The 121,896-nt window shown below is 45.3% G+C and overlaps 1 protein-coding gene across 1 annotated transcript; it reads left to right on the top strand.

Annotated features, from left to right (window-relative positions):
• The first annotated feature begins 62,159 nt into the window (after positions 1 to 62,159).
• Positions 62,160 to 107,833, top strand: LOC138677168 (intercellular adhesion molecule 1-like). Its single transcript, XM_069767081.1, has 8 exons — positions 62,160 to 62,423; positions 85,323 to 85,586; positions 86,338 to 86,649; positions 87,134 to 87,421; positions 89,603 to 89,875; positions 90,949 to 91,182; positions 91,963 to 92,229; positions 104,335 to 107,833. Exons 1-8 carry the CDS (start codon positions 62,369 to 62,371, stop codon positions 104,523 to 104,525), a joined length of 1,884 nt encoding a protein of 627 aa, XP_069623182.1. The 5' UTR covers positions 62,160 to 62,368; the 3' UTR covers positions 104,526 to 107,833.
• The last annotated feature ends 14,063 nt before the right edge of the window (positions 107,834 to 121,896 follow it).

A 121,896-nucleotide genomic window follows, 5' to 3' on the forward strand; every position in this document is an offset into this window, starting at 1 on the left:
GTGAAGAAGGAGCAGGAGAAGAAAAAGGCGAGGGAGAAGAAGAAGGTGAAGGAAAAGAAGAAGGTGAAGGAGAAGAAGAAGGTGAAGGAGAAGGAGCAGGAGAAGAAGGTGAAGGAGAAGAAGAAGGAGCAGGAGAAGAAGAAGGAGCAGGAGAAGAAGAAGGAGCAGGAGAAGAAGAAGGAGCAGGAGAAGAAGAAGGAGCAGGAGAAGAAGAAGGAGCAGGAGAAGAAGAAGGTAAAGGAGAGGAAGAAGGAGCAGGAGAAGAAGAAGGAGCAGGAGAAGAAGAAGGTAAAGGAGCAAGAGAAGACGAAGGAGCAGGAGAAGAAGAAGGAGCAGGAGAAGAAGAAGGAGCAGGAGAAGAAGAAGATGAAGGAGGAGAAGAAGTTGAAGGAGAAGAAGGAGCAGGAGAAAAAGAAGATGAAGGAGAAGAAGATGAAGGAGAAGAAGAAGAAGGACGTCCACCCATTTCTTCTGATACATGTTGGCACCAATGACACGGCAAGGAAGGACCTACCGACAATCTGCAAGGACTTTGAAGAGTTGGGGAAGAAAGTAAAGGAACTGGATGCACAGGTAGTTTTTTCTTCTATCCTTCCAGTAGACGGGCATGGCACCAGGAGATGGAACAGGATCCTTGACGCAAACAACTGGCTAAGACGATGGTGCAGACAACAAGGATTTGGATTCCTGGACCACGGTGTGAATTACTGGTATGATGGACTCCTCGCCAGAGACGGACTACACCTCAACAAACCTGGGAAACACACATTCGCCAGAAGACTCGCTACACTCATCAGGAGGGCGTTAAACTAGAAGAAGAGGGGACGGGAAGAAAAACATTAGACTCGAACAAAGACGACCCAGGAAAACATACTCAGAAGGGAGGTAAGAACATTTCTAAAACAATCCACAGTGAGGAGATTGGAACAAAACAAAATCCTCTAAACTGCATGCTCGCAAACGCCAGAAGCCTGACAAACAAGATGGAAGAACTAGAAGCAGAAATCTCTACAGGTAACTTTGACATAGTGGGAATAACCGAGACATGGTTAGATGAAAGCTATGACTGGGCAGTTAACTTACAGGGTTACAGTCTGTTTAGAAAGGATCGTAAAAATCGGAGAGGAGGAGGGGTTTGTCTCTATGTAAAGTCTTGTCTAAAGTCCACTTTAAGGGAGGATATTAGCGAAGGGAATGAGGATGTCGAGTCCATATGGGTTGAAATTCATGGAGGGAAAAATGGTAACAAAATTCTCATTGGGGTCTGTTACAAACCCCCAAATATAACAGAAAGCATGGAAAGTCTACTTCTAAAGCAGATAGATGAAGCTGCAACCCATAATGAGGTCCTGGTTATGGGGGACTTTAACTACCCGGATATTAACTGGGAAACAGAAACCTGTGAAACCCATAAAGGCAACAGGTTTCTGCTAATAACCAAGAAAAATTATCTTTCACAATTGGTGCAGAATCCAACCAGAGGAGCAGCACTTTTAGACCTAATACTATCTAATAGACCTGACAGAATAACAAATCTGCAGGTGATCGGGCATCTAGGAAATAGCGACCACAATATTGTGCGGTTTCACCTGTCTTTCACTAGGGGGACTTGTCAGGGAGTCACAAAAACATTGAACTTTAGGAAGGCAAAGTTTGAACAGCTTAGAGATGCCCTTAATCTGGTAGACTGGGACAATATCCTCAGAAATGAGAATACAGATAATAAATGGGAAATGTTTAAGAACATCCTAAATAGGCAGTGTAAGCGGTTTATACCTTGTGGGAATAAAAGGACTAGAAATAGGAAAAACCCAATGTGGCTAAACAAAGAAGTAAGACAGGCAATTAACAGTAAAAAGAAAGCATTTGCACTACTAAAGCAGGATGGCACCATTGAAGCTCTAAAAAACTATAGGGAGAAAAATACTTTATCTAAAAAACTAATTAAAGCTGCCAAAAAGGAAACAGAGAAGCACATTGCTAAGGAGAGTAAAACTAATCCCAAACTGTTCTTCAACTATATCAATAGTAAAAGAATAAAAACTGAAAATGTAGGCCCCTTAAAAAATAGTGAGGAAAGAATGGTTGTAGATGACGAGGAAAAAGCTAACATATTAAACACCTTCTTCTCCACGGTATTCACGGTGGAAAATGAAATGCTAGGTGAAATCCCAAGAAACAATGAAAACCCTATATTAAGGGTCACCAATCTAACCCAAGAAGAGGTGCGAAACCGGCTAAATAAGATTAAAATAGAAAAATCTCCGGGTCCGGATGGCATACACCCACGAGTACTAAGAGAACTAAGTAATGTAATAGATAAACCATTATTTCTTATTTTTAGTGACTCTATAGCGACAGGGTCTGTTCCGCAGGACTGGCGCATAGCAAATGTGGTGCCAATATTCAAAAAGGGCTCTAAAAGTGAACCTGGAAATTATAGGCCAGTAAGTCTAACCTCTATTGTTGGTAAAATATTTGAAGGGTTTCTGAGGGATGTTATTCTGGATTATCTCAATGAGAATAACTGTTTAACTCCATATCAGCATGGGTTTATGAGAAATCGCTCCTGTCAAACCAATCTAATCAGTTTTTATGAAGAGGTAAGCTATAGACTGGACCACGGTGAGTCATTGGACGTGGTATATCTCGATTTTTCCAAAGCGTTTGATACCGTGCCGCACAAGAGGTTGGTACACAAAATGAGAATGCTTGGTCTGGGGGAAAATGTGTGTAAATGGGTTAGTAACTGGCTTAGTGATAGAAAGCAGAGGGTGGTTATAAATGGTATAGTCTCTAACTGGGTCGCTGTGACCAGTGGGGTACCGCAGGGGTCAGTATTGGGACCTGTTCTCTTCAACATATTCATTAATGATCTGGTAGAAGGTTTACACAGTAAAATATCGATATTTGCAGATGATACAAAACTATGTAAAGCAGTTAATACAAGAGAAGATAGTATTCTGCTACAGATGGATCTGGATAAGTTGGAAACTTGGGCTGAAAGGTGGCAGATGAGGTTTAACAATGATAAATGTAAGCTTATACACATGGGAAGAGGGAATCAATATCACCATTACACACTGAACGGGAAACCACTGGGTAAATCTGACAGGGAGAAGGACTTGGGGATCCTAGTTAATGATAAACTTACCTGGAGCAGCCAGTGCCAGGCAGCAGCTGCCAAGGCAAACAGGATCATGGGGTGCATTAAAAGAGGTCTGGATACACATGATGAGAGCATTATACTGCCTCTGTACAAATCCCTAGTTAGACCGCACATGGAGTACTGTGTCCAGTTTTGGGCACCGGTGCTCAGGAAGGATATAATGGAACTAGAGAGAGTACAAAGGAGGGCAACAAAATTAATAAAGGGGATGGGAGAACTACAATACCCAGATAGATTAGCGAAATTAGGATTATTTAGTCTAGAAAAAAGACGACTGAGGGGCGATCTAATAACCATGTATAAGTATATAAGGGGACAATACAAATATCTCGCTGAGGATCTGTTTATACCAAGGAAGGTGACTGGCACAAGGGGGCATTCTTTGCGTCTGGAGGAGAGAAGGTTTTTCCACCAACATAGAAGAGGATTCTTTACTGTTAGGGCAGTGAGAATCTGGAATTGCTTGCCTGAGGAGGTGGTGATGGCGAACTCAGTCGAGGGGTTCAAGAGAGGCCTGGATGTCTTCCTGGAGCAGAACAATATTGTATCATACAATTATTAGGTTCTGTAGAAGGACGTAGATCTGGGTATTTATTATGATGGAATATAGGCTGAACTGGATGGACAAATGTCTTTTTTCGGCCTTACTAACTATGTTACTATGTTACTATGTTACTAAGATGATGGAGAAGCAAAAGAGCAAAAATAGAAAAGTGCCATGTTGGGAAGATGTTAAATGACTAGCAATTGGTAAACATTTACTGTTTGGTTCGTAAAGTTCTGGGTGTGGTACTGGTAACTTCTACACATAGACACAAAGCACCATTATTCTAAGCATACCTCCTTCAGGGCACTCTGCTCCTTTCCTTTAAGATGTCCATGTGACTTACAATGCCATTTCGGCTGACAACTATCTCTCCGTTCCCACGTAGACTTGAAGACTCGGCTCGGATAAGCGTTCATGAGTTCTCTATGGGGAGAGTGGAGTATTCCGCTGACAGCTTAATCAGAATGTGTGAATGGAAAAAAGGATCAGGTGTATAATTATATTTACACTGCCCGATCCTTAGCTCCCCCAACATTATCTGTGCGGGGGAGTTGGGAAGTTGGGAAGCCCCCACAAGGTTCAATCTAATGTGTATGACGGCCCATTACTTTGAATTTATCACATCTTGCCAACTTACCTGGACTGTCCAGGAGGCTCTCAGGGCAAAAGAGAGACCTCCTTGACTCCTGCGGTAATTGATGAATCTTCTAAAGCCTTCCAAACCCTGAAAAAAGGTTTCTGATGTCTTCAGCAACATCAAAATAGCCATTTAGGGGGTGAAGAGCAGTGGGGCTACAGGGGTACAGCAGTAGCCATCACACCAGAGACCCCCACTGTCAGATAGGAAAACACCAGCATTATGAATTATACCTGATAGGTGGGGATTCCGTTTACAGAATCCTCTGAGGACCAAGAAACTCCAAGCTACGTCTTTGGAATTTTTCCATTACAATACTATTATTATCGGAAGAATGCTCTCTTGATAACGGTCAGGGCTGGGCTGTGGGAATTTCTATGTACAGAGCTGTCTGCCTGCAGTCTATCACCGGGCAGCCGGTCATACTACAGCCGATGTCTACTAATAGAGGGGTAGGGAACAAGAGGGGAAATTCTCAGCAATAATCCAGATTGTGGTATGGTGTTATAGCTTAGGTGTGCCCTAATAGACATAATAATTACATTTAACATTTAATCCCCTAATGGGGTTCAAAAAATGTAAAAAAAAACAAAAAAATAATGAAGAGCAGTAATATAAAGATATTCAGCAAATTCTGAGCTCCCAAATCCAAATGCCCCCCTCCCTTCTGAGCCCCAGTGTGCCTAAACCACATTTAGCGTCCACATGATTGGCATTTCTGCAGCTATGAGAGCCCGCCTAATTTACAGGTGCGTGTCTCCAGAAACTTGAGCTGGGCACTACAACGTATTGGGCACTACAAGACACTGGTGACTACAACGTACTGGTCACTACAACACACTGGTGACTACAACGTACTGGTCACTACAACACACTGGTGACTACAACGTACTGGTCACTACAACACACTGGTGACTACAACGTATTGGGCACTACAACACACTGGTGACTACAACGTATTGGGCACTACAACACACTGGTGACTACAACGTACTGGTCACTACAACACACTGGTGACTACAACGTACTGGTCACTACAACACACTGGTGACTACAACGTATTGGGCACTACAACACACTGGTGACTACAACGTATTGGGCACTACAACACACTGGTGACTACAACGTACTGGTCACTACAACACACTGGTGACTACAACGTACTGGTCACTACAACACACTGGTGACTACAACGTATTGAGAAATACAACACACTGGTGACTACAACGTATTGGGCACTACAACAAAACTGGTGACTACAACGTATTGAGAAATACAACACACTGGTGACTACAACGTATTGGGCACTACAACACACTGGTGACTACAACGTATTGAGAAATACAACACACTGGTGACTACAACGTATTGGGCACTACAACACACTGGTGACTACAACGTATTGGGCACTACAACACACTGGTGACTACAACGTATTGAGAAATACAACACACTGGTGACTCTACAACGTATTGGCCACTACAACACACTGGTGACTACAACGTACTGGTCACTACAACACACTGGTGACTACAACGTATTGAGAAATACAACACACTGGTGACTACAACGTATTGAGAAATACAACACACTGGTGACTCTACAACGTATTGGCCACTACAACACACTGGTGACTACAACGTACTGGGCACTACAACACACTGGTGACTACAACGTATTGAGAAATACAACACACTGGTGACTCTACAACGTATTGGCCACTACAACACACTGGTGACTACAACGTACTGGTCACTACAACACACTGGTGACTACAACGTACTGGTCACTACAACACACTGGTGACTACAACGTACTGGTCACTACAACACACTGGTGACTACAACGTACTGGTCACTACAACACACTGGTGACTACAACGTATTGGGCACTACAACAAAACTGGTGACTACAACGTATTGAGAAATACAACACACTGGTGACTACAACGTATTGGGCACTACAACACACTGGTGACTACAACGTATTGAGAAATACAACACACTGGTGACTACAACGTATTGGGCACTACAACACACTGGTGACTACAACGTATTGGGCACTACAACACACTGGTGACTACAACGTATTGAGAAATACAACACACTGGTGACTCTACAACGTATTGGCCACTACAACACACTGGTGACTACAACGTACTGGTCACTACAACACACTGGTGACTACAACGTATTGAGAAATACAACACACTGGTGACTACAACGTATTGAGAAATACAACACACTGGTGACTCTACAACGTATTGGCCACTACAACACACTGGTGACTACAACGTACTGGGCACTACAACACACTGGTGACTACAACGTATTGAGAAATACAACACACTGGTGACTCTACAACGTATTGGCCACTACAACACACTGGTGACTACAACGTACTGGTCACTACAACACACTGGTGACTACAACGTACTGGTCACTACAACACACTGGTGACTACAACGTACTGGTCACTACAATGGCAGTTTGACATTTTCACTTAGCAACATCCACTGCTGCCTGTTTCTGGAAAACACCCAGGGAGTCAAAATCGTCGCTACATCTGTAGGTAAATTCCCAAAAGTGTAAAATTTTGAAAATGGGGTCACTTGAAGGGAGATTCTGCTCTTCTAAGGCCAGAGTCACACTACAGCGAGATACGGCCGAATCTCGCAGGTTAAAACCAAGCTCTGGCACCGGCACTCCGGAGCGGAGCGTGCGGCTCCATGTATTGTTGTGCGGCCGCACGCTCCGCTCTAGAGTGCCGGTGCCAGAGCTTGGTTTTAACCTGCGAGTCTTGGCCGTATCTCGCTGTGTGCGATCCCGGCCTGACACACAATGTCTTCCAATCAACCGATTATCTTAAATAGTAAATCTAGTCTTGCCATCAACATCTCGGCCTCTCAGACAGGCTCCGAAATGATATTCAACAGAGAAAACTTGAATACCTCATGAAACAAAGAGGGATTGCCACAACATACCTGCAGCACCGCTTTAAGTCTGACAGGAATGCTTTTATGCTACATGTTTGGTCTTCACGGCACTTCTAGAAAGTTACTCTTCACATTAAATAAAATTGTGTGGTAAAATTGACTGAAATTAATTCAGATGTCCTACCTGGTGAAAACTTCCCATCTTAAAATCCCTAGAAGCAAAACAAACAAAATCACAATTTCAGATATCCCATTTTGTACATATGTATATATGTATAAATGTATGTATATACTCCTTGTCCAAACATTGTCTCTCTCATTAAAATTCAAAGTCATCTTCCTCCATGTCGATAGCCCATGCAAACTTCTCTCTCTGAGTTTTGTTGTAGGATCTCTCTATATGGAGTCCACAAACTCTTCTAGGAAAATCTGCCCTCCAGGAGGCAAATGGCTTTCCATCCCTCCCGAGTCTCTCTGTATGGCTAGGCAGAACTGTAATGCCACACATGGGGTATTACCACATTCAGCAGAAATTGTGGGACAAATTTTGGTGCCATTTTTACCCACTTCTCTGTGTGAAAATGTAAAATCTGGGGCTAAAACTAAATTTTGGTGGTAATAATGTAATTGTTTTTTTTCACCGCCCAATAGTATAAAATTCTGTGAGGCACAGTAGGTGTCAAAATGATCATTGCATCCCTAGATTCAAGTTGGGGGTGCAGTTTGTAAAAAAGAGGGGGTTTTCTGCTGTTCTGACACCTCAGGGGCTCTGCCAATGTGACGTGGCACCCTCAAAATATTCCAGCAAAATCTCAACTCCAATATGGTGCTTCTTCCCTTCTTAGCTTTGCACTGTGCCTCAAAAGTAGTTTTCAATCACATATGGTGTATCGGTGTACTCAGGACTAATTGTACAACAAACTTTGGTGTCCATTTTCTCCTACTATCCTTGTGAAAGTGAAAAAAATTGAGGTTAAACCAACATTTTTGTGTGAATTTTATTCATTTTTTTCATTTTTACAGATCAACGGTTCAATGTGCTCACCAAAAGTCTGGATAACTTCCTTGAGGGGTCCAGTTTCCAAAATAGGGTGACTAGTGGGGGATTCCATTGTTTAGGCACATCAGGAGCTCTCCAAACGTGACATGACTACCACAGACCATTCTATCAAAGTCTGCATTCTGAGCCCTGCCATGCACCCAAACAGTAATTTTCCCCCACATATGGGGAATCAGCGTGCTCATGAGAAATTGAGCAACAAATCTTGGGGTCCATTTTTTCCTGTTACCCTTGTAAAAAAATGGGTCTAGAGTAAAATTTTTGTGAATGAAGTTAAATGTTCATTTTTTCCTTCAACATTGCAAACATTCCTGTGAAGCACATAAGGGATTAATACACTTTTTGAATGTCGTTTTGAGCACCATGAGGGGTGCAGTTTTTACAATAATAATAATAATTTTTATATCGCCAACACAGTTTTAACCCCTTAGTGACAGAGCCAATTTGGTACTTAATGACCAGGCCAATTTTTGCAATTCTGACCACTGTCACTTTATGAGGTTATAACTCTGGAACGCTTCAACGGATCCTGGTGATTCTGAGATTGTTTTTTCGTGACATATTGTACTTCATGTTAGTGGTAACATTTCTTCGATATTACTTGCGATTATTTATGAAAAAAACGGAAATATGGCGAAAATTTTTAAAATTTTGCAATTTTCAAACTTTGTATTTTTATGCCCTTAAATCAGAGAGATATGTCACAAAAAATAGTTAATAAATAACATTTCCCACATGTCTACTTTACATCAGCACAATTTTGGAAACAAAATTTTTTTTTGTTAGGGAGTTATAAGGGTTAAAAGTTGGCCAGCAATTTCTCATTTTTACAACACCATTTTTTTTTAGGGACCACATCACATTTGAAGTCATTTTGAGGGGTCTATATGATAGAAAATAATGAAGTGTGACACCATTCTAAAAACTACACCCCTCAAGGTTCTCAAAACCACATTCAAGAAGTTTATTAACCCTTTACATGCTTCACAGGAACTGAAACAATGTGGAAGGAAAAAATGAACATTTAACTTTTTTTTGCAAACATCTTAATTCAGAACCATTTTTTTTATTTTCACAAGTGTAAAAACAGAAATGTAACCATAAATTTTGTTATGCAATTTCTCCTGAATACGCCAATACCCCATATGTGGGGGTAAACCACTGTTTGGGCGCACCGCAGAACTTAGAAGTGAAGGAGCGCCGTTTGACTTTTTCAATGCAGAATTGGCTGGAATTGAGATCGGACGCCATGTCACGTTTAGAGAGCCCCTGATGTGCCTAAACAGTGGAAACTCCCCACAAGTGACACCATTTTGGAAACTAGACCCCTTAAGGAACTTATCTAGATGTGTGGTGAGCACTTTGAACCCCCAAGTGCTTCACAGAAGTTTATAACGTAGAGCCGTGAAAATAAAAAATCGCTTTTGTTTACACAAAAATGATCTTTTCGCCCACAAATTCTTATTTTCACAAGGGTAACAGGAGAAATTAGACCACAAAAGTTGTTGTGCGATTTCTCCTGAATACGTCGATACCCCATATGTGAGGGTAAACCACTGTTTGGGTGCACCGCAGAGCTTGGAAGTGAAGGAGCGCCGTTTTACTTTTTCAATGTTGAATTGGCTGGAATTGAGATTGGACGCCATGTCGCGTTTGGAGAGCCCCTGATGTGCCTAAACAGTGGAAACCCCCCACAAGTGACACCATTTTGGAAACTAGACCCCTTAAGGAACTTATCTAGATGTGTGGCGAGCACTTTGAACCCCCATGTGCTTCACAGAAGTTTATAACGTAGAGCCGTGAAAAAAAAATTGCATTTTTTCTACAAAAATGATCTTTTTTGCCCACAAATTTTTATTTTCACAAGGGTAACAGGAGAAATTAGACCACTAAAGTTGTTGTGCAATTTCTCCTGAGTACATCGATACCCAATATGTGGGGATAAACCATTGTTTGGGCGCACCGCAGAGCTTGGAAGAGAAAGAGTGCCGTTTTACTTTTTCAATGTAGAATTGGCTGGAATTGAGATCGGACGCCATGTCGCGTTTGGAGAGCCCCTGATGTGCCTAAACAGTAAAAATCCCCCACAAGTGACCCCATTTTGGAAACTAGACCCCCCATGGAACTTATCTAGATGTGTGGTGAGAACCTTGAATGCCCAAGTGCTTCACAGAAGTTTATAATGCAGAGCCGTGAAAATAAAAAATATTTTTTTTTCCACAAAAAAGATTTTTTAGCCCCCAAGTTTTTATTTTCACTAGGGTAACAAGAGAAATTGGACCCCAAAAGTTGTTGTCCAATTTGTCCTGAGTATGCTGGTACCCCATATGTGGGGGTAAACCACTGTTTGGGCGCACGGCAGAGCTCGGAAGGAAGGAGCGCCGTTTTGGAATGCAGACTTTGATAGAATGGTCTGCGGGTATTATGTTGCGTTTGCAGAGCCCCTGATGTACCTAACCAGTAGAAACCCTCCACAAGTGACCCCATTTTGGAAACTAGAACCCCCAAGGAACTTATCTAGATGTGTGGTGAGAACTTTGAATGCCCAAGTGCTTCACAGAAGTTTAGAATGCAGAGTCGTGAAAATAAAAAATATTTTTTTTTCCACAAAAAAGATATTGTAGCCCCCAAGTTTTTATTTTCACAAGGGTAACAGGAGAAATTGGACTGCAATAGTTGTTGTCCAATTTATCCCGAGTACGCTGATGCACCATATGTGGGGGTAAACCACTGTTTGGGCGCACGGCAGAGCTCGGAAGGGAAGGAGCGCCTTTTTGGAATGCAGACTTTGATAGAATGGTCTGTGGGCATTATGTTGCGATTGCAGAGCCCCTGATGTACCTAAACTGTAGTAACCCCCCACAAGTGACCCCATTTTGGAAACTAGACCCCCCAAGGAACTTATCTAGATGTGTGGTGAGAACTTTGAATGCCCAAGTGCTTCACAGAAGTTTAGAATGCAGAGTCATGAAAATAAAAAATATTTTTTTTTCCACAAAAAAGATATTGTAGCCCCCAAGTTTTTATTTTCACAAGGGTAACAGGAGAAATTGGACTGCAATAGTTGTTGTCCAATTTATCCCGAGTACGCTGATGCACCATATGTGGGGGTAAACCACTGTTTGGGCGCACGGCAGAGCTCGGAAGGGAAGGAGCGCCTTTTTGGAATGCAGACTTTGATAGAATGGTCTGTGGGCATTATGTTGCGATTGCAGAGCCCCTGATGTACCTAAACTGTAGTAACCCCCCACAAGTGACCCCATTTTGGAAACTAGACCCCCCAAGGAACTTATCTAGATGTGTGGTGAGAACTTTGAATGCCCAAGTGCTTCACAGAAGTTTAGAATGCAGAGTCGTGAAAATAAAAAATATTTTTTTTTTCACAAAAAAGATTTTGTAGCCCCCAAGTTTTTATTTTCACAAGGGTAACAAGAGAAATTGGACCCCAGAAGTTGTTGTCCAATTTATCCCGAGTACGCTGATGCCCCATATGTGGGGGTAAACCACTGTTTGGGCGCACGGCAGAGCTCGGAAGGGAAGGAGCGCCTTTTTGGAATGCAGACTTTGATAGAATGGTCTGTGGGCATTATGTTGCGATTGCAGAGCCCCTGATGTACCTAAACTGTAGTAACCCCCCACAAGTGACCCCATTTTGGAAACTAGACCCCCCAGGGAATTTATCTAGATGTGTGGTGAGAACTTTGAATGCCCAAGTGCTTCACAGAAGTTTAGAATGCAGAGTCGTGAAAATAAAAAATATTTTTTTTTTCACAAAAAAGATTTTGTAGCCCCAAGTTTTTATTTTCACAAGGGTAACAAGAGAAATTGGACCCCAGAAGTTGTTGTCCAATTTATCCCGAGTACGCTGATGCCCCATATGTGGGGGTAACCCACTGTTTGGGCGCACGGCAGAGCTCAGAAGGGAGGGAGCACCATTTGACTTATTGAGCGCAAAATTGGCTGTCGTGTTTGGAGACCCCCTGATGTACCTAAACAGTGGAAACCCCCCCAATTCTAGCTCCAACCCTAACCCCAACACACCCCTAACCCTAATCCCAATCTGATCCATAATCCTAATCACTAACCCTAACCATAATCACAACCCTTACCCCAAAACAACCCTAATGTCAACCCTAACCATAACCCTAATCAAAACCCTAAATCCAACACACCCCTAATCCTAATCTCAACCCTAACCTCAAACCTAACCCTAATCCCAATACACCCCTAATCACAACCCTAACCTTAACCCTAATCCCAAACCTAACCCTAATCCCAAGCGTAACCCTAATGCCAACCCTAACCCTAATACCAACCCTAATCCAAACCCTAACCCTAATCCCAGCTCTAACCCTAACTTTAGCCCCAACCCTAGCCCTAACTTTAGCCCCAACCCTAACCCTAGCCCTAAGGCTACTTTCACACTTGCGTCGTTTGGCATTCCGTCGCAATCTGTCGTTTTGGACAAGAAACGGATCCTGCAAATGTGCCCGCAGGATGCGTTTTTTGCCCATAGACTTGTATTGCCGATGGATCGTGACGGATGGCCACACGTTGCGTCCGTCGTGCACTGGATCAGTTGTGTTTTGGCGGAGCGTCGGCACAAAAAAACGTTCAATGAAACTTTTTTGTACGTCGCATCCGCCATTTCTGACCGCGCCTGCGTGGCCGTAACTCCGCCCCCTCCTCCCCAGGACATAGATTGGGCAGCGGATGCGTTGAAAAACTACAGCTGCTGCCCACGTTGTGCACAATTTTCACAACGTGCGTCGGTATGTCGGGCCGACGCATTGCGACGGCCCCGTACTGACGTAAGTGTGAAAGAAGCCTAACCCTAAATTTAGCCCCAACCCTAACCCTAAATTTAGCCCCAACCCTAACCCTAAATTTAGCCCTAACCCTAGCCCTAACCCTAGCCCTAACCCTACCCCTAACCCTAGCCCTACCCCTAACCCTAGCCCTACCCCTACCCCTAACCCTACCCCTAACCCTACCCCTAACCCTAACCTAACCCTACCCCTAATCCTACCCCTAACCCTACCCCTACCCCTAACCCTTCCCCTAACCCTACCCCTAACCCTACCCCTAACCCTAACCCTTCCCCTAACCCTACCCCTAACCCTACCCCTAACCCTACCCCTACCCCTAACCCTACCCCTAACTTTACCCCTAACCCTACCCCTTCCCCTAACCCTACCCCTTCCCCTAACCCTACCCCTAACCCTACCCCTAACCCTAATTTTAGCCCCAACTGCTGTTCTCCTGCCGGCCGGCAGATGGAGACAGATGGCGGGCGCACTGGGCATGCGTCCGCCATGTTCTTCTGCCGGCGGCCAGGAGGAGCAGCAAGAGGATCCAGGGACCTAGGTGAGTATGCTAGGGTCCCCGAATCCCCCTATTTCTCTGTCCTCTGATGTGCGATCACATCAGAGGACAGAGAATTACACTTTACTTTTTCTTTTTTTTTTTTTGCGGTCGCCGGTAAACAGTTAATTACCGGCGATCGCAAAACAGGGGTCGGTAATACCGACCCCGATCATGCTCTTTGGGGTCTCGGCTACCCCCGGCAGCCGAGACCCCAAAGTTTCTCCCGGTGCCGGCCGGCGGGCGCACTGCGCATGCGCCCGCCATTTTGAAGATGGCGGCGCCCACCGGGAGACACGAGGAGCATCGGGGGAGCTAGGTGAGTATTGGGGGGCCACCTGGGACCCCTTTTCTCTGTCCTCCGATGTGCGATCACATCGGAGGACAGAGAAATTAAAAAGAGATCGCTTTTTTTTTTTTTTTTTTTTTTTGCGATCGCCGGTAAACGGTTAATTACCGGCGATCGCAAATGCGGGGTGGGTTAAAAACCCCCCGAATCATGTTCTCTGGGGTCTCGGCTACCCTCAGCAGCCGAGACCCCGGAGAAAATCGGCCTCTGGGGGGCGCTATGGACTTTTTCCACAGCGCCGTTAATTAACGGCGCTGTGGTTTAAGTACCCTTAGCGGCCGCCGTTAAAAGGCGTATCGGCGGTCGCTAAGGGGTTAAGCTCATTTGTTCAGATTGGCCTACCGCCTCAACGCATCAACCTAACTATTCCTGTGTGGCCCATTAAAAAAAAAATAAACTTAAACCATAATCAGGTTCCTCGCATCATGTTCACTTTATGCAGTTATTAGCCCTCTGTGTCTGTACTCTTACATACTTAGGCAGTTAACTGGTTCATGCAGCTTAACATGAACACCCGAGCCTTACACTATGGCCGGTCCGAACAACGAAATCAATTGTTACCATCCACTAGAGTTGAGCGACCTTGACCTTTTTAGAGTCGAGCCGGGTTTCGCGAAACCCGACTATCTCAAAAGTCGGGTCGAGTGAAATCGGCCGATTATGACGTAAAGTCGGGATCGACCGAAACACGAAACCCAATGCAAGTCAATGGGGCAGCATAGTCGGCAGTGAGTGGGGGCCAGGAAAACACCTAGAGTGCCCATTTTAATGTCAAAACCATCCATTCTTCTTAATGAAGCTTGTCAAGCGTAATTTACCTTATAATAATTGGAAGGCATTTGAAATTGGGGGTCATTTGGCTAAAGTTGTGGTGGGTAGGGCTGGTTCAAGTAATTAGTGGGCCCAGGAAATCTGGACCACGTCACGGCAGTGGAGCAGGGAGAGGTAAGTATTTCAACTTTGCAAGTGCTGTGAACCTGAGCAAGCAGGGGGGACCCACTCGTTGGCATTGGCACTGGCACAGGGCCCCTCAAAGTACAGCGGTGTGTTTGCACGGCGGGGGCGCCTCCCACCGGCAGCAACACTTTTGCGTACTATGAGAGGCCCTGTGCCAGTGACGTCGTCAACTAGTATTCCTCCCCCCACCTGATGAAGGAACCTGCACTTTCATCTGCACCTTCCTCTTTGTCCCCGTGTAAGGTGGTATGGTATGCGGGAAGAGCAACCTGACTTTCAGCAGGGTCACAATGTTGTTGTGTAGCGTGCACGGGGAATGTTGCGTTATGGGTCAATGTACCAGCAGACTCATCTATCACTGGCTGGGCAATGGGCAGGATGAGGAGGAAACACAGATATAGGCCCAAATAATAAAGTGGGCTAAATGCAGTTCAAAATTGGTAACACAGGAATAACCAGGGGGCATTGCAGTGGAGGACAACTGGAATGAGAGGCTGACACAGAGAGTAGGCCCAAATCAGTAAGTAGTCGAAATGCAGTTCAAAATTGGCAACCGTAGTAAACAGGCGGCACAGCTTTGTTCAGTGGAGGAGAACAGCAAGGAGTGGCAGACACCGATAGTAGGCCCCAACCCAACTAGTAGGCCAAATGCAGTCTAACATTAACAACTACTTAACGAGCGCCTGAAAACGGAATTTCAGGACAGGAAACCAGGAGAACAGCAAGGAGCGGCAGACACTGTTAGTAGGCCCCAAACCAACTAGTACGCCAAATGCAGTTGTTCCATTTAACCACAATTTAACGAGAGCCTGAAGATAGAAGCTCAGGAAAGGCAACCTGGAGAACACCTTGGAGTGGAACACACCATCTCTCTCCACCCCATACCCATTTTGTAGGCCTAATGCCGTGTAGTTTTCTACAACTACTAAACGAGAGTCGGAAGACCGAAGCAATGGCAAGGCAACCTGGGGAACACCTTGGAGTGTAACACACCATCTCTCTCCACCCGATACCCATGTTGTAGGCCTAATGCAGTGTAGTTTTCTACAACTACTAAACGAGAGTCGGAAGATCGAAGCAATGGCGAGGAAACCTGGAGAACACCTTGGAGTGTAACACACCATCTCTCTCCACCCCATACCCATTTTGTAGGCCTAATGCTGTGTAGTTTTCTACAACTACTAAACGAGAGTCGGAAGACCGAAGCAATGGCAAGGCAACCTGGGGAATACCTTGGAGTGTAACACACGATCTCTCTCCACCCGATACCCATTTTGTAGGCCTAATGCAGTGTAGTTTTCTACAACTACTAAACGAGAGTCGGAAGACCGAAGCAATGGCAAGGCAACCTGGGGAACACCTTGGAGTGTAACACACCATCTCTCTCCACCCGATACCCATTTTGTAGGCCTAATGCAGTATAGTTTTCTACAACTACTAAACGAGAGTCGGAAGATCGAAGCAATGGCGAGGAAACCTGGAGAACACCTTGGAGTGTAACACACCATCTCTCTCCACCCCATACCCATTTTGTAGGCCTAATGCAGCCTACTTTCCGACAACTACTAAACGAGAGCATGAAGATCGAAGCTCAGGAAAGGCAACCTGGGGAACACCTTGGAGTGTAACACACCCGCTCTCTACACCACGGAAGGGCTGATTCTTAGGAAGGAAGGCTGTCGGAAAGAAGCAGTGCGCGTCCGAGGGTGATTATATTCTTATTAGGTATATACTCACCCTCGGACGCGCCCTGCTTCTTTATTTGTAATGAATGTTTATTTGCAATGTGGTTTTGACTTACTCTATTTTTTTGGTAAATAATGATTTTATTATTTTCATTGTTTTGCATCTTCTTGGCAATAATATAAAGAAGACGCGACAGGACAACACTCGGTGGATGCCATATCTGTGTTTCAAAATTGAAAAAAACTTTCAGTTAACTACTTGCAGGAGAAAGTTATTGTAGCTGGTGGCCATTTTTAGTACTGTACCAGATTTTTGTTGTATGTGTTTGTTTTTAATGTTAAAATGTCTGCATTTGATATCTCTCCAGTATTTTCTTTTTTATAAGCAAAATACTTATTTTTATATTTTCTGATGTTGGTTCAAGGGGTACACGGGCAGCAGTAGACAGGTCAGTGGAGGCCTAGTGGAAGGAGGGACCGCAGACAGGCTTCGAAGCCCTAACATAATAAATTGGCCTGGCTGTAGGCAATTTACAATTGGTTCCAGGGGAACACGGGCGGCAGTAGACAGGTCAGTGGAGGCCTAGTGGAAGGAGGGACCGCAGACAGGCTTCGAAGCCCTAACATAATAAATTGGGCTGGCTGTAGGCAATTTAAAATTGGTTCCAGGGGAACCCGGGCAGCAGTAGACAGGTCAGTGGAGGCCTAGTGGAAGGAGGGACCGCAGACAGGCTTCGAAGCCCTAACATAATAAATTGGCCTGGCTGTAGGCAATTTACAATTGGTTCCAGGGGAACAGGGGCGGCAGTAGACAGGTCAGTGGAGGCCTAGTGGAAGGAGGGACCGCAGACAGGCTTCGAAGCCCTAACATAATAAATTGGGCTGGCTGTAGGCAATTTAAAATTGGTTCCAGGGGAACCCGGGCAGCAGTAGACAGGTCAGTGGAGGCCTAGTGGAAGGAGGGACCGCAGACAGGCTTCGAAGCCCTAACATAATAAATTGGGCTGGCTGTAGGCAATTTAAAATTGGTTCCAGGGGAACACGGGCGGCAGTAGACAGGTCAGTAGAGGCCTAGTGGAAGGAGGGACCGCAGACAGGCTTCGAAGCCCTAACATAATAAATTGGGCTGGCTGTAGGCAATTTAAAATTGGTTCCAGGGGAACCCGGGCAGCAGTAGACAGGTCAGTGGAGGCCTAGTGGAAGGAGGGACCGCAGACAGGCTTCGAAGCCCTAACATAATAAATTGGGCTGGCTGTAGGCAATTTAAAATTGGTTCCAGGGGAACACGGGCGGCAGTAGACAGGTCAGTGGAGGCCTAGTGGAAGGAGGGACCGCAGACAGGCTTCGAAGCCCTAACATAATAAATTGGGCTGGCTGTAGGCAATTTAAAATTGGTTCCAGGGGAACCCGGGCAGCAGTAGACAGGTCAGTGGAGGCCTAGTGGAAGGAGGGACCGCAGACAGGCTTCGAAGCCCTAACATAATAAATTGGGCTGGCTGTAGGCAATTTAAAATTGGTTCCAGGGGAACCCGGGCAGCAGTAGACAGGTCAGTGGAGGCCTAGTGGAAGGAGGGACCGCAGACAGGCTTCGAAGCCCTAACATAATATATTGGGCTGGCTGTAGGCAATTTAAAATTGGTTCCAGGGGAACCCGGGCAGCAGTAGACAGGTCAGTGGAGGCCTAGTGGAAGGAGGGACCGCAGACAGGCTTCGAAGCCCTAACATAATAAATTGGGCTGGCTGTAGGCAATTTAAAATTGGTTCCAGGGGAACCCGGGCAGCAGTAGACAGGTCAGTGGAGGCCTAGTGGAAGGAGGGACCGCAGACAGGCTTCGAAGCCCTAACATAATAAATTGGCCTAGCTGTAGGCAATTTACAATTGGTTCCAGGGGAACACGGGCGGCAGTAGACAGGTCAGTGGAGGCCTAGTGGAAGGAGGGACCGCAGACAGGCTTCGAAGCCCTAACATAATAAATTGGCCTGGCTGTAGGCAATTTAAAATTGGTTCCAGGGGAACCCGGGCAGCAGTAGACAGGTCAGTGGAGGCCTAGTGGAAGGAGGGACCGCAGACAGGCTTCGAAGCCCTAACATAATAAATTGGGCTGGCTGTAGGCAATTTAAAATTGGTTTCAGGGGAACCCGGGCAGCAGTAGACAGGTCAGTGGAGGCCTAGTGGAAGGAGGGACCGCAGACAGGCTTCGAAGCCCTAACATAATATATTGGGCTGGCTGTAGGCAATTTAAAATTGGTTCCAGGGGAACCCGGGCAGCAGTAGACAGGTCAGTGGAGGCCTAGTGGAAGGAGGGACCGCAGACAGGCTTCGAAGCCCTAACATAATAAATTGGGCTGGCTGTAGGCAATTTAAAATTGGTTCCAGGGGAACCCGGGCAGCAGTAGACAGGTCAGTGGAGGCCTAGTGGAAGGAGGGACCGCAGACAGGCTTCGAAGCCCTAACATAATAAATTGGGCTGGCTGTAGGCAATTTAAAATTGGTTCCAGGGGAACCCGGGCAGCAGTAGACAGGTCAGTGGAGGCCTAGTGGAAGGAGGGACCGCAGACAGGCTTCGAAGCCCTAACATAATAAATTGGCCTGGCTGTAGGCAATTTACAATTGGTTCCAGGGGAACACGGGCGGCAGTAGACAGGTCAGTGGAGGCCTAGTGGAAGGAGGGACCGCAGACAGGCTTCGAAGCCCTAACATAATAAATTGGGCTGGCTGTAGGCAATTTAAAATTGGTTCCAGGGGAACCCGGGCAGCAGTAGACAGGTCAGTGGAGGCCTAGTGGAAGGAGGGACCGCAGACAGGCTTCGAAGCCCTAACATAATAAATTGGGCTGGCTGTAGGCAATTTAAAATTGGTTCCAGGGGAACCCGGGCAGCAGTAGACAGGTCAGTGGAGGCCTAGTGGAAGGAGGGACCGCAGACAGGCTTCGAAGCCCTAACATAATATATTGGGCTGGCTGTAGGCAATTTAAAATTGGTTCCAGGGGAACCCGGGCAGCAGTAGACAGGTCAGTGGAGGCCTAGTGGAAGGAGGGACCGCAGACAGGCTTCGAAGCCCTAACATAATAAATTGGGCTGGCTGTAGGCAATTTAAAATTGGTTCCAGGGGAACCCGGGCAGCAGTAGACAGGTCAGTGGAGGCCTAGTGGAAGGAGGGACCGCAGACAGGCTTCGAAGCCCTAACATAATAAATTGGCCTGGCTGTAGGCAATTTACAATTGGTTCCAGGGGAACACGGGCGGCAGTAGACAGGTCAGTGGAGGCCTAGTGGAAGGAGGGACCGCAGACAGGCTTCGAAGCCCTAACATAATAAATTGGGCTGGCTGTAGGCAATTTAAAATTGGTTCCAGGGGAACCCGGGCAGCAGTAGACAGGTCAGTGGAGGCCTAGTGGAAGGAGGGACCGCAGACAGGCTTCGAAGCCATAACATAATAAATTGGGCTGGCTGTAGGCAATTTAAAATTGGTTCCAGGGGAACCCGGGCAGCAGTAGACAGGTCAGTGGAGGCCTAGTGGAAGGAGGGACCGCAGACAGGCTTCGAAGCCCTAACATAATATATTGGGCTGGCTGTAGGCAATTTAAAATTGGTTCCAGGGGAACCCGGGCAGCAGTAGACAGGTCAGTGGAGGCCTAGTGGAAGGAGGGACCGCAGACAGGCTTCGAAGCCCTAACATAATAAATTGGGCTGGCTGTAGGCAATTTAAAATTGGTTCCAGGGGAACACGGGCGGCAGTAGACAGGTCAGTGGAGGCCTAGTGGAAGGAGGGACCGCAGACAGGCTTCGAAGCCCTAACATAATAAATTGGGCTGGCTGTAGGCAATTTAAAATTGGTTCCAGGGGAACCCGGGCAGCAGTAGACAGGTCAGTGGAGGCCTAGTGGAAGGAGGGACCGCAGACAGGCTTCGAAGCCCTAACATAATAAATTGGGCTGGCTGTAGGCAATTTAAAATTGGTTCCAGGGGAACCCGGGCAGCAGTAGACAGGTCAGTGGAGGCCTAGTGGAAGGAGGGACCGCAGACAGGCTTCGAAGCCCTAACATAATATATTGGGCTGGCTGTAGGCAATTTAAAATTGGTTCCAGGGGAACCCGGGCAGCAGTAGACAGGTCAGTGGAGGCCTAGTGGAAGGAGGGACCGCAGACAGGCTTCGAAGCCCTAACATAATAAATTGGGCTGGCTGTAGGCAATTTAAAATTGGTTCCAGGGGAACCCGGGCAGCAGTAGACAGGTCAGTGGAGGCCTAGTGGAAGGAGGGACCGCAGACAGGCTTCGAAGCCCTAACATAATAAATTGGCCTGGCTGTAGGCAATTTACAATTTGTTCCAGGGGAACACGGGCGGCAGTAGACAGGTCAGTGGAGGCCTAGTGGAAGGAGGGACCGCAGACAGGCTTCGAAGCCCTAACATAATAAATTGGGCTGGCTGTAGGCAATTTAAAATTGGTTCCAGGGGAACCCGGGCAGCAGTAGACAGGTCAGTGGAGGCCTAGTGGAAGGAGGGACCGCAGACAGGCTTCGAAGCCCTAACATAATAAATTGGGCTGGCTGTAGGCAATTTAAAATTGGTTCCAGGGGAACCCGGGCAGCAGTAGACAGGTCAGTGGAGGCCTAGTGGAAGGAGGGACCGCAGACAGGCTTCGAAGCCCTAACATAATATATTGGGCTGGCTGTAGGCAATTTAAAATTGGTTCCAGGGGAACCCGGGCAGCAGTAGACAGGTCAGTGGAGGCCTAGTGGAAGGAGGGACCGCAGACAGGCTTCGAAGCCCTAACATAATAAATTGGGCTGGCTGTAGGCAATTTAAAATTGGTTCCAGGGGAACCCGGGCAGCAGTAGACAGGTCAGTGGAGGCCTAGTGGAAGGAGGGACCGCAGACAGGCTTCGAAGCCCTAACATAATAAATTGGGCTGGCTGTAGGCAATTTAAAATTGGTTCCAGGGGAACCCGGGCAGCAGTAGACAGGTCAGTGGAGGCCTAGTGGAAGGAGGGACCGCAGACAGGCTTCGAAGCCCTAACATAATAAATTGGCCTGGCTGTAGGCAATTTACAATTGGTTCCAGGGGAACACGGGCGGCAGTAGACAGGTCAGTGGAGGCCTAGTGGAAGGAGGGACCGCAGACAGGCTTCGAAGCCCTAACATAATAAATTGGGCTGGCTGTAGGCAATTTAAAATTGGTTCCAGGGGAACCCGGGCAGCAGTAGACAGGTCAGTGGAGGCCTAGTGGAAGGAGGGACCGCAGACAGGCTTCGAAGCCCTAACATAATAAATTGGGCTGGCTGTAGGCAATTTAAAATTGGTTCCAGGGGAACCCGGGCAGCAGTAGACAGGTCAGTGGAGGCCTAGTGGAAGGAGGGACCGCAGACAGGCTTCGAAGCCCTAACATAATATATTGGGCTGGCTGTAGGCAATTTAAAATTGGTTCCAGGGGAACCCGGGCAGCAGTAGACAGGTCAGTGGAGGCCTAGTGGAAGGAGGGACCGCAGACAGGCTTCGAAGCCCTAACATAATAAATTGGGCTGGCTGTAGGCAATTTAAAATTGGTTCCAGGGGAACCCGGGCAGCAGTAGACAGGTCAGTGGAGGCCTAGTGGAAGGAGGGACCGCAGACAGGCTTCGAAGCCCTAACATAATAAATTGGCCTGGCTGTAGGCAATTTACAATTGGTTCCAGGGGAACACGGGCGGCAGTAGACAGGTCAGTGGAGGCCTAGTGGAAGGAGGGACCGCAGACAGGCTTCGAAGCCCTAACATAATAAATTGGGCTGGCTGTAGGCAATTTAAAATTGGTTCCAGGGGAACCCGGGCAGCAGTAGACAGGTCAGTGGAGGCCTAGTGGAAGGAGGGACCGCAGACAGGCTTCGAAGCCATAACATAATAAATTGGGCTGGCTGTAGGCAATTTAAAATTGGTTCCAGGGGAACCCGGGCAGCAGTAGACAGGTCAGTGGAGGCCTAGTGGAAGGAGGGACCGCAGACAGGCTTCGAAGCCCTAACATAATATATTGGGCTGGCTGTAGGCAATTTAAAATTGGTTCCAGGGGAACCCGGGCAGCAGTAGACAGGTCAGTGGAGGCCTAGTGGAAGGAGGGACCGCAGACAGGCTTCGAAGCCCTAACATAATAAATTGGGCTGGCTGTAGGCAATTTAAAATTGGTTCCAGGGGAACCCGGGCAGCAGTAGACAGGTCAGTGGAGGCCTAGTGGAAGGAGGGACCGCAGACAGGCTTCGAAGCCCTAACATAATAAATTGGCCTGGCTGTAGGCAATTTACAATTGGTTCCAGGGGAACACGGGCGGCAGTAGACAGGTCAGTGGAGGCCTAGTGGAAGGAGGGACCGCAGACAGGCTTCGAAGCCCTAACATAATAAATTGGGCTGGCTGTAGGCAATTTAAAATTGGTTCCAGGGGAACACGGGCAGCAGTAGACAGGTCAGTGGAGGCCTAGTGGAAGGAGTGACCGCAGACAGGCTTCGAAGGCCTAACATAAGAAAAATGTCAATACAATGGTATTGACAGTGCCAGGCATTGAAGGATGTCAGCGCATAGACTAAACATTGGTGGAGCTGTGAGAGAAAATTTTGCAAGTGGTAGAGCACTGTTTGACCTGGGGGGGGGGACTGTCTTGTGGCCGGCGGTACAGGCCCAGGGCCCCTCATATTACAACGGTGTGTCTGACGTTGGGTGCGCACCACCACCGCCAGACACTTTATTGTACTATGAGGGACCTAGTGGCAGTGCCGTCGACCAAAAGCGGGCACACCCACCTCTTCAGACAAACAGTACTCTCACGGGTGCTGGCGCCAAGTGGCGATACCACGGCCCCGTGTGGGGACTTTGGCCATTTAGGGAGGTGTTAACATGTCGGATGCTGGACAATCAGGTGCTGCAAATTACGAGATTGGAAAAGTCGTTCAGAATAGTCCACAGGCAAGACCTTTACATAGGAAAGCTAGGTGTCAGCCGGGCAAGGTGGGGCAAAAGATTTCGAAATCCAGTTGTGGTTCATTTTAATGAAGGTTAGATCATCTACATTTTGGGTAGCCAGACGAGTCCTTTTTTCTGTTAGTATTGAACCTGCAGCACTGAATACTCTTTCTGATAGGACACTAGCTGCCGGGCAAGCAAGCTCCTGCAATGCATATTCTGCCAATTCTGGCCAGGTGTCTAATTTTGATGCCCAGTAATCAAATGGGAATGACGGTTGAGGGAGAACGTCGATAAGGGATGAAAAATAGTTAGTAACCATACTGGACAAATGTTGTCTCCTGTCACTTTGAATTGATGCTGCAGTACCTGTCCTGTCTGCGGTCATAGCAAAATCACTCCACAACCTGGTCAGAAAACCCCTCTGGCCAACGACACTTCTGATTTCTGCCCCTCTAACACCTCTGGTCTGCTGGCCCCTGCAGCTCGTGTTAGAACGATCACGGGCGCTGTGTGCAGGGAATGCCAGAAGCAAATGGTCAACAAGAGTTGATTGTTTGGTTGCTAATATTAGTTCCAAGTTCTCATGTGGCATTATATTTTGCAATTTGCCTTTATAGCGAGGATCAAGGAGGCAGGCCAACCAGTAATCGTCATCGTTCATCATTTTTGTTATGCGTGTGTCCCTTTTGAGGATACGTAAGGCATAATCCGCCATGTGGGCCAAAGTTCCAGTTCTCAAATCTGTGGTTGTGCTTGGTTGAGGGGCAGTTTCAGGCAAATCCACGTCACTTGTGTCCCTCCAAAAACCAGAACCCGGCCTTGCCGCGCCAACAATTTCCACTGGCCCCGGAAAAGCTTCCTCATTAAAAATATAATCATCCCCATCATCCTCCTCGTCCTCCTCCTCCTCTTCGCCCGCTACCTCGTCCTGTACACTGCCCTGGCCAGACAATGGCTGACTGTCATCAAGGCTTTCCTCTTCCTCAGCTGCAGACGCCTGATCCTTTATGTGCGTCAAACTTTGCATCAGCAGATGCATTAGGGGGATGCTCATGCTTATTATGGCGTTGTCTGCACTAACCAGCCGTGTGCATTCCTCAAAACACTGAAGGACTTGACACATGTCTTGAATCTTCGACCACTGCACACCTGACAACTCCATGTCTGCCATCCTACTGCCTGCCCGTGTATGTGTATCCTCCCACAAAAACATAACAGCCCGCCTCTGTTCGCACAGTCTCTGAAGCATGTGCAGTGTTGAGTTCCACCTTGTTGCAACGTCTATGATTAGGCGATGCTGGGGAAGGTTCAAAGAACGCTGATAGGTCTGCATACGGCTGGAGTGTACGGGCGAACGGCGGATATGTGAGCAAAGTCCACGCACTTTGAGGAGCAGGTCGGATAACCCCGGATAACTTTTCAGGAAGCACTGCACCACCAGGTTTAAGGTGTGAGCCAGGCAAGGAATGTGTTTCAGTTGGGAAATGGAGATGGCAGCCATGAAATTCCTTCCGTTATCACTCACTACCTTGCCTGCCTCAAGATCTACAGTGCCCAGCCACGACTGCGTTTCTTTCTGCAAGAACTCGGACAGAACTTCAGCGGTGTGTCTGTTGTCGCCCAAACACTTCATAGCCAATACAGCCTGCTGACGTTTGCCAGTAGCTGCCCCATAATGGGAGACCTGGTGTGCAACAGTGGCAGCTGCCGATGGAGTGGTTGTGCGACTGCGGTCTGTGGACGAGGTCTCGCTTCTGCAGGAGGACGAGGAGGAGGAGGGGGTGCGAATGGCTACAGCCAACTGTTTCCTAGACCGTGGGCTAGGCAGAACTGTCCCAAACTTGCTGTCCCCTGTGGACCCTGCATCCACCACATTTACCCAGTGTGCCGTGATGGACACGTAACGTCCCTGGCCATGCCTACTGGTCCATGCATCTGTTGTCAGGTGCACCTTTGTGCTCACAGATTGCCTGAGTGCATGGACGATGCGCTCTTTAACATGCTGGTGGAGGGCTGGGATGGCTTTTCTGGAAAAAAAAGTGTCGACTGGGTAGCTCGTAGCGTGGTACAGCGTAGTCCATCAGGGCTTTGAAAGCTTCGCTTTCAACTAACCGGTAGGGCATCATCTCTAACGAGATTAGTCTAGCTATGTGGGCGTTCAAACCCTGTGTACGCGGATGCGAGGCTAAGTACTTCCTTTTTCTAACCATAGTCTCATGTAGGGTGAGCTGGACTGGAGAGCTGGAGATCGTGGAACTAGCGGGGGTGCCGGTGGACATGGCAGACTGAGAGACGGTGGGAGATGGTATTGTTGCCGCCGGTGCCCTAGATGCAGTGTTTCCTACTACAAAACTGGTGATTCCCTGACCCTGACTTCTTTGGCCTGGCAAAGAAACCTGCACAGATACTGCAGGTGGTGCAGAAAATGGTGGCCCTACACTGCCGGAAGGGATGTTGCGTTGATGAATAGCTTCATTGGCCGAGGGTGCTACAACCTTAAGGGACGTTTGGTAGTTAGTCCAAGCTTGCAAATGCATGGTGGTTAAATGTCTATGCATGCAACTTGTATTGAGACTTTTCAGATTCTGCCCTCTGCTTAAGGTAGTTGAACATTTTTGACAGATGACTTTGCGCTGATCAATTGGATGTTGTTTAAAAAAATGCCAGACTGCACTCTTTCTAGCATCGGATACCTTTTCAGGCATTGCAGACTGAGCTTTAACCGGATGGCCACGCTGTCCTCCAACAGGTTTTGACTTTGCCACGCGTTTTGGGCAAGATACGGGCCCGGCAGATGGAACCTGTTGCGATGTTGATGCCTGCTGCGGCCCCTCCTCCTCCGCTTCAGAACTGCTGCCGCCTGCACCCTGTTCCCCCAATGGCTGCCAATCGGGGTCAAGAACTGGGTCATCTATTACCTCTTCTTGTAGCTCGTGTGCAACTTCGTCTGTGTCACCTTGTCGGTCGGTGGTATAGCGTTCGTGATGGGGCAACATAGTCTCATCAGGGTCTGATTCTTGATCAGCACCCTGCGAGGGCAATGTTGTGGTCTGAGTCAAAGGACCAGCATAGTAGTCTGGCTGTGGCTGTGCATCAGTGCACTCCATGTCAGATTCAACTTGTAATGGGCATGGACTGTTAACTGCTTCACTTTCTAAGCCAGGGACGGTATGTGTGAAGAGCTCCATGGAGTAACCCGTTGTGTCGCCTGCTGCATTCTTCTCTGTTGTTGTTTTTGCTGAAGAGGACAAGGAAGCGACTTGTCCCTGACCGTGAACATCCACTAACGACGCGCTGCTTTTACTTTTACCAGTTTCACGAGAGGAGGCAAAAGAGCTAGAGGCTGAGTCAGCAAGATAAGCCAAAACTTGCTCTTGCTGCTCCGGCTTTAAAAGCGGTTTTCCTACTCCCAGAAAAGGGAGCGTTCGAGGCCTTGTGTAGCCAGACGACGAACCTGGCTCCACAGCTCCAGACTTAGGTGCAATATTTTTTTTCCCACGACCACCTGATGCTCCACCACTACCACTACCCTCATTACCAGCTGACAATGAACGCCCCCGGCCACGACCTCTTCCACCAGACTTCCTCATTGTTTTAAAAACGTTACCAAACTAACGGTATTTGTTGCTGTCACACAACTTACACGGTGAGCTATAACTTCAGTATGATTTAGCTACCCCTTTACAGGTGGGTGAGACCACAACGAAAATCAGGCACAATGTTACACACTCTGTTGTTGGTGGCAACAAATGAGAGAGATGCCACACACGCAGGACTGTCACTGAAGCGCAAATGTAAATATTAATCTCCCACTGATTTGTGTTTTTTTTTTAAAAAAGGAGACTTTAGAAAAAAAAAAAAAATGATTTTTTAAGGAAGAATTTATAAACCAAATAAAATGAAATGATTTTTTCAGGGAGAATTTAGAAAACAAATAAAACATAAAATAGCCTTTCTAGGGCCCAGTGAGTGAGAGAGGACGCACACAGGAGTCAGGAGTGGCACACAAGCCCAGAGGCCAATATTTATCTCCCACTGATTGATTAAGTGATTTTTTCAGGTAGATTTTGGAACCCAAATCAAGCAAAAAAATTAATAGGCTTTCTATGGCCCACAATTGGAGAGAGAGAGATGGCACACCCAGGAGTCAAGACTGGCACACAAGCAGAAAGGGCAATATTAATCTCCCACTGATTTGTTTTTGTTTTTGTTTTTTCAGGGAGACTTTAGAAAAAAAAATACAAAAAAAAAGATTTTTTTCAGGAATAATTTAGAAACCAAATAAAATAAAATGATTTTTTCAGGGAGAATTTAGAAAACAAATAAAACAAAAAATAGGCTTTCTAGGGCCCACTGAGTGAGAGAGGACGCACACAGGAGTCAGGAGTGGCACACAAGCCCAGAGGCCAATATTTATCTCCCACTGATTGATTTAGTGATTTTTTCAGGTAGATTTTGGAACCCAAATCAAGCAAAAAAATTAATAGGCTTTCTATGGCCCACAATTGGAGAGAGAGAGATGGCACACCCAGGAGTCAAGACTGGCACACAAGCAGAAAGGGCAATATTAATCTCCCACTGATTTGATTTTTTTTTTTTTTTTTTTTTCAGGGAGACTTTAGAAAAATAAATTAAAAAAAAAAGAATTTTTCAGGAAGAATTTAGAAACAAAATAAAATAAAATAATTGTTTCAGGGAGAATTTAGAAAACAAATTAAAAAAAAATAGGCTTTGTAGGGCCCACTGAGTGAGAGAGGATGCACACAGGAGTCAGGAGTGGCACACAAGCCCAGAGGCCAATATTTATCTCCCACTGATTGATTTAGTGATTTTTTTCAGGTAGATTTTGGAACCCAAATCAAGCAAAAAAATTAATAGGCTTTCTATGGCCCACAATTGGAGAGAGAGAGATGGCACACCCAGGAGTCAAGACTGGCACACAAGCAGAAAGGGCAATATTAATCTCCCACTGATTTGATTTTTTTTTTTTTTTCAGGGAGACTTTAGAAAAAAAAAAAAAATAAATGATTTTTTCAGGAATAATTTAGAAACCAAATAAAATAAAATGATTTTTTCAGGGAGAATTTAGAAAACAAATAAAACAAAAAATAGGCTTTGTAGGGCCCACTGAGTGAGAGAGGACGCACACAGGAGTCAGGAGTGGCACACAAGCCCAGAGGCCAATATTTATCTCCCACTGATTGATTTATTGATTTTTTCAGGTAGAATTTAGAACCCAAATCAACCAAAAAAATAAATAGGCTTTCTATGGCCCACTATTTGTGAGAGAGATGGCACGCTCAGGACTGGCACACAAGCCCAGAGGCCAATATTAATCTCCCACTTTTTTTTTTTTTTTTCAGGGAAAATTTATAAACCCAATAAAAAAAATAATAAATAGGCTTTCTATGGCCCACTATCTGAGAGAGAGAGATGGCACGCTTAGGACTGGCACACAAGCCCAAAGGCCAATATTAATCTCCCACTGATTGATTGATTTATTGATTTTTTTCAGGTAGAATTTAGAACCCAAATCAACCAAAAAAATAAATAGGCTTTCTATGGCCCACTATTTGTGAGAGAGATGGCACGCTCAGGACTGGCACACAAGCCCAGAGGCCAATATTAATCTCCCACTTTTTTTTTTTTTTTTCCAGGGAAAATTTATAAACCCAATAAAAAAAATAATAAATAGGCTTTCTATGGCCCACAATCTGAGAGAGAGAGATGGCACGCTTAGGACTGGCACACAAGCCCAAAGGCCAATATTAATCTCCCACTGATTGATTTATTGATTTTTTCAGGTAGATTTTGGAACCCAAATCAAGCAAAAAAATAAATAGGCTTTCTATGGCCCACTGAGAGATGGCACACACAGGAGTAAGGAGTGGCACACAAGCCCTGAGGCCAATATTTTTCTCCCACTGATTGATGTAGTGATTTTTTCAGGTAGATTTTAGAACCCAAATCAAGCAAAAAAATAAATAGGCTTTCTATGGCCCACTGAGTGAGAGATGACACAGACAGGGATGGCACTCTAGCAGAAATGTCAATCTTAATCTCCCACAAAAAAAAAAAAAAAAAAAGGAACTGTCCTTCAATTACTATCTCCCTGCAGTAATCTCAGCCAGGTATGGCAGGCAGCAATAAGGAGTGGACTGATGCACAAATTAAATAAAAAGTGTGGACAAACAAACAAGATAGCTGTGCAGAAAGGAAGGAACAAGAGGATTTGTGCTTTGAAAAAAGCAGTTGGTTTGCACAGCGGCGTACACACAGCAATGCAGCTATCAGGGAGCCTTCTAGGGCAGCCCAATGAGCTACAGCGCTGAGGAAAAAAAAATGTAGCTTCCACTGTCCCTGCACACCGAAGGTGGTGTTGGGCAGTGGAAATCGCTACAGCACAAGCGGTTTGGTGGTTAATGGACCCTGCCTAACGCTATCCCTGCTTCTGACGAAGCGGCAGCAACCTCTCCCTAAGCTCAGATCAGCAGCAGTAAGATGGCGGTCGGCGGGAACGCCCCTTTATAGCCCCTGTGACGCCGCGGACAGCAAGCCAATCACTGCAATGCCCTTCTCTAAGATGGTGGGGACCAGGACCTATGTCATCACGCTGCCCACACTCTGCGTTTACCTTCATTGGCTGAGAAATGGCGCTTTTCGCGTCATTGAAACGCGACTTTGGCGCGAAAGTCGCGTACCGCATGGCCGACCCCGCACAGGGGTCGGATCGGGTTTCATGAAACCCGACTTTGTCAAAAGTCGGCGACTTTTGAAAATGTTCGACCCGTTTCGCTCAACCCTACCATCCACCTCTCGTGTCTCCCCTTTTCCTCATAGTTTGTAAGCTTGCGAGCAGCAGGGCCCTCACTCCTCCTGGTATCTGTTTTGAACTGTGTTTATTGTTATGCTGTAATGTCTATTGTCTGTACAAATCCCTTCTATAATTTGTAAAGCGCTGCGGAATATGTTGGCGCTGTATAAATAAAATTATTATTATTAACATATTCCGCAGCATTTTACAATTAAGCGGGGACATGTACAGACAATAAATTCAGTACAAGGTAAGACAATTTAAACAGTGACATTAGGGGGAGGTCCCTGCTCGCAAGCTTACAATCTACAATGAAATGGGGGGACACAATAGGTGAAAAGTGCTCGTTATTTCAGGTCTGGCAATTATAATAAATAGGGATTTTCATATAAAGCTGCATGATCCGGTCATCATCCCGTGTGTTTAAGTGCAATAGTCAAGTATCAAGTCCAGTTATCGTGTGCATGGAGGGTGTGGAGACAGATGAGTAGTAGGGTGCAGATTCACATGCAGATAATATTTGGAAGGAGGGAACAGGACAAAGTTAGTTTACTGAGTAGTTGATGTGGTAGGCTTTTTTGAAGAGATGGGTTTTTAAAGCGCGCTTGAATAGGTCGGGGCTAGATATCAGTCTGATCGTCTGGGGAAGTGCATTCCAGAGAGCTGGCACAGCACGAGAGAAGTCTTGGAGACGGAGGTGCGAGGTTCGGATTACGGGGGATGTTAGTCTTAGGTCATTTGTAGAACGGAGGGCACGTGTAGGGCGACAGACGGAGATGAGAGAGGAGATATAAGGCAGTGCAGAACTGTGGAGAGCTTTGTGGGTGAGAGAGATGAGTTTATACTGGACCCTGTAGCGAATGAGTAGCCAGTGTAATGACTGGCACAAGATGGAGGCATCGGTGAAGCGGCTGGACAGAAATATGACCCTGGCTGCCGCATTTAAGATGGATTGGAGAGGAGAAAGTTTGGTAAGAGGGAGACCGATCAGAAGAGAGTTGCAGTAGTCCAGACGGGAATGAATAATAGCGACAGTAAGAGTCTTAGCAGTTTCAAAGGTGAGAAAAGGTCGGATTCTGGAGATGTTTTTAAGATGCAGGTGACAGGAGCGAGTGAGTGATCGGATTGACACAATGGTGTCAATTTAAGGTATTTTCTGTCATACAGGCCCATCAAAGTCGCCTCAAATGTGATGTGGTCCCATAAAAAATGGTTTTGTAAATTTTGTTGGAAAAAAAAGAAATCACTGATCAACTTCACCCTTCTAACATCCTAAAAAAAATCAATATACGGTATTCTGTATATATATATACAGTGGGGCAAAAAAGTATTTAGTCAGTCAGCAATAGTGCAAGTTCCACCACTTAAAAAGATGAGAGGCGTCTGTAATTTACATCATAGGTAGACCTCAACTATGGGAGACAAACTGAGAAAAAAAAATCCAGAAAATCACATTGTCTGTTTTTTTTAACATTTTATTTGCATATTATGGTGGAAAATAAGTATTTGGTCAGAAACAAACAATCAAGATTTCTGGCTCTCACAGACCTGTAACTTCTTCTTTAAGAGTCTCCTCTTTCCTCCACTCATTACCTGTAGTAATGGCACCTGTTTAAACTTGTTATCAGTATAAAAAGACACCTGTGCACACCCTCAAACAGTCTGACTCCAAACTCCACTATGGTGAAGACCAACGAGCTGTCAAAGGACACCAGAAACAAAATTGTAGCCCTGCACCAGGCTGGGAAGACTGAATCTGCAATAGCCAACCAGCTTGGAGTGAAGAAATCAACAGTGGGAGCAATAATTAGAAAATGGAAGACATACAAGACCACTGATAATCTCCCTCGATCTGGGGCTCCACGCAAAATCCCACCCCGTGGGGTCAGAATGATCACAAGAACGGTGAGCAAAAATCCCAGAACCACGCGGGGGGACCTAGTGAATGAACTGCAGAGAGCTGGGACCAATGTAACAAGGCCTACCATAAGTAACACACTACGCCACCATGGACTCAGATCCTGCAGTGCCAGACGTGTCCCACTGCTTAAGCCAGTACATGTCCGGGTCCGTCTGAAGTTTGCTAGAGAGCATTTGGATGATCCAGAGGAGTTTTGGGAGAATGTCCTATGGTGTGATGAAACCAAACTGGAACTGTTTGGTAGAAACACAACTTGTCATGTTTGGAGGAAAAAGAATACTGAGTTGCATCCATCAAACACCATACCTACTGTAAAGCATGGTGGTGGAAACATTATGCTTTGGGGCTGTTTCTCTGCAAAGGGGCCAGGAAGACTGATCCGGGTACATGAAAGAATGAATGGGGCCATGTATCGTGAGATTTTGAGTGCAAACCTCCTTCCATTAGCAAGGGCATTGAAGATGAAACGTGGCTGGGTCTTTCAACATGACAATGATCCAAAGCACACCGCCAGGGCAACGAAGGAGTGGCTTCATAAGAAGCATTTCAAGGTCCTGGAGTGGCCTAGCCAGTCTCCAGATCTCAACCCTATAGAAAACCTTTGGAGGGAGTTGAAAGTCCGTGTTGCCAAGCGAAAAGCCAAAAACATCACTGCTCTAGAGGAGATCTGCATGGAGGAATGGGCCAACATACCAACAGTGTGTGGCAACCTTGTGAAGACTTACAGAAAACGTTTGACCTCTGTCATTGCCAACAAAGGATATATAATAAAGTATTGAGATGAAATTTTGTTTCTGACCAAATACTTATTTTCCACCATAATATGCAAATAAAATGTTAAAAAAACAGACAATGTGATTTTCTGGATTTTTTTTTCTCAGTTTGTCTCCCATAGTTGAGGTCTACCTATGATGTAAATTACAGACGCCTCTCATCTTTTTAAGTGGTGGATCTTGCACTATTGCTGACTGACTAAATACTTTTTTGCCCCACTGTATATATATATATATATATATATATATATATATATATATATATATATATATATATATATATATAAATTGTTCTGATGTAAAGTAGTCATGTGGGAAATGTTTTTTTTACCTATTTTGTCTGACATAACTATCTGGTTTAAGAGCATAAAAAATTAAAAGTTTGAAAACTTGTGCATTTTCGCCAAATTTCCAATTTTTCAAACAAATTTTACCACTATTATGAAGTACAATATGTCATGAAAAAAACATTCTCAGAATCAGTCGGATCCGTTGAAGTGTTTCAGAGTTATGTCCACATAAAGTGACAGTGGTCAGAATTGTAAAATTTGGCCTGGTCATGAAGGTGAAAACAGGTTTGGTGACTGAAGGGGTTAATTTCTAAATGTGTAGACAGTTATCCGGCAGAGTTTAACATTTCTACAAGTGAGCACCCTACTGACTCAATAACAGCCCAAGACAGGAAGTGTTGTCATAGGGATTTTGTAACACCAGGATGGTGCATAAAAAATTCAAATTTATCTTTTTATAAAATAGACTTATTATGAGCTTATGTGTGTGCAGGGCTGCCACTAGGAAGTTCGGAGCCCCATACTGGCAAAATTTTCAGGCCCCCTTGAGACTCCGCCCCAGCTCCGCCTCCACCCTTTGAACCTTCCACAGTCCCACCACCCACTCTTTGAAAAACTCAACTTCTCCACCATGTCCCCTCACCAATCAGATATTAACAGTTCCCATCAAACATCAGATCCCATTCATGACCATCAGCTTTTGTTCTGGCCAAAAGAATTTTTAAGCTGCAACCATGACACGGTAGACCCTCTTGACCGGGTCCTATTCTAATCTAACCTATTAAATATAAATATGTTTTTATGTATTTTTCTTTAAGGGAATGAGTCACATACATTTTTTTTAAATGACCATTAATACCACATACAAGGGACAAATACCATCACACCATGACCAGACCACATATTGCCACCACATAGTGACTGAATACTACAATACTGATCATTAATTAAAAAAAACACAATACTAAGTGCCATTATACACAGGAACTCTGTGTTTACTGTCAGTGTACAGGTAATACAGTGATCACCAGTGACATTATACCCAGGAGCTCTGTATATAGTGTCAGTGTAGAGGTAATACAGTGATCACAAGTGACATTATATTGTGGGGGGCTGCCTATCCTTTGGGGGTCTAATCTGAGGCAAGATAGTTTTCCTATTTCCTTCTTTATGGATATTTAGTCCTCCGGCTGTGTCGAGGTGTCTAGGTTTTGTTAGGCACACCCCACGGCTACTTCTAGTTGCGGTGATAAGATCAGGGTTCGCGGTCAGTATAGTTACCACTTACTCCAGTGAAAGTTTTCATGCTGCTCCAAGGCCACCTAATCATAACACTTCACCCCCCCCCCCCCGATTTCATCATGAGCAGTCCCCCTCACCCCCCCAGTTCATTATGTGCACTCCCCCTCACTTCATCATGAGAAGTCCTCCGCACAACCCCATTTCAACATGTGCAGTATCCCTCACTTCATTATGTGCAGTCCCCCTCATCCCCCCACTTCATCATGTGTAGTCCCCCTCACGTCATGATGTGCAATCCCCCTCACCCCCCACTTCAACACGTGCAGTCTTCCTCCACCATTCATCATGTGCAGTCCCCCTCTCCTCACACTTCATCATGTGCAGTCCCCCTTACCTACCACTTCATTATTTGCAGTCACCCTTACCCCCGACTACATCATGTGCAGTCCCCTCACCCCCACTTCTTCATGTGCATTCCCCCTCACCCCCCACTTCATTATGTGCAGTCCCCTTCATTCCCCGATTTCATCATGAGCAGTCCCCCTCACCCCCCACTTCATCATGTGCAGTTCCCCTCACCCCCCCACTTCATCATGAGCAGTCCTCCTCACCTCCCCACTTCATCATGTGCAGTACCCCTCACTTCATTATGTGCAGCCCCCCTCAACCCCCACTTCATCATGTGTAGTCCCCCTCACGTCATCATGTGCAATCCCCTCACCCCCCACTTCAACACGTGCAGTGTTTCTCCACCCTTCATCATGTGCAGTCCCCCTCTCTTCACACTCCATCATGTGCAGTCCCCCTTACCCACCACTTCATTATTTGCAGTCCCCCTTACCCCCCACTACATCATGTGCAGTCCCCTCACCCCCACTTCTTCATGTGCAGTCCCCCTCACCCCCGCTTCATTATGTGCAGCTCCCCTCACATCATCATGTGCAATCCCCCTCACCTCTCCACTTCATTATATGTAGTCCCCCTTCCCCCTACTTCATCGTGTGCAGTCCCCCTTACCCCCACTTCATTATTTGCAGTGCCCCTTCCCTCTCCACTTCATCATGTGCAGTCCCCTTCCCAAACTTGATAATTTGCAGTTCCCCTTCCCCCACTTCATCATGTGCAGTCCCACTTACCCACCACTTCAACATGTGCAGTCCCCCTTACCCCCACTTCATCATATGAAGTCCCCCTTACCCCCCACTTCAACATGTGAAGTCCCCTTTACCTTCCACATCATCATGTGCAGTCCCCCTCTTCCTCCCCTCTCCCTTTTAAATAATTTTATAAAGAAAATAAAAACATATTTTATGCTTATGTCACAGAGGTTCCCCAGCAGGCACAGCTCTGCTTCCAGCATACGGTACATGTGGAAGAAGGAGCTGAGCGCAGCCATCAAGGTTAGATGGCCATGCACAGCTCAGATAAAGCTCCTCGGCCTCTGCGCCGACGTGAGCGCCACAGCACACAGCACTTTAGTGCAAAATGGGGGTCAGTGAGCAGAATCACAAGAGCGGGGCCCTAGGCCTGCAGGCCCCACTCTGTACTGCTGCTCGCTGGACCCCATACAGCAGTAAGGGCAGTAATGACCTGATTGCGCCCCTGTGTATGTGCTCTGTATACATGTGTGTATGTTATCTGTATATATATGCCTGTGTATAGGGGGTCAGCCCCTGCCAAGAACTGAATTACACTGTGACTTTGAGAGATGATGCTCTCTTCTGAATTGTGTGCACTTGAACTAGTCCTTTTTACACCTGAAGCTTGCTGTGTGTTGGTTTGGGCAAGAAACAGGAAGTGTCTGTTCAGGAAGAGAAGAGAAGAACTTGTATGCCTGTGTGCGACATACAGGACAATATGTGTGTCCTTACACTGAGAGACTGGAACATTAACTATTGGCTTCATGGGAGAAAGTGCCTGGTTACCGCAAACAATGATCACCAGGACTTCGTCAGAAGGAAGGCATAGCATCGCATAGCCAAAGTGGTTCTCCCCGAACACCTGTAACTTGAGAGAGAAAACAACTAGTGGTACCTGTAATCACTCCTCATTGAAAGTGAGAATGAGACTTTCGAGTACCTGGAAGAAGAGGGATCCATTAACATGAAGGGAGAACCCTACACATCAAACTCGGCTCCACTCCTCCTGGGCCAAGCAGCAACTTTCTCCTAAGCGCTACAGAACTATGAGTGTGACACCGGTGTACAACTGTGTAAGGGTATAGAGCAAGGTACTTTAGCTAGGGTGCTCCAGCAGCGCAGCCTGATTACTGGAAGCCAGTTAGGAAGTTAGAGGAGACTAGTTTGTATAAATTGTTTATAGTGTTTGGATTGCCATGGCTGGAGCACAGCTTGTGTGACACACTCCAGCTGTCTCTCCTTGTATCTATTATGATACAGTATGCTATTATTACAAGAACCGTTAGTCTTATTTTCCGGCATATAATCCTCTGTCTTTCAATAAAACCAGTGTTTTGTTTCTGCCTCCTCGTCTACTGTACAGTATTTGAGTCCTGCCCGGCAGTATCTTTCAGTCACCACTTCATGTGCTATATGGGTGTATACATACGTGTGTGTAACATACAATGTTTGTGTCATATACTTTGTGTATGTAGCATTCACATTTATAAATCCTGGCAATGCAGATCAGAGTTCATAGGTGTAAACACGTCGGTAGTCGCCCAACGAACTACCAAAATGCTGCTCATTCATCAGGTGATTGGATTGTTTATGGCAGAACAAAAATCATTGTTATCAGCAGCACATTGCCTGGTGTAAGCAGCAGATGTGCTGCTGATAACATGATACTGTATGGGGATAGATTGATTTACTTGCCTGATGCCTGTATTACTCTAAAGTTCTGGACTGGAGTAGTCACGCAAAGTGTGGGAAGACAAAGTGCAACACAAAAACATGAGGGGAGGTAAGCCCAGACACTAGGGAAAGGATGATTGGAGACCTCTAGGCAGATCTGATAACACCGTACCTGCCCTACTGTCCCTAAATTGGTCCCTCACCAATTGCCGAGCAGGAAACCTAAGCCCTGTATCTCCCTAGAGCTAGGCCCTTGGATAGGGAGGGGGAGAGAGGGGATAAGCACTGGTCAATCAACACTGTAAACTAAAGACAAAAAGGTTGTCAGACAAGGGGAATCAACTCAGCTTGAGCAGACTTAGGCCGGGTTCAAATTTGCTTTCGGGGGCTTTGCGGAGGGCTGTGTCCTCCATTAGGCCCCGCCTACTTCCGCATACTTCTGCATGCGTCCTTCGTACCTATCTTTAACATTGGGTACGCAGGACATGCGGATGCATGCGGATATGTCGTTTTGATGCACCCGCCGTCCGCACAAAACGCAACTTGCTGCGTTCCCGTGCGGTTGGCGGGCGCATCAAAACAATGCATCCGCATACATCCGCATGTCCTGCGTACCCAATGTTAAAGATAGGTACGCAGGACGCATGCAGAAGTATGCTGGAGTAGGCAGGGCTTAACGGAGGAAGTACACAGCCCTCTGCAAAGTCCTCGAATGCTAATGTGAACTTAGCCTTAGAGAGGTAAGACCAAACATCCTCAAACAGCTCCAGAGAGGAAGTTAGCCAACTGCGATAGCTCCAAGCCTTCCCAAGAGAAAAATGTGAATATCACTGGCAACACTCTGCAGCAGACTGGGAATTATAAACACCCAAGTCCAGGTGTGTCAACTAGAGTTGGAGGGAGGTTGCTGCTGGGTCCAAGAGACAGAAGGATTAAGGAGGGATCTGTATTGCCAAACGCAGAGACCTTCTGCAGCCAGATGGAGAGCGACAGTCTGTTGCATCTGGCACATCTGTGACAGGTGTCTGGTCTTGGGCTTGTGTTACTCTTGTGTTTTGGTCTGGGATCTATATTTGTTTAGGGTTCTGTTCTAGGACCTGTACTAACTCTTGGGTTCTGGTCTGGGGTTTGCATTTGTCTAGGGGGTCTGGTCTAGAGCCTTTGTTGCTCTAGGCTTTTGGTCTGTGATCTGTGTTTGTTTAGAGAGTATGGTCTATGACTTCTCGGACTCTAGTGTTTTGGTTTGGGGACTGTACTTCTTTAGATGGTCTGATTTGGGGCCATTGTTACTCTAGAGTTCTGGCTGGGGACTGCATTTGTCTAGGGGGTCTGGTCTTGGGCCTGTATTACCTCTGGTTCTGGTTTAGGGTCTATATTTGTTTAGGGGGTCTGGTCTGGTCTGGGGCCTGTATTACTCTAGGGTTCTGTCTGGGGTCTATTTTGGTTTTGACGATATCACCTGTGGCCAGTGTTACTCTAGCGTTCTAGTCTGGGGTCTATATTTCTTTAGGGGTCTGGTCTGGGGTCCTGAATAGAGATGGGTGAACCCGAACAGTAAAGTTCGGCATGCGTACTGAACACCTACTGTTTGGGTACGGACACTGGACATGGACTTCACCAGGAAGTCTGTGTTACTTTTCTATTTCGGCTGCCCGAATGCCGGGTGTTTGTCGCGCTGCCATGTGCATGACAGCATTGCAAACACTGCTTCTGATCGGCAGTGAAATCATCCCCAAACAAAATCATGCCAAACAACAGAGTGAGTGCTCTGCTATGATCGGAGGTATAAAGTTTACCTCCGGTCACAGGTGTCAGCTGATAGGACTATTGCTCCCATTATCCAACGCCTGCTGCTGCTAATAACAGTAAGAGCAGGAGCAACTGATGGAGTATTCATCACCCACCGCCTGCGCTGTAAATAAATAATTTTAAAAAATGACATGGGTCCCCCTGCATTTTTGATAACCAGCTAGGCAACCCTCAGCTGTCAGCTTCAGCAGGGCTGGTTATCAAGAATAGAGGGGTCCCAACACTGTATTTTTTAATTATTTTAATAATTTAAAAAAAACTGCATAGGGTCCCCCCCATTTTTGCCAACCAGCCTTGATAACGCAGACAGCTGGGGGCTAGTATTCTCAGGCTGGTAAGGGCCATGGATATTGACCCCCCAAGCCTAAAAATAGCAGCCTGCAGGCGCCCAGAAAAGGCCCACGGATTACTAATGGAGAGGCATTTATAAAACACCTATCCAAAGACATACTGATAGTTAATTTAGGTTGTGAGCCCCATCGGGGACAGTGATGATAATGTGTGCAAACTGTAAAGCGCTGCGGAATATGTTAGCGCTATATAAAAATAAAGATTATTATTATTATTATTACTAATCCTATAGTTGTATATTAAATAAAGAAACAGCCAGAATAAAGTGTTTTATTTGAAATAAAACAAAACACACTTTTACTTTTTTATTTAAAAATAACAAACACAGTTATACTCACCTAACGCCTAATTCCACTGAATCAATCGTGTCCTTTAAGAAAACAAAAATAAAAAACAACAATATCCTTCACCTATCCGTTATTCTGTCCCACGTCATAATCCATGTCTGGGGGATAAACAGTTCTCAACCTGGATGGTGCCAAGATGCGACCGTCCAGGCTGAGAATCACTGGTGACTGAGCTGCTACGAGCGCAGCATCATTGACCAGCAGTGACCTCATCAATGCCGCTGAGGCTTAGTTCCCAGCTGGGCTGAATTGACGTGACCTCGGTGAGATCCCGGATAGCACTGAGAGGCTTCTTTTTTTATGGAGAGGGGAAGTGGGGGAAATATTATGGAGAGAGGCAATGTGGGAGGAAATTATGGAGAGGGACAGTTTGGGGGAATATTATGGAGAGGGGCAGTGTGGGGGATATTTTGTGCAGGAAGCACAGTGAGGGGCAATTATTTATTCAGCGGCACAACATGGGAGATATTTTTATTTATGGGCATGTGACAGGGTCCCTGGTGCCGTACATGAGGGGAGATATGTGTCACAAAGGTTGCTTTCCTGAGTGATGTGAAAGCCATAAGTGTTTTCTCCAGAATGATATGTGCTGAGAGCAATCCAGTGCCTATATGGGCATGGCTTTTATGGTGGGTAGGCCAGAGAAGGGTGGGATGCCTATCCACCACATCTCCACCTCCAGGGTGTGACTGGAGGGAATTAAATGTCCAGCTAGTTTTTTTTCTATGTCAGTGTGTGTGGAGGAAAGGAAGCCTCCTGATTTCTAGCTCCTGCAGAGAGCTGTCATAAGTGTTGTCCCGGAGGAACTGGGCAGGACTGTATATGAACTTTTTACTTTCATTTGAGCCAGACAAGCTGTTTTTCTGTTACCAGTTTGGGTTTTTGGTTTATGATACAATAAACCACCCAGAGATGTTAATCACACGTGTGCCTGTGTCAGTGTGAGCAGTTTGCGGGATGCAGTAATGGACAGGAGGCAGAGCAATGGTTAACATATTTACTACCAGGTGTATTTAGAGATATAGGATATGCAGTTTGGGGGAAAATGCAAGATAATACAATAACAAAGGTGCTCAAGGTGTGACTTTTCCGATTCTGACGACCTTCGGCAAGCAATGTACACAGGATAGGGAATGGTGCCACTAACAGTTGGCGTGTATTGGGTCCAGTATAGTCCTGATGATGTAGATGAGCAGAGACCTGGGGTTAAAGATGAGTCTCCAGTGTCTTTTGTGGTCTCTTTGGACCGGGGTCTGGCAAAGGGAGCATAACACAGTTCACAGCTATGTGAGAGCCTAACGTGGCTCGACAGACATGCAGCGCGGGGGGGGGGCAGGGTACAGTTCACTGTAGCAACCCCAGTCTTTCTTAAAGGGAACCTGTCACCCCGTTTTTTCAGATTGAGATATAAATACGGTTAAATAGGGCCTGCGCTGTGCGTTACTATAGTGTATGTAGTGTACCCTGATTCCCCACCTATGCTGAGAAATACATTACCAAAGTCGCCGTTTTCGCCTGTCAATCAGGCTGGTCAGGTCGAGTGGGCGTGGTGACATCGCTCTTTTCTTCCCCAGCTTTCCGTTGATGGCGTAGTGGTGTGCGCATGTCCAAGTTCCGAATTCCCTGCGTGCACGTGAAGACACAGCGCGCGATCTGCGCTGTCATCCCTTTCATCGGTGGGGGTGGCCATCTTCCTGGGGCCGCGCGTGTGCAGATAGAGTGCTCTGCTGCACGGGGCTTCAGGAAAATGGCCGCGGGATGCCGCGCGTGCGCACAAGAGATCGCGGCGGCCATTTTCCCAAAGCCGAGTTTGCATCTCGGCTTTGGGAAAATGGCCGCCGCGATCTCTTCTGCGCACGCGCGGCATCCCGTGGCCATTTTCCTGAAGCCCCGTGCAGCAGAGCACTCTATCTGCACACGCGCGGCCCCAGGAAGATGGCCACCCCCACCGATGAAAGGGATGACAGCGCAGATCGCGCGCTGTGTCTTCACGTGCACGCAGGGAATTCGGAACTTGGACATGCGCACACCACTACGCCATCAACGGAAAGCTGGGGAAGAAAAGAGCGATGTCACCACGCCCACTCGACCTGACCAGCCTGATTGACAGGCGAAAACGGCGACTTTGGTAATGTATTTCTCAGCATAGGTGGGGAATCAGGGTACACTACATACACTATTGTAACGCACAGCGCAGGCCCTATTTAACAGTATTTATATCTCAATCTGAAAAAACGGGGTGACAGGTTCCCTTTAAGCAGTATGCGCACGGTACTCACGGGCCTGGAGCGTTTGGCACCTTGCTGTGTGGGAGCCAACGGGCACTCAGCACATCTCTGGTCACAGTCTCTGTGAGTACGTGCAGGAACGCTGTGGCGCGGGCTTAAACTGCTGCGGCGCCCGAGGGACGGAGCACTACCTTCTCCCTGCTGCGTACTGTCTCTTCCTGCCAAGTCTGACCGCTTCCGTGCGCGCTGTGGCTTTTTAAGCTTAGCCACGCCCCCTGCAGACAAGTGCAAAGGTTGGTCCGGTTTCTTAAGCTTTCCCCCAGACAACAGAGGAGACAGTTCCGGACCTGACTCAAGAGAGGTACCCCCGGTTCTTCTTCTTACATCTACCTATTTATCTATTCAAGCACCTGATCCTGAGCCAAGAGTAGCAGCACCAGGTACAGCAGAAGACTAATAAATTCCTAATACAACAAATTCAACAACAACAAAGGCAGATGAAAATCCTGTCTGGAGATATCTGCAGCAAAGAAACCGCCCCTCCCTCACATCAAGGTGATGACTTCTACATCCAGAAAGCAGTAAGACGAGTCATGCAAAGATCACCCCAGTGGATGATATAGAGGTGTTTTTGACTGTGTTCGAGCGGGTGGCGGAGCGTGAAAAGCTACCACTAGAGCAGTGGGCAGTGGTACTGGGCCCCTATTTGACTGGTGAGCCACAGAAATCTTATGATTTGACAATACAGGATGCCCAGGAATATGCAAAGTTGAAAATGGAGATCTTGGCACGCTCAGGGGTCACTATGTCTGACAGAGCCCAAAGGGTTCATCACTGGGCGTATTATGGTGATAAACCTCCCCGTTCACAAATGTTTGACTTTTGTGTTGCATTTGGTCCAGAAATGGCTGCAGCCAGAGTCCTCCACTCCAGGCCAGATGGTCAAGCGGGTGGTCATGGACCGGTTCATTGACTCCCTCCCCAGGCCGGTGCAGAACTGGGTTGCCCAGGGAGATCCCCGGAATGCGTATGTCTTGGTGGGCCTCGTCGAAAGGTACCAGGTGGTCAAGAGGTCTCTTAGAAAGTTGGGGGTGGTACATCTCCATTCTGGGGTACCCAGCGGGAGCCCAAATCCCAAAAGAGAGGTAACAGAGCCACTACTGGGGGGAGACTGAAGTCCCCAGGAGCCGCTGAGGGTCTACCAAAGGCTTCTGCTAAAGACCTGACCTGCTGGTGGTGTCACGGTCCTGGAAATATAGCGGCTCGTTGTCCTATGTCTTCCAAGCAGGTGGATTGTAGTCTAGGCAGGCGTTACTCGTATTATGCCTACCCAAACTGAAGTGTGGACTATCAGCCTGGAGAGGGGTAGCAGTTATGTCCTGTGACAATAAACAGAGTATTGGTGTCAGGACTCTTGGACTCCAGGAGTTTGGAGACTCTGATCTGGTCATGCTTCCCCACCAGTTGATCCCGGTTAAACATGTGTGCATCTGCTGTATCAACGGGGATGCCATAGACTACCCTGTTGCCAGAGCGTTGATTAAATTGAGCTGTGGTACGGAATTTCATGAGGTTGGGGTAGTCAGAGACTTGCTGCACCCCGTTATAATCGGGCGGGACTTCAGCCTGTTCTTGGACTTTGTGGGGAATGGCAGGGGTGCCCAGTGACTCAGGCAGGAGCCAGCACAACCCTGATGTGTCCCTGTCGGAGGTGGAAGAGTTCCTCTTGTGTGTCCTAGCTGATGATGAAGGCTAACCGGTGACCAGTGAGGCTGAGCTTCCTGAGCTGGGGCTGTCTGGGGAGAATTTTGGGACTACTCAAATGTGTGAAAAGGGGCCTTTGAAAATGTCTGTGATTGATAGGGTTACTCAAAAGCCGGGGCCTGACACCAGGCACCCACACTTTGCAGTCAATAGCGAACTATTATATCGAGTGACTACACTGAGGGGAGGTGAAATAGTGGAGCAGCTGTTGGTTCCAGGGCCATACCAGCAGATAGTGCTAGACATGGCCCATTTGCATGTTTTGGGAAGACATCTGGGGGTGGAGAAAACACAGGAGAGAATATTGCAGAGGTTCTATTTGCCTGGATGTTACTGGGAGATGCTGAATTATTGTAGGTCCTGCCCCACCTGCCAGATAACCACTCCCTCTTCTCACTTCCGAAGACCTCTAGTCCCATTACTGGTAATAGAGATTCTGTTTGAGTGAATTGCCATGGACCTAGTAGGTCCTTTAGTTAAGTCTGCAAGAGGGCACCAATATATTCTAGTGGCCATGGACTATGCGATCCGGTACCCTGAAGCAGTTCTCCTAAAGAACTCTTCGTCTAAAGGTACCGTTACACTAAACGATTTACCAACGATCACGACCAGCGATACGACCTGGCCGTGATCGTTGGTAAGTCGTTGTGTGGTCGCTGGACAGCTGTCACACAGACAGCTCTCTCCAGCGACCAACGATCAGGGGAAAGACTTCGGCATCATTGAAACTGTCTTCAACGATGCCGAAGTCCCCCTCCAGCACCCGGGTAACCAGGGTAAACATCGGGTTACAGGGCCACGCTTAGTAACCCGATAGTTACCCTGGTTACCATTGTAAAAGTAAAAAAAAAAAACAAACAGTACATACTCACATTCCATAGTAACATAGTAACATAGTAACATAGTTAGTAAGGCCGAAAAAAGACATTTGTCCATCCAGTTCAGCCTATATTCCATCATAATAAATCCCCAGATCTACGTCCTTCTACAGAACCTAATAATTGTATGATACAATATTGTTCTGCTCCAGGAAGACATCCAGGCCTCTCTTGAACCCCTCGACTGAGTTCACCATCACCACCTCCTCAGGCAAGCAATTCCAGATTCTCACTGCCCTAACAGTAAAGAATCCTCTTCTATGTTGGTGGAAAAACCTTCTCTCCTCCAGACGCAAAGAATGCCCCCTTGTGCCCGTCACCTTCCTTGGTATAAACAGATCCTCAGCGAGATATTTGTATTGTCCCCTTATATACTTATACACGGTTATTAGATCGCCCCTCAGTCGTCTTTTTTCTAGACTAAATAATCCTAATTTCGCTAATCTATCTGGGTATTGTAGTTCTCCCATCCCCTTTATTAATTTTGTTGCCCTCCTTTGTACTCTCTCTAGTTCCATTATATCCTTCCTGAGCACCGGTGCCCAAAACTGGACACAGTACTCCATGTGCGGTCTAACTAGGGATTTGTACAGAGGCAGTATAATGCTCTCATCATGTGTATCCAGACCTCTTTTAATGCACCCCATGATCCTGTTTGCCTTGGCAGCTGCTGCCTGGCACTGGCTGCTCCAGGTAAGTTTATCATTAACTAGGATCCCCAAGTCCTTCTCCCTGTCAGATTTACCCAGTGGTTTCCCGTTCAGTGTGTAATGGTGATATTGATTCCCTCTTCCCATGTGTATAACCTTACATTTATCATTGTTAAACCTCATCTGCCACCTTTCAGCCCAAGTTTCCAACTTATCCAGATCCATCTGTAGCAGAATACTATCTTCTCTTGTATTAACTGCTTTACATAGTTTTGTATCATCTGCAAATATCGATATTTTACTGTGTAAACCTACTACCAGATCATTAATGAATATGTTGAAGAGAACAGGTCCCAATACTGACCCCTGCGGTACCCCACTGGTCACAGCGACCCAGTTAGAGACTATACCATTTATAACCACCCTCTGCTTTCTATCACTAAGCCAGTTACTAACCCATTTACACACATTTTCCCCCAGACCAAGCATTCTCATTTTGTGTACCAACCTCTTGTGCGGCACGGTATCAAACGCTTTGGAAAAATCGAGATATACCACGTCCAATGACTCACCGTGGTCCAGCCTATAGCTTACCTCTTCATAAAAACTGATTAGATTGGTTTGACAGGAGCGATTTCTCATAAACCCATGCTGATATGGAGTTAAACAGTTATTCTCATTGAGATAATCCAGAATAACATCCCTCAGAAACCCTTCAAATATTTTACCAACAATAGAGGTTAGACTTACTGGCCTATAATTTCCAGGTTCACTTTTAGAGCCCTTTTTGAATATTGGCACCACATTTGCTATGCGCCAGTCCTGCGGAACAGACCCTGTCGCTATAGAGTCACTAAAAATAAGAAATAATGGTTTATCTATTACATTACTTAGTTCTCTTAGTACTCGTGGGTGTATGCCATCCGGACCCGGAGATTTATCTATTTTAATCTTATTTAGCCGGTTTCGCACCTCTTCTTGGGTTAGATTGGTGACCCTTAATATAGGGTTTTCATTGTTTCTTGGGATTTCACCTAGCATTTCATTTTCCACCGTGAATACCGTGGAGAAGAAGGTGTTTAATATGTTAGCTTTTTCCTCGTCATCTACAACCATTCTTTCCTCACTATTTTTTAAGGGGCCTACATTTTCAGTTTTTATTCTTTTACTATTGATATAGTTGAAGAACAGTTTGGGATTAGTTTTACTCTCCTTAGCAATGTGCTTCTCTGTTTCCTTTTTGGCAGCTTTAATTAGTTTTTGAGATAAAGTATTTTTCTCCCTATAGTTTTTTAGAGCTTCAATGGTGCCATCCTGCTTTAGTAGTGCAAATGCTTTCTTTTTACTGTTAATTGCCTGTCTTACTTCTTTGTTTAGCCACATTGGGTTTTTCCTATTTCTAGTCCTTTTATTCCCACAAGGTATAAACCGCTTACACTGCCTATTTAGGATGTTCTTAAACATTTCCCATTTATTATCTGTATTCTCATTTCTGAGGATATTGTCCCAGTCTACCAGATTAAGGGCATCTCTAAGCTGTTCAAACTTTGCCTTCCTAAAGTTCAATGTTTTTGTGACTCCCTGACAAGTCCCCCTAGTGAAAGACAGGTGAAACTGCACAATATTGTGGTCGCTATTTCCTAAATGCCCAACCACCTGCAGATTTGTTATTCTGTCAGGTCTATTAGATAGTATTAGGTCTAAAAGTGCTGCTCCTCTGGTTGGATTCTGCACCAATTGTGAAAGATAATTTTTCTTGGTTATTAGCAGAAACCTGTTGCCTTTATGGGTTTCACAGGTTTCTGTTTCCCAGTTAATATCCGGGTAGTTAAAGTCCCCCATAACCAGGACCTCATTATGGGTTGCAGCTTCATCTATCTGCTTTAGAAGTAGACTTTCCATGCTTTCTGTTATATTTGGGGGTTTGTAACAGACCCCAATGAGAATTTTGTTACCATTTTTCCCTCCATGAATTTCAACCCATATGGACTCGACATCCTCATTCCCTTCGCTAATATCCTCCCTTAAAGTGGACTTTAGACAAGACTTTACATAGAGACAAACCCCTCCTCCTCTCCGATTTTTACGATCCTTTCTAAACAGACTGTAACCCTGTAAGTTAACTGCCCAGTCATAGCTTTCATCTAACCATGTCTCGGTTATTCCCACTATGTCAAAGTTACCTGTAGATATTTCTGCTTCTAGTTCTTCCATCTTGTTTGTCAGGCTTCTGGCGTTTGCGAGCATGCAGTTTAGAGGATTTTGTTTTGTTCCAATCTCCTCACTGTGGATTGTTTTAGAAATGTTCTTACCTCCCTTCTGAGTATGTTTTCCTGGGTCGTCTTTGTTCGAGTCTAATGTTTTTCTTCCCGTCCCCTCTTCTTCTAGTTTAACGCCCTCCTGATGAGTGTAGCGAGTCTTCTGGCGAATGTGTGTTTCCCAGGTTTGTTGAGGTGTAGTCCGTCTCTGGCGAGGAGTCCATCGTACAAGTAATTCACACCGTGATCCAGGAATCCGAATCCTTGTTGTCTGCACCATCGTCTTAGCCAGTTGTTTGCATCAAGGATCCTGTTCCATCTCCTGGTGCCATGCCCATCTACTGGAAGGATAGAAGAAAAAACTACCTGCGCATCCAGTTCCTTTACTTTCTTCCCCAACTCTTCAAAGTCCTTGCAGATTGTCGGTAGGTCCTTCCTTGCCGTGTCATTGATGCCAACATGTATCAGAAGAAATGGGTGGACGTCCTTGGAGCTGAAGAGCTTTGGTATCCTATCGGTCACATCCTTGATCATCGCACCTGGAAGGCAGCATACTTCTCTTGCAGTTATGTCCGGTCTGCAGATGGCTGCTTCTGTGCCTCTCAGTAGTGAGTCTCCCACCACCACCACTCTTCGTTGCTTCTTGGCTGTACTTTTTGCTGTCACTTGTTGCTGTGTGCCCTTTTCTTTTTTGCTTGCTGGTATTGCTTCATTCTTAGGTGTGCCATCTTCATCCTCTACAAAGATTTGATATCGGTTCTTCAGTTGTGTGGTTGGTGATTTCTCCATGGTCTTCTTGCTTCTTTTGGTCACATGCTTCCACTCATCTGCTTTTGGAGGTTCTCTGACACTTTTTGCACCTTCTGTGACCAGTAGAGATGCTTCTGTTCTGTCTAGAAAGTCTTCATTCTCTTTGATGAGTTTCAAAGTTGCTATTCTTTCTTCCAGACCCCGCACCTTTTCTTCTAAAAGGGCCACTAGTCTACACTTCTGACAGGTGAAATTGGATTCTTCTTCTGGTCGATCTGTGAACATGTAGCACATGCTGCAGCTCACCATGTAGGTTGTCACATCTGCCATGTTGCTCCTAGATCCTGCTGACTTGCTGTGTGTTTTCCTTCTTGTGTAATCTACTCAGCCAAGCTCTCTTGCAATAATGTCCTACAGGCAAAAATTCGCGCGCCGTACGGCGCGCGGTTTGGTGATGCTTTCGAAGCAGCTGGTCCCGGCTGTACCCAACGATCTTCTAGCTTAGGGAGACTTCGCTTCTCCCAGAAGGCACCTGGAATATGCAAATTAGCCTCCTGAAGCTTGAATCCCTGGTTTGGTGATGCTTTCGAAGCAGCTGGTCCCGGCTGTACCCAACGATCTTCTAGCTTAGGGAGACTTCGCTTCTCCCAGAAGGCACCTGGAATATGCAAATTAGCCTCCTGAAGCTTGAATCCCTGGTTTGGTGATGCTTTCGAAGCAGCTGGTCCCGGCTGTACCCAACGATCTTCTAGCTTAGGGAGACTTCGCTTCTCCCAGAAGGCACCTGGAATATGCAAATTAGCCTCCTGAAGCTTGAATCCCTGGTTTGGTGATGCTTTCGAAGCAGCTGGTCCCGGCTGTACCCAACGATCTTCTAGCTTAGGGAGACTTCGCTTCTCCCAGAAGGCACCTGGAATATGCAAATTAGCCTCCTGAAGCTTGAATCCCTGGTTTTCCGATGTCTGTCACGCCCCCCTGGCGTCCACAGGGTTAAAACTGCTTTCCCTGCCCTAGGCTTTGTTTAATTATGCACCTGTGTTATGTTTGCTAATGACAGGTGTTATGAAGGCAATCCAGAAACACAGTGTGCTTAGCGATCAGAGCGCACACAGTGATCTGACAAATACCCAAAAATACAAGAACGAGCTCTGAGACGTGGAAACTCTGTAGACTGCACACCTGATCCTATCCTAAACACAACTAAAAGCGGCTGTGGATTGCGCCTAACAACTACCTAGGCAACTCGGCACAGCCTAAGAAACTAGCTAGCCTGAAGATAGAAAAATAGGCCTGACTTGCCCCAGAGAAATTCCCCAAAGGAAAAGGCAGCCCCCCACATATAATGACTGTGAGTAAGATGAAAAGACAAAACGTAGGGATGAAATAGATTCAGCAAAGTGGGGCCCGATATTCTAGGACAGAGCGAGGACAGTAAAGCGAACTTTGCAGTCTACAAAAAACCCTAAAGCAAAACCACGCAAAGGGGGCAAAAAAAAACCACCGTGCCGAACTAACGGCACGGCGGTACACCCTTTGCGTCTCAGAGCTTCCAGCAAAACAAAAGACAAGCTGGACAGAAAAAAAGCAACAAAAAAGCAAAAAGCACTTAGCTATACAGAGCAGCAGGTCACAGGAACAATCAGGAGAAGCTCAGATCAAACACTGAAACATTGACAAGGAGCAAGGATAGCAGCATCAGGCGGAGTTAAGTAATGAAGCAGTTAACGAGCTCACCAGAACACCTGAGGGAGGAAGCTCAGAAGCTGCAGTACCACTTGTGACCACAGGAGTGAATTCAGCCACAGAATTCACAACAGTACCCCCCCCTTGAGGAGGGGTCACCGAACCCTCACCAGAGCCCCCAGGCCGACCAGGATGAGCCGCATGAAAGGCACGAACAAGATCGGAAGCATGAACATCAGAGGCAAAAACCCAGGAATTATCTTCCTGAGCATAACCCTTCCATTTAACCAGATACTGGAGTTTCCGTCTAGAAACACGAGAATCCAAAATCTTCTCCACAATATACTCCAATTCCCCCTCCACCAAAACCGGGGCAGGAGGCTCAACAGATGGAACCATAGGTGCCACGTATCTCCGCAACAACGACCTATGGAATACATTATGTATGGAAAAGGAGTCTGGGAGGGTCAAACGAAAAGACACAGGATTGAGAACCTCAGAAATCCTATACGGACCAATAAAACGAGGTTTAAATTTAGGAGAGGAAACCTTCATAGGAATATGACGAGAAGATAACCAAACCAGATCCCCAACACGAAGTCGGGGACCCACACGGCGTCTGCGATTAGCCAAAAGTTGAGCTTTCTCCTGGGACAAGATCAAATTGTCCACTACCTGAGTCCAGATCTGCTGCAACCTATCCACCACAGAATCCACACCAGGACAGTCCGAAGACTCAACCTGTCCTGAAGAGAAACGAGGATGGAACCCAGAATTGCAAAAAAATGGAGAAACCAAGGTAGCCGAGCTGGCCCGATTATTAAGGGCGAACTCAGCCAACGGCAAAAAGGACACCCAATCATCCTGGTCTGCAGAAACAAAACATCTCAGATATGTTTCCAAGGTCTGATTGGTTCGTTCGGTCTGGCCATTAGTCTGAGGATGGAAAGCCGAGGAAAAGGATAGGTCAATGCCCATCCTACCACAAAAGGCTCGCCAAAACCTTGAAACAAACTGGGAACCTCTGTCAGAAACAATATTCTCAGGAATGCCATGCAACCAAACCACATGCTGAAAGAACAAAGGTACCAAATCAGAGGAGGAAGGCAATTTAGCCAAGGGCACCAGATGGACCATTTTAGAAAAGCGATCACAGACCACCCAAATGACTGACATCTTTTGAGAAACGGGAAGGTCAGAAATGAAATCCATCGAAATATGTGTCCAAGGCCTCTTTGGGACCGGCAAGGGCAAAAGCAACCCACTGGCACGAGAACAGCAGGGCTTAGCCCTAGCACAAATCCCACAGGACTGCACAAAAGTACGTACATCGCGTGACAGAGATGGCCACCAGAAGGATCTAGCCACTAACTCTCTGGTACCAAAGATTCCAGGATGACCAGCCAACACTGAACAATGAAGTTCAGAGATAAGTTTATTAGTCCACCTATCAGGGACGAACAGTTTCTCTGCTGGACAACGATCAGGTTTATTCGCCTGAAATTTTTGCAGCACCCGCCGCAAATCAGGGGAGATGGCAGACACAATGACTCCTTCCTTGAGGATACCCGCTGGCTCAGATAAACCCGGAGAGTCGGGCACAAAACTCCTAGACAGAGCATCCGCCTTCACATTTTTAGAGCCCAGAAGGTACGAAATCACAAAGTCGAAGCGGGCAAAAAATAACGACCAACGGGCCTGTCTAGGATTCAAGCGCTTGGCAGACTCGAGATAAGTCAAGTTCTTATGATCAGTCAATACCACCACGCGATGCTTAGCTCCTTCAAGCCAATGACGCCACTCCTCGAATGCCCACTTCATGGCCAGCAACTCTCGATTGCCCACATCATAATTACGCTCAGCGGGCGAAAACTTCCTGGAAAAGAAAGCACATGGTTTCATCACTGAGCAATCAGAACCTCTCTGTGACAAAACCGCCCCTGCTCCAATCTCAGAAGCATCAACCTCGACCTGGAACGGAAGAGAAACATCTGGCTGACACAACACAGGGGCAGAACAAAAACGACGCTTCAACTCCTGAAAAGCTTCCACAGCAGCAGAAGACCAATTAACCAAATCAGCACCCTTCTTGGTCAAATCGGTCAATGGTTTGGCAATGCTAGAAAAATTACAGATGAAGCGACGATAAAAATTAGCAAAGCCCAGGAACTTTTGCAGACTTTTCAGAGATGTCGGCTGAATCCAATCCTGGATGGCTTGGACCTTAACTGTATCCATCTCGATAGTAGAAGGGGTAAAGATGAACCCCAAAAATGAAACTTTCTGCACACCGAAGAGACACTTTGATCCCTTCACAAACAAAGAGTTAGCACGCAGGACCTGAAAAACCATTCTGACCTGCTTCACATGAGACTCCCAATCATCTGAGAAGATCAAAATGTCATCCAAGTAAACAATCAGGAATTTATCCAGATACTCACGGAAGATGTCATGCATAAAAGACTGAAACACAGATGGAGCATTGGCAAGTCCGAACGCATCACTAGATACTCAAAATGACCCTCGGGCGTATTGAATGCAGTTTTCCATTCATCTCCTTGCCTGATTCTCACCAGATTATACGCACCACGAAGATCTATCTTAGTGAACCAACTAGCCCCCTTAATCCGAGCAAACAAGTCAGATAACAATGGCAAGGGATACTGAAATTTAAAGGCCCCTTCACATTAAGCGACGCTGCAGCGATACCGACAACGATTCGGATCGCTGCAGCGTCGCTGTTTGGTCGCTGGAGAGCTGTCACACAGACCGCTCTCCAGCGACCAACGATGCCGGTAACCAGGGTAAACATCGGGTAACTAAGCGCAGGGCCGCGCTTAGTAACCCGATGTTTACCCTGGATACCATGCTAAAAGTAAAAAAAAACAAACACTAGATACTTACCTACAGCTGTCTGTCCTCCAGCGCTGCGCTCTGCTTCTCTGCTCTCCTCCTGTACTGTCTGTGAGCCGGAAAGCAGAGCGGTGACGTCACCGCTCTGCTTTCCGGCTCACAGCCAGTACAGGAGGAGTGCAGAGCACAGCGCTGGAGGACAGACAGCGGTAGGTAAGTATCTAGTGTTTGTTTTTTTTTACTTTTAGCATGGTAACCAGGGTAAACATCGGGTTACTAAGCGCGGCCCTGCGCTTAGTTACCCGATGTTTACCCTGGTTACCAGTGAAGACATCGCTGGATCGGTGTCACACACGCCGATCCAGCGATGTCCACGGGAGATCCAGCGACGAAATAAAGTTCTGGACTTTATTCAGCGACCAACGATCTCCCAGCAGGGGCCTGATCGTTGGTCGCTGTCACACATAACGATTTCATTAACGATATCGTTGCTACGTCACAAAAAGCATCGATATCGTTAACAATATCGTTATGTGTGAAGGTACCTTAACAGTGATCTTATTAAGAAGGCGGTAATCAATACACGGTCTCAGCGAACCATCCTTCTTGGCTACAAAGAAGAACCCTGCTCCCAGTGGTGATGACGATGGGCGAATATGTCCCTTCTCCAGGGATTCCTTCACATAACTGCGCATAGCGGCGTGTTCGGGCACGGATAAATTAAATAATCGACCTTTAGGGAATTTACTACCAGGAATCAAATTGATAGCACAATCACAATCCCTATGCGGAGGTAGAGCATCGGACTTGGGCTCTTCAAATACATCCTGATAATCAGACAAGAACTCTGGGACCTCAGAAGGGGTGGATGACGAAATCGACAAAAATGGAACATCACCATGTACCCCCTGACAACCCCAGCTGGATACCGACATGGAATTCCAATCCAATACTGGATTATGGGTTTGTAGCCATGGCAACCCCAACACGACCACATCATGCAGATTATGCAACACCAGAAAGCGAATAACTTCCTGATGTGCAGGAGCCATGCACATGGTCAGCTGGGCCCAGTATTGAGGTTTATTCTTGGCCAAAGGTGTAGCATCAATTCCTCTCAATGGAATAGGACACCGCAAAGGCTCCAAGAAAAACCCACAACGTTTAGCATAATCCAAATCCATCAGATTCAGGGCAGCGCCCGAATCCACAAACGCCATGACAGAAAACGACGACAAAGAGCATATCAAGGTAATGGACAGAAGGAATTTGGACTGTACAGTACCAATGACGGCAGACCTAGCGGACCGCTTAGTGCGCTTAGGACAATCAGAAATAGCATGAGTGGAATCACCACAGTAGAAACACAGACCATTCAGACGTCTGTATTCCTGCCGTTCAACTCTAGTCATAGTCCTATCGCACTGCATAGGCTCAGGTTTAACCTCAGGCAGTACCGCCAAATGGTGCACAGATTTACGCTCGCGCAAGCGTCGACCGATCTGAATGGCCAAAGACAAAGACTCATTCAAACCAGCAGGCATAGGAAATCCCACCATGACATCCTTAAGAGCCTCAGAGAGACCCTTTCTGAACAAAGCTGCCAGCGCAGATTCATTCCACTGAGTGAGTACTGACCATTTCCTAAATTTCTGACAATATACTTCTATATCATCCTGACCCTGGCACAAAGCCAGCAAATTTTTCTCAGCCTGATCCACTGAATTAGGCTCATCGTACAGCAATCCGAGCGCCAGGAAAAACGCATCGACACTACTCAATGCAGGGTCTCCTGGCGCAAGAGAAAATGCCCAGTCTTGAGGGTCGCCGCGCAAAAAAGAAATAATAATCAAAACCTGTTGAATAGGATTACCAGAAGAATGAGGTTTCAAGGCCAGAAATAGCTTACAATTATTTTTGAAACTTAGAAACTTAGTTCTATCTCCAAAAAACAAATCAGGAATAGGAATTCTTGGTTCTAACATAGATTTCTGATCAATAGTATCTTGAATTTTTTGTACATTTATAACGAGATTATCCATTGAAGAGCACAGACCCTGAATATCCATGTCCACACCTGTGTCCAGAATCACCCAAATGTCTAGGGAAAAAAAAAAAAAGTGAACACAGAGCAGAAAAAAAAAAATGATGTCAGAACTTTTTCTTTCCCTCTATTGAGAATCATTAGTTAGGCTCCTTGTACTGTTATGTTTGCTAATGACAGATGTTATGAAGGCAATCCAGAAACACAGTGTGCTTAGCGATCAGAGCGCACACAGTGATCTGACAAATACCCAAAAATACAAGAACGAGCTCTGAGACGTGGAAACTCTGTAGACTGCACACCTGATCCTATCCTAAACACAACTAAAAGCGGCTGTGGATTGCGCCTAACAACTACCTAGGCAACTCGGCACAGCCTAAGAAACTAGCTAGCCTGAAGATAGAAAAATAGGCCTGACTTGCCCCAGAGAAATTCCCCAAAGGAAAAGGCAGCCCCCCACATATAATGACTGTGAGTAAGATGAAAAGACAAAACGTAGGGATGAAATAGATTCAGCAAAGTGGGGCCCGATATTCTAGGACAGAGCGAGGACAGTAAAGCGAACTTTGCAGTCTACAAAAAACCCTAAAGCAAAACCACGCAAAGGGGGCAAAAAAAACCCACCGTGCCGAACTAACGGCACGGCGGTACACCCTTTGCGTCTCAGAGCTTCCAGCAAAACAAAAGACAAGCTGGACAGAAAAAAAGCAACAAAAAAAGCAAAAAGCACTTAGCTATACAGAGCAGCAGGTCACAGGAACAATCAGGAGAAGCTCAGATCCAACACTGAAACATTGACAAGGAGCAAGGATAGCAGCATCAGGCGGAGTTAAGTAATGAAGCAGTTAACGAGCTCACCAGAACACCTGAGGGAGGAAGCTCAGAAGCTGCAGTACCACTTGTGACCACAGGAGTGAATTCAGCCACAGAATTCACAACACAGCTCTGTCTCAACCTGTCTCACCCTTTATCTGTGGTGCTGGCTGAGCAGTGTGGAGGTTGGACCTGAAATGTCTATGCCTGGACATGGTCAACCTTTATCCTCGTTTGCCCCTCTGGCGCCATGGGAGTGATTCAGAAATGCTCCAGGTACAGCTTGCATTTAATGTGGTCTTGCTTTAAATTAATTTAGGAGGCCTTTATGGCACAGCGAATATAAAAAACGTAGAGTAGGACTGCCCCATTATGAGAATGCCGTGAAGTGGCGGGGTGGCTCAAAGAATTGATCAATTGTTTGCTAAATGTCTCATTTTGAAAATACAGTTAGAAATTAATATGTGCATTTGCACTTTATGTATTGCGTTTTAACCTTAGGCAGCGCTGGCTTCTCCCCTCTTTTGCTTTGGGATGAGTCCCATCATCCTCATGCCGAAGCCTGACGGTGAGTGGCGGTTTTGCAACGACTACTGCAGGCTGAATGAAGTCTCTAGTTTTGATGCTTACCCGATGCCTCATGTGGACGAACTCATTGAGAGACTTGGACCCGCGAGGTACATTACAATCCTGGAGCTGACGAAAGGCTATTGGCAGATCCCCATGTCTCTGAGTGCCAAGGAGAAGATGGCCTTCTTGACGCCTGATGGGTGTTTTCAATACACCAGGATGCCCATCGGTCTGCAGGGGCCCCAGCCACTTTCCAGAGGGCGATGGATCAGATCCTGGCTCCACATAAGAAGAATGCAGCAGCCTAACCTCTATGACATTGTGGTCTTTATCCCTGACTGGGCTAGTCGTTTGCTATAATCGCCGTTCCATTGATGGATCTTCTTAAAGGTACCAAGTCGACCATAGTTAAATGGACTGCTGACATAGAGATGGCGTTCCAGGAGCTGAAGCAGGCTCTGTGTAAATATCTGGTTCTGGTCGCACCAGACTTCAGCAAGGAGTTCATGATCCAGACAGATGCCTCAGAAGTCGGGTTGGGAGCCGTGCTGTCTCAGGAAATAAATAGGGAAGAGCATCCCATCCTGTATCTGAGCGGGAAGCTCTCCACATGAAAGAAAAAATTTAACAATTATGGAGAAAGAACGTCTAGCCATAAAATGGGCAATGGATACATTGAGGTATTATCTACTAGGCCAGAAGTTCAAATTCATGTCCAATCATGCCCCTCTGAGATGGTTAGGGGAGAAACAGGGTAATAATGCCAGGGTGACTAGATAGTTCTTAGGCATGTAGGATTTCAGGTTCCACATAGAATATAAGTCTGGGAAGCTACACGGGAACGTAGATACCCTCTCCCAAATTCCCAGTTTGGTGTCCGAAGGTGCCAAAGCCCCCGGCTTTTGGCAGAGGGTCACTGGTGCCATACATGAGGGAAGATATGTGTCACAAAGGTTGCTCTCCTGCGTGATGTGAAAGCCATATGTGTCCTCCAGCATGATACGTGCTGAGAACAATCCAGTTAAAATATGAGAATGGCTTTTATGGTGGGTAGGTCGGAGATGGGTGGGACTTCTACCCACCATATCTCCACCTCCAGGGTATGACTGGAGGGAGTTAAATGTCCAGCTAGTTTTTTTCTCTGTCAGTGTGTGTGGAGGAAAGGAAGCCTCCTGACTGCTAGCTCCTGTGAGAGCTCCTATAAATGTTGTCCTAGAGGAACTGGGCCAAACTGTATATGAACTGTTTACTTTCATTTGAGCCAGACAAGCTGTTTTTCTGTTACCAGTTTGGGTTTTTGATTTATGATGCAGTAAACCACCCAGAGACTTTAACCACATGTGTGCCTGTGTCTACCTCGAGGAGCAGCTAAATGAGCAGACCGTCCACAAGCCAGTATACTGATACTTTTATTTTTAAAGGTATCATATAGGCATGAGCTGTAGAAAGCGGGAAAAGAAGTCTGGGGAGACGAGCTCTAGGTGTGAAATCTCATCATGTCGCCTGTACTACACGGAGACAAAAGGGATAAGAACTACTTCAATCAGAGAAGATGTTACCTATAAGATACCTAGATGTAAATGTTTATTTGTGATACTGACTACGTCTCATCAGTACTGTGGTTCCTGTATGGTCCGCAGTCTGATGATGACTGGTAACAACAACTCCAAGCAGCTCCTTACCATTGTTAAGGACATACATGGAATTGTAGATTCATGCGATACAAGTGTTTATGGGGCTGACCTGACACTGCAATTGTTAAATGAAGGTATCATGACTCAGGACGGGGTGGTTCTGGCTCCGTCCTGGTCAGGTCAAGGTTAAGTCTGTCCGCCTCTCTTTGGTTCTGGGGCGGCTATTTAATGCTGGTAGTTCCTGGTCTCAGTGTCGGTGATATTTCCGTCTACTCTGTTAGAGGTTGCTGACCCAGGTTACTAATCCGTAATCGCTGTTCCTCTGCGTGTGCGAGTGTTGCTGTGTATGACCCGGTTTGTCCTTTGACTATTGTCTCTGTCTTTCTGCTCGGTACTGGTTCATCCCTCCTGGTTTTCAAACCCCTTGGTCTCTGTTTACTCGTCTGTCTTGCCTCTGGTTATTTCGCTCCTGTCTGGCTTCTGACCCTTGGCTTTGCTCTCTGACTACGTTATCTGTTTTGTCCTTTGTATTCTGTGCCCTCGGCCAGCTCCCCGTCCTCGCGTGGTGTGGCTCTGCCCCCTGTGATCACGTGACCGACTAAGCTCAGGTCCTATGCTCACTGCGCTCCTTGGTCTCCGCACACCCAGTGTTCTGGCGTGGGTCCCCTGTTAACGCCCCCCAGGCTTAAACCCAGTGACACTGTCCCCGTGTCATTACAGAAGGAAGTACCCCACTCCCAAGGTTTTCAGGGGTGCAGATATGGTCCCACCCCTTTGATTATTTTCAACAAAGAATCCAACACTCAACCTAAAAATTATGCAGTTTATTCAATCGGTGAACTGCGTACAAACGAGTTGTGAATGACATTTTGGTTTCCCCTATCTTCATCAGATATACAAAATATAGCCTAAAGATCCTGTGTCAATGTAGCATGAGATAAGGCAGCAGAGACTTACGGTATATGGGAACATTGTCCCTTAGAGAGAGATATGCGACTATCTTAGGCCGGTTTCACATTAGCGTTTTGAGGAGCTGCGGAGGGCTGCGGACTTCCTCCGTGAAGCCCTGCCCTCGGCCGCACCTCTGCCGCTAGCTCCGCCTACTTCTGCATGCGGCCTGCGTACGTATCTTTAACATTAGGTATGCAGGTCGTGTGGCTGTATGCGGATGCTTCCGCATGCGTCACTTTGACGATGCGGCGACCAGCGTAGGACGCAGCTGGTAGCAATTTCTTTTTTTCGCCGCATCTTCAAAACGACGCATGCGGAAGCATCCGCATACAGCCACAGGACCTACGTACCTAATGTTAAAGATAGGTACACAGGCCGCATGCAGGCCGCATGCAGACGTAGGCGGAGCTAGCGGCGGAGGTGCGGCCGAGGGCGGGGCTTCACGAAGGAAGTCCGCAGCCCTCCGCAGCTCCTCAAAACGCTAATGTGAAACTAGCCTTACATAATTTTTACTTTGACCGCGTAGCACTGCACTTGATCACTGTACTAAGCTTGGTACTGCATTCATGTACAGTGGTTCTGGCATGGCATTCGTGGACCAACAGTGGTTCTGGTGCTGCATTCATCTACTGACAGTGGTTTTGGCTCTGTATTCGTGTACCGAATACATGTACCGACAGTGGTTCTGGTGCTGCATTTGTGTACTGATGGCGGTTCTAGTGCTACATTCATGTACCAAGGCTGGTCCTGGCACTGTTTTGAAGTTCCGAGGATGGTTCTGGTGCTGGATTGATGTACCTACAGTAGTTCTGGAGCTGCATTTATGTACCGATAGTGGTTCTGACTCTGCATTCATGTACTGACAGGTTCTGGTATTGTATACATGTAGCAATCCATAACGTGCTTCATGTCTATATTAAAGCTGAAAAATCCTCAAAACTTAGAGCTTCTGCTCATTTTCTGCTCCAAAAACTCAGTATAACTTAAGGTATGTTTACATTGAGTTTTTGTTGCAGAAACTGAGCAGAAACTCTCCAAATCCTCCTCAAATGCGCAAAACTTGGTTCTGGTGATGTATTCATGTAAGTACCCCTTTACATTTTTTGCGCATTTGGGATTGGTTCATTATGACAATGTGGCCATTAAACTGAAAAATAAATGTTGTGCATACCTGACTTAGGGTCTCTGTTCTGCGGTCTATGTATATTTAGGGGCTCTGTTCTGGGGGTCTGTATATATTTAGGGGCTTTGTTCTGGGGTCTGTATATATTTAGGGGCTTTGTTCTGGGGTCTGTATATATTTAGGAACTCTATTCCAGAGCCTGCATATATTTAGGGGTTCTTCTGGGGTCTGTATATATTTAAGAGCTCTGTACTGGGGTCCATATATATTTAGGGTCTCTATATTTAGTGTCTCTGTTCAGGGGTATGTATATATTTAGGGTCTCTGATCAGGGGTGTGTAAATATTTAGGGTTACTGTTCTGAGGTCTGTACATATTTAGGGGCTCTTCTCTGGGATCTATATATATTTAGGGGCTATTCTGGGGTCTGTATATATATATATATATATATATATATATATATAGATGTGCTGTTCTGGAGTCTGTATATATTTAGGGACTCTATTCTGTAGTCTGCATATATTTATGGGTTCTTCTGGAGTAGATATATATTTAGGATCTCTGTTCTGGGGTCTGCATATATGTAGGGACTCTGTTCCGGGGTCTGTATATATTTAGGGGCTCTGTTCTCGGGTCTGTATATATTTAGGGGCTCTGCTCTGGGGTCTGTATATACTATTTTTAGATGGCCTGGTGGCTGCATTACTTTTGGGATTCTGATGTCTGCATTTATTTAGGAGGATCACTTCTGAAATCTGCTTTTATTCAGGTAGTCTGTAGCCTGGGGTCTATAATTACTTTTGGAGTTCCCCAGTATGTATTTTTTATATTCTGTTTTTTTTTCAGGTGTTTAGAGTTTGTATTCATTTTAGAGGGTTGAGGTCTGTACTTGTTTAGGGTCTGTACTTGTTTTAGTGTCTGTACTTGTTTAGGATCTGCACTTGTTTAGGGTCTGTACTTGTTTTAGTGTCTGTACTTGTTTAGGGTCTGTACTTGTTTAGAGTCTATACTTGTTTAGGATCTGTACTTGTTTAGGGTCTGTACTTGTTTTAGTGTCTGTACTTGTTTAGGGTCTGTACTTGTTTAGAGTCTATACTTGTTTAGGATCTGTACTTGTTTAGGATCTGTACTTGTTTAGGGTCTGTACTTGTTTAGAGTCTATACTTGTTTAGGATCTGTACTTGTTTAGGATCTGTACTTGTTTAGGGTCTGTACTTGTTTAGAGTCTATACTTGTTTAGGATCTGTACTTGTTTAGGGTCTGTACTTGTTTTAGTGTCTGTACTTGTTTAGGGTCTGTACTTGTTTAGAGTCTATACTTGTTTAGGATCTGTACTTGTTTAGGATCTGTACTTGTTTAGGATCTGTACTTGTTTAGGGTCTGTACTTGTTTAGGGTCTGTACTTGTTTAGGGTCTGTACTTGTTTAGGTTCTGTACTTGTTTAGGATCTGTACTTGTTTAGGGTCTGTATAAACCTTCGGGTCTGATTAGAAGCCTCATGTGCTGTAAGTTAGACAGGGGTAAAAGTGAAAAGAAACCACTGACATCAACCTCCATAACAATCAACGGACGACTCTCTTAGGCCCTATAGGACTGTATATTAATAATCTATGACGAGCTTGCATTATTTGGGGAATTCCAATTATTCTGACCTGGAAATCCCCCCACCTGCAATCACTTCTCTACCTCCCTTCGGTTAAAAAGCAAAACTGCATGTGTGCGAGACATACAAAGGAGAAGAAGGGTCTGAGAGACAGATTTAGGGAGAGAGATCGGGATATAAGATGAGAGATATTGGGATATAGGATGAGAGACATAGGACAGAGCTGGAGACATATAGGGCAGAGATACTAAGAGATCACAATAGGGTGCAGGAAGTTACTTCTTGTACAAAGTACCCTTGTGATTTCCTATAATTCTCTGCCCTCCCCCATACCACCCCCTGCAACTGAGCTCACTATTGGGGGCTGGCACTGGGACAGACTGCAGAGTCATACACTCATACAGAGAGAACTGGATTTAAGCCTGGAGTAGATAAGAGGGTCCCCCCTAACAGAGGAGATCACAAGAGGGGCATTCTGGGGACATTACATTTCTGTCTTCTTTTCGGCATCCTACACCAAAGTCCTCGCTGTCTCCATATTCACCATTTGGAGTTAACCCTCTGCAGCCCATCTCGCCATGAAGACTTGCCAGATTCTGTTTGCACTGGTTTCTGCTTTACTGATTTACCAAGGTAGGACCAAAAAAGAAAAAAAAAATTGGGCATGGTGGGGGGAGGTAGTAAACATGAGGTCTCTGATTGCCGCCTTTCATTCACACACAATGAATGCTCCCATTGATTTTTTTTTAACCAACCAAACTTGTCTTAGCCCAACTCACCTCATCGTGAGCGTAGACCGTGCTATCGTGATATGAGGGGTTCAAGAGAGGCCTGGATGTCTTCCTGGAGCAGAACAATATTGTATCATACAATTATTAGGTTCTGTAGAAGGACGTAGATCTGGGTATTTATTATGATGGAATATAGGCTGAACTGGATGGACAAATGTCTTTTTTCGGCCTTACTAACTATGTTACTATGTTACTATGTATGTTACTATGATTGGAGAGAGCATATTTCATTCCCAATCCTTCCCACTGATCTTTGTGTATCCACTGATGGATCAGACGGTAGTCTCCGAGATGAATTACAAGATCTCACTGATATATTTTAGATTATTCTTTTTGAGTTGATCACCGGAGAGTAATATAGATCCAGCATTAGAAGATCTAAGCAGATTTCATAAAGATTTATTAATGTCGGAGATGTAGATCCAAATCCTATAATGGTTTGATGACCAATCCAAGATCCATGGATGCCCCCTCAGTAAGTGTGTGGAGTGGCAAACAGTTATGAAGTCCCTAGGACAGTCTTTGGAAAGTTCAGCTTTTCTTCATGGGGACTGCAATTTTAAAAACAGGGGTCTTCCGTCCGGGAGATCCCCTTTTAAAGGTATTTCCACTTAACATTCATCTGTCTCATATTTACTCATCTCTCTTATATACTAGACAACTGTATAGAGGGACTATTGAGAAGAGTGTAGAATAAGGCATTTTGGTGACACTGTGAAAATTTGATTAGTTTTCATCTATATTGCAACCCGCCAACCTTTGGTGTTTGAAATTAATTTTGATCCTTATCCAGACCACCCTAACAAAATACAGACCCCAGACTAGAATATTGAAGGCTCCAAACCAGAACCCTCTCAATACAGCCCTACGACCAAATCGGGCATTATAGGGTCCTCAAATGACATCCACCTTGAAGGGGTTTCACCAAGATTTGAAACAATTCCCTATCCTTGGGGTAGGCGATAGCTTCCTGATTGCTGGGGTCCAACCCCCAGGGACATTCACTGATCCTGAGACCCGGTCAAAGCCCTGTCTGAATGGAGTGGAAGGTTGAGCATGTGAACCTTCTCTCAATTGTCCTTGGGAGATAGTCAAGTGTTATACAGTCCCATTCAGAATGAATGGACTGGTGATACAAAATCTCAACCTCTGATCCATTCCGACATTGGGCCTTCAGAGAACTATTCTCAGGATTGGTGGAAATCCCAGCAGTCGGACCCCAGCAATCAGGTACTTTTGACATATCCTATGGATAGGGGATAACTTCCAATCTTGGTACCCTTTAATGAAGACCATTTCAAACCTCTTAATACAGACCTCCGACCAAATCGGGCATTATAGAGACCTCAAATGACATCCACCTTGAAGGGTTTTCACCAAGATTGGAAACCATTCCCTATCCTTGGGGTAGGAGATAACTTCCTGATTGCTGGGGGTCCAACCCCCTGGGAAATTCACTGATCCTGAGACCCGGTCAAAGCCCTGTCGGACCCCAGCAATCAGGTACTTTTGACATATCCTATGGATAGGGGATAACTTCCAATCTTGGTACCCTAATGAAGACCATATCAAACCATAATGAAGATCGCTGACCAAAATCCCTTTAATGCAGATTACAAACCACCCCAATTAGGAGTCCAGACAAGATCCCCTATTTAAAAAGGCCAACCTTTTACAAATCACCAGAGCAAATAACTCTTACTATGGACCCCAAACCAGAATCCCCTTAAAGAGTCCTATACAATGACCCCCTAAATAGAGACCAGAAAAAAGAACTATCTTTGTACAGATTTCAAGAGTTTAACCTCCTTAAAAGAGAAGCAAAACGAAGATCCCCTTAATACATACCAGAAACAAGAAATCCATAATAGAGACTTCCAGACAGTAGACATAAGACATGTAGCACCCTAGTACAGACCAGAGGTCTGATCCCCCTTTATACAGTTTTCATACCAGACTCAGTTAATTTGTGTACAGACCTCAGCCCTGACCACCCAAATAATGTCCCTGTCTAGAGGTAGATTATAGTTGGTAGAGTCCTCATACCCAAACTCTGGATCCTGGGCCCTACCAAATCCTCAACCTGACCCACCTATTTTTAGAGGCGCTATTCATGGGGCACTGAGTTTTTTTGGACCATGGCCAGAATGTGAGGGCAGAGATCATTTACAAAAATGTCTGTGTCATCCTTACCATTCCGCTTCTACGTTCTACCTTTCGTGCTAGATTGCTATTATGGTCTATTAACCAGGGAGCGTCCGGAGGAAACAAGAATCCAGGAAGATGGAATAAACAGTATTTTTGTTTCTTTAAGAGATAAGTAGACAGAAGTTTCCACTAATATTTTAGGGTCTAGGGTCTGGTTTGCACCAAGCTGTTTCATTGCAGAAAAATAAAAAGGAGCTCATCAGGACAACAAAGCCAATGACCTTACTTTAGAAAAGGCCATTAATATGAGAACTGTAGGGGGTCTGCCTTCGCTGTCTCCTTTATTGTTCAGCAGGCAGTGCTTTCTGTGCAGGTTTAATTTTCGAGGATCAACCACCACTGATCAGATACTGATGGCCTGAAGTACCAGATGGCTCCTTTGTCCTTTGATCCTTATTGGGCCAATTTTGAGACCCAGGGATATTTATCCGCCTGAAAGATCTTTGTGTTATATATGGTGCCAACATACTGTTTTATCTACTATATAAAGCTGAATGTGTGTGTGTATGTGTGTATGTCCGGGATTGGCATCTGCACCGTCGCAGCTACAGCCACAAAATTTTGCACAGTCACACGTCTGGACCCTGAGAGCGTCATAGGCTATATTGTGAGGCGAAATTTTAACCCCGCGCGTTCCAATTCACCAAACAATTTTGCCCCTATCTACATAATGGGGAAAAAAGTAAAAGGAAAAGTGTTGGAGGCGTCGCAGCTACAGCAACAAAATTTTGCACAGTCACACGTCGGGACCCTGAGAGCGTCATAGGCTTCGTTGTGAGGTGAAATTTTAACCCCGCGCGTTCCAATTCACCAAACAATTTTGCCCCTATCTACATAATGGGGAAAAAGTGAAAGGAAAAGTGTTGGAAGCGTCGCAGCTACAGAAACAAAATTTTGCACAGTCACACGTCTGGACCCCGAGAGCGTCATAGGCTACGTTGTGAGGTGAAATTTTAACCCCGCGCTTTCCAATTCACCAAACAATTTTGCCCCTATCTACATAATGGGGAAAAAGTGAAAGGAAAAGTGTAGGAGGCAAATTGACAGCTGCCAGATGTGAACAAGGGGGACTTAAAGAATGAGAGCGATGGCGCCAAAGAGTATATACCGTACAGTTGCTAAGGTGGGGCCCCGACATGAGATACTCACCACACACGGGGATATGAACACACACAAAATGCGCCACACACTACCACGTGCTTGAACACATATTACCCTCAGCACACATTTCACCACAAATACACCAACCTCGCCACATAAAAGTCGAAACACAAAAGTCGCCACTCAAAACACGCGCAGAACTCGCCACATGCAAAAACTAGGCTCTTGCAAGACTCGCCACAAGTGCAAAATTCTCCTCATGAAAAACTCGCCACACGCAAAACTTGCACACGCGGAAAAATTGCCACATGCACAAAAGTTGCAACACATGCAAAAGTTGCCTCACACGAAACTTGCACATACTCAAAAGGCACCACACATAATACTCGCAACGCGCAAAACTCGCCATGCGCAAAACTTGCTGCACACAACTTGCTACACTAACCTGTCACATGTAACTCGACACACAAAAAGTTGCTACACGCATGTTGCCACACAAAACTCATCTCACAAAAGTTGCTACATGCATGTCGCCACACGCAACTCAACACACACAACTTGACAAACGAAACTTGCCCTAAAACACACACAAGTCTGGTATTATCCTTCAAAAATAAAAATCTGATTAATAAGCAGACAAACTACAACAATTGCACCATATAGGAAATACGGCAGCTGTCAGTCACATGACCTGTCTATTATGTGTATGTGTGAGCTAATATATACTGCCAGGGGGAGGGCTTCCTGTTGGCTGGGGATTTATCAGGCTGCCAATTTAGCTTACAAATACTGAGGTAAAAATACTGAGTAAATAACGTGTGAACGAGGTCTAATACAGGAGGAGATGACACACAGGTATATACTATATACAGGGGAGATGACACACAGATATATACTATATACAGGAGAGATGACACACAGGTATATACTATATAGAGGAGGAGATGACATATAGGTACATATATATACAGGAGGAGATGACATACAGGTATATACTATATACAGGAGGAGATGAAATACAGGTATATGCTATATATAGAAGATGACGTGCAGGTATATACTATATGCAGGAGGAGATGACACTCAGATATATACTGTATACAGGGGAGATGACACACAGGTATATACTATATACAGGAGGAGATGACATACAGGTATATGCTATATATAGAAGATGACATGCAGGTATATACTATATGCAGGAGGAGATGACACTCAGATATATACTATATACAGGGGAGATGACACACAGGTATATACTATATACAGGAGGAGATGACATACAGGTATATACTATATATAGAAGGAGATGACATTCAGGTATATACTATATATAGGGGAGATGACACACAGCAGGTATATATATTATATACAGGGGAGATGACATACAGGTATATACTATATACAGGAGATGACATACAGATGTATACTATATATAACGGAGATGACAAACATGTATATACTGAGGTGATGAGGTGAAAATGAGAGGTGTGAGGTGAAAATGAAAAGGTGTGAGTGCAAAATGAGAGAAGTGAGGAAAAATAGTGGAGTGATCAGAAAATGACAGATGTGAGGTTGAAATGACAAGTGTTAGGGGGGAATGAAAGGAGTGAGGAAGAAAATGAGAGGTGTGAGGGAGAAAATGAGAGATGTGAGGGGGAAAATGAAAGATGTGATTGGGAAAATGAGAGGCGTGATGGGAAAATAAGAGAAGTGAGGTGCTATAACTAACCACAGATATTTACTATGCCCAGGCAACGCCGGGCTCTTCAGCTAGTCTATATATATAACTAGCTGAAGAGCCCGGCGTTGCCTGGGCATAGTAAATATCTGTGGTTAGTTATAGCACGTCACTTCTCTTATTTTCCCATCACGCCTCTCATTTTCCCAATCACATCTTTAATTTTCCCCCTCACATCTCTCATTTTCTCCCTCACACCTCTCATTTTCTCCCTCACTCCTCTCATTCCCGCCTAACACTTGTCATTTCGACCTCACATCTGTCATTTTCCGATCACTACACTATTTTCCCTCACTCCTCTCATTTTGCACTCACACCTTTTCATTTTCACCTCACACCTCTCATTTTCACCTCAGTATATACATGTTTGTCATCTCCCTTATATATAGTATACACCTGTATGTCATCTCCTGTATATAGTATATACCTGTATGTCATCTCCTCCTATATAGTATATACCTATATGTCATCTCCTATATATAGTATATACCTGTATGTCATCTCCTCCTGTATATAGTATATACCTGTGTGTCATCTCCCCTGTGTATAGTATATATCTGTGTGTCATCTCCTCCTGTATATAGTATATACATGTATGTCATCTTCTATATATAGCATATACCTGTATGTTATCTCCTCCTGTATATAGTATATACCTGTAGGTAATCTGCTCCTGTATATAGTATATACCTGTGTGTCATCTCCTCCTGTATATAGTATATACCTGTATGTCATCTCCTCCTGTATATAGTATGTACCTGTATGTCATCTCCTCCTTTATATAGTATATACCTGTGTGTCATCTCTCCTGTATATAGTATATACCTGTGTGATCTCCTGTATTAGACCTCGTTAACACGTTATTTGCTCAGTATTTTTACCTCAGTATTTGTAAGATAAATTGGCAGCCTGATAAATCCCCAGCCAACAGGAAGCCCTCCCCCTGGCAGTATATATTAGCTCACACATACACATAATAGACAGGTCATGTGACTGACAGCTGCCGTATTTCCTATATGGTACATTTGTTGCTCTTGTAGTTTGTCTGCTTATTAATCAGATTTTTATTTTTGAAGGCTAATACCAGACTTGTGTGTGTTTTAGGGCGAGTTTCGTTTGTCAAGTTGCGTGTGTTGAGTTGTGTGTGGCGACATGCATGTAGCGACTTTTGTGAGATGAGTTTTGTGTGGCAACATGCGTGTAGCAACTTTTTGTGTGTCGAGTTGCATGTGACAGGTTAGTGTAGCAAGTTGTGTGCAGCAAGTTTTGCGCATGGCGAGTTTTTCGCGTGGTGAGTTTTATGTCTGGTGCCTTTTGAGTATGTGCAAGTTTTGTGTGAGGCAACTTTTGCATGCGTTGCAAATTTTGTGCATGTGGCAATTTTTCCGCATGTGCAAGTTTTGCGTGTGGCGAGTTTTCCATGAGGTGAGTTTTGCACTTGTGGCGAGTTTTGCGTGAGCCTATTTTTTGCATGTGGCGAGTTTTGCACGTGGTGAGTTTTGAGCGGCGACTTTTGTGTTTCGACTTTTATGTGGCGAGGTTGGTGTATGTGTGGTGAAATGTGTGCTGAGGGTGGTATATGTGTTCAAGCACGTGGTAGTGTGTGGCGCATTTTGTGTGTGTGTTCCCACCTTAGCAACTGTACGGTATATACTCTTTGGCGCCATCGCTCTCACTCTTTAAGTCCCTTGTTCACATCTGGCAGCTGTCAATTTGCCTCCAACACTTTTCTTTTCACTTTTCCCCATTATGTAGATAGGGGAAAAATAGTTTGGTGAATTCGAAAGCGTGGAGTTAAAATTTCACCTCACAACATAGCCTATGACGCTCTCAGGGTCCAGACGTGTGACTGTGCAAAATTTTGTGGCTGTAGCCGCGACGCCTCCAACACTTTTCCTTTCACTTTTTCCCCATTATGTAGATAGGGGCAAAATTGTTTGGTGAATTGGAAAGCGCGGGGTTAAAATTTCACCTCACAACGTAGCCTATGACGCTCTCAGGGTCCAGACGTGTGACTGTGCAAAATTTTGTTGCTGTAGCTGCGACGCCTCCAACACTTTTCCTTTCACTTTTTTCCCCATTATGTAGATAGGGGTAAAATTGTTTGGTGAATTGGAAAGCGCGGGGTTAAAATTTCGCCTCACAATATAGCCTATGACGCTCTCGGGGTCCAGACGTGTGACTGTGCAAAATTTTGTGGCTGTAGCTGCGACGGTGCAGATGCCAATCCCGGACATACACACACACACACACACATTCAGCTTTATATAGTAGATTTTCTAAGGGATACTTCCGTCTTTCTGTCTGTCCCGGAAATCCCGCGTCGCTGATTGGTCTCGGCAGCTGCCTGTCATTGCTGCTGCGACCAATCAGCCAAGGGGCACAGTCCGATTAGTCCCTCCCTACTCCTCTGCAGTCAGTGCCCGGCACCATAATAATCCTCCCCTCCAGTCATCGCTTACACAGGGTTAATGGCAGCGGTAACGGGCCGCTGTGTAACGCACTCCGTTACCGCTACTATTAATCCTGTGTGTCCCCAACTATTTACTATTGATGCAGCCTATGCAGCATCAATAGTAAAAATATGTCATGCTAAAAATAATTTTAAAAAACCTGCTATACTCACCATACGCTGCCTTTCCCGCTCCTCGGGACGCTCCGGTGACCGCTCCATGCAAGCGGCAGGTTCCGGTGGCAAGGATTGTATGCGACAAGGACCTGCCATGACGTCACGGTCATGTGACCGCGACGTCATCATAGGTTCTGCTCACACCAGCCCTGGGACCGGAAGCTGCCGATTGCAATGGAGCGGTCACCGGAGCGTCCCGAGGAGCGGGAAAGGCGCCGCATGGTGAGTATAGCAGGACTTCAACGGGCCTTCGGAAGGTCAGTATATGTTTATTTTTTATTTTAAGTCTCTATACTGCGTGGCTCTGTGCTGGGCAATATACTACGTGTCTGTGCTGTATACTCCGTTGCTGTGCAATATACTACGTGACTGGGCAATATACTACGTGGCTGGGCAATATACTACGTGTCTGTGCTGTATACTCCGTCGCTGTGCAATATACTACGTGACTGGGCAATATACTACGTGACTGGCTAATATACTACGTGACTGGCTAATATACTAGGTGGCTGGCCAATATATTAGGTGGCTGGCCAATATACTAGGTGGCTGGCCAATATACTACGTGGCTGGCCAATATACTACGTGACTGGGCAATATACTACGTGGCTGGGCAATATACTACGTGGCTGTGCAATATACTACGTGGCTGGCCAATATACTACGTGGCTGGGCAATATACTACGTGGCTGGGCAATATACTACGTGGCTGTGCAATATACTACGTGGCTGGCCAATATACTACGTGGCTGGCCAATATACTACGTGACTGGGCAATATACTACTGGGCAATATACTACGTGACTGGCCAATATACTAGGTGGCTGGCCAATATACTAGGTGGCTGGCCAATATACTACGTGGCTGGCCAATATACTACGTATATATATATATATACGGATATAATGGAACTAGAGAGAGTACAAAGGAGGGCAACAAAATTAATAAAGGGGATGGGAGAACTACAATACCCAGATAGATTAGCGAAATTAGGATTATTTAGTCTAGAAAAAAGACGACTGAGGGGCGATCTAATAACCATGTATAAGTATATAAGGGGACAATACAAATATCTCGCTGAGGATCTGTTTATACCAAGGAAGGTGACGGGCACAAGGGGGCATTCTTTGCGTCTGGAGGAGAGAAGGTTTTTCCACCAACATAGAAGAGGATTCTTTACTGTTAGGGCAGTGAGAATCTGGAATTGCTTGCCTGAGGAGGTGGTGATGGCGAACTCAGTCGAGGGGTTCAAGAGAGGCCTGGATGTCTTCCTGGAGCAGAACAATATTGTATCATACAATTAGGTTCTGTAGAAGGACGTAGATCTGGGGATTTATTATGATGGAACATAGGCTGAACTGGATGGACAAATGTCTTTTTTCGGCCTTACTAACTATGTTACTATGTTACTATGTTACTATGTTACGTGACTGGGCAATATACTACGTGGCTGTGCAATATACTACGTGACTGGGCAATATACTACGTGGCTGTGCAATATACTACGTTACTGGGCAATATACTACGTGGCTGGGCAATATACTACGTGGCTGTGCAATATACTACGTGGCTGTGCAATATACTACGTGGCTGGGCAATATACTATGTGGCTGGCCAATATACTACGTGGATGGGCAATATACTACGTGACTGGGCAATATACTACGTGACTGGGCAATATACTACGTGGCTGGGCAATATACTACGTGGCTGTGCAATATACTACGTGGCTGGGCAATATACTATGTGGCTGGCCAATATACTACGTGGATGGGCAATATACTACGTGGACATGCATATTCTAGAATACCCGATGCGTTAGAATAGGGCCACCATCTAGTATAACATATCCACGTATATTCCACCAGATCCCAATGGGACTTGTAGTCTGGGTTCTCCATCCAAGACATGTGCTAGGATCAGACTTGTAGAAAGCTGACTGGCTTACATATAGGGCGAAACATGGAGGCAAACAATGGACGGCCATTGCAACCACCATTGGGAATGGATATGAAATCTTCCCTATTTGCCTGGGATATGTGAGGAGGAGATGAGTTATGAATCACGCTCATATGATGGGTCCTGAGATGACCACTCTCGGATGATTGAAGTTCTCCTTAGTCCCAATGATTCACTGTAGTGGCATTGTAAGTATGTATTTCCAAATCTTGACAGAACATCAGGAAGTTTCCATAAAATATAATCATCATATGACCAGTCTACTGGTGAAGTGTGAATCACCTGTGCCTTTGGCAACACCAGTATTGCTCAACTCAGAACAAACCCTTGATGCCCCTTAAGTACCCCTTAAGTACTCACCAAAAATAATGTTACCTTTGTTCCACCCTCCACAGAGAAAAAATGTAAGCTTGCCTAATCCAAACAGTCCTCTTGTGCCTGGATTCAGAACGTGGGTACAGGTGGCACAATGCAGTGACGTTATGGCCTCCTGCTCTACCACAAGGTCCAACGCAACCACCATCATTTGGATGGCATTTTATTTCGAAGAGGAGCTCTCTTGGAGATCCAAAGCACCCGGTCAGAAATCAGGCACCTCTCTGAATACTGATCTCTAGAGCGGTTACAGCTACTTTTTTGGGAGGGATTTTAATTTTACAGATTTGAAAAAGGTTTTCTTTTGTGCCGATATAGCAGAAGGATTCCATTGGGTAGTCCATCATTTCTGTACTAGGTAGTCTTTCAAGTCATAAATTTGCTTCTGGTGGCAAACTTTTTGAAATTTTTCCTATAAAGGTCAATAAATAAGTCCAAAGAGGCTTGGAATGAAGGTGTTTTCAGAAGGTTCTGTATCTGTGTACAGACCGATGAAGATTCACCATGAATCGCTAGGGATTTTCAGGGACTTTGGCAAAGTATAGGAATGGTCACAAAATAAATAATCCTTACTTATGGATCCAATCTATTGCACTTTAGCAATCTCCGCAAAGTACAGTGATGACCATTCAAGCATTATTCATCAGCCAATCACTGTAGCATGTATGTGTGCATGTGTAGCAAGAGACTGTCGAAGCAAATGATTGACTTCATCGGTCAGTTGACGGAAAGTGATGAACATCCATCCATTAGTCACCTGATGGATTAAGTGATTGCTTTTCGGAACATCATCACTTACAGCCCTAAGACCAGTAGAGTCGAGGACTCAGAAGACCACTTTATTGGTTTATACTTAGAATAAACCAATAAAGTGGTCTTCTGAGTCCCCCAATCACCCTTGGACTTCTGTAGACTTCAATAACAAGTTTCTAAACAACGTGAGCACCAGCATCAGTCAACTCCTCATTCCCTCCACATCAAACATCAATGGCCAGTCCTAAATGGCTCATCAACATTAGAGTCCTGCAAAACCACTTGAACCCTCCTTTATAGCGGTCATAGACTTCAATGGGCCCATAAAGTGAAATATTTTGGAATATAGGGTTACGTGCAGGGTCGGATTAATGTAACGGCACATGGAACATGCTCTCCTTTCGGGTCCTTCCTCATGGTTGTTTCGTGAGGGGATCCAGATAAGAGTTAGCATGGTGGCTATACACATTTTTGTCTCCCTATTTGCAAGTGTAGGGGAGTCTCCTGCTGAGACATCCCTAGAACTCTGAAATACTTCATTGGAGATGGTTCTGCACATACAGGGCCACCTCTCTGAAATGTCACCAATATGCTCTACCTATTATCGGGTCGGTGTTGCGACTCAAAGTTAACTTCATCCTATTCTGACGTTGTAGAAGAAACCCCACTGTGGATATTGACCCGAGTTGTGGATTTGAAGCCCTCAGTATCAACAGTAGTATTTTTTACCACTCCGGATTTCCCAACGATTTTTACACTCTGGAAATTCCAAAGGAATTATGCTACATGGGAAATTTTTTTGAAAAGGGACCTGTCACCAAGTGAAAAGTGACAATTTTTTGCTCAACTTTTATTCTTGCTGCTCCCCTGAGTTTTTGGGTTTTTGTATTTTTCTGATCCATCATACGGTTCCATAGATATGGTTTTTTTTATTTAGTGCTAATTTTTAATGGTCTTTATCAAGGAGGCGTGGCTCACGGGATCCTCAGGGGGGCGTGTCTTGTGAGCCACGCCCCCTTTGTAAGGACCATAAAAGTAGCCACGCCCCTTTGTAAGGACCATAAAAAGTAGCACTTAATAAAAAAGCCCATATCTCTGTAACCGTTTGGTGGATTAAAAAAATACAAAAAGCCGAGGACTCAGGAGAGCAGCGGAAATAAAACAAGAGCAAAAACTGTTGGTTTTGATCTGGTGATGGGTCCTCTTTAAAGTTAAGGATGATACAGCTTTATTCTAGAACTGCATGTCTGTGTATTATCAGGTTACAGGAAACCACACATACACCTGGCTATGAAGTTCAAAGCTCAATGAGGTTAGAAAACCAAAAAAAGTGCTTTAGTAAGTCAGTGAAAAGTAGGTAGGAGTATTTAAAACAAGAAAATGATAAGGGTGCCCATACTTATGCACCTGTCAAATTTTGTTTGAATGCAGATTGCACATTTTCTGTTACTACAATAAACCTCATTTCAAGGCAGAAACATTACTGGCTTTTACTGTTATGTGTATTCCCATCTCCAAGATCCTATCTCAATACGTAGTAGGTTTAATAGTAATAATATCAGCAAATACCTCCAATTAGAAATGTAGGATAGTTCTTCTGATTCGCTGTGTCGCTTACCCCATGTGCAGGGCATTGCAGTAGCTTAGATATCCATGGTTACACCCACTAACAACTAACTAACTGTTACTATGTGAGTGGCCATAACCATGGATACGTAAGCTGCTGCAATGCCCTGCACATGAGTGTAAATGACATAGCTAATCAGAAGAACTATACAACGTATCTAATTAGAGGCATTTTCCGATATTATTATTATTACTATTACACCTACTACATATTGGGATAGGATCTTGGAGATTGAAATACCCCTTTAAATATTATTTCCCGCCAAAGGAATTTTTTGACTACAAATAATAATAAAAAAAAAATCACATCCACCACTATATTATCTCAGCTGAGCACTGTGTAATGCGAGACAAATGGCTTCCTCTCCCATGTAATCATCTCATCTTCCTCTCTGGGCCTGGGCTTTGGAAACAATGAGCAAGGGAAGAGCCGGATTGTCAGGATACTGATCATTACCCCAGTTTGTGGGGGGGCAGGGGACTGTATGGGCCACATGTACAGCACCGCACCTTGATCTATGGGGGTTGTATGTGGGGAGGAATGCCCCCTGAGAGCAATGCCTCCATAACATGGCATCGAACAAGTCAAATTCCAGCAAACTCTTACCAGTAGGTAAAGTAAGACCCCGTGCATTTCTATGGTCCCTGTAATACGGCTGTGTGCATGATGCCTCACCTGGTGGACATTCAGGTGAATCTGTACTCTTTCATTGTGGGGGGTCTTAGACAAAGGGATTCACCCCCTCTCTTTAAAGTCCACGTCCATTTCACTCACTGAAACAACCCCTTTAACTATGCGAGCGGAGGGTCCCTCGTGACGGGCGCCAGCATCCAAAGTCCTTCCTGCTTACAATTACATGGGATTTTCCATAGGATTTCACACTCCAGATAAAGATCCATGACTCTTTCATGGCACAACTTTACGGAGGGAAACTGCACAAATCTCCATAGTACGGACAACAAACAAACCCTATCTATAGTCCTACCGGCGTCTCGTGTTACGTCCACCGCCTCGCTACACCACCCGCCATCTACCATTTGTACATTATCAAAAAGAGAAGCTGAAAGGAATGGAGTAAAATGTGACTGCGGGATCTGACTACACACAGCTTTGTAGTCTGTCACCATGGCGACACATAGGGACCAATTCATCACAGCTTTTAGGCCAGAAAAGCATTGTAAAGCTTCGAAAAGCCGCAAATGTTAGCGTTTTCACAGCAATTGGAGCAGTCTGGATGGGGAACGCCCTCGCCCACATGAATTAATGACGGTGTGCAGCCATTTTGTGCTCCAGAAATGCTACTCCAGTCCTTGCGCATAAGGTGAGCATAAGTGTTATCAAACATACGGAATGAGAAGGGGTTGTCCAAGTAGTAGACAACCCCTTCAAAGCCGAAATCCCTGCTGTCGGCATCGCCGGTATATTACACCTGATACTCGACTGCAAGCTGTGGATCTGAGACGACTCTGATCCGGGAGGTTTTAACCCCATGGATCCCGGACTATATCTGTCTCCTAATCCCTCTCTCCAAGTGCACAAGATCTGCCACCTTTAGACACCCATCAGGGTCAAAATATTGTGGTCTATTATTTCTGTGATGACCATGTGGTCAAGTTCCTTAGCGCTACAAAAAATTAAAAAAATAAAAAAATAAAAAAAAAATAGTATAAATAATTGGGATTATTGTCAGTGTCGCCTTGAAATATAAAATTATCAGGGTACTTACTCATCCAACTTCTAATAAAATGTATTAAAAAAGTCACCTATACACCAATGAAAACATGACCTCCTCCTAAAAAAACAACTATCCGTCACGCAGCAAGGGGCGACTTATAGAATAAAGTGACGCGAAAGACTTAAAAATGGGTTTCTGTTCCGTAAAAGTAGTAAAATCTAAGAAAACGACATAATTTGGAATTGCCGTATTCAAACTCACCCACAGAATAAAGTTAATGTTTTCATTGATACCACCACTTAGTAAAAAAAAAAATTAAAAAATGATAATGTTATTATATCCCCAGGCCCCCGTCTGTTCAAAGTATTAAAATATATTCAATTCATTATATGTGACCACAAAATAGGTTCCGTTAGAAAAAAAACAAAAAAAACATACAAATAATAATAAAGGCCAAAAGGAAAAAAAAAAAAAAAAGAGGCCAAAAATTGGTTGTGGCAGTAAGGGGTTAATCCAGAGCGGTTGTAAATTTGCGCTTGGGGTCCTATTATTGGGGGTGAGATTTGGGATGCTGCGCTCCATGGGAGAGGGCATCCGGAGTATGTGCGGTATGACAGGCATCTCATGGGAGTTTCGATCAGGACTAAACACCAGTGAGGCCAGCTGCTCCGCCGGTCGGTCTACCATGGACCTCGCCGTTGGATCATTTTCAAGTTCCTGTTCGTAAATTTATTATAAAACTTGTTTTTCTAATCCCAGGAGCCCCCCAGATCCTGTTTATTAGGCAATCCATGCATGTGTCGAACAGGGGACTCAAACATATTTTTCGAGCACGCCGAAGACACTCGGTTAGCAACGGAGCATGCTGAGATAACACCTCACCCAGCACGTTCGCTCATCACGAATCCCCAGCGATCAGCTACTTATAACTTTGTGGATAGGTAATAATTCGCCCCTTTAAAGGGGTCAGAAAATGACTTATTGTTTACATCAGGGTTTTGCGTTCAATGAATTTTTTTTTTTTTTTTTAATTACTCGCCGTTTTTTTTTTTTTTACGATCCATAAAACAAAAATCTAGAATTATATTTCACACTGACCATTGGGGCTTTTTTACACTCTAATTTCCCGATGTTTCAGGAAATGCACATGTACATTAGCAGCAATAGTCTGGCTCAGATTCTTTGTTTTGTATTGAAGCCTTTAATGAGCGTGTGCAAATGTCATCCTGAAGGGAAGGAGAGCAGGAGAAGATGTGATATTGTCTGTTGTGATTGGTGGAACCTGTGTTATCAGCTGTGATTGCTGGATCCTGTGTTTTCAGCTGTGTATAAAGGTCAGGGGGCAGACATAGACAGAAAGGGGTCCTGTGCATGAACAGTATGTGAGACCTTAAGATCCAATAGTCCATCATGATGCACAACTGCACCTGTTTTGGAAGTGGCAGTGGTCCCCTTATCAATGACACGTTTTCCTCTGATGAAGGTGTTACCTGTCCTTGTACTCCTGCCTCTGCTGATAATGAGTCAGCTGAAAACTCGTCCTGAAAGAACAGGAAATGTGAATGTAAAATAGGTCATTTTCTGATGACACATTCCCTTTAAATCCCCCAATGAAGCGTATACGACGTCTGTGAGCCTCCTTGGTTACACTGCAGACCCCAGCGTCGTGTAACATCTGCGAGTTCTCCGTATAATCCTCTGTCCCAGATATCGTCGTTCTCAGACACCACCATTTCCTGGGACGCTGCCCTCAGCGGTGGCCCACTTATCACACTACGGGGTCTTCAGTTCAGATGCAGCCCCTTACTTACCTACAGTGGTCTTTATTTCTTTATTACAGTCGCTGACCCTAATGCGCCGTTTTTACGCAGCCCATGACTTTGCGGATAGCTGTTCCCCCTGCCCTCTCGCCCCCAAGATATCAGCCGAAGTGTCAGATTATTTCATAATGTCCAAGTTACTTATAAGGGGGCTTTTTTTTTTTGTTATAGGCGTGTATTTGGGTACAAAGCTCATTTTTGGAATTTAACTACATTACACAATTTTCACCGTTTGACATTTACCGGATCTTTATTTCCCTGCACATTATGCTCTGATGAGATCTGTGGTGATAAATCGGCTGAGATGCCTGTCAGAAAAGTACAGATAAAAGTTACAAACAGCCTGTCGGACCGTCATGGCGAGCTCACTGATGGAGCCTCAGTTGACTCATTCTCCAGCCAGCCATAGACAGCGCGGCATAGAAGCTATCCTGGCATGTGTTGGAAGATCCGAGAGGAGGAGATAAAGCCGTCGCTCTTTTCCTATTCCTGTACACACCGATATGTCAGTTACGCTCCTGTGATCATGCGCTCCACACCCTTTACCACCCGCGCAGAGGCATTGATTGACAGTGGTCCGGGACTAGTCCGGTGATTGCCGAGACAAATAAATTCTGCTTTTAAATCCATTTTGGGCTAATGCCAGCACCACTAAAGGGGTTGTCTGCAGCCTGGTGAATCCTCACATTGCGTACCGAGCGCAGTGTCAGGATTCTACCGGGTCGGAGCGGGCATCATGTGACCGCAAGATTGAGATATGCATATTCCTGGCCACATTCTGACTAGACGTTTGTGGCCTCGTTCAATACACTTTTATTGAACAAGGACGCGTAGGTCAAGTCAACTCCGGAGAATCCTGACAGCGCGCACAATGCTCACTGTGAGGATTCACAAGTCTGCAGTTACATTGGACAACCCTTTAAAGAGCACATTAGGAGGATGATAAAGCGCCTTTAATAACTTCTTGGGGGTAAATCCTGATGACAAATTCCATTTAACATTTTTTATTCTATATTTGAGCACGGACAAAAGTTTTTCACCAACATAAAATAGAGTTTTCTTTAAAGGGGTTTTCCAGGCGAGATGATTAAGGTCTGGCTCTCTTCCATTCCGAGAGGTTCTTTGGGGGGCGGCGCCGGCCAATCAAAACATGACTGTGGCGTAAAGTTCTGTGGTACACGCCCAGTTAGATGAAGCGAAATGATGCATCATTATTAACAGGGGGGATAACTTTGGAACTGAGGGGCACAGAAGACAAAGAAAAACCGTTCCAGAATCAGCGGTACCTGAAGAAGGGGTTCTGTTTAATTCTATGGAAGATCCTCTTAAAGCTACGTACACACAACGTCTTTTTCATGTGAATTCCGCTTGGAACCCGCTTGAAAATAATATTGCAAAAACGAACATAATGCACCGCAATGTCAGAACGGCGTTGCTGTGCGCACCTTTACTTCTTTTAACCGCTTCGGGGGTTTAGCATGTTCATTCTGCAGGCGGGTTCCGTCTCCACTATGGTGTAAAATAGTGAGAAAAGATGTCGGCAGCAAAGGAACCACCATAAATGACAACTAAGCCACTTCAGGATAAAGACCACCGACGATTTCTTGAAGTAATTTCGCCTAGAAAAATTTAGTGACTCCACTACCTGGATAACCCCTGAAATTAAGGTTTCCCTTTGCAAAGTAATGTATATATATACTCACCTCCCATAATGGCGCCGTTCCAGCAATATTGGCACCAGGTCTGCCAGGACTCATGGGCTCTGCAGTCAATCAGTCTGGAGTCTGGTCTTCACTTTTATTTGTGCTACTGTAATCGATGGAGATAGCTGTGCAAGAGGGTACAGAAACTGTTCCATGTCCCTACCCCCTTAGAGTATAATGTTTTCCTGCTGTGTATATATGTCATTCTGCTATGTGTTATGTGTGTAAGTAGAGATAGGGTGAGTGCAATACCCCGAATCAGACACTAGATGGGGCACATTAGTGTACATCAGTGGTCCCCAACCTTTCTGACCTTCAGAGCCACATTCAGCTCTGAAAGATGGTCGCGAGCCACATCCAGCTCCTGTCCCCCCTTCACAGTAGTGGTAACCAAAGCCCCCCATTACGGGTGTAATGATAACCAAAGCTTTTCAGTATACCAAGTTCCCACCACATTCAGCATTCTCCCATCACGCACTCCCAACACAGTCACATCCAGCTTCAAGCACCTCCTCTGACCGGTAGTACCATCCTGTATTCAGCATACCATACTTAAATTATCTCTAATTCCCCAAGACCAGTATATGTGCATCCAGATCTGCTCTTCTCTGCAGGGCTACTCACAAAGTTCACTATTTTGAGATGTTCTCTTCATACCAGTTTACTAAATTTGGAACTAATGGACCAAGCTGGCAGACAGCCGCGAGCCACAATTCATGGGACCGCGAGCCACATGTGGCTCCCGAGCTACAGGTTGGGGACCCCTGGTGTACATAGTGTGATGCACTGACCCCTGTTACAGGTAGGGGGCGCTGCATGGTCTCCCCAGAATACGCCTGGAGGCGTATTGAGGCCATAGGAATCCATGGCAATTGCAGGAATACCTGTGGTGATGAGACAAAGTCCGGCATTATTGTGAATGGCCGCTTTGTGTGTCGCAGAGGAAGATACTCTGCACTGTCAGCCTGAAGTAATGTTGTTATGGGACCTGTAGTCCTACAAGTAATTGTGTTGTTTTAGAGGGAGGCTAGCAGGGCTAGTTCTGAGAGCTGGGCAGGTCGAACTAGCCACACACACACACCACCCATCTATGGGAGTGGTTACAAGTATGTAATGTGACCAGGGTGTGGGTCGCATGGTACCTGTGCATGGCTCCTGTGTATGGTTCTTGGCTGGAAGGTTCTGTGAGAGGAGAGGCCTGGGTGTTGGGAGGTCTAGAGTGTGGCCTGGATCCTTGAAGAGCACCTGGTGAGGCCGAGGTCCTGGAAGGCCTCTTTGTTGGGAGGTCCTGGGAGTAAGACCGGATCCCTGAAGAGCACATGGGGAGGCCTTGAAACTGGGGGCCTGTGTGTTGGATGGTCCCTGGTGGGGATGGACATCCTGAATAGCACACAGAGAGGCCGTGTGTGCAGAGTCCGTGATGGCACTGCATTGGGGAAGCTACAGCCCGCCTGAGGATCTGGACTGACTGATGTGTGCCTGCCAGGCAAGTTGGTGATCCCAGTTCGGCAGTTTCCTTAGAGCAGAGAGGACTGACAGAAGGTCAACATATGGAGCAGGAGCTCCAGAAAGGTAAAACCCGGGAAGGGAGCTATCATAAGGGCAGAGACGTATCTGCCAGAGGAACAGACTGTTGGTGCTTGTTGTGTTCCATGGACATTGATGAACTGTTCGGCGTGTGGTCACCCATGGTAACTGGATGAAGTGAGAAGTCCAGCATGTTTAGTGTCTGTGAGTTGAAGCCGAATATGAAATGTATATAATGAACTGTGCATGTCCCGGTTTATGCTGCATAAAATAAACCGGATAGACTGTTTAAGTGGAAAAACCCTGCCTGTCTGAGTGTATCCCGTTGCCATGCGAGTGTGCCCCAAACACATACAGTAAGCGCTATTTCACAATAGTTATTTAGGAGGAGCTAGCCGTGGTTAAGAAGAGAAGGGTTCCTGTTGTGAGGCAGAAGGGGCCCAGGTGCCCGTGTAGGGTGGATAGCTCTGCAACGTTGAAGCAAAGCACCCAGCCATCCAGAGTCCGGATGGACAGAAGCTCCGCTGAAGCAGCCGTGTGACAGCAGTGTGGAGCAGAAGCGAGAGAAGAGGTCCTAAACAGTACGGGGCACATGTCGCTCATCATGTGGCAGATCATTGCATGGGCTGATGCCCTCAGATCTGGCGTGAAATGGACAAGGGAACTCCCAAGCATAGTGGGTCTGGACAGGGAGGATGCTGCGTTACTGCAAGATGCGGTAAGAAGACCCAGGCATGTACTGAAGGACGTAGAAACAAGTGCAGGGAAAGTAGAGAATGTGGACTCTATGGAACTAGATGCTGATGCTGTATCTGAAAAGGATGTGCTGCGAACCGAAAAAAGTAAAGTTTTACGTTATAAGTTTGAAATGGACTCTGTATTTTTATATGCAACAACGCCGGCAGCCGAACCTCAACCAAGCCCGATGGGACCCTGACAGTGCAGAGGGTGAAACAGAAGGTGACATTATATTCAAGTGACGGGAGCCACGACTACGGCCCTGGCCGTCCCACACAGCTGCATAAGCCATGAGAGCAAACACGTCTGTGGTAAGGGGCGCTGTCTGACTAATCTGCCTAGGGCCCCAAAATACAGTGTCCTGGTCTTGTGCACAACATTGAGCTACAAGCCAGACCTCCGGCTGCAGGTGCTCCACTGACCTCGGACGACCACTGTTAAAGGCTCTCACGGTACGAAGATGGTAATGAAGGCTGGAATGGAGGTCTATCCTCTTCACTGATGAGTGTCACATTTGTCTTGTATACAATGATAGCCAGAGATTGCTGTAGAGACCATTTGGGCAGTGCCATGAAGAGGCCTTCACGAGGAAACGTCATATAGGTCCTACTCTTGGGATTATGGTTAGGGTTGGCAAAATATACAGTAGCCAAAGCCTTTTAGTCTTCATTCCAGGTACATCAACATCTCGGCATTACATTGATTTGTTTGGGAAACCAGTTGTACAGCCATTTCTCTAAAGTGTCCCAGAATCCGACTTTGAACACAACAACATCAGACCACAAGTTACTGGAGCTACTGTGAGCAGCCTGTGTGGCCGGATTATGCTACCATGTCCTCCGGACTTGGCTCCCGTCGAGCACATCTGGGACGTCATTGGTCAATGATTGCACAGGAGCTGCCAACATCGGATCTTGATGATTTCCCAAGTGCATTCAGCGCAGCAGAACCTTCCTCAGATAACCATTAATAACCTCACTGATAGCAGCCAAGGCCATAAGTGCCGGTATTTCTGTGAGTGGTGCTCAACTCCATCCTGAATAAATCCTGATATTTAAAAAATGTTGTTCGCTTATCAGTAGAATGTCTATATATCCTGAGATTTCTCTAATTCCACAACCTTTGCTTCTTGGTGTTACACATGACAAGATTTCTGTTTTTGCAATCATGCCCCTTTAACTTTTTTACCACTCATCTAAACCCACTTAATAAATACCAGAAGGACACTTTTTTGGTTGTCCACCGCATTTTTTTTTTCAAATGACCACATCTGACACGGTATTGAACAGTTATATCCCACTAATCAGTGATGGGACACCACACATGCCATCATGGAATTATTGCCAGGGTTGCCAACTGAACCAGAAATTCCAGGACAGTGCATAAAAATCGGACCCTTCTTCTGAAGGCAGCTGATGTCTTCATATCAGAATTATGGGCTGTAGACATGGATCACTTATCATTTTTATGATTTATTATGGTTTTCCAACGTGTCCATAAAAAGCATTGTCTATCCAGGCCTTTTTGATAAGCTGTTCAGAAAAAATAAAAAGTAATTTTGGCAACCCTGGTTACCGCCTGCTGTCACTTTAGAATAAAGAACAGATAGAACTTTCCTTCCATACCTTTACCTCTTACTTTTAGGCCGGTAGGAGACGAGCGTATGAAAGATCATCCATGTTTCATCAAGAAAACTCGGACGATTTTCCTCAGCTTTTTATCCGTGTGTCATCCATGTGTCTGGTTTTTGCCGTCCATGTACAATCCGTTTTCATACGTCTATGTTAAAAATGTACGAGATCAAATACGCAAAATCTGATTTTTTTTTTAACACACTCACAGACTTGAATGGATGAGTCTCATCAGATATTCATGAGAAAGTAGTGCATGCCGCAATTTCTTATCTCATGGATCTTCGGACCGAGAAAAATCTGTAGTACACTATTGAATAACATGGGTTGATGTACTGATCAAAAGTCAGAAGGCACACGTCCGATTTATACGATGACCCCTAAATATTATATCAGTGCGTCCCCCCTAGTCAACCTCCTTGGACCATATTGTAATGAGGCCTCCATTAGTGTTCCCTGTCCTGCATCTGGTGGAGAGCATGTCTATCTTCATTCTTCTCTGCAGGGGGCTTCCCTGATACACAACCCTGCAGACTGGACTTGAAGGACCTACTATGCACTCTTTGAATTAAAAGTACCCAATGGTTAAGGGGTTGGGGTGTGAGTACCTCTGCCCAACCAGGGGGTTGATCCCAAGAGGCAGGTTGAAATAGAAAAACACATATTTGGGGGTTGTAGTTGGTGCTGTGTCATGGAAGGTTGGCCAGATCCTTGGGGGGATCCTCTTCCACTTGATATTCTGTTGTCACCTGCTTTGGTTGCCCTGCTGGATTTGGGGAGCTATTTTAAGGACTATTGTTTTTTTCATCTCCTTGGTTTCAGATTACCGGGTGGTGTCCCGAGATTTGTTTTTTTTTGTTGTGACCATGTTGGGGAATCATATCAATATTTGGTGGCATATTCTCCCAATAAAGGTTATTTGAGTCTCTGCCTGGCCGTCACACGACCCGTCACAAATATAACTTGTGCTTTGTTTTTATTATGAAACAAGTCAACAAAAAAATACGAGCGAGTGGGACAGCTCCTCCAAACCAACGCCCAAGGAGGACCCTGAAAAAGACCGTCCAAAGTTGTCCTTCCCATGCACCCCTCTTGCTAATATAAATCTGAGGCCTTCAAACACCTATGAATATGCCATACGTTAGAAATATACATGTCACTCAGGGGGCAAATAATTTTAATGATAATTCTTATAATGGAAGGTATGTGAAGATGGTCATGTTAGTCCTTTATGCCTTGTGATTTATTTTGCAGTGAGATCTGAGGACTTGGTGGAGGTCAAAGCCCACAGCTCTCAGCTGTTCGTCCTATTTAATAAATCCGTTTGGCTAAACTGCTCGACTTCCGCTCCCAACAAAACATTCTACGAAACCAGATTAAGGAGGATCGATATCGTACGAGGGGCAAACTGGGTGGCAGCAGAAGTTATTGTAGATGACTGGGAGAACTCAACATTATTTTGCCTTTACATTGGTGATGGAAAAGAATCAACAAGTGCCACCTCAGTATTGGCGTACGGTAAGTAGCATGTTATGTATCAGAGGCCAAACTCAGGGTGTTAAAGGGATTATCCATTTTTACTAAAAGAAGTATATCCCCCTATAAGGATCTTTTACAATGAAACCTAGTAAGCAAGTGTTCAATTTCCCTGCAGCACCACCGCAGGATAAATGAAGCATTACACATGTTGGGTCCTCCAAGAATAAAAACTTTTTCTGTAGCTGATCTTCTCTCTGGCAAATAATTGGGGGGGAAGGGGGTCTTGATTTAAGAACTTATCTCTAGAGGAGATGAGATCATCATCGTTTTGGGGTCCTAATATAGGCAGGACCTAGCGCCAAACAAATGATTTCCAATGTGAAAAGGAAGCTGGAACCAGCAGGGGACCCAAAAATCTTTGTAACAGGAGTGGTGGAAATCGGTGTACTGAGTAGCATTGTTTTTTACAAAATTTTGAGCCTGTTTTATATATATTATTGGGTCGGTGAACCCCATTTAAACTCAATGGCAGCCATAAAAGTCTCTATGTGGAAAGTTCCCACCACTGAGGAGTTTAGGAAAACACTATGGGGTCAGTTTATTGAGACTGGTGCTTCATATTAATACATTTATCCCATCGTTGCATTCTTGATTATGTAAAGATAGCGTATAAAATGGCAGGCATAATAAATTGGAAAAATTATTCCTTTTTTTGGGGAGCCCCTTTGGGTTTTCTCGTCTCTTTTTACCAACTAAAAAAATGTATTAAAAAAAATTAATGTCGTTGCAGCTTTGCCGTCCAAGGTCACTATAGACATGGTGAGTGAAGTAGAAGAAGGAGAAGAATATACGATCAACTGTACAGTCCATGAAGTTGCTCCTTTGGAGTATCTTACCATAAACGTCTTCAGGGGAGAGGAGGTCATCAACAGTAGTTCGTATAACGGACCGCATGTGGTGGACAAACAGACAGTGAGTCACGTCTACACATTCCAGGCTAGCCGCAGAGACAACCGTGAGAACTTCACCTGTGAGGCCGTCCTACAACTCGGGTCAGAAGCCAAAAGAGTCAAGTCTCCGGAGCTCACTGTACAGACCTATGGTATGTTATATTACACTGCGGCCTTCTGAGGTTTCAAAGTGGTCTGGGCTCTCATAATGCATCTCTTTGATGAATTTTGCATATTTTTGGCCTACCTGGTCCACTCCACACAAGGGGCGCCCTTGGTGAGTTCCTTGTACCTGGCGTGGTTTAGGAAAAAATAAATCTAGTAAAGAATGTAATTCTACTTGCTACCACTATGGGTGGTGTCCATTGCATATGAAGGTCTTGTTGTGTCAATCAGAATATGTAAAAATCCCTATGCTGTGAGATCCCCCCGGCTGCTGCAGGTACAATTTTATTATGTTACCATATAGATTGGTGAAGAAGAGAGAATTTGGATTTTTATTTAATTAAATAAGAGATCCTAAAATTTTATAAAAAATCTTATTACATGTAATCTCACTATATATACAGCAGCAAGGTGTTTGATATTTTTGAGTCATCTACCTTGAATTAATATATCTTTTTATTATAATATCAGCATTGCCAGAAGGCCCTGTTATATCAGTGCAGAAATGGATAAAGAGAGGGACCTTGCCTTCGGTGGAGTGTCAGATTGCCAATGCATTTCCTCCTGAAAATGTGAACTTGAAAATGCTCTTTGATGACACCCAACTTGATGTCGTCATTGCCCAGACCAATAAAGGAAGCATAAATGGCACGGCTGAGCTGAATACCACTGATTCAAGTCTGGGACTGAAAACCATCAGATGTGAATCTAACTTATTTACATTGATACGGGACTCAACAGTGGAAGTTAATATTTATGGTAAGTCCAGCCATATAGAAGACTCAAAGCCAGTCCAGGTATATGATGTGTATTAGCCAAAGCCCTACCTAGTCCAGGTATGTGATGTGTTTTATCCAAAGCCCTAGCCAGTCCAGGTATATGATGTGTATTAGCCAAAGTCCTAGCCAGTCCAGGTATTTGATGTGCTTTATCCAAAGCCCTAGTCAGTCCAGGTATTTAAGGGGTTTTATCCAAAGCCCTAGCCAGTCCAGGTATTTGATGTATTTTATCCAAAGCCCTAGTCAGTCCCGGTATTTGATGTGTTTTATCCAAAGCCCTAGCCAGTCCAGGTATGTGATGTGTATTATCCAAATTAATAGCCATTCCAGGTATTTGATGTGTTTTATCCAAAGCCCTAGCCAGTTCAGGTATTTTATGTGTTTTATCCAAAGCCCTAGTCAGTTCAGGTATTTGATGTGTTTTTTCCAAAGCCCTAGTCGTTCCAGGTATTTGATGTGGTTTATCCAAAGCCCTAGCCAGTCCAGGTATTGGATGTGTTTTATCCAAAACCATAGTCAGTCCAGGTATTTGATGTATTTTATCCAAAGCCCTAGTCAGTTCAGGTATTTGATGTGTTTTTTCCAAAGCCCTAGTCGGTCCAGGTATTTGATGTGGTTTATCCAAAGCCCTAGCCAGTCGAGGTATTGGATGTGTTTTATCCAAAACCATAGTCAGTCCAGGTATTTGATGTATTTTATCCAAAGCCCTAGTCAGTCCAGGTATTTGATGTGTTTTATCCAAAGCCCTAGTCAGTCCAGTTATTTGATGTGTCATATCCAAAGACCTAGTCAGTCCAGATATTTGATGTGTTTTATCCAAAGCCCTAGTCAGTCCAAGTATTTGATGTGTTTTATCCAAAGCCCTAGTCAGTCCAGATATTTGACGTGTTTTATCCAAAGCCCTAGCCAGTCCAGGTATTTGATGTGTTTTATCCAAAACCCTAGCCAGTCCAGATATTTGATGTGTTTTATCCCAATCCCTAGTCAGTCCAGATATTTAATGTGTTTTATCCAAAGCCCTAGTCAGTCCAGGTATTTGATATGGCTTATCCAAAGCCCTAGTCAGTCCAGATATTTGATGTGTTTTATCCAAAGCCCTATTCATTCCATGTATTTGTTGTATTTTATCTCAAGAAGTAACAGCTGATGTATCCTTGATTATTAGCCAGGTGCTCTTGAGACAACCCTCATGAGGTGCTCAATTGAGGGAGTTGAATCTTTCTGAGACTGCAATTGTCAGTAAAATTGTGCTGAATTTGGAGAAACCACTTGCAATATTAGTTGTGTTATGTAAATAGTTCTTGTTTACTTGACGTATTATAAAAAATAAAAAGTTTAGAAATGTTGCTAATGAACCGGATTTACCATGGGGGCTCAGTAATTTTGATCTTGAGAATTGGACCAAATAGTGCAGTGTTAAGAATGGAGAGGTGGCTCCCTCAATTCCTTTGTACCAAAACTCTGAAAATTGCTGAGGCTTCTTGCCGCATGGGTAGCCACCAATCCATTCCTGGCAATGCTTGACGAGGCCCATGTTCTCAAGATAGATGTAGGCCCCACTTGTAGTACTCACACCTATGGGGTATTTATTACTTATCTGAACGATCCACCATAAATGCCCCGGATAGGAGAAGCCCATAAGGCAAAGACAATCTACTGAAAATATTGTGAGACCGTTTACGCTGGCGTCCAACCAACCCCATATATTACAATGTGGCCATGGTGTCAAAGTGAAAAATGGTAGTAGTACTTGCCCTCTTTGGATACACTCTAGCCTAATAGACCTGTAGAAGCGCTTGGATCAGCGCGAAACAGCTGTCGTCGTTCACCTGCTCACCTCCCGTCCATCTGCACTCCCTCGGACCGCAAGGCTGTATTTGTTCATGTTTTGAATAAAGAATTGGACCACAGATGGGTGAGTGCTGCCGCATTTTCTGTTCTGATCTACATGTTTGCATCTATCTTCCATGCGAGCACCCCCTATACTGAAGTCAGTCCGTCACCACTCACTGCTGCTGATCTGCCGGAGGAGGGAAGGCTGTGCAGCTCACTTTTTCCTTTGTTTTTGGACACTCTAGCCTAATTATAGTGCCATTAGAATGGCAGTATGCGTCAAGTGCTGCCTATACTCATAGTAACACTTTTTCAATCTTCCTTTCAGAGTATCCTGCCATTATTTTTGATCTATCCAGCAACATTGTAGACCTGGATCAGAAGGTGACCGCTTCCTGTAATATAACTAATGAATATCCAGTGGGTTATGTTCTATCCATCAGTGTGGATGGTAGAGAAGAGCTGTCGGTTGAGAACTCTACGGTCATCTACACTTTCACTGCAAGTCGGAGGACTCCGAGAGTATCCATCACCTGCATGGCACATATTACTGGAAATCCAAGCATATCCCAATCCTCTACACAGAGCCTAGAAGTACATTGTAAGTGGTGTGAAGCCATATTTGAGGTTATTAATTTCAACCACGAAAGACGAGCGTGAAGACTTTACCAAATCCTGAAGTTTATAGAAATCATTTTAAAGGTGTAAATGTAGACCCCGATAGTAGATCGATGTTACATCCTTATCTGAATCTGCTCCTACAACCTTTGCATCGATCATTAGGTGGCACCAAACATATTAGTGTGGTTGGGACTTGTGCTGCTACAGGGCAGATAATCAGCAGGTATAAGTGGCTTTCCGCCGGGAGATTTGGGAAGAGCCACACCTTATTTAAACTCCCAGGAGTTTGCTAGGATTTGCCAGTTATAGGTACTGACTAGAGATGAGGGAATATTTCAATATTCGGTTCGGATTACCATCGCCGCATTTGTAATATTCGCCATTGGATATGTTCGGAAACGATCATCAACCATAAATACGGCCCTGCATATAGTACTAATATGGCACGATTATGGCAAATGGCAATCGTTTTCCAAACATATTCGCTCATCTCAAGCACTGACTCCGATATGTTTTATTGTGATACCCTGCCACTCGGCCTGGCTTGTCTGATACCCATTGCTGACCCTGGACTAGTTTAACCTTCCATTTTTCTTATGATTCTGCTTCTGCCCCTGTCCTTCCGGCTCTGACCTCAGCCATCTCCTGATCTCGTCCTTGACTTTGTCCAGTATCTTCCATCTCTGGTTTTAACAAGACTTGTCAACTCTCTTTTTGCAAGCTCACTCCAGCAGCCACTCCGTGGATGTAACCCAGGAGCCAGCAGCCACTCCGTGGGTGCAACCTAGGGGACCCTGTTGTAAGTCCAGATCCCTGTACAGAGGGCTTGAGCAAAATCTGTCCATGGAAGCCCTAATAAGAGTTTTCCCTTACAATAGATAGATAGGAGATAGATATTTTTCGTCTGTGGAGATTTCATGAGTATGTGTGATTGTTTGACATTACGACATAACAACTTCCAATTTTTCTGACAGATTCCAGAAATACTAAGGAGGCCATATGGTGTGTCGGCCATCAATAATTTGCTATATATTTCTTTCTTTTCCATTTTAGACCCCCCAGATTTCACTGAAACATTATGTCCCTCAACTTTACTTCTGGTAGAAGGAAACAGACCATTTTTATGTCGGGCTGACGGAAACCCAGAGCCGACAGTAAAATGCTATAGTGGTGAACACAATATCAGTGACTCGGGTACGGTGACGAGAGACATGTCCGGGATTTATAACTGTCAGGCAACAAACATCAAAGGAGACAAGTGGAAAGCTGTCGACGTCACAGTGCAATGTAAGTCTGCTGCTATGACCACGAGTATAGGGCATAGAACAAGGTGCTGATACTTGTAGTTTCACGACAGCTGGAAGATACAAGGTTACCAATATGTACAGTAATTACCTTTTTCCACGAGTCATCAGCTGCAGGAGGGAGAGCAGCTTCTGAAAAGCTTCTTTTCAATGGATGCCATGTAATACCTCATTTCTCCAGTAGTTGGAGCTGTAGGAAAAACGTGCAGCTATCTCGTGCAAAAAATAAGGTAATCATAATTCTGAGACTCCCGACAAATATCTGTAATCTGATCACTGGCACTTTCTGCCAAGTTTATATATTTAAATAGGAAATGACGCTTTACGTGATGTAATATAATGCATGGATACGCTGGGTCGTCAAGGCTATGACATGTTTTTGTGCCCGCTCTCGACTCTGCCTAATAGATAATTGGGTATACATTTAGTAAGTTTCCCTACAGCTGACAAAAGCAAAAAAAAAATGTAAAAAAATTATTAATTCACAGATAAACAGCTTTCTCCTTCCCATAGGTGGCGATGTAGAGTCGAGAAGAGCTATTTGCATTTTTTTTTCCCAGCAAGCATTGCCTAAAGTCTCCCTAATTTATATAGTACCTTCAAATTCTTGTCGTATTTATAACATGGGGAAATGTCTCTTATTGGGGTTATAATATCTGCTCCCTGTCTTCTACTCATAATTCTTTCTCCTTCGCTCTCCGGGGATGTATTTTCCTGCATTTTTCATTAAAATTTTGAAAATATTATGTTTTTCTTTATTCAGATGCACCATCGGGTCCAGTTGTGTATGTTTCACCCAATGCAACGATTCAAGCAGGAAATCCACTAAACGTCACATGCGAGTCGGATGGGTCACCAGCTCCGACATACAGCTGGCAGATCCCCGAAAATGCAGAGGTCATGTACTCCCGAGATAGAAGCTCAATCATCATCCTCACAGCAGCATTCACCCATAATGGAACATACACCTGCATGGCCAGTAACACACACGGGGTAGCCCAGTCACAACAGGAGGTGACAATCAAACCTGGTGAGTAACAATGTCCAGGAATCAAAGAAAACCTTTCACTGGAGTCCTCCCTCTAATTGCTTCTGTTCCACTGATTCTGGAACAGTTTTTCTCTTTAGTCTGTGCCCCTCAGTTGCAAAGTTATGGCCCTCGGAAATATTTGTGAATATTTTTCCCTGGACGTATCCCTGTGGGCGTGGCGGTGGTTTCATTGGCCAAAATCAGAGGAGAAAAAGTAAACATCCCTGAGCACCATTATTACTAGGGGAGGGGTATAACTATGGAACGAAAGGGTGCGCAGAAGAAAAAGAAAAACTGTTCCAGAATCCGTGAAGCAGGAGGTACAAATTTTTAAATAAAGAAAAATCCAGTGACCGGTCCTCTTTAAAAAAAAAAAAAAGAGCACAACTACTTTTGTTTATACAATATCATTTCTGGAGCTTCCGTTCAGTTCCATTCCAGCCCCATTCATAATCACAAGGGTGGGAAGTGGTAGTGAGCATGTGCGGCCACTGCTTCATTCACTGTTCAGCTCCAATCATATATCCCATTTTTTGGTTCCATGAGAGTTTAAGCAGCTGGTCCTCTAAAAATCATACAGTTATTATATATACACACAATGCTCAAAAGAATAAAGGGAACACTAGAATCCCACATCCTAGATATCACTGAATGAAATATTCCAGTTGTAAATCTTTATTCATTACATAGTGGCATGTGTTGAGAACAATAAAACCTAAAAATGATCAACGTATATCACAACTAATATCTCACGGAGGTCTGTAGTTGGAATGATGCTCAAAATCAAAGTGGAAAATTAAGTTACAGGCTGATCCAACTTCAGTGGAAACGCCTCAAGACAAGGAAATGATGCTCAGTAGTGTGTGTGGCCTCCACGTGCCTGTATGACCTCCCTACAACGCCTGGGCATGCTCCTGATGAGGCGGCGAATGGTCTCCTGAGGGATCTCCTCCCAGACCTGGACTAAAGCATCCGCCAACTCCTGAACAGTCTGTGGTGCAACGTGACATTGGTGGATGGTGCAAGACATGATGTCTCAGATGTGTTCAATCGGATTCAGGTCTGGGGAACGGGTGGGCCAGTCCATAGCTTCAATGCCTTCGTTTTGCAAGAACTGTTGACACCCTCCAGCCAAATGAGGTCTGGCATTGTCCTGCATTAGGAGGAACCCAGGGCCAACCGCACCAACATGTGGTCTCACAAGGGGTCTGAGGATCTCATCTTGGTACCTAATGGCAGTCAGGCTACAGTACGGTCCAAAAGTTTGGACACACCTTCTCATTTAAAGATTTTTCTATATTTTCATGACTATGAAAATTGTAAATTCACACTGAAGGCATCAAAACTATGAATTAACACATGTGGAAATGGTTTTCACTTCACAGGTGTGCCCTGTCAGGTTTAATAAGTGGGATTTCTTGCCTCATAAATGGGGTTGGGACCATCAGTTGTGTTGAGCAGAACTCTGGTGGATACACAGCTGATAGTCCTACTGAATAGACTGTTAGAATTTGTATTATGGCAAGAAAAAAGCAGCTAAGTAAGGGAAAAATTGGGAAAACTTTGAAAGTGTCCCCAAGTGCAGTTGCACAAACCATCAAGCGCTACAAAGAAACTGGCTCACATGTGGACCGCCCCAGGAAGACCAAGAGTCACCTCTGCTTCTGAGGATAAGTTTATCCGAGTCACCAGGCTCAGAAATCGCAGGTTAACAGCAGCTCAGATTAGAGACCAGGTCAATGCCGCACAGAGTTCTAGAAGCAGACACATCTCTACAACAACTGTACTGTTAAGAGGAGACTTTGTGCAGCAGGCCTTCATGGGAAAATAGCTGCTAGGAAACCACTGCTAAGGACAGGCAACAAGCAGAAGAGACTTGTTTGGGCTAAAGTACACAAGGAATGGACATTAGACCAGTGGAAATCTGTGCTTTGGTACGATGAGTCCAAATTTGAGATCTTTGGTTCCAACTACCGTGTCTTTGTGCGACGCAGAAAAGGTGAACGGATGTACTCTACATGGCTGGTTCCCACAGAAAGCATGGAGGAGGAGGTGTGATGGTGTGGGGGTGCTTTGCTGGTAACACTGTTGGGGATTTATTCAAAATTGAAGGCATACTGAACCAGCATGGCTACCACAGCATCTTGCAGCGGCATGCTATTCCATCTGGTGTGCGTTAAGTTGAACCATCATTTATTTTTCAACAGGACATTGACCTCAAACACACCTCCAGGTTGTGTAAGGGCTATTTGACCAAGAAGGAGAGTGATGGGGTGCTACGCCAGATGACCTGGCTTCCAGAGTCACCAGACCTGAACCCAATCGAGATGGTTTGGGGGGAGTTTGACCGCAGAGTGAAGGCAAAAGGGCCAACAAGTGCTAAGCATCTCTGCGAACTCCTTCAAGATTGTTGGAAGACCATTTCCGGTGACTACCTCTTGAAGCTCTTCAAGAGAATGCCAAGAGTGTGCAAAGCAGTCATCAATGCAAAAGGTGGCTACTTTGAAGAACCTAGAATATAAGACATATTTTCAGTTGTTTCACACTTTTTTTGTTAAGTATATAATTCCACATGTGTTAATTCATAGTTTTGATGCCTTCAGAGTGAATTTACAATTTTCATAGTCATGAAAATACAGTCATGGACAAAAATTTTGAGAATGAGACAAATATTAATTTTTCCAAAGTCTACTGCTTCATTTTTTCTAATGGCAATTTGCATATACTCCTGAATGTCAGAGTGATCAGCTTAACAGCAATTACTGTACTTGCAAAGTCAATATTTGCCCAGTAAATGAACTTTAACCCCCAAAACACATTTCAACATCATTGCAGTCCTGCCTTAAAAGGAGCAGCTAACATCGTTTTAGTGATTGATCCATTAACACAGGTGTGGGTGTTGATGAGGACAGGGCTGGCGATCAATCAGTCATGATTAAGTAAGAATGACATCACTGGACACTTTAAAAGGAGGCTGGTGCTTGGTATCATTGTTTCTCTTCAGTTAACCATGGTTATCTCTAAAGAAACACGTGCAGCCATCATTGCACTGCACCACAAAAATGGCCTAACAGGGATGAGTATCGCAGCTACAAAGATTGCACCTCAGTCAACAATCTATCGCATCATCAAGAACTTCAAGGAGAGAGCTTCCATTGTTGTCAAAAAGGCTCCAGGGCGCCCAAGAAAGACCAGCAAGCACCAGGACCGTATCTTAAAACTGTTTCAGCTGCGGGATCGGACTACCAGCAGTGCCGAGCTTGCTCAGGAATGGCAGCAGGCTGGTGTGAGTGCTTCTGCACGCACTGTGAGGCGGAGACTCTTTGAGCAAGGCCTGGTTTCAAGGAGGGCAGCAAAGAAGACACTTCTCTCCAGAAAAAACATCAGGGACCGACTGATATTCTGCAAAAGGTACAGGGAGTGGACTGCTGAGGACTGGGACAAAGTCATTTTCTCTGATGAATCCCCTTTTCGATTGTTTGGGACATCTGGAAAACAGCTTATTCGGAGAAGAAGAGGTGAGCGCTACCACCAGTCTTGTCTCAAGCCAACTGTAAAGCATCCTGAAACCATTCATGTGTGGGGTTGCTTCTCAGCCAAGGGAATCGGCTCACTCACAGTCTTGCCTAAAAACACAGCCATGAATAAAGAATGGTACCAGAATGTCCTCCAAGAGCAACTTCTCCCAACCGTCCAAGAGCAGTTTGGCGCCCAACAATGCCTTTTCCAGCATGATGGAGCACCTTGCCATAAAGCAAAGGTGATAACTAAATGGCTCATGGAACAAAACATAGAGATTTTGGGTCCATGGCCTGGAAACTCCCCAGATCTTAATCCCATTGAGAACTTGTGTTCAATCATCAAGAGACGGAGTGGAAGAGGTGGAAGAAAGGGTTGGGAGTGCAGAAGATCGGATTGGTGAATTGTTAAACAGGGAAAAAAAGTATATTCAACGTATTGCTGATCTGGAGTTTAAGACTGATGACCTTGAAAACCGATCCCGCAGGAACAACCTAAGGATTGTGGGGGTCCCAGAAAATGCGGAAGGGAGCAACCCCACGGCTTATATTGAGGCATGGCTAAAAAATGCTGTGGGTGGAGATGGCCTTACTAAGATGTTTGCCGTTGAAAGAGCGCACCGTGTGCCCACCAGACCCTTCCCCCCCGGCTCGGCCCCAAGAGTTATCTTGGCTAAAATTCTGAACTATCAGGACCGAGACATTTTGTTGAGGAAAGCCAGGAATTGTGATGAGCTGACCATTGATGGTAATCGGGTCTCCCTTTATCCGGATTACTCTGCGGCGGTCCAAAAGCTTCGGATGAAGTTTGGAGAGGTCAAGAGGAGGTTGCGAGACTTAGATGTCCGTTATTCAATGATTTACCCAGCAAAATTAAGGGTGGTGGCTCTGGATCGGGTGCATTTTTTCCAAAATCCAGAGGAGGCGTCACAATGGCTGGATCTCAATACTAAGCATGTCAGAACGGGGCAGACCCGCTGAAACTGATTTAAGTGCTACTGAGGCAATTGTTAACCCTTCACTGTTATGTTTGGTTTGATAGTTAACTGGTACTTATACTGTGACTTTATGGTATATTGATATCATCAGGTTGTGTTCGGCGGCGCAACGGAATTTGCATTTTGGCTATGGTGGGCGGGGGAGCTGAAGGAACGCAGAGTTTTTATCATTAGGCTGTGAAACAGCGTTCCCAGATCTCAAATTGAGAGGGAGAGTTTATTTTGATATTCTAAGAGTAGAGAGGAGTTGGGTGGGCTTAAGAGAGGGGAGAGATAGAGAGTTATTTCAGTTGGGAATTGGGGATGGGGGGGGGGGGGAAGGAGGGAGGGGGTGGGAGTTGGGGTTGAGACCTTAGGGAGCTTGAACTCATTCATTGTTTCTATAAGCTACAATGGGTGGGGAGGTTAAAATCCTAAGTTGGAATGTTAGGGGCCTTGCAAATGCTACTAAACGAACAGCTATTTTCCAATATGTACTGAAACAGAGGCCTTCAGTGATATGTCTGCAAGAAACTCACCTAGTGAAGGAAAAGGTTGCTATTCTACAGAAGAGATGGGTGAGAAAGGCGTATCACTCAACGTTCTCAAATTATGCCAGAGGTGTGTCAATTTTGATACACGTTAGTGTTCCGTTTGAAGAGATTGAGGTAACCACCGATAAAGACGGCCAATTTGTGTTTTTAGTATGCAAGATATTTAACAGGTTAATTTGTATTGTGTCAATTTATATTCCACCACCATATTCCAAGAAAAAGATACAGGAGATTCTGGAAATTACGGGTAGGTGGGATGGGGTGCCCCTCCTTATAGTGGGGGATGTGAACAATATATCTAATGATCACTGGGACAAGGGTAGACATGCGGAGTTGAGAAGTGAAGGGAACTCTACTCCTTTTGGAAATTATCTAAGAGAAATAGGATGGATAGATTTGTGGCGGGTGCGTAATCCTAGGACATATGCCTACTCATGTTATTCAGCAACATACGGATCTTTATCTCGCATTGATTTGGCTTTGGGAAATGGGGGGGTGAATAATCTAATACATGAGGTGGAGTATAGGCCTAGAGTAATATCGGACCATAGCCCAGTACTGGTCTCGGTACAAATGACTGGGGAGAGTGGTCTGACGGGGTTGGGATGGAAATTTCACCCCTCCTGGCTACAGTATTTGGATATGGAACAGGTGGGATCTGAACTCGGGGAGTTTTTCAGGATTAATGAAGGGAGTGCAGGGAATCTTGTAGTGTGGGACACCATGAAGGCATACCTGAGAGGAATTTTATTCCGGGACATCTCGAGACATAAAGCTAAGTCTAAAATTCAAGACAATGCAGTGATGGAGGAACTGAGGGTGGCGGAAGAGACACTGGCCTCTCAGAATTCAAGCGAAGCGCAACTTCGTATGAGGGCGGCTCAGGTAGCGGTCGATGAACTCCATATGCGTAGGGCAAATAGGTTGAGAGCCTTTCAAAAGGAAACATTTTATTCTGAGGGAGAGAAGGTAGGACATTTGCTCTCGGTGGTGGTTTCTGCGCAGCGGGATTCTTCACATGTATACTCCATAAGAACAGAGGAAGGTAAAACGGTTACTCAGGGGGGGAAATTTTAGATGTTTTTCGGAGATTTTATAGTAAATTATATTCCTCTAGGGTGGATAAAAGTCATGAGGAAATGAATAGATATCTGAAAGAGGTTGACTTACCCAGACTAGGTAGAGAGGAAAGGGAGTGGATGGATAGACCGCTTGGGGAGGAAAAATTGAAGGCGGCTTTGGCGGATATGGCGGGGGGCAAGGCTCCGGGGACGGATGGGATCCCAGTAGAGGTTTATAAAATTCTTAATGCAGAGTTAATGCCCAAATTGGAGCGAGTGTTCTCTGAGTCGTTGGAGAGGGGAGTGCTGCCTCCATCAATGAGAGAGGCCATTGTGGTGGTTATTCCTAAAGCTGATAAAGATCCTCAACAGCCGGAGTCGTATAGACCAATTTCACTTCTAACGGCTGACATAAAGATTTTGGCGAAGGCCCTGGCGAACAGGCTGTCCCAAGTGATCGATAAATTGATTCACCCAGACCAGTCTGGCTTTATGCCCAATAAATCCACGGCAATTAACTTGAGAAGGCTATTTTTAAATATGCAAATTCCTGCAGACAATGCCGGAAAAAGAGTTGTGGTGTCTTTAGATGCCCACAAGGCCTTTGATTGTGTGGAGTGGAGTTACTTGTGGTCGGTACTGGATCGCCTAGGGTTTGGTCCAAAATTCATCTCCTGGGTTAAGTTGCTGTACTCGTCCCCAACGGCAAAAATTAGAGTTAATAATAATTTGTCGGAGAGTTTCCCGCTGTTTAGGGGTACCAGACAGGGGTGTCCGCTGTCCCCGTTGCTCTTTGCTCTGGCCGTGGAGCCGTTAGCGGCTAAAATAAGAGGTGCTCAGGAGGTTAGAGGTTACATCTATGGTAGGAGGGAAGACAAAATTGCATTATATGCTGACGATATTTTGTTGTTCCTGGAGGATTCTGAAAGGTCCCTGTGCAATGCGGTAGCTTTGATTGAGGAGTTTGGTCGGTTTTCGGGTCTCACAATAAACTGGGATAAGTCTTGTATGTTGTTGATTGAGGGGGACAGTATTGGCAGTGGAGAGAGGGTGATAACCACAAAATTAAAGATTGTTCAAAAATTCAAATATTTGGGTATTCAGATTGCTCTTCCTCTAACTACCTTTGAGGAACTGAATTTAAGTCCATTAATGCAGAAAATTCGTACCAAGATTGCGGCATGGAACAAATTACATTTATCGGTGGTTGGTAGGGTGAACCTCTTAAAGATGATTGTAATGCCACAGTTGTTGTACGTGCTACATAACTCTCCCATTTGGATTACACAATGCAGATTCCGTAAGATTAGGTCTTTGTTTGGGGAATTAATATGGGGAGGAAAGAGTCCTAGGTTTAAACAGGAGATACTTCAGAGGGCCAAAACAGAGGGGGGTCTTGCACTTCCTAATCCATGGCTATACTTCTTAGCAGCACAGTGTCAACATCTCAAAGGATGGGGGGAGGAGGCAGGGAGTGTGCAAATACCTAATAGCTTGAGGTACTTACTACAGGCAGACGTTTTGAGTGACAGTTTGGAGGGAGGACAATTAAAAAAAAATGGGTTCACAGGGATGCACTATCAAATTAATTCACAGAGTATGGGAAAAAGTCAAACTCATTAGGGAAGTGAGTGGGTTCACCAGATTCTCGCCTATTTGGGACAACATTTATCTACCGGAATTTAGGCAGAGGGAGGGTTTCCACTTTTGGTCTGCAGCAGTTATTAAACGGCTGGGGCAGCTGATAAGTCAGGGCAGACTTAAAACATTTGAGGAGTTGCAGGAAGAATTTCAGTTGCCACGGTCTGAATTGTTCCAGTATAATCGTATCTCTCATGCTTATCAGGCACAGAATAAAAGGGGAGCCATAGTGGTACAGATTGATCTCATGCTCGACTATATCCTTAAGAATAGCTGCACGAAGGGGCGATTTCAGAAATATATGGGTTTCTTTTTCTTTCCTGGAAAAATATCCCATCCGAGCCAAAGGGAAATGGGAAGCTGAATTGGGAATAATTGACAATGATAGATGGGAGTCGGTCCTAGAATATGTGCCCAAGATATCAATGAGTGAACCTGGCAGGCTATCACAGTTATTCGTAATCCATAGGGCCTATAGAACCCCTGACAGGTTGTTCAAGGCTGGGCTTAGGCAGAACTCGGAATGCCCTCGGTGCTCACAATCCCAGGCGGGGATATTGCATATGATGTGGCAGTGCCCTAGACTCTCCTCCTTCTGGATAGTTGTTTTAAATCGTATTGAACTGGTGTATGGATGTTCTGTCCCTAGGGTTCCACTGACTTGCATATTGGGATATGTGGAGGAAATTGTTACGGACAACATGTTTAAAATAGCTATTGCACGATTGTTATTCATTGCTAGGAAATTGATCGCCAAATTTTGGATTAGAGAGGAACCTCCAACAAGAAGAGACTTTCTTAAGCAAACGGAGCATATACTTACTTTGGAGAAAAGTATCTACACCAAAAGGAATAAGCTGGACATCTTCCACAAGCTGTGGCAACCGTGGATGGACTTGAATTAGGATGATAAATGAGAATATAGGGAACCTAGTATTCAATGGAAATATAACGGATGTTTATTCAAATGTTTGTATGATGATGGGAAGTGGGGTGGCTCTGGCTGAGGTCTCTTGGGTTGGGCGGGGTGGGGGGGCTCTGGGTCGGGGGGAAAAAGTTATCTGTAAATGTTTAATGAAACATTGCCATGAGAAATATTCTGATTGTTTATTCTTTGCGGATAATAAAAATCTATCTGATATAAAAATCATCAAGAGACGGGTGGACAAACAAAAACCAACAAATTCTGGCAAAATGCAAGCATTGATTATGCAAGACTGGACTGCTATCAGTCAGGATTTGGTCCAGAAGTTGATTGAGAGCATGCCAGGAAGAATTGCAGAGGTCTTGAAGAAGAACGGTCAACACAGCAAATATTGACTTGCTGCATTAACTCATTCTAACTGTCAATATAACCTATTGGTACTCATAATATGATTGCAATTATATTTCTGTATGTGATATAAACATCAGACAAACACTAATAAAAACCAGAGGGCAGCAGATCATGTGAAAATATAATTTTGGTGTAATTCTCAAAACTTTTGGCCATGACTGTACACAAAAATCTTTAAATGAGAAGGTGTGTCCAAACTTTTGGTCTGTACTGTACCTCTGGCGAGCACATGGAGGGATGTGCTGCCCTCCAAAGAAATGCCACCCCACACCATTACTGACCCACTGCCAAACCGGTCATTCTGAAGGATGTTGCAGGCAGCAGATCACTCTCCACAGCGTCTCCAGACTCTGTCACGTCTGTCACATTTGCTCAGTTTGAACCTGCTTTCATCTGTGAAGAGCACAGGGCGCCAGTGGCGAATTTGCCAATCCTGGTGTTCTGTGGCAAATTCCAACCGTTCTGCATGGTGTTGGGCTGTGAGCACAACCCCCATCTGTGGATGTCGGGCACTCAATCCATCCTCATGGAGTCTGTTTCTAACCGTTTGTACAGACACATGCACATTGTGGCCTGCCGGAGGTCATTTTGCAGGGCTCTGTCAGTGCTCCTCCTGTTCCTCCTTGCACAAAGGCTGAGGTAGCGGTCCTGCTGCTGGGTTGTTGCCCTACTATGGCCCCCTCCACATCTCCTGGTGTACTGGTCTGTCTCCTGGTAGCGACTCCAGCCTCTGGACACTACGTTGACAGACACAGCAAACGTTCTTGCCACAGCTCGCATTGATGTGCCATCCTGGATGAGCTGCACTACCTGAGCCACTTGTGTGGGTTGTAGAGTTCGTCTCCTGCTACCATGAGTGTGAAAGCACAACCAACATTCAAAAGTGACCAAAACATCAGCCAGAAAGCATTGGTACTGGGATGTGGTCTGTGGTACCCACCTGCAGAACCACTCCTTTATTGAGAATGTCTTGATAATTGCCAATAATTTCCATCTGTTGTCTATTCCATTTGCACAACAGCATGTGAAATTGATTGTCAATCAGTGTTGCTTCCTAAGTGGACAGTTTGATTTCACAGAAGTTTGATTTACTTGGAGTTATATATTCTGTTGTTTAAATGTTCCCTTTATTTTTTTGAGCAGTGTGCATATATATATATATATATATATCTACGATAAAATTGTCTAAGGATCACTTCCGTCTGTCCTTCTGTCTTTCTGTCTGTCACGGATATTCATTGGTCGCGGCCTTTGTCTGTCATGGAAATCCAAGTCGCTGATTGGTCTCGCCAGCTGCCTGTCATGGCTGCCGCGACCAATCAGCGACGGCCACAGTCCGATTAGTCCCTCCCTACTCCCTTGCAGTCAGTGCCCGGCGCCCACTCCATACTCCCCGCAGTCAGTGCCCGCTCCATACTCCCCACAGTCAGTGCCCGCTCCATACTCCCCGCAGTCAGTGCCCGCTCCATACTCCCCACAGTCAGTGCCCGCTCCATACTCCCCTCCAGTCAGCGCTCACACAGGGTTAATGCCAGTGGTAACAGACTGCGTTATGCCACGGGTAACTCACTCCGTTACTGCCGCTATTAACCCTGGGTGACCAAGTTTTTACTATTGATGCTGCCTATGCAGCATCAATAGTAAAAAGATCTAATGTTAAAAATAATTTAAAAAAAACAAAAAACCTTCTATTCTCACCTTCCGTAGTCTGACGATGCGCTCGCGCCTGCCGCCATCTTGCGTTCCCAGAGATGCATTGTAAAATTACCCAGAAGACATAGCGGTCTTGCGAGACCGCTAAGTGATCTGGGTAATTTCACAATGCATCCTGCGAATGCAAGATGGCGTCAGCCACGCACGCATCGCCAGAGGTTCGCTGGATTTACGCTGGATCCTGCCGGCTGGTGAGTATATAACTATTTTTTATTTTAATTATTTTTTTTAACAACGATATGGTGCCCACACTGCTAAATACTACGTGGGCTGTGTTAGATACCGCGTGGCTGCTATATACTACCTGGCCAGTGTTAGATACTATGTGGGCTGTGTTATATACTGCGTGGGCTGTGCTATACATTACCTGGCCAGTGTTAGATACTATGTGGGCTGTGTTCTATACTGCGTGGGCTGCGTTATATACTACATGGCTGCTATATACTACGTGGGCAGTGTTATATACTACATGGCTGTGTTCTATACTACGTGGCCACTGTTGGATACTATGTGGGCTGTGCTATATATTACATGGGCTGTGTTATATATTACATGGCCAGTGTTACATACTACGTGGGCTGTGTTATATACTGTGTGGCTGCTATATACTGTGTGGGCTGTGTTATATACTATGTGGGCTGTGTTATTTACTGCGTGGCCTATATTAACACATCGGGTATTCTACAATAAGTATGTATGTATATAGCAGCCACATGGTATATACCACAGGCCACGTAGTACTCCTATATACTACGTGGCCTGTTCTATATACTATGTGGCTGCTATATACATACATACATATTCTAGAATACCCGATGCGTTAGAATCGGGCCACCATCTAGTATATATATATTTTAGAGTTAAGCAAAGATTATTCTGCTGCCCCGTTCTGGCCTCCAATCCGGTCCTCCAGGGTAGCCAGACTAGAATAGTCTTCGCATCTGTGTTGCGGGCATCCTTTGGCCAGCATGATTGGTTCCTCTGTTGATTACTTGGCTCCCAATATCATGATATACGTCATGGGACCTAGTAAACACCAAAGGCTTCCAGAATACTAGTTACGGAAGTAAAGACTGGCTGCCATGGATGATGAGGCTAGGCACCAGACCAGGGCAACGCAAATCTTGTTATATACTTTGTTATTTTTGGGACTACTCTTTTAGTCGTCAGTATTCACTGTCATTCTGGCATTCTAGTTGTGAACCCATGAGTTCAGAATGAATAATTCTAGATATTTATATCAGTCATATAGAAGTAATATTAACATTTTTAATAACTGATCTGTATTTTTTCTTTCTTCCACAGTTGAACTCAATATTGCATTAATTGTGGCAGTGGTCGTCGGTATAGTTGTCCTTTTAGCCATTGTAGCCATAATATGGCATACTTGTTGGAAAAATGGACGAAAGGGATTTTATCAACTGCTGAACCCGCGCCACCGACAAGATCATAACATCCCATCAGGTTCCCCAAATAATAAAACAACAGGTGTCTAACATTGAGACAGTGACTGAAATTCTCATTGGAACCCAAGGATCTTGAGCAATGTGAAAATGGACTACAACATGATCCGCCATATTGAGGACACTGCGGCCAGTGAGGACGACTTCTGACATCCACCATGGAAAACACAGTCATCTTAATTTATATTGAGCACAGAGGGGAATACTGGCCAATAGGAAAACGAGGTGTTGTCTGCTGTAACCAATCAGATTCCTGCTATTATCTGACACTAGGAATAAGGACAGAGTTATCCACAGCAACTAGAATCCTGCTGACAGTTTAAAATAGAATGTCAGAAAGGTTCTGTTGCCGGGGTAACATAACTATTCCCACTTCGCACATGGCTGCCTATGGACTCCTCTCTCCCTAACTTTCTCAGAGAGATATTTTTGTATTTTTTATGTTTTCTTTACTGTAAATTTTTGTGTTCAATGTTGCTAGGTCATCCTGAGGATTGTTGTCAAGTAATTTTAGAATTTACCAAAGATGGAAAGGAAAAAAGTATTTGGTACATAAAGGTGGTGGACAATAGCAAGATGTACGTCAAAAAAGATGGATGGAGAGATAATTGGTCGGATAGACAAGATGGAGAGATAACGGATGGATAGTGGATGGATAGCGGATGGATGGACAGCGGATGGATAGATGGATAGCGAACGGATAGATTGATAGCGGATGGATAGCGAGTGGATGGATAGCGGATAGATGGATAGCGGATAGATGGATAGCGGATGGATAGTGCATGGATAGCGGATAGATGGATAGCGGATGGATAGTGCATGGATAGCGGATAGATGGATAGCGGATGGATAGTGGATGGATGGATAGCAGATAGATGGATAGCGGGTGGATGGATAGCGGATGGATGGATAGCGGATAGATAGCGGATGGATAGTGGATGGATGGATAGCGGATAGATGGATAGCGGATGGATAACGGGTGGATGGATAGCGGATGGATAGCGGATAGATGGATAGCGGATGGATAGTGCATGGATAGCGGATAGATGGATAGCGGATGGATAGTGGATGGATGGATAGCAGATAGATGGATAGCGGGTGGATGGATAGCGGATGGATGGATAGCGGATAGATAGCGGATGGATAGCGGATGGATGGATAGCGGATGGATAGTGGATGGATGGATAGCGGATAGATGGATAGCGGATGGATAGCGGGTGGATGGATAGCGGATGGATGGATAGCGGATAGATGGATAGCGGATGGATAGTGGATGGATGGATAGCGGATAGATAGATAGCGGATGGATAGTGGATGGATGGATAGCAGATGGATGGATAGCGGATGGATATATGGGTGGATGGATAGCGGATGGACAGCGGATGGGTGGATGGATAGATGGGTGGATGGATATCTGATGGACAGTGGAAGGGTGGATGGATAGCGGATGGATGGATAGCGGATAGATGGATCGCAGGATAGTGGATAGATAGATAGCGGATGGATAGTGGATGGATGGATCGCAGATGGATGGATAGTGGATGGACAGCGGATGGGTGGATGGATAGATGGGTAGATTGATATCTGATGGATAGCGGATAATAGATTAATACGTGGATAGATAGTAGATGGATGGATATTGGATGGATAGATACATGGATAGATAGCGAATGGGTGAATAAATAGACAGACAGATGGATGTGTCCAGATATAGATATGTATACAATTGTACAGATGTAAATAGAAAAGATTTTATTTATCTTCCACGTATTTTCAGAAAACAATTGTAATTGAATGATGTATCGCTAGCATATGCCATAGCATCCTGCCCTGTAGGAGTCTTACCTCTTTGCCCCTCTCTTTCCTGGACAAAATCGCTTTATTTAATGACCTCCATTGCCGTCACTTAGTCTTTCCTTATGCAGATGTCCCTGGGTCACACACATGTTCTGTGTTTTCACAGATAGAACTCATGCCCAGCATAGTCTATGCGGCTGTTCACATGCGGTCTGCAAACAAAATCGCGGCATGTCCGTTTTTTTAATCTGAATCACAGATTAAAATTACCCATATGTAGGCTCGTGAAAATCACAGACAGCACACGGATGGCGGCAGTGTTCAGTCCGTGTGCGGTATATGATTAAGGCTACGTTCACATTAGCGTTCCGCTAATGTGCGTCGCTGTTGCGTCGGCGACGCAGCGGCGACGCAGCGGCGACGCGCCTCTATGTTTAACATGGGGGACGCGTGCGTTTTTTTTGTTGCGTTTTCCGACACGTGCGTCGTTTCCGACGCTAGCGTCGGACGCAAGAAAATGCAACAAGTTGCATTTTTCGTGCGTCCGATTTTCGTCAAAAAACGACGCACGCGTCGCAAAACGCAGCGTTTTTGCGTGCATTTGCGCGCTTTTTTTGTGCGTCATGCGTTGCGTCGCCGACGCAGCGGCGCGCAACGCTAATGTGAACGTAGCCTAACATTTTAATGGTCTGGAAAAGATTTGGAATTCCTTTTTAGTTTCTGAAAAATCACTGATGAAACACAGAGGGTAAAAACTGACAAAGTGACCGAACACTGATGAACTCGGAGCCTGTTTATACGTACGAGAAATATCACTAATGTCTGAACACCGCCTTAGACTGTGTTCACACGCGGCATTTTTACTTTTTATCTGCAGCCAGATCTTTCACTATTTGCTGCATTTTTGTTTTTTTTGGTGCTTTTATGTACTGTCGGGTTTTTTTTTGGTGCGGATACCGTGTAATTTTTCTACGGTATGTTAGTACTCACCAAAAATGCTGCAAAACACCCTGTCAAAAGGCCGCACAATGTTATGCTGCATTATTTCAGTTTCTCAATTCTTTCAATAGGTAAAAAAAAATTACAAAAATGCTGAAAGAATTGACACGGTGCAAATTCTAAAAAAATGCTGCACTACTCAAATTCAGCCAGGAATAAAAGCACCGTCTGTGCATGAGAGTCAAATCATCTCTGTTTTTCCTGCTACTGTAAAACACAACTTCTTTTTTTGCACAAAAAAAACAGCAAAAAATGCAGCAAAAATGCAACTTGTGAACGTAGCCCTAGGCGGATAGAAAATCCCATTTAAAGAGCAAACAAGGAAAGGCCTCATATTGATGAAAATCTATGTAAGAAATGTGCAGTAAAAACTCCTTCTGATGCGTCTACTATGCCCACCTCGGGTACATTCACGGATACATTTGGTTTTTAATATATTTTGTTCATTTGTAACGTAATTGTTTTGTATCGTGGTTGAAAAAAAGCTAAACAATGTTTCTATAACTACTCAGGATATTTAAAAGGGTAAATCTACTTTCAACATATTACCTTACTTTTGTTGTACTAATTAATTTACTGTACATCCTGTAGATCTAAAAATGAAAAACATAACAACAATAATAGCAGAAAACATGACAAAAATATTGGCCAGAAAATAATCAGTATACTGAACACTGGTCCAGCCGCTCATTCTCTCCTCTCACCCAGTATATACAGAATAACTACTTTGACCTTCAGGTCCGGTCACCAAACAAAATAATAATAACAAATAAAATAATCAATGGCAAACAAAAACTATATACATGAACTTTTTTTTTTTTTTTTAGTTTTAAATAAAATAACTACAAATTAAACAAACATATACAATACTAAGCTATCCTCCATTCCCAACCCCCCGCACTGACCTGAGAGCTGGTCCTGCGTCTCATGCCTCAGTCTATGTCCAAAGTCCATAGGCCAGATGAGGCAGTGCTAGTTTTCCCCCAAACAACCCAGTGTCCTATAGTCCCACAAGACAATCCCACCTCCCCCCTTTTCCCACCACCGAACCTAACACCTACACCCAATTCTATATCCCTATATACAATATATACATTATATACAGCAGCACACACCACAATAATTACACATCACGAAGCCCAAGTTCGGAGCCTGCAGCCCTACATCACTGTATAATGATCAAACAACACAAAAATCTAGTGTCAGCAGCAGCCCACCACCAGGAAAGGAGACGACCAGACTAGGGCACACTAAAAGAAAAGCCCCTCCAGAGGAGAGCGGCCCTCCGTGCGCCCAGTCTCCCATACTCCACAGAGCGCACCTTCACCAGGTCACCGAGTATGGTCCTAAACATATCGTCCACTGGGAGAATTTTTCGTTGCGTCGATACTAAGCACCGTGCGTTCCACGTGTGATACCTAACCACTGCGCTAACTAGAAATAAGGTGCAGCGGTCCCGACCACCAAGGTCTCCGAATGCTCCATAGGCCCATTCCGCATAGGAGAGACCGGCTAGCCGAGACCAGCCAATGAAGGCGCCCACCCTGTTGTACACCTCTGTGTTGAAGGGACAATGAAGCAGGAAATGGTCCATGCTTTCCAGCAAGGTACCACAATGCTCCCGAGGACCATTCCTGTCCTCAGAGCTCCTACACTTCAGATTGTCCCTCACACACAGTTTCCCATGGAAGCAGCACCAAGCCAAGTCCCAAAACTTCGAGGGGATCCTGATAGAATTCAACAAATGCAAACCCACCCCAAGATCCCGACTTGGGCAGTCTGGAAATGGGTCAACAGAACCCTATTGTCAAGGAGTTTCCTATGCAGAGTCCTGATCTCCCACACTCCCAGACCCCACCGACGAATTACCTTCAGAACCAAGGTAGCGTAAGCCGGAAGATGTCCATGCGGTGTGCGAAGATCCTTCACTTGCCCTCCTGTCTCCCATTCCTGGAAGAAAGGCTGAAACCATCCCCTACAGTAGAATACCCACGGAGGAGCCCTCTCTTTCCAGAGGTTTGCAATATTGATCTTAACCCCTTCCCGACCTTTGACGCATACGCTGCGTCATGAAAGTCGGTGCCATTCCGACCCATGACGCAGCATATGCGTCATGGAAAGATCGCGTCCCTGCAGGCCGGGTGAAAGGGTTAACTCCCATTTCACCCGATCTGCAGGGACAGGGGGAGTGGTAGTTTAGCCCAGGGGGGGTGGCTTCACCCCCTCGTGGCTACGATCGCTCTGATTGGCTGTTGAAAGTGAAACTGCCAATCAGAGCGATTTGTAATATTTCACCTAAAAAACTGGTGAAATATTACAATCCAGCCATGGCCGATGCTGCAATATCATCGGCCATGGCTGGAAACACTTATGTGCACCCACCCCACTCCTCCGATCGCCCCCCCAGCCCCCCGATCTGCGCTCCGCTCCCCTCCGTCCTGTGCTCCGCTCCCCCGTCCTCCTGTCCGCTTCCCCGTGCACCAATCACACCCCCTGTGCTGCAATCAAACCCCCCCGCACTCCGATCCCCCCCCCGCACACAGCGACCCCCCCCCCCCCGTGCTCCGATCCACCCCCCCCGCACAGCGATCCCTCACCCCGTGCTCCAATCCTTCCCCGTGCTCCAATCCTCCCTCCCGTGTTCCGATCCACCCCCCCCCCATGATCCGATCCACCCCCCCGTGCTCCGACGCCCCCCCCGTGCCCTGATCTCCCCCCCCTTATACTTACCTGGCCGCCCGAGGTCCGTCCGTCTTCTTTCCTGGGCGCCGCCATCTTCCAAAATGGCGGGCGCATGTGCAGTGCGCCCGCCGAATCTGCCGGCCGGCAGATTCGTTCCAGAGTGAATTTTGATCACTGAGATATATCCTATCTCAGTGATCAAAATAAAAAAAATAGTAAATGACCCCCCCCTTTGTCACCCCCATAGATAGGGACAATAAAAAAAATAAAGAATTTTTTTTTTTTTCACTAAGGTTAGGGTAAGAACTAGGGTTAGGGTTAGGGGTAGGGTTAGGGGTAGGGTTAGGGTTAGGGTTAGGGGTAGGGTTAGGGGTAGGGGTAGGGTTAGGGCTAGGGGTAGGGGTAGGGTTAGGGCTAGGGTTAGGGTTAGGGTAGGGTTAGGGCTAGGGTTAGGGTTTCGGTATGTGCACACGTATTCTGGTCCTATGCGGATTTTTCCGCAGCGGATTTGAAAAATCCACAGTGCTAAACCGCTGCCGATTTATCGTGGATTTACCGCGGTTTTTCTGCGCATTTCACTGCGGTTTTACAACTGCGATTTTCTATTGGAGCAGTTCTAAAACCGCTGCGGAATCCGCAGAAAGAAGTGACATGCTGCGGAATGTAAACCGCTGCGTTTCCGTGCAGTTTTTCCGCAGCATGTGTACAGCGATTTTTGGTTCCCATAGGTTCACATTGAACTGTACACTCATGGGAAACTGCTGCGGATCCGCAGCGTTTTCCGCAGCGTGTGCACATACCTTTAGAATTAGGCTATGTGCACACGGTGCGGATTGGCCGCTGCGGATCCGCAGCAGTGTTCCATCGGGTTTACAGTACCATGTAAACATATGGAAAACCAAATCCGCTGTGCCCATGGTGCAGAAAATACCGCGCGGGAACGCTGCGTTGTATTTTCCGCAGCATGCCAATTCTTTGTGCGGATTCCGCAGCGTTTTACACCTGTTCCTCAATAGGAATCCACAGGTGAAATCCGCACAAAAAACACTGGAAATCCACGGTAAATCCACAGGTAAAACGCAGTGCCTTTTACCCGCGGATTTTTCAAAAATGATGCTGAAAAATCTCATACGAATCCGCAACGTTGGCACATAGCCTTAGAGTTGGGTTGGAATTAGGGTTGTGGTTAGGGTTAGGGGTGTGTTGGGGTTAGGGTTGTGGTTAGGGGTGTGTTGGGGTTAGGGTTGTGATTAGGGTTACGGCTACAGTTGGGATAAGGGTTAGGGGTGTGTTGGAGGTAGAATTGAGGGGTTTCCACTGTTTAGGCACTTCAGGGGGTCTCCAAACGCAACATGGCGCCACCATTGATTCCAGCCAATCTTGTATTCAAAAATTCAAATGGTGCTCCCTCACTTCCGAACCCCGACGTGTGCCCAAACAGTGGTTTACCCCCACATATGGGGTACCAGCATACTCAGGACAAACTGCGCAACAATTACTGGGGTCCAATTTCTTCTGTTACCCTTGAGAAAATAAAAAATTGCTTGCTAAAACATCATTTTTGAGGAAAGAAAAATGATTTTTTATTTTCACGGCTCTGCGTTGTAAACGTCTGTGAAGCACTTGGGGGTTCAAAGTGCTCACCACATATCTAGATAAGTTCCTTGGGGGGTCTAGTTTCCAAAATGGGGTCACTTGTGGGGGGTTTCTACTGTTTAGGCACACCAGGGGCTCTGCAAACGCAACGTGACGCCCGCAGACCATTCCATCAAAGTCTGCATTTCAAAAGTCACTACTTCCCTTCTGAGCCCCCACGTGTGCCCAAACAGTGGTTTACCCCCACACATGGGGCATCAGCGTACTCAGGAGAAACTGGACAACAACTTTTGTGGTCCAATTTCTCCTGTAACCCTTGGGAAAATAAAAAATTCTGGGCTAAAAAATTATTTTTGAGGAAAGAAAACGTATTTATTATTTTCACGGCTCTGCGTTATAAACTTCTGTAAAGCACTTGGGGGTTGAAAGTGCTCACCACACATCTAGATAAGTTCCTTTGGGGGTCTAGTTTCCAAAATGGGGTCACTTGTGGGGGGTTTCTACTGTTTAGGCACACCAGGGGCTCTGCAAACGCAATGTGACGCCCGCAGACCATTCCATCAAAGTCTGCATTTCAAAAGTCACTACTTCCCTTCTGAGCCCCCACGTGTGCCCAAACAGTGGTTTACCCCCACACATGGGGTATCAGCGTACTCAGGAGAAACTGGACAACAACTTTTGTGGTCCAATTTCTCCTGTAACCCTTGGGAAAATAAAAAATTCTGGGCTAAAAAATTATTTTTGAGGAAAGAAAACGTATTTATTATTTTCACTGCTCTGTGTTATGAACTTCTGTGAAGCACTTGGGGGTTCAAAGTGCTCACCTCACATCTAGATAAGTTCCTTTCGGGGTCTAGTTTCCAAAATGGGGTCACTTGTGGGGGGTTTCTACTGTTTAGCCACATCAGGGGCTCTGCAAACGCAACGTGACGCCCGCAGAGCATTCCATCAAAGTCTGCATTTCAAAACGTCACTACTTCACTTCCGAGCCCCAGCATGTGCCTAAACAGTGGTTTACCCCCACATATGGGGTATCAGCGTACTCAGGAGAAACTGGACAACAACTTTTGGGGTCAAATTTCTCCTGTTACCCTTGGGAAAATAAAAAATTGCGGGCTAAAATTCATTTTTGAGAAAATAATTTTTTATTTTTATTTTCATGGCTCTGCGTTATAAACTTCTGTGAAGCACTTGAGGGTTCAAAGTGCTCACTACACATCTAGATTAGTTCCTTTGGGGGTCTAGTTTCCAAAATGGGGTAATTTGTGGGGGATCTCCAATGTTTAGGCACACAGGGGCTCTCCAAACGCGACATGGTGTCCGCTAATGATTGGAGATAATTTTCCATTTAAAAAGCCAAATGGCGTGCCTTCCCTTCTGAGCCCTGCCGTGCGCCCAAACAGTGGTTTACCCCCACATATGGGGTATCTGCATACTCAGGACAAACTGGACAACAACATTTGTGGTCCAATTTCTCCTATTACCATTGGCAAAATAGGAAATTCCAGGCTAAAAAATCATTTTTGAGAAAAGAAAAATTATTTTTTATTTTCATGGCTCTGCATTATAAACTTCTGTGAAGCACCTGGGGGTTTAAAGTGCTCAGTATGCATCTAGATAAGTTCCTTGGGGGGTCTAGTTTCCAAAATGGGGTCACTTGTGGGGGAGCTCCATTGCATAGGCACACAGGGGCTCTCCAAATGCGACATGGTGTCCGCTAACAATTGGAGCTAATTTTCCATTCAAAAAGTTAAAAGGCGCGCCTTCCCTTCCGAGCCCTGCCGTGTGCCCAAACAGTGGTTTACCCCCACATATGAGGTATCGGCGTACTCGGGAGAAATTGCTCAACAAATTTTAGGATCCATTTTATCCTATTGCCCATGTGAAAATGAAAAAATTGAGGCGAAAATAAATTTTTTGTGAAAAAAAAGTACTTTTTCATTTTTACGGATCAATTTGTGAAGCACCTGAGGGTTTAAAGTGCTCACTAGGCATCTAGATAAGTTCCTTGGGGGGTCCAGTTTCCAAAATAGGGTCACTTGTGGGGGAGCTCCAATGTTTAAGCACACAGGGTCTCTCCAAACGCGACATGGTGTCCGCTATCGATGGAGATAATTTTTCATTCAAAAAGTCAAATGGCGCTCCTTCCCTTCCGAGCCTTACCATGTGCCCAAACAGTGGTTTACCCCCACATGTGAAGTATCGGTGTACTCAGGAGAAATTGCCAAACAAATTTTAGGATCCATTTTATCCTGTTGTCCATGTGAAAATGAAAAAATTGAGGCTAAAAGAATTTTTTTGTGAAAAAAAAAGTACTTTTTCATTTTTACGGATCAATTTGTGAAGCACCTGGGGGTTTAAAGGGCTCACTATGCATCTAGATAAGTTCCTTGGGGCGTCTAGTTTCCAAAATGGGGTCACTTGTGGGGGAGCTCCAATTTTTAGGCACACGGGGGCTCTCCAAATGTGACATGGTGTCCGCTAAAGAGTGCAGCCAATTTTTCATTCAAAAAGTCAAATGGCGCTCCTTCCCTTCCAAGCCCTGCCGTGCGCCCAAACAGTGGTTTACCCCCACATATGAGGTATCAGCGTACTCAGGACAAATTGGACAACAACGTACGTGGTTCAGTTTCTCCTTTTACCATTGGGAAAATAAAAAAATTGTTGCTGAAAAATCATTTTTGTGACTAAAAAGTTAAATGTTTATTTTTTCCTTCCATGTTGCTTCTGCTGCTGTGAAGCACCTGAAGGGTTAATAAACTTCTTGAATGTGGTTTTGTGCACCTTGAGAGGTGCAGTTTTTAGAATGGTGTCACTTTTGGGTATTTTCAGCCATATAGACCCCTCAAACTGACTTCAAATGTGAGGTGGTCCCTAAAAAAAATGGTTTTGTAAATTTCGTTGTAAAAATGAGAAATCGCTGGTCAAATTTTAACCCTTATAACTTCCTAGCAAAAAAAAATTTTGTTTCCAAAATTGTGCTGATGTAAAGTAGACGTGTGGGAAATGTTATTTATTAACTATTTTGTGTCACATAACTCTCTGGTTTAACAGAATAAAAATTCAAAATGTGAAAATTGCGAAATTTTCAAAATTTTCGCCAAATTTCCGTTTTTATCACAAATAAACACAGAATTTATTGACCTAAATTTACCACTAACATGAAGCCCAATATGTCACGAAAAAACAATCTCAGAACCGCTAGGATCCATTGAAGCGTTCCTGAGTTATTACCTCATGAAGGGACACTGGTCAGAATTGCAAAAAACGGCAAGGTCTTTAAGGTCAAAATAGGCTGGGTCATGAAGGGGTTAATGAAGGTATCCACAAGGATTACCACAGGGTTGACCATACCCAACCCTCCTAGTTTCCTCGTACGGTAAGTAACCTCCCTCTTGACCAGGTTCAGTCTATTCCCCCATAACAGTTGGAAGAACAAACTGTAGACCCGAGTCCAGAGAGACTCTGGCAAGATGCACACACTGCCCAGATAAATCAGTAAAGGGAGCAGGTAAGTTTTGATCAGGTTTACCCTTTCCCTTAGGGTCAAAGACCAACCCTTCCATTGGTTCACCTTCTGAGTGGCGATCTCTAGCCTGCTGTCCCAATTTTGTTTGGGGTAATCCCCCTGGCCAAATTCGATGCCAAGGACTTTTGCAGAGACTTTGGGTCCTGGAAGGGTGTCCGGGAGATCAAAACCAGGATCTCCTCCTCCCAGCCAGAGACTCTCACACTTATCCTGGTTGATCTTGGACCCGGATGCCTCCGAGTACCGATCTACCTCTGACATCAGCCATCCTGCCTCCTCATGAGAGGAAACTTCCCTGGTGGTCTAGTGGTTAGGATTCGGCGCTCTCACCGCCGCGGCCTGGGTTCGATTCCCGGTCAGGGAAATGGCTTTTCGTTTTATTTTCCCAGGTGATGTTATTCAGCTTTCATTAGGTATTGTGACTAAATACAGAAATATGATCCCGTTAAGATGGAGTAGGGCATTGTAGGCGCGTCTGTGATTAAGGCGCGGGGAACACGGAGACTGTTTAGGCCTGGATGTCTTCCTGGAGCAGAACAATATTGTATCATACAATTATTAGGTTCTGTAGAAGGACGTAGATCTGGGGATTTATTATGATGGAATATAGGCTGAACTGGATGGACAAATGTCTTTTTTCGGCCTTACTAACTATGTTACTATGTTACTATGTTACTATGAAACAAACAGTGACATCATCGGCATATGCCACCACCCTCAGAGTGGCTTCCGGTGCTGCCTGGTCCATCCCGATCCCGGCCAACGGTCCACGCTCCACCCTCCTAAGAAGAGGGTCAATCGCAAACACATACAGCAGCAGGATCAAGGGACAACCCTGGGGAACACCGGACCCAACCTCAAAAGAGCTGCCAATCCAACCATTCACAAGCAGGAAACTCTCTGCCCCACTTTACAAGGTCTTAAGCCAATCAACAAACCCCCCCGGCAGGCCATATCTCAGAAGGACAGACCAGAGGTACTCGTGATTAACCCGATCAAACGCTTTTGCCTGGTCCAGTGACAGCATGTACCCTTCCAGTGACCAGACCTACCCTGCTCGACTGCCTCTCGGACACAGAGCACAGCACTAAATGTGCTGCGGCCTGGAACAGAGCAATGCTGGGCCTCCAAAAGGAGTCGGGGTGCAAATTTCACCAGCCGATTAAACAGCACCTTTGCCAGAACCTTCCTGTCTGCATTGAGAAGCGCTATGGGACGCCAATTCTCAATGCAAGATGGGTCCTTACCCTTTGACAAGATGATCAGAGCAGACGTCCTCATTGACTTCGGCAGAGTGCCCAAGGAAAGACACTCATTGAATACCTCAGTCAAGAGGGGAACCAAAACGTCCTTAAAGGTCTTATAGAATTCAGATGTTAAGCCATCTGGACCAGGCGATTTTTTTGGGCAAGCCGTTCAATCGCCAACTGAACTCTCTCTTCCCTGATCATTTCTGTCAAAACATCAAGAGAGGGGTCTACCCCTGATTCGGGGACGGCTTCAGCCAGGAAAGCCGACATCTCATCCCAATCAAGATCCCTCTTCCCCAAGAGGTGCGAGTAGAAGATCTGACAACCTCCAGGATCCCTGATCTGGATCGCCTCAGGGACCCCGTAGTGTCGACCAGTCCTGTAACCACTTTACTATTCACTGCGCCTCCACTAAAGACGGACCACATTCCTATGCACACTACCCGGCCCAGCTGTTGGGAGGGACCACACTGTATCCCCTCCTCTTTGCTCTCGGAAGGCCCCGAGGCCATGTCTCTATATCCAGAAGGATAGATCAACCTCTCGACCCTCTACCATTAGTGATCTCTCCCCCCTTTTTAGAGCCTCCAGGAGACGCCGTTGCAACATGCCGTCCCCAGAGCCCGGAGACGAGGAAGATGCCCTATTTCCCCCGGAGGCGACAGCGGCAAAACTCCTGACAGGTGCTGCCACCACTGGGGGGCAACCGGACCAGTGACCACATCCACACCAACAGCATCACTATTACGCACCTCCATAACCCCCTCACCCTCTACTATGTCCAGCAGGGAGCTCACTGCACGTGGCCTCTGAGTGACTAAGCAGGCTGCCAGGTGGGGCTTTCTGCTGGTCATCCTCCTCCTCATCATCATCCACCTGGCACTCAGGCTGCAGCCCCATCTGCCTTTGCACTCTGTTATCAGCCATTTCTCTGAATCGATCTTCATTAATAAGCTTTTCCTTAAACGGTTCTCTTTTTTCTCTGATGAAAGCTTTTCTGACTTCAAGCTCATTGATGTCAACTTTCAGTCTTCTTACTTCCGCCTGGAGCTGATTCTTCCTCGGTTTGGAGGCTCCTGCTTTGTTGCTTGTGCAGCGCAACTCGTCCCGGAGCCTCCTCAGTGTCTTACTCACCTATTCATACTCACAAATAAGCACTGTTCCCCGGCCAAGGGCACACTTAAAATGAAGCAAGTTGATCACTTCACCTCAGGCGGCATTTAGTCCCTGAAGAAGTGTAATGATCGATGTTTCAAATATATTCCTATTTAAAAGTGTATGTATCTTCCATGTGCGTCAAGTTAGGCTAGTAAAGAGTAAACCTGATTTATTTGTACTGGTTTTACTAGGGGGGGGGTTTCGCCATTTTGCCGTTCGCCTCAGGCAGCAGAGAGGCTAGGTTCACCCCTACCGGTTAGATAAACCAACCAGAGTTGATTCAGTTTTACCTTCCTTCGGTACCTTGGTCAGAGCGGGAGAAGATGTTTTATCTCCCTTCTTTGTCTTCTTTTTGGTTACGCTTGTCCTCTATCTACTGCCTACTATCCTCATCCATACTTTTGTAATGGGAGGACTCTGAATAAGTGGCGCTTTCCTCCCTGTGGATCCTCAGAAATCTCCTCATCCATCTTGTCATCTCTCGGGGCCTCAGCAGCAAGTCTGGCATCCAGGACATCTCAATATTTTGATATATATCCTTTGTTGGCAATGACAGAGGTCAAAGTTTTTCTGTAACTCTTCACAGGGTTGACACAAACTGTTGGTGGTATGTTGGCTTATTCTTCCATGCAGATCTCCTCTAGAGCAGTGATGGTTTGGGCCTGTCGCTGGGCAACACGGACTTTCAACTCCCTTCAAAGGTTTTCTATGGGGTTGAGATCTGGAGACTGGCTAAACCACTCCAGGACCTTCATATGCTTCTTACGAAGCCACTCCTTCATTGCCCTGGTGGTGTGCTTGGGATCATTATCATGCCGAAAGACCTATCCACGTTTCATCTTCAATGCCCTTGCTGATGGAAGGAGGTTTACGCTCAAAATCTCACGATACATGGCTCCATTCATTCTTCCATGTACACGGATCAGTTGCCATGGTTCCTTTGCAGAGAAACAGCCCCAAAGCAGGATGTTGCCACCCCCATGCTTCACAGTAGGTATGGTGTTCTTTAGATGCAACTCAGAATTCTGTCTCCTCCAAACACGACAAGTTTTGATTCTACCAAACAGTTATACTTTGGTTTCATCAGACCATATGACATTGTCCCAATACTCTTCTGGATAATGCAAATTCTCTCTAGCAAACTTCAGACGGGCCTGTACATTTACTGGCTTAAATAACAACTTATACGGCCAGCTAACATGGTAGAAATTAATGAACCAGAAATCTGTACCATTGGTCTAGGGGACTTAAAGACCCATCATCAAATAAACATAGTGATACGAAACAAGATGATATAAGGTCAAACGGATACCGTATCAAAAAACACTTTATTAGCAATTAATAAAACCACAGACAACAAGTGTGAAAGAGGTAACACAAAAGAGGGCGACATTAGTGAGGGCATTGTAGGAATAGCGGGAGGCACGTACTCAGGAGACGCAAGTCTACTAGAAAATTCACCAATTACCAATAAATAATTGCTAATTGCTAAATGCCAAAATGTGAAACATTAATTAAGAAAATAATAATAATAATATTTAATGGTGGGGAATTACATCCGCAAGCGGAGGCCAAGAAAAATCATATAAACCACGGTCATAGTAAAGATCACACACAGCACAGCCATAAACAATATTTCAGTGCAATTACGATATAAGACTAGTGGTACGAACTAATGGAGCCATGATCTAATAAAGACCTCCGCAGAGATTACCCACCGCAGAGTAGACTGCCAGTCCTGGGGATGCGCCTCCGCCCCAACGCGCGTTTCGGAAACCAAACCTTCGTCAGGGGGCATATTTACTGGCTTAAGCAGGGGGGGCACATCTGGCACTGAAGGACCTGAGTCCCTGGTGGCGTAGTGTGTTACTGATGGTACCCTTTGTGACGGTGGTCCCAACTCTATGCAGGTCATTCACTAGGTCCTCCCCATGTGGATCTAGGATGTTTGCTCACCGTTCTTGTGATCATTTTGATCCCACGGGGTGAGATCTTGTGTGGAGCACCAGATCGAGGGAGATTATCAGTGGTCTTGTATGTCTTCCATTTTCTTATTATTGCTCCCACAGTTGATTTCATCACACCAAGCTGCTTGACTATTGCAGATTCTGTCTTCCCAGCCTGGTGCAGGGCTACAATTTTGTTTCTGGTGTCCTTCGACAGCTCTTTGGTCTTCTTCACCATAGTGGAGTTTGGAGTGTGACTGTTTGAGGTTGTGGACAGGTGTATTTTATACCGGTAACAAACAGGTGCCATTGCTACAGGTAATGAGTGGAGGACAGAAGAGCCTCTTAAAGAAGAAGTTACAGGTCTGTGAGAGCCAGAAATCTTGCATGATTTTAGGTGACCAAATACTTATTTTGCACCATAATTTGCCAAATAAATCTTGCCAAATCAGACTTGGTGATTTTCTGGATTTGTTTTCTCATTTTGACTCTCATAGCTGTGGTCTACCTATGATGTCAATTACAGGCCTCTCTCATCTTTGTAAGTGGGAGAACTTGCGCAATAGGTGGCTGACTAAATACTTTTTTCTCCACTGTATGTGATTGAAAACTACTTTTGAAGCACAGTGCAAAGCTCAGAAGGGAAGAGGCGCCATATTGGAGTTCAGATTTGGCTGGAATGGTTTAAGGGTCTCATGCCACATTGGCAGAGCCCCTGAGGTGCCAGAACAGCAGAAACACCCTCATAAGTGACCTCAGTTCACAAACTACACCGTCGAGTTATTTTAGGGGTACAGTTAACATATTGACACCACATGTGACTCACAGAATTTTATACCATTATGCGGTGAAGAAAGAATTGCATCTTTTTACCACTAAAAGTTTTTAATTTTTCAAAGGGCTACTAAGAAAAAATGAACCTCAGTGTGTTGTGCAATTTCTCCTGAGTGCACCAATATCCCATATATAATCGGGAAATACTATTCAGGCACAGTGCAAAGCTCAGAAGGGAAGGAGCGCCATATTACAGTGCAGATTTTATTGCTATGGTTGGCTGGTGCCATGACCCACTAGGAGAGCCCCTGAGGGGCCAGAACAGCAGAATCCCTCCATAAGATACCCCATTTTACAAAACTACACCCCCCAATGAATTAGTCTAGGGGTGCAGTGATCATATTGGCACCAAAGTTGTGTCACAGAATTTTATACCATTGGGCCGTGAAGAAAAAAATAACTACAGTTTTACCACCAAAATTTTGTTTTAGCCTCAGATTTTACATTTTGACACATGGAAATTGGTAAAAAGGCACCAAAATTTGTCTCACAATTTCTGCAGAACGTGGAAAAAGACATATGCAGCAGTACAGTACTGAGAATCGGGAGGGACGGAGCACTATTTGCCTCCTGGAGCGCAGATTTTCCTAGAATAGTTTGAGAACTCCATATACAGAGCCCATAAGTGCTAGAAAAGCAGAAATCCCCTCTCAAGTTATTCAATTTTGGAAATTATACCTCTTTGAGAATTTATCTACAGATGTAGTGATGATGTTCACTCTGTGGGTGTTTTCCAGAAACAAGCAATAGGGGATGTTGCGGAGTGAAAATTACACACTGCCATTGTAGTGACCGGTACGTTGTAGTGACCAGTACGTTGTAGTGACCAGTACATTACGTCCAGCTCACATTTCTGGAGACACGCACCTGTATTCGCACAGCTCCTGGGCTCGCAAAATCGGCATGACGTACACCGTATGTCATAGGTCATTCCCTTCCATGACGTACATTAAAGGTCAGGAAAGGGTTAATGTGCATTGTCAGTAGTGTGTGAAGGTGTGGTCAAGGATTCCCACTACCTCTGAAACTTTTTTATCTGTATTTCATCATAAAATGTGAAATTTATGATATGGCCGTTAGATGGCGGTAACGTGTTACAGTTAAGATGACATCCTGTTAGTCAGAATATAGTTAACCCAATAGGCCGGCCTCCCAGGTGGAAGTTAGTCTGAGGGGTTACTGGGTTCCATCTTAAGTGAGTTAGTGAGGGAGTCTCAGGAAAGACAGAAGTAGAGAAGGAGATGTTCTAGGCAAGAACAAGAGAAGGGTGTGTGTGGTGCATAAAAATGGCTCCTAGGACGGCGGGTCAGAAGTGAGTATGTAGATCTCCTCCTGAGACACCGCAGCACAAACACCCAGGGATTGGCAGAATCCTGATAAGATGTTTAGTGTACATTGATGGTAGTTAGATCAAGTTACAGGCACAAGATAAAGTTAAAAGGGTTGTCCACTACTAGGACAACCCCTACTTGATCTAAATGGTTGGCGTTGTTAAAACAAAAAGCTTATGCTCACCTCCCGCGCTGACGCCTTTACAGCAGTGTCGGCCCTTGTGTTCCCAGAAAGTGATAGAGCAGCTGCAGCCCTGACTTCCTCTTGATGTTCGATTTGTC

The sequence above is a fragment of the Ranitomeya imitator genome, chromosome 4 (genome assembly GCF_032444005.1).
Source record: "Ranitomeya imitator isolate aRanImi1 chromosome 4, aRanImi1.pri, whole genome shotgun sequence".
NCBI classification, from domain to species: Eukaryota; Metazoa; Chordata; class Amphibia; order Anura; family Dendrobatidae; genus Ranitomeya; species Ranitomeya imitator.

Coding starts and splice junctions, on each gene's coding strand:
- LOC138677168 (XM_069767081.1), top strand. CDS start 62,369: ATGAAGACTTGCCAGATTCTGTTTGCACTGGTTTCTGCTTTACTGATT. Junction 86,650..87,133: donor GCTCACTGTACAGACCTATG/GTATGTTATATT, acceptor TTATAATATCAG/CATTGCCAGAAGGCCCTGTT. Junction 87,422..89,602: donor AGTGGAAGTTAATATTTATG/GTAAGTCCAGCC, acceptor TCTTCCTTTCAG/AGTATCCTGCCATTATTTTT.